General features: G+C 39.2%; 3 protein-coding genes across 4 annotated transcripts; 2 read left to right on the top strand and 1 right to left on the bottom strand.

Moving 5' to 3' along the window:
• The first annotated feature begins 37160 nt into the window (after nucleotides 1-37160).
• On the top strand, nucleotides 37161-56285 carry ANXA10 (annexin A10). The gene is made up of 11 exons (XM_009940470.2): nucleotides 37161-37239; nucleotides 39650-39744; nucleotides 44109-44222; nucleotides 46019-46109; nucleotides 46652-46731; nucleotides 50665-50718; nucleotides 50841-50934; nucleotides 52433-52528; nucleotides 53192-53250; nucleotides 55307-55429; nucleotides 56217-56285. Exons 1-11 carry the CDS (start codon nucleotides 37200-37202, stop codon nucleotides 56283-56285), a joined length of 915 nt encoding a protein of 304 aa, XP_009938772.2. The 5' UTR covers nucleotides 37161-37199.
• Nucleotides 56286-58493: 2208 nt separating this feature from the next.
• On the top strand, nucleotides 58494-67239 carry LOC104334806 (uncharacterized). 2 transcript variants are annotated; one of them, XM_075421674.1, is made up of 8 exons: nucleotides 58494-59124; nucleotides 61012-61098; nucleotides 61306-61539; nucleotides 62387-62409; nucleotides 63277-63422; nucleotides 63989-64089; nucleotides 64185-64286; nucleotides 65371-67239. In XM_075421674.1, the coding sequence occupies exons 1-8, from the start codon at nucleotides 58591-58593 to the stop codon at nucleotides 67165-67167; spliced, it is 3024 nt and encodes a 1007-aa protein (XP_075277789.1). In that variant the 5' UTR covers nucleotides 58494-58590; the 3' UTR covers nucleotides 67168-67239. The 2 variants fall into 2 exon arrangements, with proteins under 2 accessions (XP_075277789.1, XP_075277790.1); XM_075421675.1 differs by lacking the exon at nucleotides 58494-59124 and adding an exon at nucleotides 59167-59544.
• Nucleotides 67240-70764: 3525 nt separating this feature from the next.
• On the bottom strand, nucleotides 70765-117664 carry LOC104334805 (DExD/H-box helicase 60). The gene is given in 40 exon segments (XM_075420136.1): nucleotides 70765-71067; nucleotides 71164-71226; nucleotides 73596-73747; nucleotides 74714-74856; nucleotides 76329-76476; nucleotides 78494-78615; nucleotides 79263-79401; nucleotides 80793-80897; nucleotides 81954-82154; nucleotides 85514-85618; nucleotides 87579-87731; nucleotides 89304-89448; nucleotides 90712-90870; nucleotides 91543-91670; nucleotides 92466-92594; nucleotides 92681-92785; nucleotides 92893-93002; nucleotides 93186-93331; nucleotides 93857-93972; nucleotides 94675-94770; nucleotides 96170-96289; nucleotides 97342-97488; nucleotides 98553-98698; nucleotides 101124-101133; nucleotides 101261-101424; nucleotides 102275-102518; nucleotides 103459-103622; nucleotides 105822-105937; nucleotides 106664-106766; nucleotides 108166-108327; nucleotides 109497-109638; nucleotides 110143-110306; nucleotides 111205-111361; nucleotides 112831-112938; nucleotides 113417-113758; nucleotides 113901-114078; nucleotides 115747-115816; nucleotides 115951-116328; nucleotides 117476-117523; nucleotides 117610-117664. Coding segments are annotated over 38 exon segments (5469 nt in total). The 5' UTR covers nucleotides 116315-116328; nucleotides 117476-117523; nucleotides 117610-117664; the 3' UTR covers nucleotides 70765-70964.
• Nucleotides 117665-121896: the final 4232 nt, after the last annotated feature.

The following is a 121896-nucleotide window of genomic DNA, read 5'->3' on the forward strand; positions in this document are numbered from 1 at the left end:
CTGCCTTGTCCCCATGTTAGTTCAGGCCCTTTAGAGCTGCCATAAAGCAAAATTGTAATAGTACCTTTTAATAAACCAATTCAGCATTTATAGGTAATTGCTTTTCCCATAGAGTGACCCCCCCCCTCAATTCAGGCAGAGCTGCAGAGTGCCAAGCAACAACTTCAGTCTAAAACATTTCCTGAGAAATTTTCTTTGGATGAAGTTAATGGCCCCGAGTCTTGCCTCAGGCCATCAACCCTCTCAATCAGTCATTAATCCCCAGAAATTGCCCAGGGCCTCAATTGTTATTGCTTAAACACAATATATAATAATAATATATAAACTAGATTTTGAACAAACAGAGCAAATGAAGGTCAATATCAGGAAAGAGAATTCAGTGACAAATAAAGAAAATTCTGAGAAGTATATAATAGGTCTGAATCAGTTCAAGGGATACAAGGACGTGATCACAAGGTCTTCCGTGGCTACTGAGGACAAGGCCAGAAGCGCAGGGAGTTTACCTCTAACTTCAGTGCAATTTAGGTCAGATGCTTAATGCTCTAAATACTCACTTCTGGCACAGGGTGAGGTCATAAAAGGTGCCTGTAATGTCAAAACATTGAAAACAAATTATAGTTGCACGATATTTTTAGTTACCCTGGGGTAGATGATGCATTTCAAATACACTGTCACAGGACTCTACAGGTACTGGAAATACTTCTTTCTAGACTTTCCAAAGAGAAAAAGTATATGGGAGCTACCTTTACAATGGGTTTTGTTTCACCTGCTCCTACCACACACACACAAGAAGAGCATACTGCTCTTCAACTTTACAAATTATATTCATGCTTCGTTGTGAAATTTGTTGTTTCCTTTCCCCTCTTCATTCCCCTAGCACCATTACCTTAGTCATTACTATTGCTAGTCAACTCTCCTAACCAAGAAAGAGCTTTACTTGCCAGCTTCCTTTAGGTTAGTTTGTTTTCTTGTGCAGAACAGTCAGCTGGCTATACCTGGCCTGTTGAGGACTTCTACTCCAAAGGTGACTCTTCCACTTCTACAAAACCAGTTGAGGTTGCATCATTAACACCACCTTCCCCCTCAGCTCCTGGGGAATTTATACATGAGCATACACAGCAGCAGCGTATGGGCCAAGGAGGCTTAAGGGACAAGAATCAGCTCAAATGCAGTGCAAGTATCTAACAACAAGAAAGAAAAAGCTGTGCACAACATTCATAAGCCTAAGCCAAATAACTATTTCTATTTATGGACTTTATTATATATGTATGTAGCTCTCACAGTCAGTAACAGTAGAACCGCAGCAATTCGGAAGCTGTAAACATTGATAACAAACTGACTTTGCAGAAGTACAAAACACATCATGTAACATCTATAGAAAATGTCAATATCATCGTTTTATAGACCATTAAGTAACCAGTGATACGTGAAGCTAGTTAACGCCAATGAATTAGGTAAGCAGGACTTAACGGTGCCTTAAGTCAGTCACTTCAGTCCATACAGGGTAACTAACAGGACAAAGAGGATTGATTTTCATACGCATTCAGTATTTTCCATGTATATTGGAAATGCTGTACAAGTAAACCTCCTCCTTGTTTTTGCATGGCCCCTGCTAGAGCTCCTACATGTTACCGCAGTACCAGCAAATCACTACATTTGCACAAGTAGATCCACTGGCTACCACTACAACATAAGCAAAGACTATGCCGAAAAGTTTGTCATTTTCTCCTAATGAGTACATGCTTTTTGTTAGCAATACCTGGCTTTCATGGCTTTCCAATGCAATGTAACAGCACAGGAACCATGTGGGTATCGGTCCCACTTGACCTATATTGAAAAAAAAGCTCTTGCTGCCTTTCATGAGAGTCACAAACTGTGCCTGCCATGGAACATGACAGACAAGGTGTTTTTCTCCTCATTCCCACTTTTGCCTCAGCTCCATAATGCAGCAAACAGATCGGGAACCTTTTATCCTTAACGGAAAACCCATTCTGCTAATAAAACCCAAGATTTTCATTTCTTACTCAGATATTTAGATCATATCATATACTTTGTATAAAATTTATCAGTGTCTGCTGAGTCTCTTATTAAGCTAATATTATGCACTAATGCACAGCAATAGAAAGCTATATAAAAAATGTATCTATAGCAACTTCTTTTAATCTGATTTTGCTACTGCCTTAATCTGGACAATACACTCACAACCAAAATCTACAGCAATTTACAATTATTTTTTTTTTTTTGTCCTGCAGTAAATAAAGACTTGTAAAGATAGAAGGTAGTTGTATTACTCTGCTGTTACTGCTCACTACTACAGATCAGATCAAGCAATAGAGATATATGTTTCCACTTATGTCACCCTGAGCAAAAGTAAGCCAGACACAGCTGACTTGACTAGCGCTCACCTATACCAAAGGAAATAGGGATTGGCTGTTAGAGTACCACGCACACCCGTGCAGCCAAACCAGCCTCCCTCCTTCTGCAGTCTTTGGGTGAGTGTCAGGAACTTGTATCCAGAGTCAGCTACTGTTTTGGGAAACAGCCTCCCACAGCAGCAAGAGCCACTACCCCAAGCCCCAGCCCAATCCTGGCAGTATCAGGAGAACATCTGCCTGGGGCCCCCTTCCTTGTGGAAGGCTGCTCCCTTCCTGAGCAGCCACCCACGAGACACAAGGGCTGCTGCATGGAGATGCCAGCATCTTCCTATGGCAATGGAGCAGATCGCTGCAAGTGCAGGTAGAGTGGTCTTTTATCACAGGGGACTGAGACAGGAACAGCCAGTCTGAAAGCAAGATCAGGAAACTTTTCCTCAGTCTTTGAAGATCCTCTGAGCATGCCCAGCTCATCTTCTTTACCAAGAATCCTCCTTCACCAGCAATCTCCAGCAGTCAACCACGACCCACTGGCCAATTCTTGCATTACTCCTGAGCTTCATCGATTCCCTCATGTTCTTCCCACAGACCCTCAGAACTCCTACAAGTCTCTTCATAGCCCTTCATGCCATCCTTCCAAAGCTTCCTGTGATCCCCAGACCCACATTTATCTTTCTCTGACCCCTGACAGACCGAAGTTCACCAAAACCTCCCAATATATCTAAAGTAATACTGCATGTTTCTGCAGAGAACTGGATACACAAATTACATAAATACACATATATGTATTGTTTTCTTTTTTTTTTTTAAGTGAGCCATAATGGTTCCATTTGAAAAAAACAGCAGAAAAAATGTACGGAAAAATCCATAAAGAATTTGCTGAGATAAAACCTGCTGTATTCTTGGCCTGCTTTTACACTGATTTCCAGGCACCTACTATTGTCCATTCTCAGTCAGGAAACTGTCTTAAATACGCAATTGGTCTGACATGCTTTTACAGCCATGGCCAAAAACAAGCAGTTGCTTATTAAAATCTTTAAAGCCACCCATCTTTCATAAACAATTTTTTTTCTGTGTTCTTGTTTTGCTTGACATTGTAAGAATTACTAATCCTGTACATTTGACTTCCAAAGTAGTTGTCATGGAAATTAAGGTGATCTTGCAAACTGTAAACATGATTTCCATCTTGCAGCACACAGGGAGAGAAACAAGAGGTCTTGTTTGAAAGTGAAGCCACAAATTCTGTTTTGGGCTAGACAGTCATATTTCACTCAACGGTAGACAGTAAGTCTTCAGTCAGCAAAAGCCATCAAATCTCTACTGTAGAATTTATCTAAATTTATGTGGCTGACTACATCCACCCTCCCGCCCTCCCTGAATATCTTACAGTAATCTTAAAAGCAGTTTGGAGTTGCATCACTAATTATTCAAAGACATTAATCACTGCTTATTTCAAAAGTGTTGTGGTAAATAAAAACGAACCTAAACTCACCTGCCACATATTCCAAAACTGCTGTGAGAAATGAGGAAATTCAGTATTAATCAAGTTAGAAGTAGGCAAGTGACTAAACAAACAAACAAACAAAATATTTATAATTCCAGTGCAGACACTTTCTGGCACAAACCTCCTTTTAAAACAATGTTGCCCTCAGTAATGCACTTGAGTAAAATAGACTGAAGTGCTTAGTACAGTTTTCCACTCACTTCTTCCTGTGTGGCACCCCCTCTTCAATGTTTGCACAGAGCTGGATTTTATGAAGTTATAACATAACTACTTTGCTTTCCAGTCTCAATCACAGCACTTAAAATACCAACATTTCTTTAAAAAACAACTACTCTCCTGTTTGCTCTCTGGAAGTTTCAAGGAGAAAAATTTGCCCTTAACTCATGTTCCCCTTGACAAGAGGAAATTAGGGCCTCTCAGTACCACCTCTTCAGAAGTAGGTTCTCTTCTCCACGTCCATGCTAACACCACTCAGTCAGGACACAGAACAGCTGCAGCTGCATGACTGATCTGTGCTGGGGACTGACAGTATTTCCCATACTGGACAGTATTATCCATACTGAATGCTGGATAAATTTGATCCTAACCAACATTTCAGAGGAACAAGGCACAGAGCAAAAACCCATAAAGGCTTATCTATACATTTAAGCCATGATCAGAACCACTCATTGAAGATTTTAAATGTTAACTATTTTTATCAGGAGTCTCAAATGCCCAAGAGTGCCCAGCACTGAAGAAAGTAACATCCTGTCTAAGGTATGGGACAGATAGTATGTAATATAAAACTGACAAATTCATATAGGCTATTTATTCAGGTATTGTAGATGTATACGATACATACGTAAACCAAAACTGAAACAATTCTATGAAACTGAGTAATAATTAATCCCTGAAGAAGTGGTATGTCTAGTTCTATAAGTGCTTACTTGAAGCAAATGGCTTTCAGCTTTGTCTTTTGTTTAGGCCCAGATAAAAAGAGTAGCTGTTGATTTAATGACCTTCTGACAGAGATCTCAATTATCATGATTTTGTTCTCTTGCAAAACTTTCTACCAGTTTGAAAGCTCCCATTACTTTATAGTTCTCCCATTCCAGATGCAGAAAATTCCTCAAACTGACAACCTCCAAATTAAAACACTGCAAAGGCAGCCACTGTATCTATTTACACGTCGGGATTTACACCTCATTACTCAATCCAGTTTTACATACAGCTTGTGAATAGCTACAGTATCCCCCTAAATCTGCTTGGTTCTGTATTTATTGACTTCTCTTTCTCCAAACTCCTGATTAGCTGGAGGCATCAGAACATTGTGTCACCTCTTCCTGGCTGCTCAGAAGGGAGGCTAATCAGAACGCTATCTACTATATCTACAGCAGCTCCACTTAACATTTTAGCTACTTAAGGTTATTTATTGTTAGATTCTCAGCTCAATGGCATCTCATCATACTTGTAAGATATTTCTATCTTACAAAAGTTCAGCTCAAACTTCATAGTTGTGATAGAAAAAAAAAGCTTTTGCTTTCAAAATTACTATTTCCTATTTGCTTCTGTATTTTAAGCTTCAAAACTTGTTAGCTACAGATTCAAAACTGCAGTTATTTGAAGCTTTAAGTTTTTTGGTTGGTTGTGTTTTGTGTTTTTTTGTTTGTTTTGTTTCAAACAAGTAATTAATCACTAGTAGCCAAGTTTCAGAAAGAGGAATGGTTCATCTCCATGTTTTATAGATGCCACTGCCAATATTTGAAGGCAGACGCTAGAAGCAGATCAACTTTGAATATCAGGACACTTAATTAAGCGTGAAAAGGAGATCTGGGAACTACATTTCATGCATTTCAGTTCTGAAATCTTGGAAACAAAATTCAGTAGTATATCATCAAATTAACTTCACATCAAGGTTCTGCTGACATGATAACATGGTTTGTCTAAGATTTCCAAAACTATTTTCCTCAGAACCATAAATGAGAACAGTGAAAAAAAAAATAACAGGATTTTAACTTTTCAATAAGATCCATGTGTTGAACTGCTCTCACTTCAAAATTTTAGGATGTTAATACCTAGAATTCTGGTTTCAAGTGACATATACCTATATGGAAAGTGAGCATATATGCAGTGAATGCTGAAATCTATTGCTATTTCTTCATCCACATACACCATTCGAAATGCTTGTGAGTATAAGACAGTATTTTGGCCCCTTGGATTTTTCTCCCCAGCCTAACCAGACAGTGCAGAAGCATAAAAAAACACAGCAAAGAGAGGAAGCCAGTCAGCACAGAGGGTCTGGATCCGCCTGCCTACTGGTTGGTGATCTGATTCTGGAATTTTTCCCCAAAAATCTCATGGAAAGTCTACCTTACCCCCAAGGAAAATATCAATTGCACTGCTGCATTTTTCACTTCTTTCCCTTCCAACTGTCTATATAAGAAATACTAGTTGGAAATACCCCAAATTTGGAAAGCGAAAAATAATATTATCTGCCAGCCCCCTAAGAGCAATTGTCTTCCTTCCCTTCCCTTCCCTTCCCTTCCCTTCAGTACCTGAAATACTGGAAGTACAGCCTATAGCTGTAGCCAAGGACTCAGTCATGGGAGTTTATCTACAAGCCCCCAGTGTCATTTCCCCTAAAGATAAATAATAAAACATTTGGTTCTGTTACTGACACTTTTCTCTTTTCCTATACTAAAAAGGAGTGGGATGTTACCAGAACAGTGAAGTAGCTTTATCCTCCTTTCCAACACACAGTGTTCATAATTACATAGCTGTGGGAGGACTGAGACAATACTTGTCACATGTTGTACTTCGTCCTTTAAGGATTCAGCAGCTTCCATTTACTCTTTCTGAATGCACGAGCATTGCCAGAAAAGCCCCAATGCACTACACACATTAACTAGCAAAATGTGTGTAATTATCTAATAAACTGGCTGATGGATCATTTTGGATAATTTTCTTATAAAGCACTGCCCAGATCACCACAAAGTGCAAATGGTTATAAAACCAGTTTAATTTCATATACAGTATATACCACTTTAAAAATTTAGGCAGATTTTCACAGCATTATTAACAGAGATTAACAGCATAAACAGCAAGTCCAAACCCCGCGATTTTAGCAGTCCGCTGAACTGCACACAGTACAGCATGTGTTTCTACACAGCTGCAAAGCTTCACTGGTTTGGAAGCTGCTGCTCTGCAAGTACATGCTATTCAGGTGTGTATTTTTCCTAACTGTTCTGCTCCAAAGCCAGTAAAGTTGTATCCTTCCTGCAGCTAAACAAATTTAAGCCAATCCATATTCATCAGAACTAGGTTGGCACAAGCTGAAAATATTCTTTTTTTTTTAAATAAAGGAAGTAAACCTGCAGGGTGGCTATGTTAAACATTACTTTCCTACGTATTGTAACTGGTAAAACCTAAAAGGAAATTCTTTTACTAGGAAAGCTCTTTTTCACTAAAAATGTTTAGACATATTAAAGTATTATATTTTCCTAAGGTCTGACAACATATCAAATTTCCCTGAATTGTAGCAGGTTAAGTGTTGGGTTTAAATGGTCGAGGTGTCAGTACCTGCATAACCAAGCGTCTCCTACTGAAGATCATAATTTCTCTGGGCCTTTTACACCCAAACTGTAAAGACCCTTCCATCATCGAAGCCAGGTATCAATAAGTAGTGAGGAAATGCAGAGGAAACCTCACAGACATCCTCTACTCTTCTGCTGCTGTTCTGAACGCTACTCAGATGTTTCAAAATATTTCCAGACAGAATAATTGACATAACAACATAATGCTCAGTGGTAATATTAATCATCACAAATATGTGGCTATGATTTCAAAACCATACCTCTACATCAGTTGCTGTGTACTAGGCCTCATAAGGAGTTCTCATAGTGAGTTTGTCAGCAGCACAGACCCTGACACTAGCTACAGCAGCAGTAGGTAAGGAAGATGAGCAGGACAGTCCTTCGTGAAAGAAATTTAATTTCACTGTGTGCCACTCTCCTTCCACAGTCACGAAACAGAGCTGATGGGTGGCTGGGTTCGCACTGCACTCCTGGGACAACAGGTAGCAGCTGAAAAGTATTGGGATGATAGGGGAGATCTGCATGAAGCTCACAGTGCAGCAGCTGAGCCATATCGTGTCAGAAGGCACAAGTTATCACCACTGCCAACTGCTAGCGGTCGGTGGCTAACTAGTGCGCTGGGAATGGTGGCTGTCCTCGGCTGGAGAAGGCACTGAGCAACTTGCGTTAACTGGAACTGGTCTCATCTCCTCTAAAATAGTTTCAGGGCTCTTAAATCGTGATCCATTCCCTGAGAGTAAGAAGATCCTGGCTCCAAGTGATCTGCACAAGGCACACAGGTCAATGCTAGATTTCCAGTAATGAGCATTTGTTACGACAGCGGCTTCAGAAATGACTCCAGTGAATTGTACATGGGTGTCAACAGTCTCTTTCCGCGTTTAATTATCCACGGTAGCATATCTGTCTTCTTAAGAAGCTTACAGAAGAGTAAGCGAGTCAAGTAAGGTGATTATGAAGTTTTACCATTGTGTCTTCAGAGACTTGTGACAGAAGAAGCCAGGCAATCTGAAAGATGCGTGCTAATTTAGACACAACAGCAGAGGTAATTAAGAAGATTTCATGACGAGGGGGAGAATTAACAACTGAAAAGTAAACTTCCATTATCCTGTGATTTCCCATTGCCTAATCATTGCGGGGGGGGGGGGGGGGGGGGAATAAAAATCCTTTAAAGGGCTGGAAAGGAAGCTCATGTTTTCCAGGCTGAACAAGATATAGCAGGATTCACAAAGCCGTTTTTTCTCTGCATTTCTCACACCCTGCCAGGTAAAGGAAGTGGAGGATCAGCTGAAAGTGCTTTGGCAACAGAAACAGGGAGGACGAGGAGAATTTCACAGGCAATGTCAGCCCTGGGGTGCAACAGTGCATTTAGGCTGTCATCCCCCTGAAGAGGAAAATGTTGACGCAAATAAAGAACAAGTAAAAAAGCAAATAAAAATGTTTGAAAAATATATTCTGAAATGTGATTGTGTGTGCTCTCCTTCCATACCCATTTCCACCACAGAAATTTTTTCATCCTTACATGAATAGGATAAAATAAAACCACTCTTTCATGGTTAAACCTTGTCTAATAATATAATTTACTCTCAGTGATCTGATTAATAGACTACACGCTACTTCTCAAACATCATTAGACATACTGGATTGCTGGTGGAGCATCCCATATCCAGACTAGGTGGAGGGCACACAAGAGCCTGTGCTGTAAGCCTTCCCCTGCAAGCCCTGCCACCAGCTCCTCACCACACCCCAGCCTGGTCGTCAGCTGTCTAAGAAATTCAAGGCCCACCTCTGTCAAAACACAGCTGCATCACCATGACTCAGACTGCTTCACACTTTTGAGCTGTGTATATGCCACTCACAGAGCTTTTCTGCACCAGCTAAAGATGCCCAAACGCACCAACTCAAAAGGGGAGCCACAGTGGTGCAGATGCCTGGCTGAAGGCAAGTCACACTTGTTTCGAATTTTTGAATAAATCCTCTCCTAATGAGGGAGAGGAGGAGAGCAAGAGAAGCTCACACCAGCACCAGTCAATGCTACATTAGTGTTCAGAGCATCTACGGCACTTCTAAGCAGAAGCATTATCAAACACCAAGGCAACTTAAGAGCAAGTATTCCTCCCACCAAGGCAAGCTAAGAGCTGTGCCAGGTAGACATGGGTCACTTCAGGCAAGCTGGGTGCAAATGACACCCCTGGTTACAGATGACCTTCAGTGTGTTTGTTTAAACTTGTTTTTTTCTCCTGAAGTTCTGATACAATAAAGATGCCCGCCAACATAATTTCTTGAAAACCCTGTGAATCATTGTTGGAAGAGGAAAGATTGCTCAGATAGTGCCTTTTTTTCTCAGTGACCTGGCTTCAGCTGAAACAGGATTGCCATCCCTACCTTCTGTCTGTAGCCTTCCTTACAAGGAAACAGAAATGACTCTCTGCTGAGCAGTTTAGAAACGTAAATGTTCTGAGAAGAAATACCTACTCAGAAGCCAGAATCAAGAGAACAGATGTTAGCCTGAAAAAATCATCAGAAGAGTCAGCAATTTGTAAATCTGACTTAGAGGAAAGTTGATGGATCCTCTATCACAACAGGACTTCAGCAAACCTGATTTTCAATCAGCAGCTTGTTTTGTAGAATTTCGAACACCTTCAGTTGTTTTCTTATTACACACATCAGGAGGAGTCACAAGTAGCCACAGTGCCTGACACAAGCATTAGAAAGATCAAATACATTATGTTGGTAGGTAAAGATCAACTGTAAATCATTAATTAAGATCAAAACACTTTTTCTAGTGGTTTACTCATTGGATAATTAATGTTTGTGATGTCCTCAGATCCCACTTTGCCAGAATTAACAATTTAGACTATTTACCAGGAAGTATCTAAAAATATTCAGAAATATTGTTACATAAAATGAGGACTGAAATGCTGGTTCAGCAAGACAAAAATTAATGTATTTTTTCCAATGTGCTGCCCTACATCTACCATGTAAGTCTTTTTCAGTTACCATGTAAGTATGAACTGAATTTGAATTGCCCCCCACCATATTTTCTGCTCAGTGTCTTCTTCCCAGATGACTTTCAAAGCCATTTTACCTGTTCTGTTATGTTTCTGTCACCAGGCACCCCAATAGCAATGTTACTCATTCAAAACCCTCGCATAGCTCAAAATTTCACACTTAGTCCTCGTATGTTAGAGTAACTGCCAAAAACAAAATGAGATTGGTTTTGACCTTTAAAATTGAACAATACTTATTCTAGTTAAACGTTTCTGAATGCTTCTGCTTGGTAGTACTGAGCAGTTTCATTCAGCCAGTAACATGCCTGTGTTCACACTCATTGCCATCACCTCCAACCATGTACTTTAGCCACTGACATAAGGGTGCAGAGGCTCACAGTCTTCTCATACTTTGTTTCATCATCAGCTGGAACAACTAATCCCACAGTACTGTGAAAAGCAGGAGTATTCTTGAAGGATACAAAAACACACCTTTGTGTCCTGCCTGGCTTTTGTACTTTGCCAAGGGAAGTTAATGCATGACTCTTACATATGCTGGGGCCAGAGAAACATGGAAACATCTGTAATCAGTTTTGCGTCATTAAGGTTCAACGATAAACTGCTGTGATGAGTGTAAACACAAGGCTGTATTCAAATTACAGCCTCTTCTGTGAAATCTTCACTCAATCAATCAATGATGAGGAAAATGTCAGAGCACGGATACTGAATCAAACACATAGACTATAGTATTCAAGGCAAATGGCTGCAATGTTTACATGATTCATCTGTATAACATTTTGAAGCAGCAAGCAACAGAAAAGAGAAAAAAGGGGAATATAGAAAAAAAGATTCACTGACTACTGTTTTGATGACAGATTTTGTAGAACTTAGACTGAATTGTACTGAGATTACTGATGGGAACGTTAATTACAGATTTTGCACAACATCACCAACCACAAAGACAGTATTACAGGGTAGGTCTCTTATTGATAGATAAACAAAAGGATTTGTATATTTTTATTTAAAAAATCCTTAAAAGAGAGTAAGTGTAAAGGAATAACATGAAATATTGATTAAATATATCTGATAAATAGGTTTCCCAGCATCATGCAGTAACAGCTCCTCTATGTGGAGAGATGTTCATCAGAATGCCTAAATATTGCAGGAACATGTAAGCCAGTTTGGTGAACGTAATGAGCTTGGAAAGAATGAGAAGAAAGTGTAATCCAAGTTGCACAAGGTTCTACACAATGAAAAATCTATATGGTTGTATACATCCTCAGGTTTAAAAATAAGATTCTATGTATAAAGGACAATAAAAATTTTGTCTGGATGTGCATAAATTCTGTAGACAGGAGGCTACATTGCCTTTGAATGTGCACAGAAATCAATGGTGATCTTTCAATATGGAGATCAGACCGATTATAAATGGCATTTTCATTTGCCTCTCAACAATAAACGAAACAGGACTCATATCTTCCTTGCCATGGAGATACTGGAAATTTAGCTCACACCATATATTTTCAGCCTTATGTAGTCTTTCCTGCCTCCTGATTTGTAAGTTATTTATATTTGCAGGGTAATATATTGCATACACAATAAAGCCATATGTCCATATCAGTTCTTACTTAATGCTTTTCATGAACAGCATCTAGGTAACTTTATAAAAGGTACCCTTATACCCACTTAGAGAGGGAAGATGGAGGCACAGACAGGTAAGTTAACTTTCCCATGGGACCTCAGCACATTGATTGCATATCTAGAAACACAAACGAGGCATCCCAAGTCTATTTTGGGGTTTTATCAATTCTTTCTCTCAATGCTGAAAATGGTGACTGAGAGCCGTGGATGTTGTCTGCCTCGACTTCAGCAAGGCTTTCAACACTGTCTCCCATAACATCCTCCTAGGGAAGCTCAGGAAGTGTGGGCTGGATGAGTGGTCAGTGAGGTGGATTGAGAACTGGCTGAATGGCAGAACTCAGAGGGTTGTCATCAGCGGCGCTGAGTCTAGTTGGAGGCCTGTAACTAGTGGTGTCCCTCAGGGGTCAGTACTCAGCCCAGTCTTGTTTAACTTCTTCATCAATGATCTGGATGAGGAGTTAGAATGTACCCTCAGCAAGTTTGCTGATGACACCAAACTGGGAGGAGTGGTGGATACACCAGAAGGCTGTGCTGCCATTCAGCGTGACCTGGACAGTCTGGAGAGCTGGGCGCAGAGGAAGCTGATGAAGTTCAAACACGGCCAAGTGCAGGGTCCTGCACCTGGGGAGGAACAACCCTATGCATCAGTACAGGCTTGGCATGGACCTGCTGGAAAGCAGCTCTGTGGAGAGGGACCTGGGTGTCCTGGTGGACGACAGGTTAACCATGAGCCAGCAGTGTGCCCTGACTGCCAAGAAAGCTAATGGGATCCTGGGATGCATTAGGAGGAGTGTGGCCAGCAGGACGAGGGAGGTTCTCCTCCCCCTCTACACTGCTCTAGTGAGGCCCCATCTGGAGTACTGTGTCCAGTTCTGGGCTCACCAGTTCAAGAAAGATGAAGAGCTACTGGAGAGAGTCCAGTGGGGGCCTACGAGGATGATGAGGGGACTGGAGCATCTCCCCTACGAGGAGAGGCTGAGGGAGCTGGGGTTGTTCAGCCTGAAGAAGAGAAGGCTGCAAGGGGACCTAATATACGCTTACAAATATCTCAAGGGTGGGTGTCAGGAGGATGGGGCCAGACTCTTTTCAGTGGTGCCCAGCAACAGGACAAGGGGCAATGGGCACAAACTGAAGCATAGGAAGTTCTGTCTGAACATGAGGAAGAACTTCTTCCCTCTGAGGGTGATGGAGCACTGGAACAGGCTGGCTAGGGAGGTTGTGGAGTCTCCTTCTCTGGAGATATTCAAGACCCGCCTGGACAAGGTCCTGTGCAGCCTGCTGTAGGTGACCCTGCTTCGGCGGGAGGGTTGGACTAGATGACCCACAGAGGTCCCTTCCAACCCCTACTATTCTGTGATTCTGTGATAATCTCAAATTATCACAGTAAAGAGCCATGTTCTCAACAGTGGGGAGGGGTTTAAGATGATTCTTACTTTTTTAACTTTGGAAAGTTGGGCTTATGTTATTGGCCATGTCTCTAAGCCTTCCTCCTTAGGCATAGTAGATATAAATAACATTAATTTTCAGATGAAAGTGTATATGCTAGTGCCAAACTTACTCCAGTTACTAGGGCAACGAGGAGAACATACACACACACAAAATGCACGAGCCAGATAAAATCAACTTCTGTTTATGCATGAGTTGTGACTATCAGCATTGGCAAAGATTTTAAAAAACAGGCTACTGGAGCTAGGTTATTAAAGGGGCAGCATTAATTTTACTCTTTATTCTGCTGCACGCACCAATTTTCATCACATTTCACATATGTTCTTTTGACTTCACTCCCAAGCAGAAAATTGTTCTACCTTAAGTATGGAAGTTATTATCATTCCTTCCTTCAGATTCAGGCATCCAAATAAATGAAATTTCAGCAGCGCTTAGCATCAAGCAACTTCTAGGCTCTAAGGCTTGTGGAACCGCTCAGGATTAAAAGAGGTAAGAACAGGCTTAACTGTCTGGAATAATGTAGGCAAAATATCATGTAACTTTCATGTGAAGTAATCTGACAGTGAAGCAATAATATTGAGCCTTACATTGTACCTAATCAAAGCTAAGTTATAGCATCATATCAAACCTTTATTAAACTCACCTTTGGAAAACAATTCTCACAGAAGTTGATTCACTCTATCAATAACACTTTAGTCACAGCAGTTGCAGCTCTGCTGTAAACAACTTGCTAATTGTATTTCTCAGTCTTTGTGGTGGGAGACAGTGCTAATGGATTTAAGCATGTCATTACAACAGAAAAGTTCCTTGCGAGAAACAAAAGCTCACAAATAAGCCCCGCTCTCCAGATAAATTGTAGTTGCCCCACGTACACACCCACAGCCACTTTGCTTCTTTCTGAGAGCCTGCATAGGAGACATTATCAGTACAAGCATGCAGCAGAGAAATGTTCCATCCTCTGCAAGATCACGTGCTTGCACAATGGAAACAGCACTGTAATTTGACAGCTTAGTATACAAGAAATCATGCATTCATTATGTTTTCTACAAGCATCTGTGGAAATCAGTGGTCTATAACCACTGATTCATTGTATATGGTGGTTCTGGTATAACTTAAAATACGTGACAAGACTTACAATATTTAAATGAGGCATCAATGAGGAAAGTTACAGCTACATCTTCCAAATGCATCTGGGCTTAACAAATTGCCTAAATTTATAATATTTCAGATTTTATTTATACACATTTCATTAAAAAAGTAATGTGCTGTCTATGGGAGCATACTGAGCATTTCATTGTATAAATAAAGTAATCCCTAAATGTTCTTCATAAAACATACCAAATCCTTGAAGTGCTTGCAGTAAATTCTATATGTATAATTATCTGATTTGTTTTGAAACCCTTATCGGATAAATTGCACGTCTATATGATTTATCTGCCATGAAACTAACAGTTAGTAATAAAATACTGTGTTAACCAGAACCGAGAATTCATCCTTTTATAGCTGTATTTCCAGAGAACTATATTAATCTTAAACTGGAACACCATTGTACCAAGAATGCTATGAAACATTGCTGCCATCTACACGAATCAGTAGTGAAGAAATCTGGTGACCGTTTCCTTTTCATTTTGCAATAATATTTTAGGCAGCTGTTTTAGAAACCTTACTGCTGGGATAATTATGTGGTTTATGCCCCCTTCCTGGACATTTTTTTTTTCCTTTTTGTGTATATTTTCTCAAAGGAATACCTTTTTCCCTGTGTTATGGCTCTCTAGCAAAAGTGGATTTTGTTGAAACTAATAAAACAAGGCATTTCTGAACACTATGCAAAACATCCAGAAAAATGTTTTAAGTAGTATTCAGAACAATTCTGCTCAAGCGTAAGAAATCAACTCCTGGGGGAACTCATTTCCACTCACCAGTATTTCCACTACCCCACCACATAACTTCCTGAATATATCACAGATCCACTGTATTTCTTAAGTTTACATTTGCCTCAGGCATAAATTAATTCTCTCCACAAAACATGTTAATTGTCCTGCCCAGCCACCCTTTGAACAGCCTAACATTCATTTTAAAAAGTCAAAATAAAGAAATAGTTCATATACTGCTGGACTACAGCCAGTTTTTCTAGGTCAGCAGAAATCCATCTTAGTTGACACAAATATTTCCTTCCTGTGGTGAACATATTTAAAACTCTTTTTTTTCTTATAAATGTTAATTACTTTAGCCTTCTGAGCTATCAAAGAGAAACGACTAAAGGGAAATTTCTAAGAGAAGAACTGCTAGGGCAAAGTTAAAAGAAAGCGTCTTCATACATTTAAAGGGTGAAAGAAGAACATGCGAGGCCTTTTTTTATGTGGGTCCTTGGAAGGGCTCCTTATGCCTCAAAGTACAGCTCTGTTCACTAAACTTCTCTTCAAATTCCTATGCAAGTTTTTTCATCTGCTTTTTCATGATATAGTTCATTTCAGTATCCATACCAATCATATTTTTGAGAATTTTACAAGTATTCTTCTCTTTACTTTAGTATACATTAAGTGTAACTCAGAGAAATGCCACCATAGGAATTAAGCGTAGACATGTGCATACCTACTTGAATGGACAGTAGACAATCATTTGAACCACAGCTACACAAGAAAACAGCAAGGAAGCTGGGCACATCACACAACACAGCGTGGCACAGAGATCCCCGACACGGCACGTACCCACAGCGGGTATGTATAACTGCATGTCCCAAAAGCAGTACAGAGCTGTTGGCACTGTGTTCAGCCTGAGTTAACAAGCCCTGCCACTCGGAAGCAAATCAAAGCTAGTCTAGTTTACACCAACTAGACTACGTGGTATGTACTCGCTCCCCTGAGATAACTTTAATGGGATACACTTCAATCAACCCATCAAAGTACAAGATTGCTTTCACTAGACCAGCATTTCTGAGAGTCTTCCTATAATGGGAATCTGCGCTAACCATAGGAGAGCAGTTTTACCAAATGGTCTGAAAGCCTTGACATCTGCTACCAGCTCTGCTACCAGCTTCCTAGGTGACATTACATAAACCACTTAATCATGATTTCCTTCACTCAGAAAATAAGAAAATTCTTTTTCTGGGGACAACATACAATAAATCAAAATGTTAAATACAATCATTAACTGTAAGGTGATACAGACATGAATGGTTAGTAGATACTTCTCCGAAGCAAGACATTGCTAGGAAAAGGGAATTATGAAGTTAATCACACAGTTTTTACTCACGCACATGATCCCTTAAGCTTCATATTCAACAAAGCCTGAAGTCGATAAAAACTTTCCCAAATTTCAGGATAATTTACTAAGCAGTCGTAAAATATGCAGAATACGGCTCACCATGAGATACAATCTGCAAATAACTACAGTTATGAAAAGACCTTGCCTTTAATTTGCTCATTTGAATGTCTATCCTTTTGAGTCATTAATCTTTTGCTCAGTTTTACTGTAATCTTGGGAAATACAATAGTTGAAAGATAAACAAAGGAAACAGGATTAGACATAAATTATCAAATGCAAAAAAAAAAAAAAAAAACAACCAAAAAAAGCCAACTTCCAGATAAAGGAGTAATAAATTAAACAAAGTAGAATGGTTTTATTGTATAGTCAACCTTTGAGGCAATAAAAGTGCTATGCATTTGTTTGACAAATCTGTATTGTATTTAAAGTCATAAAAATAATTACAATGACATTTCCCTCCATCTGTATTGCACAGCTTACCGTGCTATCCATGACTAAACATTTTAAACTAACTTCTGTAAACAAAACAACTTCTGTGAATGAGGATAAAAATCAGCTCAGTGTAAAAGTGAAATAATTCTTAATACCAATTACCAGTTGCCATGGTAATAACTGACTCTCAAGAAATACGTATTTTGCTTGTTTGGCCTAGACAATCTGCTTCCCAGAGAGGTGCACAGAGAAAGTCAAATGTCTGTAGGAAGACAATACCAGGGTCAGATACTCATCGTACTGGCATTTACACATTGCCATTAAAGTTACATGTTAACACTATTGATTATGCTTGGCTGTCTCCTTTTGCCTTTTTTTAAAGCATATAACTGGGAAGCTTTATTATAGCGAAAAATTCCTTCCACGGTAGCTAGAGAAAAATATTTTGAAATGCTGTGATTTTCATTGCAGTATTAGGTTAGCCATTGTCACTGTTAGTTTTTTTTTTCTTATATGCATTCCAATTTTGTATTTAAACTATGAAACTTTAAAAAAGGCATCCATGTTGATTCAAATACAACCATCCCAAAAGTGTCAGAACTTCTGCTAAAATACTTTTATACAGCTTTAACAGGTTTCTAATTAAAAGCTTTTCTTGGCTGGAAGCATACAGTCATTTTTCATTTAGCTACCAAGCTTTGAGAATGTAAATGTCGAGTACTTCATTAACACAGGTGTTAAAAATATCACAGTGTACAGTTGTTTGCTTTAATACTTTCTCAGGGTTCAGGAAAACAATTCTAGGAATTTTAGAAACACATGTGAACTTGTCAGCCGAAGTGAGATCCAAGGAGTGAGTAATCTTCCTCAACATGAATTCACATCAACTGCTTGCATTCCTAAACACAAATTTGTAGAAATAGCTATTTAGTCGCACTATTAAAAAACACAAGTTACAACAAACACTAGCACTGTCCCATAAAACAAGAATAACTTCATAGAAGAACACAGCATCAAGTTAGGAAAACATATCTAAGTAATATATCTAAATAATATATAGAAATTATACCTTTTTCAGTGGGAAGAAGGCAATACTTCTTGTTAAGAAAAGCATGCTCCAAGCAGTTCCCGAAACAAAGTGATCAGAACTCCAGGAACCCAGGGGCACTTATCTGCCATAGTTTTAAACATAACAGGGCTCTGAGCAACCTGATCTAGTTAGTGGTGTCCCTGCTCACTGCGGGGGGGTTGGACTAGATGACCTCTAGGGGTCCCTTCCAGCTCAAAACTTTCTATGATTCTATGATTCTATGATAACTTCAACAGGTTAAACATGAAAGAGCTACAAAAAAGCTATAAATTAATGCAATTACAGTGGCAGAAAGTCTATAGTGTAAGATAAAAAACACAGAAGAAATTTCTTTATTAATTCCATTAAAAACAAAAACTCTACCCAGAAAACAGTCCAAAATCACGAATACAGTGACAAGCGTATATATTCATGTTTACCCTCCCTTGCCTAACAGTAGGTTAAATGAAGCTCGCACGTTTGAGAGGAACAGATAGAAAGAAAAAATTTGAAGGATCAAACGTGGGTGGTTTCTTGTGAGGCAGCAGAGCTAGAGAGGAGTCTCTTCCACCAGAACTGCAAGCTACTGCACACAGACTGCCAGAATCTGCCAATCCTTTCACCGCATTCAGAGTCTTGAACTGCTTCACACAGAAACAAATTATTTTGCGTGTGTGTGAAATTCATTTAAATTATTCTTCTTCATTAATGTCAATACTTTCTCTCAAATCAGAGATCTGTGTTTTTGGTATGTGTTTCTTTTTAGACAAGATATGCTTGTCCCAAGAGAAGTCACCTAGATCCTCTCTGGGTTTACAAGCCATAAAGATCTGGAGTCTCTCTCAGATCCTTAAGTTTCCTTCAGTTCTTTTCCCTTCCCAGCTTTGCATGGCTAGTCCTGTAATACCACGCATGATCTTTTATAGATGAAAGTCTCTGTTTAAAATAAAAAACATTGAACTTTGCAAAGTCCAACTTGTGAACTACTCGATAGTCTTCAGAGCTCCAGCCTACAGCAAGGCTTAGCTAGCTGGTTACCAATTTAGGCAGCTAAGACTGTGTGACACTGACGTCTCAAATTTTCACCGCCATGCCCAGCTCCCAGGTAGAGGCAGGCATCCTTATCACACCTCAGCTTTATAATGGAACAAAAATCGAGCATGATTTGCTCCTTCAGCCATTATGCCTAGTTTAAATGTGTACACACCCAGTATGGATAATCATGGGACCAGGATCACCAGGGGTGCTTAAGAGCACTTCTGTCCCAGAGAAAAAATATTGCCTGAGAAGATGCTGGTGCAATCCCTAACTCCTTCCAAATAGATCTTTCTTGCAGCACATCACATAAGACCAAGAAGAGTTGAACAGGCTTGTTGGCCTTAGCTCTGTATTGGCACGGTAGGTTGGGAAGAAGGAAAAGGGAAGAGGGAAGAGAGAAGATTCATTGGACTTCTGCTTTCAGCAGCTCCCTCTGGGATGCCAAAACCACAAATGGTGGCTGCAATGGGATCAGCTCTACCCTCCAGCCTGGGAGACTTGCGGCCACCTCACGGCTTGTGGTGGCATGAAAAGGTCACAAAATGTGCATTGTGGGGCTTTATGGTTTGTATTGTGGAAAAAGCCTGCAATATTTTGTGGGAAACAGTACGCACTCGAAGAAATTAAAGGAAGGGGTTCTGCATCTCCTCTATCTTTAAATAATCTACTGACTGATGCTTCAAAATGAAAGCGCCTCCGATAGTGGTGAAGCTGGTAATTTGGAGGATCAGAATTTTGCCACAAATGTGTTGGTGTTTTGCTTTGGGTGGCCATTACGCAAATATTTTAACAAATAATCTGTTAGCGGTTGCCAAAGTAGAACCCTGGGCAACTACTACTCCACTACAATTATTATACTACTTAGGAGTACTTTATAGTACAGGACTCTGAGCTAGGGCACTTCCAGAACTGCAAAAACAGCAGTGCAAGCCTAGCAGAATTCCCCAGTATCCAAATCACTGACACTCAGGGCTGAGAAACTCTCTGTAGTTCCAAGATTTTTTCACCTTCTTCTGCTGATGAACCACTAGAAACTGCAATTCTAAATTATACTGACACAATAATGAAAACAGAATTTTACACTCACTAAGTAATTATGCCTCTGCTGTTTCTAGACAGCTATGCCCACTACACTTTCCATTACCCATTGTCTCATTCAAACCCTATTCTCTTCTTTAAAAGCCTCCATCACTGCACGTGGTCAGCCTGCTGTCTCTGGCTATAGCCCAAATGGCAGCTCGCAGTCACCCTTCCAAGGCACAGATTGCCAGCCCCACAGTCCTCACGGCATTTGGCATGGCCTCCTGCGTACACATACTGTGCTCAGAGCTCTTCTCAGAAAGAGGGCAGAACTTGGCCCTGGCAGCCCTAAGGGGAACTGACAGACAGATAAGTGCCCAGATTTCTTTTGTGTTCTAAATGCAGACTTGGGAAAAGAGAAAGTTAAATTTGACTCATAGATCCTACAGTGATTCATTGCACTAAGGTATTTAAGACCATATACTTCACTTAATCGTTGTAAGATCCTACACATACTGGTAAGCTCCTACAGTGAGTGTAACTGCCACGTTTTTCAAATGCTCAAGACTGTTACTATTACACTAGAGCTAGAGATTACCTTTTCACCACCCCTTCTTGACCTCTGTCATGTGCTCATGCATTCTCTACTCTGGTGAAGGCTAGCAATTGCACCAGCTCTACTTATTTTCAGATTTTCTTTCCACCACATAAACCACATGCTCAGCAGCACAGGGTAAGAAGTCCCGTGCTTTTAACACATTACTGCTTGCCACCGTGGTAATACTGGAGAAAATCAACAGCAGAAATGTGTTGTTAGTGTTCACCTTTCGATCGTCTGAAGAGACTCCAGAGCTAGAGCTGAAGCTTATTATACCAATGATGTGAATTTTGGTTTTAATTGATATGTAACTGATATGCTAGAACCTATTTTTCAGGGAAAATAAATAGAATAATTTCATATTAAATCTTTTTTACTGCTCACCTTAATTAAACCATACTTCTTCAGAAATATATGGATCTCTAATTAGAAGTTAATTATGTCTTATTATTTTTACTTGAGATTTCCATTAGAACAACATGGAAACGATCAGGTGCAATGTCTAAGCCTATGCACATCAATAAGCAGGACAGGGGAAATTTGAGGAAGAACCTTTAGCACAGGTGAGAAATTCCATTGCCTGGGAGGACCTGAAGAGCAGGAACAGACTCCTCCTCACTCCTACAGAAAAGAATTAAGTTTCTCCAAAAAAGAATAATGGGTAACAAAGTGAGAGAGGAGAAAATTTAGAAGGAACAGAAACAGGGACTTTTTAGCAAGAAAACGAGGAAAGAAAGCAACCAGGTGAACAGAACTGTAGCAAAAATCTCACCCTATAACTGGGTGAGACTTGCAAAGAAGAAAAATGAAGTGGTGAGATTAGGTTCAACATGTTCACTCTGGTACACAAACACTGTGCATCATGTGAACAAATATATTTTGCATTTCCTTCTTGTAAGCCCTGCCTTTGCATTGGAGGGGAGACGGCAGGAAAGGACAGCCAAAGGACATTCACAGGGAAAAGGAGGTTGAAACCTCATATTCTGCTGAACATTTTCTCTCTCATTTTCTCTAGACTCTCTCATGGCTTTTCTCAGAAAGATTCATTCAAACCAGAATCTAGTTCAGTACTCAGTTAAGTGCTTTTCTCACATTATATACCAGGTATTAGTATTTCATAGAACAATAATTTTTGTCTACTTATTTACACCCAGTGGTTCCTCACCATGAAAGGTTTTGACACAAGCAGACTAAAACATTATTGTAATCCTGTAAACTTAATCCTTTCTGTGTTGTACTGAAGATTAACTGTATTACATTTTAATCATAGCAAGGAAATGCATGTAAAATTAGAGTCTGAAAAAGAGAGGCTTAAAATGTTCTCATATTCTTATCACCACTTTAAAATATGTGTTGTCAGGAGACTGGATCCTACTCTAGGTGCTACCTTCAGCACCTTGCGTGTGCCATCTTCTAACCAGCCAGACCAGATCCTTTCTGGATCATTTTGCTTACCTGTATAGTGGGACTATTTATTTCCCAGCCATCCTCAAAGACCACTTCAGATACAGGGATTAAAATACGTGCTTGGTACAACTATAATAAAGAAAAATATCTACCACAGCCCTAACAAAAAAATACAAAGCAAAGACTTGCCAGTCTTAAGCCCATGTTTCACATGTGTATGCTTCTCTGTGAAATTCTTCCAACTGTTTCTAAGGACACACACGTAGTCCTTATGCATCACACAGGCTGACATGCAAAACCTTGTGCTCATATCAATACTGCTGAGTCCATACAAGTACAGAGATAGTTTTTAATGATTATAAGAGGTGGTAAGATATTAAGGCTACAAAATAAAGTGGGTTTTTTATTATTTCCAAAGTCTTCCTAAATTCTAGGGAAAAAAAATCCAGCTTTTTGTAATTGCTACAAAGCATGTGATGGATACATTAAGAAAACCAAGAAAATTTGAAGCATTTTAATTCACATTTTGAGCTACTATTCCTATCCAATTATTGCAGAAAAATTACGTCTCTATACTGGTACCCAGTCAGGATAATGGTAGCCTATACCTTCCATTCAAGTTGTACTAGAGGATATACAGACTAATTTTGCACCTCTATTTTCTAAACCTTTTTTTTTTTGGGTGGGGGGAGCAATTTGTATTTTCTCAGTGTTCTATCACAATAATAGTTATCATTAACAGAAAAAAACGTGGTATTAGCTATGAAAAAGGTGGGTTTGCTGTCAGATAGTTCAGATTCTGTACAAGTCTTTGAACAGAGTGATGTTACAGGATTTTTTATCAGCTCTTCACAGGATTTTGCACATTGTAACTTGCATGAAAAGACCCTCATTTACATCGCTCCACTGAGGTCCAAGGATCTGCCTTCATTACTCTGGGTGACATGTAAGGGCTATAAAGCATCTTCCTATGCATACCAGGTACAAATAGTTATGAGAATAAGTAATGAGCTGAGCAATTTCAGCAGAAGGAAGAAAGGAACTAGACCAGACCCAATCTGAAAAGTAAATCATTAACACAAGCACTTTCTGTAGGTGAGCATTTCATTCTCTGACTAGCCATATTCTGATTCTTAAAATCAACACAGCAGAACAGAGGGTGTTGTGCTAATGACTCTGTTTACTTATGTTATAATCATACTTACTCACATATGATTAATGACTAAGTATACAGTGAATCTATAAAGCCCAATGACGTACAGTACCAAGCAGTGTTCCTGCTTCATTGTTACCTTGGAGCCTAATGTACTTGGTATCGGTTTGATTAGATGGTTTCTCTCAATTCTTCAAAACAGAACAGGAGTTAACAATAACAAATTAATTTACTGAGCTGTTAGTTTTATTCTAGGAAAGCTACTATTTTCATCTCAACAGAACTTGAAGACTTGTATCAAAATGTATTGTGGAGATTATGTGAGTATAATGATCTGTTCTCTGTAATCTTTCAAAACTTTTCATTGCTCTTGAGCCATCACCACACATGCTGGGACCCCTTTCCCTCTACTGGTAGAAATTAAGCTCAGATGAAGTTATTTTATTTGTGATTTGGGTCTAATTCTGGGGTTACTTACTATATATATATAATATAATGTGTTTGAAAGGAAGATTAAAATACAAAGAATTGTCAGTTCCTTTCTCAGTTTTAGACCTTTGAAGACAAAATAATTTGTCCTTTACCGCTTTGTGAGATTCTGTTTGTGGGTTTGCTATACTTGCACTTAGCTGTTCCACAAGACACAAAATTGCACACTATCACCTAATTGTACTAAAAATGTGAGTTGTTCAGAAGATACCAATTCATGGCACTATTTTGGTGGGTTTATATTTTCACAAGACGTTCTGCAACTGCATGAAGTAACTGAACAGCTTTATCATTTAGAAACATTTGCTTTTGTCCACAATGTGAAAAATATTTTAAAGCAAAGAAATGGTACCTCTACAAGTGCCACAACATAGGAAAAGCTATGCATTATTGTTCCCCGTCAATAAGTTGTAGCAATATACTAAATGGCTCATTAACACTTTTCAAGAAAATAAAAGTTCATACTGCAATTTTAAATCTCCATTCTGAAAGCTACTATAGTTATTTCATGACAGCAAAATATGAAATTATTTTCTGCACCTGGCTTACTGATAATTATTTTCATTAAGGGCTTTCAAATTCTTTTAATTATTATTTATAGGAATAATGATTCACTCCTTTCAAATGTTTTTTGCATGTGCATTTCCAGTAAATTTACAAATCGATATAGAATTTTCTAAAGGATGAACATTTTTTTTATCTTACTTATTTTATTTTAAAGTATAATTGCATCAGTTATTCCAGAATCACCAGTAAAGTATTTCTCCCTAGAAAATTCTATTGCATATATTTGTTCTTCTAAAGTAATTGGTATTGAATGGGTTTGAATAATGTGTTTGGTTTTCTGCAATTTGGGATCTTGCATTCTTTACCAGACCAGTTAAGAACTAAAAAAGGGATTTTCTTCTTTGTTTTTTCTTTTCTCTTTTAATCACTATTTTATTAATCTATTCCTGATAATTAAAGGAAGACAGGAAGAATAACGCTATCAAAGCCGGTAGATCCATTTAAGTTGGAGAAGTCAGGAAGTTCAGTTTCTTCTACTGATTTAGTGAAACCAACTGTGTTTAAATAACTGACACTGCATCTGTATATAGTATGGTGCTGATATTAAAGGTAGTACATTATAAAACAACTTATAGAAGAAATTATTTTGCTTTAAAGTCATTGAAACTGGTAATTATTATATTTGTAATAATATTGCAATATTTTGATAACATTATCAAAAAATCTAATAGATTACACATTCATTCTTAACTGTGGGAGATGTTTATGTCAGCTATTTTAGGCGTATTTTAATGCAATCATTCTTCATTACTCAGCCTTCAGGACCGCTGGAGCAGAGAGGGAACTTAGGTCTGAATTTTGATCCTCTGAATTGCACCAAAATATTCCAAAATAAATGGTGTGAATACCATCTCTGTATTCCCTCTGCTTCTAAAGATATAAACATACACTGATTAGCCCTTCTATTTTTCGTAATCACAGAAGTAAGAGAGCAGAGAAGCAACTGTAGACAATGGGGTGCATACTGGTCCCGGGAAAGACATCCAAACCTGATTACAGGCTTTCTCTGAAAAGTATTGTGATGGATTCTCAGGTTGGGCAAATTTTTATTCTTTATTCCCATTTCCATGTGATGTGGGAAGGGAGAGAGATTAGGCATTTGTGTGAACTAGATCACTGGATCCTAACCGGTGGAGCAGACTTCCGTGCTGAGGCATCCAGACAGAACGGGGACATGTAGCACAGAGCCCACACAAACGTTCTCCCCTGGATGTCTGCTGGATTCTCAAGATAAAGTTGGTCATGGAGCAGTGGCAGTTTTCTCAGATGAGACTCGGCAACAAAACAGCAGAAAAATCACTCTAGCAAATCGCAAGCAAGAAAGTAGGGCTTACACGGGACTGAGTGGTGAGACTTGTCTACTCTTCTTAAACACAACCTTAGATTGAGAACAAGTCTTAAAAGAACACTTTAGACTTGAAGATATTTTTCAAGGAATCCAAAACACTAACATACCATTAACTCAGAAGAATAACATGAAAAAAGAATTGGAAGTATTACTTTCAAAATTTACTTTGTTCTTTTTCTCCTGCATATTTTATGTTACACATATTAGTAGCTACATATTTTATGTATGAACAACTGGACAGGATGGAGTCCCTCAAGATCAAGAATGAGACGTACAAAATGTTAACAGCAGCAGTTCTGCCAGTTTCAGCAATGCAGGGTAACATCATTATTAGAGATCACACACAGAAAATGGCTCCCCACAGTACCACAGAGGTAAAACTACCAGAAATTAGATAAGATGACATCTGCGACCTCTCTAAAATACACATACAGGGAAAGATGGAAGGCTTTGGAGAAATAATTTTCTATTTTTAAAAGTACTCCTTCCATTACTGTATCATATATTATTCAAGTGAAGTGTAACACAGCCAATAAACTCATAGTAAATCAAAATACTCATGGAATTTTTATTTAATAAAGTCACACACAAAGGGTATCTTTGCAAAAGTATAGCTAACTCATAGCGTGTAGTTAGCTAATAAAGCAAGCATTTTATATTAGTAGATATTCCCTATGGAAAACATTCAGACTAAGGAGTCTGACTTTGTTTGTTATCAGCAGAATGGCTTACTGAACAAATATTATTACAAGGTTGTTCATACTTTAGATTGCTTTTTCCATCACAAGACTGAACTGCCTGAACTTTACACATCATAATTTGATAAAAGCAGCCTCAGATTTTAGTGATACTTTTGTTGCACTGCATATGGCTTTCATCAGGAATAGCTACAACTTCCTCGCTCTCTGCAGAAGGAAGGTACAGTGCAAGTATCATTTTTCAGACTTAGTACAAGTTTTACAGTCCCCTTCCAATCTCTTTTGTTGTTTTGATTCATTCCACTAACACCACACAAACCTGTTCTGTCTGCACAGCTGTTTTGGGATCAGTTCCTTTCAAAAGAGTTAAATGCACGTGTGCAAACACTGAGAGACATGTATACAGTGCCCGCCTGCACCACCTCTGTGGAACAGATCTGTGTTTTTGTAGATGAAGGTATCTTGATGTCAGCAAGAGGATTAAAATCCTTAAAGTCAAAAAACACTGAAATACCTCTGGGGATTTTTTTGCCTTACCTTTAGGTGCTTGGATACTTTGGGGGGAAAAAAGCAACACGTTGTTGATTTTCTTCCTCTGAAAAATATCCTTTTGGTTGGAATACTGCAGGAGAAAGACAGTATCAAAACCATTTCTCCATGCTTACATATAGCTTCTGGTCTAAACTAACCCATAAAAAGGCCAAATTGCTCTCGGAGATAACTTTCCTCAGCTGCTCTTTGAAGGCATTGTCTTTCTAACGCAGAAAGCCCTGCCACGCTGAATACTATGCTTGCAAAGAGTGCTCCAGCAAAATGGCACGTGTGTGATAAGGGATGCTAGAATCCAGATATCAAAATGAAAACAGTCTTTTAAATTGTGGAATTCTTCGTGTTCTTTCAGTGACCGTGCCAGGCATTTCCCCCCGGTCTCTTCAGAAAATTTGTATTTCTGTGTATTTGTCCATCCATCTGTCCCTACCAGTAACTTTGAATTTGATAGTGAATTTCTATCATATTTGGCAGAGGAATGGCAATCTCTTCTGAAGATACTGCTCAATGGAGTTCAGGGAACCAAATTCTTTTTTCATTTAAAAAATTACAGCAGTTTAAACTCAACAGTCATTTATTCGATTGGCCCAGCATTAGCCAAGCAGTACGTGCATACTTTGGACTCAGTCACAGGTCAAACCGTCTTTTACTTAGCCAGTGGTTGATTTGGAAAGGACCTGATGGATTGTGAATGTAGACAGAGATTCAAGGAACAAGGAGGTGAAATTAACTGCTGTTGTGGCTGGACAAAGTAAGTAGGAATACAGAGTCAAACGAATCTGCAAGAAACCAGTTGGTACTAGCTGCAGTGCTCACGGAACAACTTCTATCACAAAACAATGTATTTCGAAACAATACACCATCTTAATATCCACAAAATCCACATTCTTGCACCCAAACTGAGTAACTGAATACGACATTGTTTGGCCAGGAAAACACCTATGTATGCACTTGTGAGGACAGATATTTCTGAGTGCAAACAACTTGAAGGAAAAGTTTAGTGTTACTGTATCCTGTCCACTCTACCTAACGAATATATCTAAACATATGCAAATCTGGGAAAAGCCATAGAAAAATGCATGAGTTCTCACAAGGTTCATTATGAAGATCGTGGGAACATGCAGTGTATTAGCAGTGCGGATATCTGAAGGACATCTGGGTAAGAGAGGAGTTAGGAGATTATCTAAGTTTAACCATCATCTTCTGTAAAACAAAGCTTTACTGACTTTGGCAAAGTTATGTACATTTACGCCAACTGAGGATCTAGCTCATGTTTCTTCTGTATGCTTTTTAGATCGGTATTTCCTTAAGGCATTATTTAGATACCCCCACCCCACCCCTTTTTTTTTTAATTTTAAATTAATGACTGTATTTACCATGCAAAAGCTGAATAATGAGCCACCTGCACTGACTCTGATCTGGTTCTAGATACTTGGAAGCTCAGGTCTGCATTCAGTTTCAATGTATGCTAACGTCCCTTTGGAAAGGTGCAACCACATTCAGATACTGGTGAAACAGTGAACACCTTACTCACTATGGGATCTGCCCTAGGTTATTATAAATAAAACCTATTTGGGGAAGGTGTCTTTTTAATGGGATTGATTTATGACTGGTAAAGCTAAACTGGTTTGCTGTAGCTTCCGTACAGACATTGTAGTTAGTCTCACTTAATATCCATAAAGAACAACTTTATTTTTGTGCAAGTATCAAAGTCTTTCACTCCTAACAGTCAAATCTCTTAGGCTCCACACTCATTATACCTTTGCTAGTTTCCCTTTTGGGAAAGGAAAACGTATAAATAAACAGCACATGAAGTTTGTAGTGGTTTTATACTGACAATGTACACAAATCTTACCAGTATGGTAACTCAAATAGTCACTTTAGTACAGTGGACACCAGTGGTCACCGACACAAATGTCAAGTTTTGTGCTTGATCCTGTGAAAAGTTTAGAATTCTTCAATGTATATGTCTGGAATTGGTGTACACCCTACAGGATTGACCCCCAGAGCACAATGCAATCACACAATCCCATGTCACTAAGACCAGTGGGTGTTTGATAATATTTACATATTTTTAAAATGTTATTGGAGAAATTTCTATTAATTTTTGTCTTTGAAAAAATTTATAGAATTATTAGATTGAATGAAGATTGGTAGGTCATCTAGCCCAGCCACCTTATCAAAACAGGGTCAACACTGTGTCAGACCAAGATAGTTAGAGATTTGCCCAGTTCAGTTTCTAAAACCTCTGAGGACGGAGAATTCACAACCTCTTCAGGTAACGAACTCTACCTCTTGGTTATCCTCAAGGTAAAAAAAGTCTTCTTCACATCCAGTCAGGAAATTCCCTGCTTTGTTTTATGACTGTTGCCTTTCATTCTTCATGCACCTCCGTAAAGAGCCTGGCTCCATGTTCTTGATGCTCTTCCCATAGGTATTGCAGAGCAGCTGCTGGGTCCCCCCAGAGCTGTCTCTTCTCCAGGCTAAGTCCAATTTCCTCAGCTTCTCCTCACAGAGCAAGTGCTCCAGCCTTCTGACCACCTTAGAGACCCTCCACTGTTCATTAACAAGTTGTCCTTGCTTTCCTCAGCAAGGTGTAAAACAGTTTTCCTCATTAAAGGCACGACCCAAAACTCCCTGAGATCAGTCAAGAGACTTCCATTGACACTAACCAAGAGATCTGGATAAAGTCCCAGTACTAAGAATGCCGACTGATCCAAAAAGGTCCCTGCTTTTCTCAACTTTCAACAAGATTTCAGTTACTTCTGAATCACAGGTTTTTTTCACTTGTGTGAGTGGGTTGGAGAACACCGTATTTTGAGACATTATATTCACTGAAGGTACCCCTAATTCATCCTCTGACATCACCAAGACAACCAGAATGCAACTTTCACTGCTGTGGATTTAGCTTTGCCATGAAGTCTAATTTCTGCTCACATCAAACAGCAACATGATGTTCGTTTTAAGTGTGAAATTCAGTATCACAAAGCTGATGTGAGAATGAATCTCAAATCCTTTATTCCCCCCCCCCCCCCCCATGTCTCCGCGGCATCTTCCCGACTTTAGCAGTTTTGTATTTCAGCACCTGAGTCAGTCAGTTATTTTATACTCCAGTGAACCTCTGAAGTACTTTTATTTTAAGAAGGCAGACACAGAGCATACTTGGTTTTGGTCTGGAGAGAGAATACTGCCTTGAATTTTAGTATTAAGTATACTGTAGCTGGTTACAAATAAATAATTAAAATGGGACTTTCCTACAGAGGGAAACTCAGATGTACTAAACCTAGGGTCAGAGAAAGCAATAAGGGCCTGGTCTGCATCCCTTCCAGACAATGGAAAAAGTTCCTGACTCTTTAATTGAGCTGGTGAGGGTCTTAAAATAGTTTAATGATTAAGGACACACAGGCAAATTTGGATATTTTAGTAGATTCTCCTCTTTTGAAACGTTTCACTGATAAAGCCAATTTCAGCAGACTAAAGTTTAATTAACATTTAGAGTACTGATCAGAAATGTTTAACTTTAAAAGCTTTTTACAAACCAAAGAAACTCATGCAGTCTATAGATGAAAGACTGGAATTGAATTTTTAACATTACAAATTATAACCTAGAAGTGCTAAACTACAGTTAAATAATAATGACTTTAATTGTCAAACTACTTCTTAAGAAAGGGAAAGATGATTTTAGTGCAATCCTAGCCTTCCCACCCACCTTAAGCACTGCTCTGCTGATCCTATTCTCCTGAATTCTTTTGTCTTTATTCTATAGCAGTCTAGAGCTCAAGGTGCAGAACATGCTCTGTACTGATTTTTGTTGCAGTTTACTACTGCTTGCTGGGCACATCAGTAATTTTTTAAACCTTGTTTCTATCTAGGGTGGCTTCCGATAAAAGCATAGATTGGGGAGGTGGGTGTTTCTCTCCCCCCGTGTTTTTTTAGGATGATCATCACAGTAATTCTTGATGCTCTGTCTCACAGCAGTTGCCAACTCATGTTTCCTATTTTGCAGGGGAAGCTATAGTGATTCTGCAGGTTTTTATTCACTTTGATTTATGATGTGCTCTATAGTCCTGTAAAATATTTTCAGCTAATCTTCTGAAGGAGTTATTGTAACGTGATTGCTGCCTCAAAGCTGTTGGAATCTGACGATGGTACCAGTGCTATGCCCTTCCAATAATTCATCCTGATCGATGGGGAGATTTTGCTTGAATTACTCAGAATCCTGTTGGACATTTCATTCACTGGAGGGTGTTTCAAGGTTTATTTCTTCTCTATGTAGGCAGCTTTTTTTCTTTCACATAAATTTCACTTGATATTCGGGAACTTCTGGTGTATATTTGGAAGAATTGAATGTATTTTTAAAAATAAACATTACGTAAGAAAAATCTCAACAGGGGAATGACTTAGCATCCCTGTAGTGACCATCTTAAGTCATGTGGAAGAAAAATCATGAGATCGTACTATTAATCTCCCTATGCTTTTCAGAGTTTAGGGGAGAAAAAGAAGTTGTGTAAGCAAAGTAGAAATTACACTGGGTATCCCCAGTCACTGTGAAGGAATACATGAATCATAGAACAGTTTGGGTTGGAAGGGACCATAAAGATCACCTAGTTCCAACCCCCCTGCCATGGGCAGGGACACCTTCCACTAGACCACGTTGCTCAAAGTCCCATCCAACCCAGCCTTGAACACTTCCAGGGAGAGGGGCATCCACAGCTTCTCTGGGCAACCTGTGCCAGCGCCTCACCACTCTCAGAGCAAAGAATTTCTTTCTCACATGTAATCTAAATCTACCCTCTTTCCATTTAAAGCCATTACCCCTTGTCCTATCAGTACATACCCTTGTAAAAAGTCCCCCTCCAGCTGAGCTGAAGCCAGCTCAAGCCCATTGCTCTCTTCCAAATTATTTTGCTAGTTGTTTAGTATTTATACTCTGTGTTGGCTGAGAGACATATTCACTCCCCTCACACTGGTCTGGCTAACTCAGGGAGACATTCACACCCTTTTAATGCATGCAGGTATAAATAATTACACCACCAGTTCATCCACTCATCTGTTGATAGCTGTTTATCTTTGGTCCTCTTTGTGTTGAGATAAACTCAGCTTTCTTCGCAATAGCTGTGGTGAGTCACATCCTGCATTATTCCCTGAACTACATGGGCACACTGCCCTTGCCCAGCTCCTCTGAGCCTTCTTCCGTTATAGGGGTTTATTGGTCACTCACAGCTGACTTCAGTGGAAATGAATGCAGTGAAATAGCAGTACCTGTATCTCCACTCAGGTGTTCAATCAACCCTAAAAATGCCCTCCTTCAAAACAGGGTGGTAGCAATTCTCTAATCAAAGATAATGGAAAGGAACGAGCTATTCCCATGTAGTTGCCTGCTCCCTGGTCAAAATTCAATCTGTTGTAATTTCATTCAGTTACCAAATGCCTCTACTGCTCTGCTCCCTTAGTTTGTGCAGTGATGAAGACTGCTGCTAGGTGTGCATTTCCTTGGCACATTTAGACATGCAAACCTTGTATAATCTTGGGGGGAAAGACGATTGTGCACCCTGGGCCCTAGGTTCTGCAAGCAGAGCCCCAGCTTTCCCAAGGTGAGTATTGTTTTGATGTTTTTCCTCGTTTTCTTGAGGAATATCGAACAAAAGCCTGTTGTAACCACAGACGCTTCTAAAATACGACAAGATTGTAACAGATCTTTGCAAAACAAAATGCCTGCCACAGCCTCCAGGTTTATCTCTCAGTACGGGAGATACCGGAAGCATTCAGTCTTGCTCAACAACTGAAAACTACACCATCTCTTTCATGCTTTCACTCTCCCCAGAAAACTACCCCAAACGGCACCAGAGCAGTTGCTTGCTCAGAAACGCAATCTCTCAGATTTCTGCACTTCTTCTGAAGCAAGTGTTTTCCTTCTCACCTGCTATGCAGCATCTTGTCACCACAGGACAGCAGTGCCACCTGCCATCACAAAAATTAAAAGTCTTTTAAATTGTGGAATTCATGTTCTAAGGCCCCATCCTCTGCGACAGGCGTATGGATTGTGCACACAGGGTTTACTTCAGAGAGACACAGACAGCACCGCAGCATCCAAGAATCAATCCCTGCCTCCACTAAACTGTCTCCCAATAAATCTCCTTGGCTTGCCTTCCCCAGTAAATATCACACAGCACTCTCAAATTATGTGCTACAGGACAAAAGAAAAAAAAAAAAAAAAAACAGGCTACAACACATAGCAAGTGGTAGGCTATCGCTGTGTAATCACACTGAATTCAGATCCAGAGTTACCAAAGTTCAGTTCTAAAGGTTTGACCCCAACTTGCTTGTGCCCGTATTTCAATAATTCAATGAAAACAGGTGGAATAAGTTTAATAAGTAATAAACTCCCGAAGATTTTGAAATTAAGTGCATAAAGTTAACCAGGAATGCTTCTTCAGGCTTGCCAAAGACTGAAGCTATGAAAGTGGTCACAGGATAAAACTGACATAAGCTGTCCTGGGATAAAACTTCCTAAAGGTTAGCTTATGTAAACACCGCCAAGAGGCAAAGTACTTTCTTCAAGGTACACAACCTTGGAACAACAACTCTGCGAGATATGCCAGCAGTAAGACATCACTAGTTATGCAGAAATTCCTTCCAAGGATCCTGATAGTATATAAGCTGCAAATCCTAGAACTCAGTTCAGAGAACTGTTATGTATTATCAAAAAGCCTAATTTGCTTAGAAATCACTCTGAAAATCCAAATATGAGGTACACTGAAAGTCCTCATCAAAAATAACACTCTGGGACAAATGTCTTCTGTGGGATGGAAGACGAAGCCAAGTACAATGTGTACACTATAAGAAAATTTTAATTAATATTTAATTTGTTTTGAAAAAAAAAAGGATGAGATTTCTTTCCCACAAAGGACTTGTAAAAAGCTGTATTTCATCCTATCTTCTAAAAATTTTTATCTGAACCTTCCTATTTAATTTTGTTCTGCTTAAAAGCAATGTGTTTTTAATTAGATCCTGGCTAGGAGATAGGCATCTACTAGATGAGGTTTAATCTACTGATGGTGAGCCTTAAATAACGAGACAGTGAACACTTTATAAAAGAAGTATTCAGCAACTCTGCTGAACCAAGGGAGAACACATTCAAAAATCCATTATTTTGCCTGAAAGACACATTAAAAGAGCTGTGTTGAGTTTTTTGGTCAAAAATTTACAAGCCTGCAAATTCAAAACTTTTTTCTATGATCAATCCCTCCATTTTGCAAATATGCATTCATGCAAAGCCCTTATTTTTGACTGTTTCATGAATGAGGATAAATATTCAGAAATTATTAATGCTTGCCTCCGTTCTGACTGAGAGGTGAGATCTACTTCGAAACCCACTTTTACTCATTTTTCATTCTAGGGACTACGCAGGAATCCACCCTCAAAGCATTCACTAAGGTAGTCACATATTTCTGATTTTAGTGCAAGTATCATAAATGCTGAAAAGATCAGCGACACAGTGGTTCATTTTGTGACACCACAAACCTAAATGTGTGAAAGGAAATACTTTGAAATAACTAGTGTTTACAGAAATTGAACCTGTGCAAAACCCACGAAGAGCTGAAGAGCCAGCACCGGTATTTTAAATTAGATTTGAATAAATGCACGCTTCCTACATTTTCTCTCCTCCCCACTGCCACCCTTCTGACCAGCAAGGGCTGGGACAGGGTCAGAGAGCACTTATGCTGAATGCCAGATATACTTACACTTTCTATGGTTTAAAGTGCAGGCTCAAACTCTTTCAATTTCATATCTTTTACTTGCATCTATTTGCATCCTACTATTCTTTATTAATATTCCCATCAAAATGTTTTCTGCTTTGGCAAATGCAATATAATATTTGATGATTTGTAGGTTTGGGGTTTGTTTTATTTTTCCTCTCAAGATTGATGAGCTTTTTCATGGCTCAGACATTTTGGGAAGCATGAATTAAAGACCCAAACAGCTAAACTTCATTTTTTCCTATCTCATAGCATATATCAATATATATTTTTGATTTTGCATTCTAACAGTGCCTTCTAGCTCTTCTTTCCATAGTGATATTGATTATTAGAAAGCTTCGGGGTGGTTTGTCTAGCTGACCAGCCACAGAGCTCAAGCATTTCTGTCTCCTGAGCTGTGGAGAATGATGTCTGAACTAAGGTCAGCATTATTTGACATGCTAGTGAGGGGGAGAAAAATGGAGCCTCATGTACCATCTGGCCAAACAGCACTTGAACTCCACACTGCTGCAAACAGCGCGTGCCTAGGAAAATTCTGGTGAATGACATTTGGAAGTATGTGTACTGTCAGTAACTAGGACGTCATGAGGATATAAACTCTCAGATTCTGAGGCTAGTATCTGCAGAGCCCTACCCTAGAGATAAGTTAGGTGACAAGTGATGCTCAGGGTTCCCACGCTGACAAAGGAAAATGGGATGGAGCATATCTTAAGGATGAGTTCGCAGTTCATTTTAGATACAACAACATATACCAACCTACAAAAACTGGCATGGTCTCACTGTCTTCTGTAAGGCCAGTATTTATCACCGTATCTCCAAAAGATTATTTTTCTCATTGTTTTCCTGATTGATTGTTTTAATGAGTAAAAAGGCACTACGTAATTTATGTTTAGTTGTAAAAGTAGGACCTTGTATTTAAATGATGAACAAACTGCAGATGGACATTTGTCTACTGGTGAGTGCTTCCTTCTTTGTGTAAAGGCACGTTGCCCTATTAGTGCTTTTTAAAGTAAGTCAGTCCTTTAAAAATCTTAAATTTCTGACCATACATTATTTTCCTCACTTAGCCATTGGCAATTTTTTGCCCTTACCTTTGCCTGGTGGGTCTAAAGTAATGATGAAACATATCAAGATATTATGTCTTCCTTCTCATCTAAAATATCCACTTCTTGCTTGGAGCTTTTTAATTCCTTTGCTAAAATTGCAAGCCAGGGAAGCATGATTAGCCATACACGTGTGCCATACACAAAATCTGTACATGTATATTATTACTACTGAAGGCACAACATATAAAAGCCTTTCAAGTGTGTGTAATGCAAGCAAACACACAAATGAATTAATTGGTGTAATCAGCACAACTCCTGATTCTAGCAGGTATTTGTAAAAATACCCCCTTTGTATTTAAAAAATATATCCCATTATTCTTTGAAATGTAAACAGCAAGTTAACAGTGTCATTTTAATCAGAAGTATTGACTAAGACCAGGAATCATCATAAAAACCTTTATACTTGCTAAGTCTGGAAAAGCAGGTAGAATCCTCAGAGGAACTAAAGAGATTAACCAGAGAACAGTGCTAAGTAGCTTTCAACCTCAGTTATTTTCTTCTGTATACGTATTGGTCAGTGATTCTACTAAAATGAGTACATCAGTTCTGTTTATTATTCACAGATTTCTTGTAACATAATAAGAAAAAATACATGAAAAAGTATCACTGAGAATGAACTGACAGTAATTTAATCAGTTACAAAGCAACTAGAAAAATGGTGTTGTCTTCTACATGGCATATCAGAAAGATCTCTCACACTTGGCAGTAACATCAGTTCTTTAAAAAATGTATCTCATTCATCATTTTCTCACTAGTCCTTTCAAATTAGAAATACCATGAGAAATAGATATTGAAGACTGTCAGGGATATCATGGATTAACTCTGAAAGATAGAATAGTATTTTCAGAAAAAGGTTGAGAAAGAGAGAGCAAAAATGTGGTTAGATTTTAATGTAAAAAAAATTAATTAGTATTAAATTTTTTTTTCAGGCCTAACTCATGCTCGTGGCAACTTCCTCAAACATGGTCTGTCTTCCTAGGGCTTACTGCAAGTTCAAGTTCTGTTTCATAAATTAAAAACTGTTCCCGATGAAGAAAAGACAATTTAATGTTGTGATTGTTGTTTTTCAACAGAATTATGTATGCAGTGTTATAGATGTAAACCACCTTGATTAAAGGCTGCTTTCTCCTTTAGCAGATACAAGGAACGATTTTTCCTGCTCCAAATTTTAACCCTATTATGGATGCTCAGTTGCTAGGAGGAGCCCTACAGGGAATTAGTGAGTATCTTGACTGATTCTAACACACCTTTTTTTTTCAGAAAGCTCTCATAAAATAACAAGCATCAAGCAAAATAAAAACTCATAAAATTAAAAGTGTCACCATGTATCTGTTGATTCTTCAAGGCATCACAATAAGACACATTGGTGATGTCCAAATAAATCATGTATTTGCATTTACAGGAGCTAAGAGGTGATGAAGATTAATCTAAAATCGGTACCAACACTTACAGCAATGAATGCTTTCCTTGAGAAAATAAGAAAAAAAACACCAGAATTCTGTATTATGTCACTACAGTGAAGGCCAACAAATTAAAGGTTTTTAACTATAACTTCAACAATTAACTACTACCAGGGACAGTTAAGTCTTTTTAATCAGTCATCAGGGAAAAAAAAAGGAGTAGGAAGTTTAAAGACTCTATCATCTTTCACTCAGGAGCAATTTTTGCTTCCAGCCTATGTACAAAAAAAATTGTGTTCACCAAAGCATTTTTCCCTGTTCAGATTTTTGTGTTTTCCTTTTGAACATTGTTGGTATTGCTGAGGGTTAGAATATTGATTTTTTTTTTTTTACTATCTGAAACATTTTCCTCACATTGAAATTGTTTGCTGTACCAGGATTTTTATACCCCTTCGTAAGGCTGTACAGCACCAAATCTTGCATTCTGTTTTCGGTTTAATAGAAATGTGAGGACTCAGACTTAATGTCAAATGAACCACAATAAGTGTTATTGATCAAAGGGAATCTGAAGCATCTTTTTGATTAAACTGACTACAGATGAAAAGTTTTAAACATTTTGCTCAACTTGAAACAGTACTTTTAACGCAAAGTTGCTAACATGACAACTCAAGAGATGATTCTCTTCATTTAATATTGTAAATACAAGTACATTAACCTCAGTTTTAATCTATCTATCACAGTACATAGAAAAAAAGTTCTAATTTCAAGGATAACAGACAAAATAAAAAGTTCAGCTTCAGAGGAGTTTAAGTCTCCATAGCCTTTGCAGGCACTGACACCCTGACCCTGAATCTTGCACAAAACCTTCATTCTTGTGAGGAGGTTCAGTCACATATGTTGTCCCACTGATACCAGTGGTATTACACAAATTAATAAAGTTATTTTGGTTTTTAAATATCTCCTGAATTCTTCTCATTTTTTACTGCAGAGACAATAGAAATTGTACAGATTCCTGGTGACAATTATTTTCTGAAAAGTGAAAAGGAATCCTTATGCACAGAGTTTCAGTAATACCTCCATTTTGTGATGTTGATGGAAATTAATGAGACTGATGTTAAATCAGTGCCTAGCTAAAAGTTGATGTGATTGCGGCTAGATGATCCAGAAGAAAAAGAACTAAACCTGGTGTATAATAACCAAATACAGACTTTCTCTGCCAAGTTAAGAAAAAATGTATCCAGTGTCCAATTACATTTGTGTCAAAATGGAATCTGTCAGTTATAGATTATATGATAAAATCTGCCTAACAAAGCTGTAAAAGGTACAGAATGTGTATCTGGAACATACATATATATATGTGTACACCTATATAACAATGACTGGTACAAACATAAGAGACTACCCTACTCCATTCAGATACGAGCTGATCCCCACACTTACAAGCCTATTTCATCTCCGCTGCAAATGTGTCAAGTCAATTGATTTGCACTTGGAGATACATCTACGCTGTAATGTCACTAAAATGCTGAGCCATCTACAATGACCAAGTGCAACTTTTGGGATGCAAAAAAATTGTTGAATTATAAAATAATTTTCAGAATATGTTAATCGTTATCTTCTTTTTCGTAAGCAGTTAATACTGATTCATTATAGAAGTTTAGCAGTACTCTCCAGCTATTAAGCAAAAGATCATAGGTAGCCTTCAACAAAATGCCCTTGGAAATTGGTTAAAATATTGTATTCTCTAAAACTTCATCACTTATTTTATCTAGTTCCTCTGCAAATATCTTTCAGTTTTGCAACAAATGTTCTGACCACAATTTGTCATCCCCATAAGAGACCCCTAATCCTGAATTGACAATTTAATCAATATCAACAGGGCATACAAGTATACTTCCCAGGCTCAGCCACAAATTCTGCTAGTGTGCCTAGTTCTGAATAGATGAAAGCCTGTATCTGTTTTATTGATGCTTTCAAATCCATTGAGCTTGAGAGAGATGGTGATGCATCTGATAATAACAGACTACTTCAATTTTTTATGGTATTACACCAGCAAGTGAAATGCACCGAAGCACAGTAAATATAACTGATGATGGTAAATACCAGTGGGATATTCATCTGTTGATCTATTTTTTTCAAGAAATTAGGTAAATGTTCTTGAACACTAATCAATGTAAGTAAATGACTACTCTTTCTTAATTTAGAGTCTGTGTCGTATTTTCTTTACAGGTTGTGAAAAAGATGTGTTGATTGATATCCTAACGCAGCGTTGCAATTCACAGCGGCTTATGATTGCTGAGGCATACAGAGACATGTATGGCAGGGTATGACAGAGCCATTTTGTACTTCAATTACTTCTGTCTCTCCCGTCTCCTGTGTGGTTGGTCAGCCCTTCTCTCACAGTAGTCACTGGAACCAAAAGCCTGGCAGACAGCTGGCTGGCACCAACAGACTGGCATACAACTTTGCTCATGTAACTACTGATGCCTGTGATGGTTTCAAATTGTCGTTTATCTAGCAGTAGAAGTATGTCTGCCACATACAACGTTAAAAAAAAAAGGACATGGAAAGTTTCTTCTTCTACAGTTCATTCTCCTCCTCTATTGACAAAACCAGAATTTCAGGACAGACTTGTTTCTTTCTCTATGTGCTTTTGGGGATTTTTGCATTACTTTTTTCAAGTTTTTTTAAATACATCACAAAATAGTATTGTATTTGGCTTGAAATACCAAAGAAAAACAGCATACCAGCAATTACAGGTAGTTGTACCTTATTCAAGCACTGATCAATGTTCTCATCTCAAGCAGTGGCACTCTCAGACCTCATATCATGTAATCCCGTCTATACCCTAAGTACAATACTAATCTGAGTTGCTTAATGTTAAATTTATGATTCTTTGAAAGGTGTTTCAAAAAATTTGAATACATAGTAAGTTACCTTTTTTTTGTCCAAATGCATTTTATCCATATTTACTGTATACAACAAGGTAATTTTTGTTATATGAGTTCTCAAACACATACAGAGTCAGATATCCTCATTCTATTTCCAGATGTACCGCTGCTAACCAAATGCCTTTGGGAAAGTTGCAATGCCTGCATTTTCCTCAGTTACCCCAGCTACATAAGGGTGAAAATAATAGCAACACCCTTTGTAAAATCCTTGTGAAATCTAGCGATGAAAAGTGCTGTATGAAAGTAGATATTATTGGAAAGCTAAAGAAAAATGCTGTGATTAAATTGCACAGACGCACTCTTCCCCTAATAGAAGCCAGCCAAACATTTTAGGCAAAATTCAGTTTTCCTCTTTTCCTGAAGCCTGAAAAACTAATGGCCCACTGGAAAATGCCTTGAAGGTCAGTGCATGCTTGCCGTTGAATAGATCAGCGTGAATGAGGACAGGGAGTTTGCAGAAATCCTACCACACAGTCATCAGCCTTAATTAGAGTTAACTAGGGAAAGGTCATTCAAAAACTCCACACTAACTGCTGATGCTGTAGTCTGTTAGCTACCAGTCTATTAGCACTACGTGTATTCTTCTTTGGGTAGCTGAGCAGTTTTCCAGAAACAGTCTTTGAGCCACCTGTATACCAAAACACCTCACAACTGTTGACCTCTGAATATGCTGGAACACCCCCTTACTCTCCTAGAACTGGGGGAAAGAGAGAAACTGGATTTAGTCAGTGTAGTGGGTTGATTTTGTGTTTTTATTCACCTATAGGAGATCCCTGGCTTTAGTTGGACTGTTACAAAATTCAAACGCACAATATTTGTGACATTTTAGATACAGCCGTGAATGGATGAGTATGTTTTAAATAGTCCATAAAAGAACAATAACTGAATCACAGCTATCCTTACCTTGCAAACACTGTGACAATGATTGAAACATCTGTATCTGAATGATTAAAAGTGGTTTTCTATTATGAGGTATTTATTAGGTTACCATTACACATGCAAACCACACGTTCAGTGTTTATCCATGCAACGTTCCTCACTGAGTTTTAGTTTTACTTACAGAAAACTGAATCGTGTCAAGCTACCCAAAGCTGCTTGTGATAGCAAAGCTCCTAAGCCCATTCTGTTCAAGTCTTCATTTATCTCCTTAATCACTGGATGGTGCTCCTTCTCTACGCCATCCATAGCAGCTGCCTAGGTTCTTTTCACGTTTTCTCTGGAGTGTTTCAATTGGATCTATCATTTTAACAAGGGAAAACATTTAAAAACTCCGTATCATTTTTTAACTTCTGCCCTCTGACACATGAAGATGACCCAGAGATAACACTAAAGGTATCTTAATAAAGAATTGCCAATTGCCCTTCAGCAATGGTGTTATGATTTTCCATATTTAGTATTCAAAGAGAACAATTATTGACTTGCTCACCACTGATCTATTTGGATTCTCTTTTCAAATCCAAAATAATAATATAAACAAACAAATAAACAAATAAGTCCCTATGAAGCCACATCAGCTTTAAATTTATACCTGTCAGCCAAATTCAGTCAACCTGAAGTGCTACAAAGCCAGTGGCCACAGACCTAAAGATCTAGAAGAACTAAAAAAGCTGAAGAAAACCTCAGCTGTAATTTTCAAGATTTTCAATCTCTAAAACCATGAATGATAATAGAAGGAAAATGCAAGCAAACTATTTTTATATTCCAGCAATAGGCTACAGAAAATTCTGAAACTCATGGAACATCTTGTACGTACACCCACAATTTTAATTTGAATGAATCCATTAAGCACTGGGTGTAGTTTAAAGCGCAAGGGATATCAAGATACTCCCGACAGCTTTCCAAAAAACCCCACCTAGTTCTACGTTTTGCCACGTGGAAACAGGGGTCAGTAGGAATTAGCTCTGATCTAGTTCAGAGATGCAACAGGATGCTGATTTTTGTTGTCTCACCTGTGACAGCAGATATACTGAGACGGCTAATCTGGTTAGTGCTCCATGCAGTTTACTTGACTGATCCCTCAAAAGTTTGCTGTCCTGGGCAGGAACTGCCAAACAGACTGGGAGGCGTCTCGCCCTGAACTGCTGCAGTTTACACTTCAGAAGATACTTTAGCACACCTCTGTGATCGCATTCACTGGCTGCCATCTGTATTAATGGATATACTGCATTGGGCAAATGTGCCATTTGGCAGTCCCAGCTTACGACCGGTAAACTCTGCAGGATAGAGAAGACAGACAGCTAGGCAGCAACAATTATAGCCTTCTCAGTTTAATCTGTGGTAAACCTACCAGTCCAATCCTCCACCCTCTTAATTTCACTTCAGTCTGTTCAATATGGTAGCCACTACGGCCATTCATTTGACAAATACAGAGTTTGACACGTTAGGAGGAGAAATATATAAGAAAAGGAAACAAAACCCTGAACTGCTTGCTTGATTCAGACATACTGACAAGCTTTAAGATTCCTTCTTACAATTAGCCTTTGAGGATTTCTTATAGCAGAGACAATTAGGAAATGTTAATAATGACAACATAGAGTTGTCTTTTCTTATTTCTTCACTTCCTTTAGTTCTGATTGCAGGAGTAATTTTTAATTAGTATCCATTTGTATTATTAATCCGTTCTCCCACAGGCATTTTGTCAAAAGTGAAATGTCTTAATGAATTAATTTCTATTCCGTGTGTGATGTAGTGGTTGTCAAATGCATCTAATTTGCATTCACTGAAGACTGCGTATGTTTCTTCATGACAAATCCAATTTTTAATGTATATATGTCCTCCTTCATTGCTACTCTAGCTACTAATTTAATTATATTCAGATACGTATCAAAACCAAAGTACAGGCCTGAAAAAAAGGACGATCTGAAAACATAATAGTTTATATCAAGGGAACAGTTTCTGGTACTCCTTGAAATTCAGACTTAGGTCAGAACGTATCTGACAGCTGCCTAGTGCTGCACACAAAACATAAAAAAAAGGAGCATGCAAGTATCCTCTTAATCAGGAACAGCAACAGAATAACTAACAAGCTTGTGGCATTTGCAGTGTTTTGAAGGATGCTACCAGCAACGGGGAGAGTGGGGAAGAACTCTCATCCATTATTCAGCTACCTGGCAGGCAAATACTGAGACACATGTGGGGGAGGAGGGGGGTTCCTTTTTATTAATCCAGCATCTGTCAAAAGTAGTGAATTCAGTTTGAATGTAATATATATATAAATTGGAACACACGTAACCTTCTATCCAAAGCAGATATTTTTATGTACTAGGAGCAATATGGATTTTTTTTTAATTATTCACATAGTAACACTGAAAAAGGCATAAGAAATCGCCTCTATTCTATGGGATTTGACTTCCAGAGGTGCTTAGGTCCCACAGATTCACACAGAGAACACACCACGGGAAGCTACAGATGCTCTGCCATGGTATTCAGGTTTCTGAGCCTTTAAGTAGTAGTTTCACTTAAACCCCTGAATTTTCTTCTGTATTCTAATGAACCGAAAATCAACAATCCTGTGGGGCCTACTGGCTTGTGTGTCTATTGTCACCTCACCCACACTATTAGAAGAAGCAGATCCTATTTAAAAGAATGTTTTTCTTACTTAGTTTTAGCCAGAATTCATCTTCGACAGTTCATCTTTATTCATTTACGAGAAAATCACTCATACTTTTTTTAAGCTGTCTTCATAAAGTGTGACTATGAAAATAATCCTGTCTACGCATTTTCTTTTTCTTTTCAAGGATCTGATAACGGACCTAAAAGAGAATCTCTCTCATCACTTCAAAGAAGTAATGGTTGGCTTGATGTATCCACCTGCCTCCTACGATGCCCATGAGCTCTGGCATGCCTTGAAGGTACTTGTCAAATTCAGAATTGTTTAAAGTTACAGTCACCAATTACAATACTGAACATATATTAAACTGATTTTTTTGACAGTTAAATGGTTTATAAACTGCTGGAAGTTAGTACACTAGGTCATCAGAAATACAGCCCTATAGGAAGGTTATTCATTGGTGTGCTAAAACCAGCATAAATAATGTCATGTAACAAATATGACCTATTTAACACCCATGGTAAACTCAGTAATTGAAGAACTATTTATACAGGGAAATGTAAGGCCCTGATCCTACAAGCATTTGTGTACGTTACAAACAACATTAATTTGAACAGCCAGCACCATGCACTCAGCCCCCACCTCTGAAAAGACCAATGCTTCTTTAGCAGAACATGTCTTTACATAAACACTTAAAAATTACTCTGTGACAAAGCAATGATCACTCCACTTAAATTGAACTGATTGCACATTTTGACGAAAATCTCCCCTTTTCTTCCCAGGATATGAGCCTGCGCTCCTTAAACCACTGAAGTTTTGAAACAAACAAAAATATTTTTCAAAGATCACGTAATTAAATGGTGAAATTCATTCCTTCAGGGAAGTGTGGAGGCCAAAAGCACAAATCAGTTCGTAAAGAACTTCAATAAATGCCTAGCAAACAGGTCCACTGTTATTGAAAATAAACAATCCTTGCCAAATTCCTTCTCAGGAATTGACTAAATTGACAATTTCTGGAAGATGGGAAGGCATATCAGACCTCAACACTGTTTTTCTTTTCTTTACATGAATACTTGCTTCTGTCCACTGTCACAAATAAGACCCAGATTATACGACTATGAGCAAGGTGATCTATCTTCCATATTTTGAGAATCCCTTCCAAAAAAAAAAATTAACACTGTTTTATCTTGTCATTCACACACTTAAAACAATGCACTTTTTAGAACTACTGCTATATTTTTAATTATAGTTGGCATTAAAAACATTGTGAAATATCATTGGTAGCACTGGAAGCATGACTTTTATTGACAAGGTTGCCAAAATTATATATTTTTTTAAATATAGCTCAAAGTTAACCTTTCTTATAGAATTCTATCTTGATCTGGATTCATATGGCCACAGTAAAAAACAGGCCGTGTGTGTCTCCAGTCTCAGGCTCGATGTCATGCTCTGCCATTTATCCCAAATGTAAAATACTCACAAACACTACACATGTGCACATAAAAAGCAGCATACGTAGTGTATCTTCTGTCAATGCAACTTTATAAAATGAATTAAAATCCTGTAGGAAAATATAGTGATTTGTAGCACTGTATGTACAGCCATGATGCTTCCCTTAAATACCAAGTTTCACGGGAGACATTATAGACCATAACCTTCAAAAATAAATCAAAAAACCAACACAGCAGCACAACATAGCGGTTGTGCTCATATCTACTTCAGATTGCCTGAACACTTGCTGGGGATGTACGCTCAAACTTTGCATCTGATTTCTTTCAGTAAATCCTAAACTCTTACTAAAGCTCTAAAATTCTTCCCATTATGTTTCTGGTCAACTCCAGTCTTGCTTCATTCCCCACTTGCTAATGTACATGCTGCAATTCAGATTAAGCAGGAATATATTTGAAACACAGGGTTCTACTATTAATTTTAAGTCATTTTCTATTTAGACATGCAGACTGTGAAAAAGTGTACTCTGCATTGCTCCAGCACAGACTGCTGTTCTTTAGTTACTTCTGATAAGTGCAGCACTGCTTTCTTCTAAAAGCTATGGTTTCGACTAACAACATCTTTTCACATTTACTTCTTTCCACCCAGGGAGCAGACACAGAAGAAAGATGTCTAATCGACATATTAGCCTCAAGATCAAATATGGAGATTTTCCAGATGAAAGAAGCCTACTTAATGCGTAATGTTTTTTACAAGTGTACAGCAGCAGTTGTACTATGTGTGCTGTGAACAGAACTACAAAAATTACTTCTCAGTACTAACTGGCTCCCTTCCCCATCCTCTCCCACAAATATATACAAAAGGCTGAAGCAAAATGTTTAAAGTTGTAACTATGTCATATATTGCTGCCTATGGCATCTGAAATACCTGGAAGCCACATTTAAGAATTTTCAGAAACATTCACATACTTTATTCAGAAAAGTACATAAGATGTTTTACTTCAAAAAGTGCTTACTCAGGCTGGACACTCCACTCGCCTGCCTTGACAGGGCGTTTCCAAGTATCCCAGTGCTGCACAGCAGCAGCAACTGTGGTGGTGGGGCTGCACCCGTGGATGGCTGCTCTGCGTAGAACCTGCACGGGTTACTGTGGAAAAATCACCATAGAAAATGGACGAGTATTTGCACCCTATTTATTTATCTTTTGTTTGCTAATCTTCATTAGTACTATTCAGAGCATGTTCATTTGTGACTTAGATTATCTGGTTTTGGTTTAACCTAGAATATAACAATGATCTTCAACAAGACATCGATTCTGAGACCTCAGGACACTTCAGAGATACGCTCATGAACCTTGCTCAGGTACTGTGAAAACAGGTAGTATGACTGTTTAACAGGAAGTGTGGGCTGGATGAGTGGTCGGTGAAGTGGATAGAGAACTGGCTGAATGGCAGAACTCAGAGGGTTGTCATCAGCGGCGCTGAGTCTAGTTGGAGGCTGGTGACAAGTGGTGTCCCTCAGGGGTCAGTACTGGGCCCAGTCTTGTTTAACTTCTTCATCAACGACCTGGATGAAGAGTTAGAATGCACCCTCAGCAAGTTTGCTGATGACACCAAACTGGGAGGTGTGGTAGATACACCAGAAGGCTGTGCTGCCATTCAGCGTGACCTGGATACGCTGGAAAGCTGGGCACAGAGGAACCTGATGAGGTTCAACAAGGGCAAGTTCAGGGTCCTGCACCTGGGGAGGAACAACCTCATGCACCAGTACAGGCTTGGGGTGGACCTGCTGGAGAGCAGCTCTGCGGAGAGGGACCTGGGTGTCCTGGTGGACGACAGGTTAACCATGAGCCAGCAGTGTGCCCTGGCTGCCAAGAAAGCCAATGGGATCCTGGGGTGCATCAAGAAGAGTGTGGCCAGCAGGACAAGGGAGGTTCTCCTTCCCCTCTACACTGCCCTGGTGAGGCCTCATCTGGAGTACTGTGTCCAGTTCTGGGCTCCCCAGTTCAAGAAAGATGAAGAGCTACTGGAGAGAGTCCAGCGGAGGGCTACAAGGATGGTGAGGGGACTGGAGCATCTCCCCTACGAGGAGAGGTTGAGGGAACTGGGCTTGTTCAGCCTGGAGAAGGCTGCGAGGGGACCTTATAAATGCCTACAAATATCTGAAGGGTGGGTGTCAGGAGGATGGGGCCAAGCTCTTTTCAGTGGTGCCCAGTGACAGGACAAGGGGCAATGGGCACAAACTGAGGCACAGGAAGTTCCGTCTGAACATGAGGAAGAACTTCTTCCCTCTGAGGGTGACGGAGCACTGGAACAGGCTGGCTAGGGAGGTTGTGGAGTCTCCTTCTCTGGAGATATTCAAGACCCGCCTGGACAAGGTCCTGTGCAGCCTGCTGTAGGTGACCCTGCTTCGGCAGGGGGGTTGGACTAGATGACCCACAGAGGTCCCTTCCAACCCCTACTATTCTGTGATTCTGTGATTCTGTGATTCTGTGACTTACATTTCTAAAAAAATTAATAGTAACTTTTGATACTATTTGAGAAGTCTTAAATTTTAAGGTGACTGTAGTTAAAGCTAGTTCAACAGGGCTACACTTTTGAACAAGAGAGGGGGGAAAGCAGAAGCAGAAGAGAACTTGAATTCCTTCCTCTACTTTGACTTTGGCTTTCAGATGGAGTCAAAGGTGAACAGACTGTTTTACTGAGTAGGGCCCTGGATATTCAACCGCTGACCCTCTGCTCAATCCGCCTCATCTCAAAAGAAGTCTACTTGTATGTACAAATGAGATTCTCATTTTTAAAGCTCTGCTTTCTCCGCTGTTAGAATACACAGTTCACAATCCAGTCTAGGCACTATGTAAAAATGGAGATATACCCACATTTGACTATGAAAGCAAGTATTAAATAGTTCCCTGTTTTAAACATTACGTTCTTTGTGCTAGTGCACACACTAAATCACAGTGTGCTTGCACACAGGCGAACGGATTGCCGCTATTGCACCCCAACTTTTGCAGTTTTACCAATCTGTAGTTTTATGCAGCCAAGTTGGTCATCCTTGTCAGATCACGAGTTCCCATTCTCATTGTAGTCACTGTGCTCATTACCTTAAAAATCTTTTGTAAACCAGAGTAACAAATGATGACAAAAGGACTGCCAGAAGATAACAGCATACATAAAGTACATCTGTATCTTTATATAAGTGTGTCTGGGGAAAAAATGTTTCTCACAAAGATCTGAAATAGCAGCAGACTTCACTGAGGTACAGAGATAAAGAGCAGATGATTCAAATGTAGAAGCTATAAACAGGAAGCTTTTTTTTTAACGTTCGATGTTATTTCCCCCTAATAATTAAAATTCTTCCTTGCTTAAAAATGAAGAGCTACAGGTTAAGCAACCTCATTTCTCCTCATTATTAAAACCATGGGACATATTTTACTTGTCAAAAGAATAAATTCAAAATAAATTATCTGAGACTACATACTTAGTCCTTACTTTCTTAAACCATAGGTATTGATAAAGAGGCCTAAATTAAGCAACTTCTTAGCTAACAAGATCTAACTGCTATTTTTCTCAAAACAAACACGAGTTGCAGGAAATTCCAACTTTTCTCAGTCACACTGTATACTCCTGAAGATTGTTAGTTGAATCATCCGTGTTTGGATATGATCTTACATCTGAACTCACTGATATTTCACAAAAATATATCCTTTCTAGCTATAGTACCATGCAATTTACAGAAGATTAGTCTATAACATTTCAAATGCATCTTTTAGTGCTTTTTTCAGACACCCTTTTCTTTGATTTCTATTAAATCTTGGGACTGATGACACACACATCTGACTACAGATAGAAGTAAATGTGCTTCATATACAGAAAGCAATCTATTCAATCACTATAGTGTGATATTTATGGTTTCTATGTCCACACTGAGGCAGATTAGAAATTATAGGTTATAGTCCTTCCTAAAATTAACAGTTATAAATTCAGGCTCATTAATATTCTAGTACAACACACAGAGATTTTTATTCTAATTCTCTTTCTTTGGGTATTAATTGAAATATTATCATTTTGTACAATTTAAAAAATAATTATACATATTGTGGGATCCTCCAGCATACTGTGACAAGCGTAGTCACTGTTAAATGCTACTGGGGAAAGTGGGCATTTGATGCATGTAGAGTATTATTTAACTTATTTTCTTGTTTGCTTGTCTGTCTTTTTTCTGGTGTTTTCTCGTGTATGTAACTTTACGCAGTCATTCTAGCATAATTTCCTTCAAGTAATTTGTATTGTTACTAGGAATTCCACTGTGTGAAATTCTTACAATTTAATTAAAATACAAATTAACATTTTTACCATGAAAGAGCTACAAATCATTCTACCAGTTGACAGCCAATACATCATTTTAATCCTCACTTTCGCATATAGGGTAAAATGACTGTAAATTTTAAACTAAATTGCTTCAAACATGTATCATTAAGGCAGTGATTACGTGCAGCTTGAGGTTGTTAATAGTTCTACAAGCAGGCTGATTTGTATCCTTACAAGACAATTACGGGTAAAAAAGCAATTCCAAAAGTTGTGTACTCTTCTCTTTTTCTAACAACTACATAATTCAGATCTTAGTGTGTTTACTAAAGTATACCAGCTTGATTTGTGTAACTGAAAAGCTATTAAATGTATGGGAAAATTGGAAGTATTCTTCTTTGGATTATGTCTCAAAGTTGTCAAACAATTTCCTAGTCTTGGACCTTAATTTTAGACAATAATTATGAGCAAGCAAAATCTCCATTATTTGATGTGCTTACTTCTGTGGTTTGTGCAGGGAGAAAAAAAAATGAGAAAATATTCTTCTGGTAATATGCATTTTGATAAGAACTAATCAGTGAATGGCAAATGTTACTCTCATCCTTGTTTTCCCCTCATAGTTACATATTATAGTAAGCAATATAACATCCACAACACTGGAAATGATGGTGGGATGGTGGTGGTAAGGTAAAAGCTTATTTAAAATGGGACTAAAAATGGGATAGGTTTATCCCCTTCCCCCATTTTTTCCTCTCACAAGACCACTTGCCATTTCAGAGTTCTTCTACTTAGAGGAAATCAAGACATAATGTGACAACCTGAAGATACTTTCTACAGTTGCAAATTCAACCACTGACTACACTGATCCAATCTAAAAGCCCATATGTGTTATCTCAGGAAATGACACAGTTTCATATAGAGACAATTTCATTATACTATAGTCTTTCAGGATTTAACTTTTGAAGAAATATATCTTTTTTTCCCCCAGGGAACAAGGATGGAGGGATACGCAGATCCTTCTACAGCTGCTCAGGATGCAATGGTAAATATAGTCAGATGTGAGCTTCTCAAACATAAAAAAAAAGAACAAATACAAATGTTGGAAAGTGATTTAGGACTTTACTTAAAATCTTTTGCGTTTTTTTTCATTTTCTGATATATTAGATTCTATGGGAAGCATGTCAGCGGAAAACAGGCGAACACAAAAACATGCTGCAAATGATTCTCTGCAACAAGAGTTACCAGCAGTTGTGGATGGGTAATCCAGCGGTTCAGCTGTTTGAACATAGAGTGGAAAGGAAAAATCTGACTTGCTAATAGCGCCATGGTTTACATACCAAGAAGCTCAGTGTGCAGCAGGGTATCAGCCTGAAACCTAAGTGTGAACTGCTGGAGCTCTCAGACTCCCACTAATGTTAATGGGATTTTGAAGTAATGCAAAACTGAACTTTGCCTGATGACTGCAGACAGCTGTAGGGAGAACAGACAGACATCAGGATGCCTAATAACAGAGAGAAGAATGCAAGAACAAGGAAAGGCACAGGCCATGGATCCACTGAGTTTACACACGACACAACAGGATAAGGCGGATTTTTTTAAACTATTTTCTTCATTTTTTCCTAAGTAATTCTTTGCTATGAGTGGAAGCACCTTGGGAGAAGCAGTTGGAGTATTTTTAACAAACATTTGTATGTGAAAACACATCGCTGTATTGAAGCTTTTCCCCAGAAGTTTCAAAGAAGTTTTTCATGGGAGCACTTCAGGGTCCACATCTGCTCTCTTGTAACGAACACAGAGACAGACACGTAATGGGACATTTTTATTGAAAATAGATAATCAGACATATTTTCAGATTGCAAGAAATCTATGTGAGATCATCCAGATCTTCCACTGCAGTAAAGGAACCTGTTGTATCTGGTGACAAGTTTGAGATGCTTTGTGTTCTGCAGTGGAAAAATAGTCTGTTCGGTGACAAGTTTATCACTGTGCAGCCAGCTGTATTTCTTATACCAACTTCTAATGGTAGCTTAGAATGACTTTGCTGTCACAGATCAACAAATTAATTCTTCTGTCATGACTTCTGTAAGACTAGTGATGATAGGATTAACATAACGTAACACACCTGCTTACGCTCTACTCCCTTTCTGTAACAGAGATCTGAAGGCTCTGCCTGCAGTGTAGCCCCCTGTAAATTTTGCAGTAAGCAGTGAGTTCAAAATTGTCCTCCTTCCCTAAAGGAATAAGCACAACCTGTATATTTGTGTAAGTCTTGATGCCTGCATCATCCAGAGAGTGTCCATGTTTGGAGGCTGACATGTTACTCATGTCATGCCATGGCTTCTTGTCACAATCTGTGAATCTCTGAGCAGTTTTAGCCAAGCTGAGCAAGGCAGTTGCCTTAATGACATGACATTCTTCCAAGTTTTGTAAACAGATATTGCTAGATAGAGAATTTATTAAAGCTTCCAGTGAAACAGAGGCTTTGGCATATATTCATTTTATTTCAAATCATATTATATTCCTTTCTCCGTTTATACTGGAGCACCCAGAGAGAGAATATCCTAGAAGCCAGGTTTCAGGCTATTCATTTAGATTGCCTTATCTGGGGGATACAAACTTAATGAAACACTGAGAATAAATAGGGAAAAAAATAAACACAATAGTTATAGTACTGGGGGGAAGCATGAAAAAAAGGGCAAAGCTGATCATTATTAATGAACTAGAATAAAAAAAAGATTTTTTTTTTTCCCCCCTAGTTTTCCAGGAGTTCCAAAATATCTCTGGGCAAGACATAGTAGATGCCATTAACGAATGTTATGATGGATATTTTCAAGAATTACTGGTTGCAATAGGTAACGTAAAAATATTCTTTTATACTAGCAGTAATCTCTTAAAAAATATCTAGTATGGTATCTCTGATGCACCAAGAATACTATTTCTCTGATATTTTTATCTACTTTACTCTCCTGTATTCTGTAATTAAATTTTCGGAGATAATTAGAAAAGAATATTTGAACAGTTTTTCCATGCTTGTGTAAATCTGGAAATGTATATATGCAGCACTGGATTCCTGCTGAGCAGAACTAGTACCTGTTCTTTATTTGATAACAAATTTTGTGTGATCAATGCAAATAACTGCATTACCAACTGATTCTACACATATTAAATAACTGGAAAAGTTTTCAAGATTCCAGTGGTATATAAACAAGTTCCAAGCTTCATCTGCCTTTGTTTTCCATTTATAGAATAAGGATAATAACATTTCTATGAAGATGTCATGTGAGCATATTCACTGATATTTAACAAGCCCTTCGATGAAACAGCAATGAGTACCCACCCAAAACAAGTACCAGACTTTTAAAATTATAAATATAGTTAAGTTTGTGCAAACTGGTAGCTTAATTTTAAACTGTCATGGACAGCACTACCCAGCTTTATACTTCAAGGTGCCCAAAGCCAATAGAAATTATTTTATAACGATCTTATGTTTCCCCGTTGCATCTCTTCTCTCCTAGTTCTCTGTGTGCGTGACAAGCCTTCCTACTTTGCCTACAGGCTTTATAATGCAATTCACGTAAGTAGTTTTTCTTCTTCACATTTCATAAAAAGCAGCTTCCCTATTTTTTTGTTTGCTTGATTATTCTTAAACAAGTACTTACAAATCAGCCTGTTCAATCTTTAAGGTGTGATTGCGTGTTTTAAAAATGTAGGTGCCTACATAAATTTCAGAGCAGTAGTGCCGAAGCAACAGTTAGGATTTAACAGTGACAGTAAAGGGTGAAATATTTAGATTCCTTAAAAAAATATCTGTCTGGTAACTTTGTCAATTTTTTAATTTAAAATCTTTCTTTTCTATGGATTGTATCTCCCCCTGCTGTGCAGAACTCAATGTGCACTCTTCTTACTACGCAGTTTTTGTCTCTAGAGATTTAGTAAGCCTCACCAACAACTAAAACATAAATTAATGATACAAAAAACCAAATGGCCACATTTTCTTGTAGGGCTGCATGTATATACGCAGGTTCTTTTCTCTTTGTGTGTAAGTGCTAACATACTAAAACAAATCAGTGCCAAGAAGAAATGTGGGTAAATGTAAAGAAACACCTACAAATTCTTCCTAGCAGAGGCCACTGAAGACATTTTTTTTTGTTTTTCATTCATTACTGAAAATACCGAGGCATTATGTTATACAAAAAATAAAGTATAATCTTTTAAGCTTAATATTTTAAGTGTAATCTTTAGAAGATGGTCATAAAAGCCAGCCACAGGTAAAACGTGATGTATTATCTTAAAGCAGAATGGCAAATACAGGATTCATGTCAGGACTATTGAACAAAACTTTTCAGCAACACTTCAGCAGGGCCCCAGTATCCTCTTCCAGATGCTGCCACTAGTGCTGTCCCCTGTTTCAGCTAAACCAGCAGCAGTGGCAGCAAAGAACCAAGGAAAATCCCAGGGGACTGAGAGTAAGAGGCAGTATTTTGTCTGAGTGAAGATTCTGGCACACAACATGAAAACGGTTTGCTGAAAGTACCAGGAAATACCAGCTGTCAGGAAAAGTGACGTTTCTCAAAGGTCCTGTATCAAGACCACTTTTCAAGTTAAAATCTCATTTTTAAGAAATACCACATAAATAGTTTCCTTCTGTATTACAGTCAGATGATGTATGTGAGGCAGGAAAAAGGTTTTAATGATTAAGAATAAACATCTGCATTTTTAAAATTAATATTTTACTCTGTTTTCTCAAGTTTTTTTAATGAACAGATAATTCTCAAAAGAAATGCAAGAATTTAAGTGTCTGTTTTTGCAGTCATGTCCAGATTATACCAAAAGCTTTTTATATGTCCATTTATAATACAATATAATAAAATCCACCCAGGGTTCTAATGCTTGAAATCACAAACCATAATGGTTTATAAGACAGATTTTAATCTAGCCAACAAACAGGTATAAATTCTCTATATGCAGCTTTTTAACATATCTAATTACTTGGTTTTTGGAAAACAAGGTTTCAGTATCAATGGCTAGTTGATAAAATTATGACTTAGATTTAAGCAATCTAAACTGGTCATCAGTCATTCCAACCCTAAATCTGGTTTGATTTCTTTTATGGCCACTAGATGTCTTCATTCTCCACACAATTACAATATGAAAAATTACTTCGCAACAGTTAAAACACCACATAGCTGAATACAAGCTATGTAAATTCTAAATCAATGGTTAAAACTCTTGCTGAATTCACGTTCAGCAGCAGCTGTTGTGAAATAGATTACTGACTTCAACACAGTTTGAATGGACTCCACGACAGCCACAACCGCTACCTACAAACTGAATACCTAAGACTACTGAAAAAGTTCATCAGGCTTTTCTTTTTAAAAATTTCAGTGCATGGTTAAAACACTGATATGTGGAGAAACTCGTTATTCAGTAACATGAATTCTGTTATCTGAGTATGTGAAAACTCTGTAGGATAAAACCTTTCAATGCTCAGACTCCTTTAAAATTGAGGATATCTTTACCGGTAGCCTAATTAATTGGTTTATCTATTAAACATTAATATGAGCACATACAGATAGCCAAACGTATATTGTCAAACTGTCAAGTTTCCTCTTATCTTCTTTTCTTTTTAGGACTTTGGGTTTCACAATAAAACAGTTATAAGGATCCTCATTTCCAGGAGTGAGATTGACTTGATGAATATACGACAGCGATACAAAGAGAGATATGGGAAATCACTCTTTCATGACATTAAAGTAAGTTTTTATACACTTTTGCATATATTCAGCACTGGCACCACACAGACTGTGCCAAGCCCTATCAGAAAAATACAGAGGGTTAATCTCTATTCAGTCACTTGGGTTTCTTTTTCAGTGCCTCAGTCTGACTTCAGCAAGCAAGCAGTGAATTCTCAGCTCACTCCCATTGTATGTGATTTTGTCTCTCCCCAGCAGCAAGAGGAGGATATAAACAGAGCAGGACAGTGTATGCTGAAGAATAGTTTGTGTGAACAGTGTCTACACTAATTGATACCATCTTCTTTCACACTGTCCTGCAAGTTTAGGCTGATACCACTTCTGTGCAAAACTGAGATAAGAATCTGGCTTTATCCTTGCACTTAGGTAGTATCAACCTTCAGACAAACTATTCCTCTTGTACTCTGTACCTTAAAACAAAACTCTGACGCTGTTTAACTGTATAAAAATTACTCTTGCTAAGACACTCTAGCTTTTTTATGCTGCTGCAATCCAACTGTAAGATGTGCAGTAACTGTAAGAAATTGCTCGTGATTTTTTGGTATTGAATTTGAGAAGTATTAAACAAGTTTGATCCAGCCTTTCAAAGGCAGATTGTTTCTAGGTGCCCAAGCAATCAAAGCCCAAGGTATGTGACATTAAAAAAAAAACTTGCCCTAGAACCCTTATGAAAACACTGTAATATTTTACAAAACCTTACAACATCAGTCTAGTCCTTGTCGCACACCAAGAGAAGAAAAAACAAGAAAATGTATAGTCACTGAAATGTTGGGGTTTTTTCTTGCAGCATTTTGCTTCGGGGCATTATGAGAGTGCTTTACTTGCTATCTGTGCCGGTGATGCTGAAGATTATTAAGCATGAAGACAACGAACTTTGAAGTTTGTGTAAATCTATTTTAAATAGAAAGTGAAGCTATACACAATACATTAACTGTAAGAGATCCCTATTCTACACAAAAGAAAAGAAAAATCAGTGCTACAGATTTGCTAATATTAAATCTTTCTTGAGACAGGAAAAATGTTGGCAGGAACATGGTTTTATCCCTAGCTCTAATTAATATTTCTGTTTCTATGATTAAAGTAAATTAATGAAGCAAGCAGTGAAATAAATCCATGTAAGCATATGTTTATCATTCAGTCTCGAAACTTCCCAAACATTAGAGAACAGGCTCTGGAAGAAGCTTCCTATTCACTTTCACACAGGAGAGAAAAAAATGTTTTTGCTTTATTTACTTTTAGCACCATGATTTCCTCCTTTAAGTATTTTTTTTTCTTTCTTACTTCTTATACCTCATGCTTTACGCTCTTCAACATCATTGTTTCAGTCACTATCAAACTAAGCATCTGCCCCAGTCTATTGCCAGTCAGTCATCAAAGAGTGTTTTCGTATTCTCTTTCATTTAGCCCACATAGAACCATAGAACGGTAAGGGTTGGAAGGGACCTTAAAGATCATCTAGTTTCAACCTCCCTGCCATGAGCAGCACATACTTAATGGCATTTCCCTTTTTCCATTTGAAACGAAAGACAGAATTAGAATCAAGTACCCCAAACCATTCTAGGTTTAGTGCCACACACTGGAAACCCCTGGAAGGAAGATGAAGCACTGCATAGCTCTGAGCGGAGAAGTTCCAGAGAATCAAACCCTGAAATCCCATTTGCGCCGATCTCATTTTAATCATTAATTGAACACCGACCTTCTGAGCACGGAGGTGTCTCCAGGACGCCCCGGGCAGTAGAACTCAGGGGCTGGCTTAGCGGCAGGCAGCACTGCACCTCCCAGCCAGGCCGAAGGACGCGGCGCTCCCCAGCACCCCACCAGCAAACGCAGCCCGATCCTGCCCGGTGCCAACGGCCCGCACCGCAGCGAGGGAAGGCGGCAGAGCCCGGCCTCCAGCCCCCGACCCCCAGGAAACCGCGACACCGCTTCCCCGCCCCCCGAGCCCGCCGGGCGCAGCTCCTCGAAGAGACTTTCCCGCCGGGGCGTTCGCGCCTCCCGCCACGCCCTTACGGAAAGGCACATCAGCAAGGGGAGATCTGGTAACCTCCGCCCAAGTCACTGCCCTGCGTTTTTCTCCTCCGGCTACAAGGTGTCCAACGTGACACAGAAACTCGATTTTTTTTTTAAAATAGTTACTTTCTGCAAGTATAGCTCAGTACCACTGAACAAAGCACTACCATAAAAACATACAGATACCTGGCTGCTTTTGTGCTGTTTGCACCTGTCCCTTCCCTCAGCCTGCGAAAATAACGCCATTTCCAGCGTATCTCGCTTTTTCGCAAGTGCTGACTTCACGCTGCACATCTGTTGATTTACAATAAACTTAAAATTCCAGTTGTTTGACACATCTCAAAACGTTTCAGGTGAGCAATGCAATCACTAAGCCAGAACTCTGGAAGGAGCGGTTCTCTGAGGGAAAATAAACTAAAAACACAGGTGAGAAGGAGCTGAGCACCACCCGGACGCGTCGGCACCGCCAAGCTCCTGCGCTCAGCTCGTATGGCGATTCCGCGGCTGGAGTCGGAGGTCGCTACGGGCAGCAACACTGCGGAGTCGCTTCGCTCTGACCCCCTGCGTACGTGAGGGCTCAGCTCCCTCAGCCGCAAGCGCCCTCTTCCCGCGCCGCTTCCCGCCGCACGACAGCCCCAGGCCCCCCCGCAGCACGCAGAGCTGAAACGCCGCGGCCATCCCCTCACAAAATGGCAGCGGCAGCGGCGCTAGGGCCCAGCAGGCGTCCAGGAGCACCGCCGCTCGCGCAGGGGGCGGGACCCAGCGCCCGGCGCCCCGCCCCGGGCCGCCGGTCACACACGGGCAGCTCCCCGTCCCGCCCCCTCGGCACGGCCTCGCTCCCCCCCGGTCCGTCCTGACGGGAAAGCGGCGGTGTCAATCTCGCTCCTTCCCCAATCGCCACCGCCGTCCCTCCTTGCCCCTCCCCCCCCGCCGCCGTGTTGCGCTTCCTGGGAAGTTGGCGGTGGGAGCCGGAGGGGGTCTTCGGCTCCCTCGCCGGCCGGGCTGGGCTGGGCGCCGCCGAGCTGGAGGCAGCGGGGCTGCGGGACGAGGCGGGGGCGCCCGGCCGGCCCGCCGGCGAGCCGGGCCCGGGGGACGACCCGGGGCCGGGGCAACAGGAGCGGCGGCCTCGTCCGGCCGCTTGCTCGTCGCAGATGGAGGCCAGCCTGACGTGCGCCGTGTGCCTGTCGCTCTTCGAGGAGCCGGTGACGCTGCCCCTCTGCTCGCACAACTTCTGCCGGGACTGCGTGCTGGAGTGCCTGGCCTCGGCCGAGGCCGCCCGCCTGCAGCAGCCCCAGCCGCCGCCGCGGGGCCAGGGGCAGGGCCGGCTCTCCCGGGGGGGACCGGGCGCGGGCGGCGGCGCGGCGGGCGCCCGGGTGTCGTGCCCGCTGTGCCGCAAGCTGTGCCCGCTGCCCCGCGGCGGGGCCGCCGCGCTGCCCGTCAACACCACGCTGGCGGAGGTGGTCAAGCTGTACCGGGCTGGCGCGGCGGGGCCCGCCAGGGCGGCGGAGCCGGGGCCGCTCTCCCCGCCGGCGCTCGGGGGAGCCTGCCAGAAGCACCCGGGCCGGGCGGTGCAGCTGTACTGCCGCATGTGCCGGCAGGCGGGCTGCGGGCGCTGCGTCTCCGAGGAGCACCAGGGCATCTTCCACTCCGTCAACCTCATCGACACCGTGTACCAGGAGGAGAAAGTGAGCGCGGCGCGTCCTCCCCCCCCGCCCCGGCAGCGGGGCTCCGGCCGCGGGGGCCGGCTGGGCCGCAGCGGGTGCCGCCGCGCTCTGCTCGCCCTCGGAAACACGGGGCGGGGGAGGAGGGAGCCGGTCTGTGCCTTCCTCTGCCGCCGCCGGGCTTCCTCCGCCGCATGCGGGAGCGGGCGGCACTGCGCTGCCGAGGGAGCGGGGCCCAGCTGGAGAGTTGGGAGTGCTTTGTTTCGAGGGTTTTTTTTATATATATGTAATATGCATGTGGCCAGCAGGTCGAGGGAGGTTCTCCTCCCCCTCTACACTGCCCTAGTGAGGCCCCATCTGGAGTACTGTGTCCAGTTCTGGGCTCCCCAGCTCAAGAAAGATGAAGAGCTACTGGAGAGAGTCCAGCGGAGGGCTACAAGGATGGTGAGGGGACTGGAACATCTCCCCTATGAGGAGAGGCTGAGGGAGCTGGGCTTGTTCAGCCTGAAGAAGGCTGAGAGGGGACCTTATAAATGCTTATAAATATCTGAAGGGTGAGTGTCAGGAGGATGGGGCCAGACTCTTTTCAGTGGTGCCCAGCGACAGGACAAGGGGCAATGGGCACAAACTGAAGCACAGGAAGTTGCAGCTGAACATGAGGAAGAACTTCTTCCCTCTGAGGGTGATGGAGCACTGGAACAGGCTGCCCAGGGAGGTTGTGGAGTCTCCTTCTCTGGAGATATTCAAGACCCGCCTGGACAAGGTCCTGTGCAGCCTTCTGTAGGTGACCCTGCTTCGGCAGGGGGTTGGACTAGATGACCCACAGAGGTCCCTTCCAACCCCTACCATTCTGTGATAACGTAGAGACTTGCAGGCTTAGCACCAGTGTGTTTTTTCAGCACAGAGTTTATTGCGTGTCTGGATCCAGTTTTTCCAAGTTCAGGAAGATGCTAGTCCTACTAACATAAAAACACCCCCGCCCACAGATACTTCGTTTGTAGGCTCTCTGAGCTGGCACAGGTAATTTGGCTCATAGATAATTACATGTTTAGAAGTAGTTGGTTTAGGTAAGTAATAATAATTTTAAAACCAAAATGCATTCCTGTTTGCATCAAGCAAGCAACTGCCTGGCCTAATGGTCGGCTGGCTGTCGCTGTAGTAGTTGTTTTTGCAAAAATAGCTGCCTTTTGGGTAGATGGAGCTTTTCACACCGTGTGCAGATCGGGTGCAGGCTGGCACGTCACGCAGTTCTGCTGTGCGGTAACTGCAACATCCGCAGGGCAGTGATGAGGAGTATGGGTGTAGAAGTTTAAGTACAGCGCTGACTATTTAAGCTGGAAGTTACTTTTGCATCGATTTCCCTCCTGTCTCTCCCATCACCAGTTGCATGTCGCTTGGGAAACCAGGGGAAAGCAGTCTTTGCGCTAGACTTTCTACATAAAACTTAGTGATAACGTAGTGAGGTAAAGGAGGAAAAAGCAGTGATGATCATGGTTTAAAAGCAAACATAAATAACTTGGTTATGGACAGCTTTCTGTTTTATCAGTGTGAGGTGTTAAAAAAAACAAGTATCACGCTGTTGCTCATCAAACTGGACTAACAGCATTAAAGCATACTTTGTGATGGATGTGTGTATGAGGGGAGAGGTTAAAAAAAGGGCTGCAGGAAACAATGTTTTAACTATAAATTAACCCTGTAGCCATTCTAGTAGTATGCATTGTAGGTGATTGGAGAGAAATTGCAACAGAAAGTTTGTCTGCTAATCCAGGAAAGCATTAAAGTGATGTTTTGAATCACAACCTTTAATCTGTTGTGCCGAACATCCCATGTTGTGATTCTAGATAACCACTGAAATGAATTGATTTTATGGAGTAGATAAAAGTCGTAATAAGCGTTTGAATTGTCTTGCAGTTAACCTTCTTCAGCAGTCTGAAAAAAATGAGAATAATAAATGAGAAGCTGATGAATGAAATCTCAAGTCAACCGAATGATACGGATGTGAGTCACTGATGCTGGATATTATTTATATATATATACACATACAGATACTTGTCTTTGTTTCCCTTCTCATGATAGGATTAATCGGGACATGGAGCATACCGTTGCTTCTTGTGTCATGGATGTGCTCTGAGCTAGTTAGGGAAGTCACTCCACATAGATGTTGCTACTGCATTTTCATCTGTTTTTATGTTCTCGTGCTTCTAGATGGTGCTGAACAATGATGCAGAGATAATTGCACTGGAATTTGGAGAAATTTTCAAAACTCTGGAAATGAAGAAACGGCAATTGCTAGAAGATGTTGAAAATCAAAGAAGTAAAAAAGAGAAAGAGTTTCAAATTTGGAAAAAAATGAAAGAAACTCACAAGAAGACCATTGAGAATTTTTTGAAGGATTGTGAAAAGCTTGTGCATGAATGTGATCCTCAGCGTTTCCTGGAGGTGATGGCCTTTCTCTTATCATTTAATATCAGCTGTATGATGAACCTCAAATGTCATATAGAGCCTGCTGTATTGCAGATCGTGATAATGAATGGATCAGGATTCTAAACCGTGCTGTCAACTTTGCACAAAAGTGTGCAATGGAGATAAAACATCCTATTCAAAGCTAGCTTAGGTACTTCTGACATACACTGTACTGTGTCTGACCCTGAAAGTCTTCCTCGTAGCGTTTAAGGGAACTGCAAAAAAACCCCACAGTTTCTGATGTGGAGACAAATGCTAGAGGAACCCAAGACACAAGCTTCTTCACATCTTCGCTGTTACCTAAGCTAGTGTAGACATTTTCATCTTGTTTTTGTCAAACACTGTGGCTGCAGTTGTATGGAGTTTAGGCAGATGGTAGATATGGGGAAAAGTAGTTCAACTACTGAACTGTGTGTTTTCTTTAACTTCGAGGCTTATGCTTTCCTAAGAAACCGCAGCGTAATGCTCTTTTCTGCAATGAGCCTTTTTGATGCAATGGATAAATGAGAAGCTAAGAAATTACATAAACATATGGTTCATTATTTGAATGCCTTCATTTGGCTCGAAAGGAGTTCTTTTTGTCTTCAACACAAAATACTACAAGATAAATCATTGTTCCAGACACTTATTTTTATACGCTTGGCTGCTCTTTTTTTTTCTTTCACTTTTTTTTTTGAATGTTAACAGGTTTATTTCATGTAGTTCTGTGAAATGAAGACAGGGAGTTCAGTCTCTGAAGTATTTTGATACAGCAATTATCTCCTTCTTTTGAGAGGTGGAGGAAAACTCACTCATATCTTACAAATTCTTGTTTTATTTATAGGTGGCCTGTGGCTTGAATACAAGGTATACGTTATTTTTTTTCATGCTCTGTTAGTTCTCTAGTGTAATTTTAAGATTAAAAGAGAAGAAAATAGTTACTTTGGATATGGTCAGATATAGCAACTTAAAATGAAAATACTATTTAGTAATTAAGATATTATAATGCTTTCAGATTTTTTGATGCTCCATGTTCCAAATTTTAGGAAATGCGTCAAGAATTTTAGTGATGTGCTGTGTGGGATTAGACATAATCAATCTTTTGAATTGGCTCCCTGATGAAAACTGAGTATAGGAATTCATTAGTATATGGTGATTGGGTATTTCTAGATGTCTTATTTGAACTTGGGAACACTGAAGCATGCCTTGAGCTTTTACAGAAATCTTCAAGTCTAAAAGCGTGTATGGAGATTCTGCAGTGTCTTCATTTTTGTGTTTGCAGTGCGTATACCCTGTATATTTCTTTCTAAAGATACTTATATTTCTTACCACTTTTTAAGGAGAGTTTAAGGAAGAATGTTGGAAGTAGGGTTCTTTAAAATATGTTGTGGTTCAGAGTATTATTAGCAATACCTTCTGAAGAAAGAGTATAATTTAGATTTGGATGTAGTACACTAAGAAAAGTGGGGGTTTTTAACCCTGCTGAACTACAGGCACTACTTGCAATTTTCATTGTGTATGAAACCTAATTCGAGTGAATCAAGTAGTAAGTTTTAAGGAAAAGAAAAATCTAAGAAACTTGACATTTTATTGAAGAGTTATTTTTCTGATTTCTTCTTCATCTTAGTGATTTCTTTTTGAAATAATTTTTTTTTTATTAGGCAGGTGTAATTTAGTTGTTTGCATGTGAGCCTTAAGAAAAGTGTTTTAAGTTTGCTTTTTTTCCTTTTCCAGAATGAAGACTCAGCTTGATCTGATGAATATAGCATCCAGCTATGAAAAACCGCCAGAGTATACTCAAAAGAAGATGGATATTAAACCTGTGGTTAATGAAATCTTGGCTTTGAAGTTAATGCCTGTTAATGCAGGCATTGTTAAAGGTAGGGAAGATGGACTTAATATAGGACAGGATTCAGGAAGTCACTCTAGGAACCTGCAACTTGTGGAACTAATTGCTAATAAACAATCTGCAAGTGTTCAGAAAGCCACTGAGCAAACTAATGCATGATACGTTCATCAAGGGCTCTTAAATGCGTGTTATGAATGTCCTTTCTCTAGAAATTCCCTAGGTCGTATTTTTGGAAGCTGGGGTAAGTATCATAATTTTCCATACAGCCAGTATTACCACTGTTGGAAGTGTGTTGCTGAACTAGATGGACATTTGTTGCAGTGTAAGATGAGTGTTAACTACGCTCATATTAAATACTTTTACCCCATAGGAGAAAATGTTAGGTTTTGTATCAGGGCAGGCGTCTCCAGGCATTTAGAAAATTTCTTAGGCAGGCCTCTTGCTTTATATCCCAGAAGTTTCAACAAGTACTAGGATCTCACTTACGGTGATATGCTTTTGTTCTTAATTGGAATCTGTGTTTAGATGCACAGGAACCTTTCAGTATTTTCCATATGTAATATGCTGTCATCAGTATTCTTGTATTCTTTCTAATAGATCTACCTTCTGGCGGAAATGAGAACTCAGCAAAAAATACTCTATTTAAAACTAACATAAAGCAATGGCAGGACCAGAAGAATACACCCAACACGTTTCTTGTAAGTTATTGACTATGGGGCTACAACACTGTACTATTTTGTTTATTTTGTCTTACCAAAATGAACTACAATATCTACTGCAAAACATTTTTCAGCCTGTAGCAGGACAGGAGGAAGCACTAGCAGATGGTAGCAGGATCTGCACTCGCTTAATGTCAATATCAGAAATGTCAGCATTTCAAAACTTGAGTCATGAGGTATGATTGAACATCTGTTGTAAGTATGGCTAAGTTACTATTTGTTATGACACAGTTTTCTAAATAAACTTGTATAATCTTTTTCGGTTTTCTTAATAGAAAGGTACCCTTCTAATGTTAGAATGTAAATCTGACTAGGTTATTAAACCTGTCAGGAGTTTACTCTTTTTTTTCTTCAGAAAGCTGGAACTTAAGTATCTGAAGTCACTAGTGAGATTATTTTTATATTTTAATGTGGCTTTTTGAGTCACATCTGTGGCTTTCTAATCCAAATAAGCTTCTTTGTTGCCTGTTTGGAGAGGAAGTTATCTGCCTGTGTTCTGTTTTCTGAAGACAATAGAATTCACTCTTCTAAGACTACCTAAATTCCTGATAATTTGACATGAAACTGAATCCAATCTCTTTTTTTGTTTCATTTCCAATGATCTAGTTATATGACTAGATTTTTTCACTGAATAGCAGTTCAGTGTGGGTGGCTGAGCATTGTTCTGTACAGAATAATTCTAGTTACAGTTAGTGAAGCATGGCTGGCAGTGAATCACCTAATGTATGTTCTGAGAATACCAATAGCAGATAATTAAACCAAAAAGTTGCTTAGGTCCTTTAAATACAGAACTATTTTTCTTTTGCTGTATTATTTTGGAGTACATCTGTTTTCTACTCCCACTGAGAATACAATTTATATAGTTATTGTACGTAGTAGAAAAAAAAAACAAACACCACCTAAATTGGTTTCAGATGGTTATTTTTCACGACAATCTGAGAATTTGTCACTTAATGTTTAAGCTAGTATTTTTAGCTATTTCTGGTTTTGGCAGTGACTTTAAATAGTTTTATATAGTCTTCTGTTTCAAAACCTACTTTGTCATCAGGGTTCCATGTGTATCTTGTTCAATTGTTTTTAAAGAACTTTTTCCATAATGACTGGTGTTATGTTGCCTTCCAGGAGCAATGGAAAAATACATCATGAATGCTATAGAATATACAAAAACTTTTCTTCAGTCTTAGTGTTGTATGTGAGTTTTATAACCTCTGAATCCACAAATGCCATTTTACTGAATGGGATTTTTTGCTGTAATTGTAGGAGTTGCGTTACAAATACTATATGGAACATCAGAAGCTCACCGATGAGTTCAAGACACACACTTTACCTGCAAATAAAAAGCATAAATTTGTAACTGCTGAGGCTTTGAAGAACAGGTCCTCAGGAACTCCTTTTGTATCTTCGCCTGCCAAAGCAAATAACACAGATAAAACAAAAATGGGAGCCCTGCAAAGAGTAGATGGCTTTGTTGAGGGAAGCTGGATTACTGGAACCAGTAGTCACAGCACCCCATGCCCAAGTATGAACTTTCCTGGAACAAACGGTGACTTAAAATTATTTCATGAGAGAAATTCCCAGGAAGTAACCACTGGAGCCTTATCAGAAAATTCTAAAGACTCAGTAATTAAAGAAAAATTGCCAGTGCAGGCATCAGCAGTTACTGTTTGCAATGAAACGGACACGAATTCTAGCACTTCATCTGGCTTAAAACCAGCAGCATCAGTACCTGTTGCTGTTTCAAATTCAGAATTTCTAGATGTTTCTGCAGAGAGACTTTCTGCTTCACTTTTTGCTTTCAGTGCGTGTAACAACCCATTACCCAGATTTATTAAAGATGCAGGTACATTTTCCTTTAAAAAGAAAGACAGGAAATATGTTTTCCCTCAGTTTTATCTGGGAAAATGTGACCGTGAGGATAAGACCACTAACCGGGATGAAAGCAAATTTGGAAAGCATGGTACTGTAACCAAAACCACAGTTTCTGATGCTTCAACCAGTCCTAATTTAGACTCAGCAGAAAGTGTGAAGCCAGATTTTTCGTTTCGCTTTGGCAATTCAGAAAGAGACTGTTTTGCAGGATGGGGAGTCAGCAATTCCTTGAAGGTTTTACCATTATCCTCACTTTTTAGCCAGTCTGAGAAGCCATCTGACAAAAGTAAAAAATCTTTGCACATGAGAGAAAAAGCACTTTCTGCAAGGGAAGCTGCAGAATATGGTACACAGAAACCATCTGTCTCATGGGAACAAAAAGCTAGTGCCTCAGAATCTATCATGACTGTAGCTTGCAGTACTTCAGAAACCAATGCTGCAGCTGGGGTGAATGATGTCTCGGAGTCCCCCAGTCTCCCCAGTAACTGTGTATTTTCCTTCAAAAATAACTGTTTGCAGTTGCCTTCACCAGTATTTTCATTTGGAAGTACTGTCAGAAATACCTCTGATTCACTGACTTCCTCCGGAGTTTTGTCTGGAAATGGTACTGAAAAAATGGAAAGAGAGAAGATGAGATCTCCTGACAAAATGCCTCTAAGTCCAGGGAAGCCTGTATCTTCAGAGTGTGCAGAGCCTAGTTCTAGACATGGTCATCCAAAATGTGAAGGTTCGTTCTTTCCCATGAACTCATCTAAGAAAAGTGGAAGTGCAGAAATGCTCACTGATAGTAATTCTTCCTGTAGTCAGCCTTTAGGCTCAGTTGTCCTTCCCGTTAAATACGAGAATGCATCTTCCAATCCACTTACTGTTACAGCAACAAAACAAGAAACAAAGGTGAAAGAAAGTGAAACTGTTGCTGAAAACAACTGTTCCTGTCCCAGGATGGAAGATGAGCCCGAGTCTGCACTGTTGCAGAACACAGCTTGTTCTGTTCCTGGCCCATGCAACGATCCATCCGTAGGAGGTTCTGTGCTGACGGTATGTGAGGCCGGAGGAGTGCCCAGTGACAGCGATTCTGACACTGAAGAGCTGAGTCAAACATCAGTCTCTACTGATACCAGCAGTGCATCAGAGTATTTTTCTGTTGCTGAAGACAAAATACATACTAGAAGAAAATCAGAGACGTGAAGAGAGTGACATGGAAGATAACTTTACTTAAATAAGCTGGAATTAAATAAATGCTACTTCACACATTAAAAAGTGGGGATGCTTGTGATTTTGCAGCTGTTGTTCTCCCCGATTCTTGCCAACTGAGGTATCTCTGTGTTAGAAACATAACTGCTTACCAGCAAGTACAGTGTATTGAAGTGGTCTTTCTACTACAAACCCAAACTGAAGAAAAAACCAAAAATGGTGCCCCAGAAAGCAGGTTGCAGCAAAGCCTCAGCAACAGGAGGCAGCATAGTGCTGTTGGGGTACGGCAGCGCTTGCGCTAGAGTTAGGTCGGTAATGAGAGCCCGGATGATAGCCTTCACCTCCGAGGCAGGGAGGGAGCAGAGCCGTGGGGAAAATACAGGATGTTGAAGGGCATTACTGAAAATTGTTTTGCGTATCTCCCTTTGGCTGGTTTTTTTTTTTGTTATGTATTTAATGTATATTGAAGGTGCGACTTCTAGTGTAATTTCAATAATTTCTTTTGGGCTTTTGAAATTGAAACACCACATCAATATTGTTGCTGTACATTGCGGAAGGGTATCAGCTGTGCTTCTGCAACGCTGCCTTTATGAAAAGTAACCGTCACAATTGATTCTCAGCTCCTTTTGGCATCAGTTTGGGAATCAGCGGACAGATATGAACTTGCCGTTTTGATGAAAGCATTTGGAGAATCTAGCTTTTAAAGTATAGAAATCTCCTTTTAAAATTTGTGTAACAACAGGAAAAAAGGAAAACAGCATTTCTCATTGAAAGTGTTATTGATCCAGAACTCACTGAATTTTTAGTCTGTGAAATATGATATAAAGTGAGGATAAAAATGCCATCTCTTCTAATTTATTAACTATTTTGTTGCATCCAAGAGATAATTGTGCTTTATCTCCTAGAATACGCAGACGGTAGTACTAGTTCAGATTAAAGCTGTATCTTATATAGTGTTCACTCTCCAGCCAAGAGCTGGTGTCAGATTCTAAAGAAATTAATCCTGCATTAGGTAGATATGTCAGCTGGCAAGTATTAGATCAGAATGTTTAATATCCCTGCAGAATTTTTCACTGGCAATTAATCATCTTAAAAAAAAAAAAAATCTAAACTATCCTTGTAGCTTTGTAAGAGAAATATTACTTAAATCTCTGCAAGGCTTACCAAGACACTGTGACACAACACTTAAAAATGCTATTCCTGGTTTAGGAAATGTTGGCCTAATTTCAATTTGATTTGTGTTAAATTCTTGGCCTTGGTTTTTCTGTGGCAGTGCATTGCTCTCTCAAATGTCCTGAAAATAGCTTCTAGAATTTATAAAACTTACTAATCTTCCCTTTACATCTGCATTATAGTAAGGAACATGGTGAAAATTCTCATTACCGTTCTATGTTCCTCTCTTAAGTCTTCCTCTATTCTCGTAAGAATTGTTCTGGTTTTATCTCTAGACATTCCTGTCATGTTTTGTTTGTGTAGGAAAGAAGTGTTAAAAAGGTCTTAAGTTGAATGACAAAGGCTGAGCATGATGATAATGGCAGAAACTGTCATGGATGGAGGTTGATCTCACTATAATGGAGAAATGGAACAACTTAGAGAGAGAGATAAGGCATCTATAAAGGTTGTTGTCAGAAGGCTGTAGAAAATGTTTTTTTTCTGCTACAGTGACAAAAAAAATTCCTAATGAGTTAGGGTTATTCAGAAACCCTACTGAGTTTCTTAAAATTGCTTATTTTTGACGTATCTTCTGTTCATTTCTGTTAGTGTTTCATGAGAGTTTGATAGTGTTAAACTTTGAAGCAGATAGTTCATCTTTTTGTGAAAATACACCATTGTAAAATCTTAAAGCAAATAAAAAGATTATGATACACTATTTTTAAAAGCAGAAATTGTTGATGTCTGGGTTCAGTACAGTCCTAAGACTGTTTTTCAAGCATGGCAAGTTGTTGTCTAAGTGCGTTACAGCCCAGCATTAAGGTTTTACAGGGCAGATAAATCCTAAGCAGGATGTCTTACTTACAATAGATCACAGTAAAATTGCAGTCCACCCAGATGTTAAATCTTTGTTAAATCTTATTTGAATTATCAATTTTTCTGATATTTTCACAAGTTGATGGTCATCTTGGTCATCTTGACTTAATCACTTGGTCATCTTTCACTACTGACTCCTTACTAAAAGCCGTAATAGGAGTGAGGTGCTTTTTATATGCTTTATTAAAAATGAAATGTTGACTGCTGTTACTAACACTCTAAGAGACATTACAGTCTTCAGCATATAAAATTAGTATCCTGTGACAGACCAAGTAAGTTTGGTTTTCACCCAGGATTTCACACTTTCTTGTCAAATAACTGAGAACACAGTGGGACCAATTTCTGACTTTATTCAGTGGTCAGTTAATTGGGCCTTAGCTAAAAAGATTACTCCATTTATATCAGAAAACATGGACAAGTCTAAGGTCACTTCTACCCTGGCTGCACAACAGTTGTGCAGGATTTATCTACATATGGCATGACTGGTCACACAGTGAAGAAAATAATTAGAGTAAATTTTAGTGTCCAAGCAGAGTTAAAGCAGTTTGTTCCTCCACTATGTTCCATTTCTGACATAATTTTGTTTCGCGCATTAAAAAACTGGAAGGAAGAGTTGAAGTCAGTTGATGGCAGCTCAGCAGCACTACCTGATGACATACAGGTTTTCCCCCGGTATGTCCTAGCAATGCTGCCTAAAGAGATTTCAAGTCAAAGAGTTCATCAGTGATCACGTGATGAACACCAGAGCTAATTTGGAGAAGTGGGATTCTGAATTGTCTTTAATGCATGTTTTGTTTATTATCAACAACTTCCATCACTATCTTGGTCATCGTTATAAAATTGTGTGCGGCAATGAGGCTGTTGTCAAAGCCTAGTTTTCCTAGGTTATCTAAACACTAGTATGTGTGTGTATATTTTTTTCAGACTGCGAGCAGACTAAAATGTAGCCTTAAACTGAAGAATTTTCAGGCATAGTATGAAAATACTGCTGAAACGTTGCTCTTTCCAGCAAAAAACAAGAAAATAGTTAGGAAATGTATTTTACGAAACTCGGTGATTTGTATTGCAAGGGATTTTTGACACATAATGCTTGAGGTGTCCTGGATCGTTCTGACTCTTAAGGATACAAGAGGTGAAAAATGAAGCAATTCTTCATATGGTTTGAACATTTTATTAATCAAACTTCATTGTACTTATATAAAACCCTCTTTATACTTAAAATTTTGTAGACTAAAATTGCAGACTGGTTTAAAAGCTTTTATAATGGTTCATGAAAGTACTACATCATAACTTAATAGAAACCTTTGAAAATAATTAGAACAATTTATTTTATTATAACTACCAAAGTAATTGCTGAACATCCTTCACAACCAGGCTGAAAGTTTCCAATTCTATCCTACCAAGAGGCTCATCTCACCAGCTGTCAGAACTGACATTTGTTCAGACTACTTCTGAGAGCTGTCTTAACATATATATCACTTCCTGAAAAAAAAATGTGCAATTGAAAGAGATGTGCAATTACCTAATTTTGTAATCTATTAGAAATAATTATATTTAGTTGATGTTGGAGCTGCTAAAATGTCAGTGTGTAAAGGTAAATTTTCTAAAGTAAATTTTATATTACTAATATTGGATATTACTAAAGTTTTATTATGAAACATTTTTGATAACTCAGCCCTAGTCACTTCCAAACTTAAAAGGCAGCTGATCTGTATCGTAAGAGTAGTCTGTGCTGCTGCTTTTTGCCTTTTGTGTTTTTTTCTTCAGTTAACACACTTCAGTTTCTTTTCATAGATTTCACCCAGTTGTTGAAATGCCAGAAGAATGTTATCATTTGGGTCATCACACAGTTCACTCAGGGATGTCCTGTGTTTTTGTTTTTTAAAAAAAGCATAGTTTCATTTTATGTTGCTTGAAAGATTAAATATATATTGTATATTGAAAAGCATGAGTTTATCATACCCAATAGACTTAATGAGGAGTGAAAAATCTTTGAGTGCGCAGTAAGCATCTCCTTCATTTAACCTAAAGAAAGAAAAAAATTCAAATGGTTATGCACTATAACACTGTTTCACCTTGAATAAACCCTGCCATGTAGGTTGAGTAAGGATGCAGAGAGCACGTTCCATCGCCTCAAACACTGACATACTAGTTCATTAGGATTACTGTAGTATAACTATAAGCTTAAAATAATAATGCTATAGAGACACGTTTCTAGAACTATACTGAACATATAAAAGACTCATGAGTCATATGCGTAATACTTGGAAAGATAATTTATTAATATTACCTTGGGAACATGGCTTCAACTGTTTGAATAACTAAGCTGTCACAAGCTAAACTGGAATGCTATACTTCAGACGAATCTGCTGGCTAAACTGAGCAGGAGACAGCATAAGTGTTCAGTGTTCTACAGATGATGAAGACCCTGTATTTTGCAAAAAGGACCACTGATTACTGAAAAGTAACTTTATGAACTCAGTCCCTAGTAATTAAGAATACCACATTAAAAAAAAAAGTTACAATCTGTATTGTGTTGAAAATAATAGCATCAGAATGGTTTGGGCTGGAAGGAACCTTTAAAGATCATCTAGTCAAACTCCTCCGCCGTGGGCAGGGACATCTTTCACTGGATCAGCTTGATAGAATCAAAGAATGTGATTCTATAAACTATATTTCCTCATCTCTTGATAATGTATCAAACTCTGCTATTATAACTACAACAGTGCATGGAATGTGTATTCTAATTGTTCTTATTAGAATCTTCTTTGAAGAGCTTACAAAACAGCAGGTAATATTACATGCTCCCAACAGCACCCTCAGGGACCAGAGTGAGGTGCTAAAAGCCAACCATACCCTGGGCTGCATGACCCAGCAGTGTGGCCAGCAGGTCGAGGGAGGGGATTCTGCCCCTCTGCTCTGGTGCGACCCCACCTGGAGTCCTGCATCCAGCTCTGGAGCCCTCAGCACGGGAAAGACATGGACCTGTTGGAGCAGGGCCAGAGGAGGCCACAAAAATCCAAGGGCTGGAGCACCTCTCCTGTGAGGAAAGGCTGAGGGAGTTCGGGCTGTTCAGCCTGGAGAAGAGAGGACTCAGAGAACACCTTATTGTGGCCTTTCAGTACTGAAAGGGGGCCTACACGAAAGAGGAGGACAGGCATTTTAGCAGGGCTCTGCTGCGATAGGACAAGGGGTAACTGTTTTAAACTAAAAGAGGGTAGATTTACACTGGATGTAAGGAGGAAATTTTTTACAGTGAGTGTGGTGGAACACTGGAACGGGTTGCCCAGAGATATGGTAGATGCCCTATCCCTGGAAACATTCTATTCTGTGATTTTCTTACTCATATAGAAGTTACTGGCTATGAGCACAAAGGCAAAATAAAGATACTTGATAGCTGGGAGAGGGAGCTTGTGGTTGAGCTTTTCTGAGCTGAGATTGGGAATAAAACAGATAGTGAATGGCTTAATTAAGAACTGCAAGCTAGACGTTTTATAAAGAGCTGGATTTAATGAACAAGGAATGTTACAGAAGGCTGGTGAGATTCAAAAGCAGACGTGATAATGATGAAAATGACAAGACGTCATGTTTAGCAGGTGCATCTCTAAAAGACTGAAGAGGACAACAGGGCTGTAAATGGTAAGAGCAAAAGAAAGAAAATATCAAATTTAGCTTCTGAGAAGAAACAGAAGACTGATGCACTTTATAAGTTGCTTAACTAGGAAGGTGAAAGTGTGTCAAAGATTATTTGTTTGGAGCTCTGTCAAGTGTAAAAGCTTGACAGGCTCTTCAGAAGCTTTTTTTTTCAATTTAACCAAGGTTTTTTTCACAGTGAAAAAGATCAGGGAAGTTCCTGAAATTAGGAAGCCCAATGGAGTAATCTAGAAGATGGTAACTTCGTAGTAGAGAGATGTCAAAATTGAATTATCAGTACAAGTTGCTAAATGCTTAGAAAAGATTAGGAAAAGGGGAAATATTGAGGCAATACTGATACAAATACTGAATTACTGGCAAATTTTGGTTTGCTACTGTGAAAGTCAGGTTTGTATGATGACAGTCTTCCTGTACTAGAAAAGAGTTTATGTTTTCGATGCAGCAAGCAACAAGAGGTAGTCTGAGATTTCGGTCAAGATAACCTCTGTCACGCAAGGCAAGACTTCCCATTTATGGTACTGTTTTGAATACCCAGCTAACACTTTGCAGCCATTGCCACTGGACTTTAATGTAGTATACGTTTTATTCTCATTAAAACATTCAACTAATCTAATCATATTTAACAGCTATTCCATCCCTAAGTTCTGGAGGGAGAAGGCTTTAAAAAGAAAAAGATGTACTTATGTACAACATTGTAAACAATGCTGCTGTTTAACCGCATTTAAAATGGTCGTACATACCAGTTATCCATTGTCAATGCAATCAAGGAACCATGCTTATAAAAGTCCAGTGCATATGCATTGAGTGGCCTCCTTCTTCCCTGATCATCATACTTGTGCAAGTAAAGCAGGGGGCAGTTTGTGACATTAACTCCAAGGGAACGTAAGACAGCCTGAGGAAGAAAAAAAAACGTATCTGCTGAATAGCTACTGTGGTTTTGCTTATATGCCTGTTTTGTCAAATGTACACCTTTAGACCCACAGCTGGAAAGTTCCACACTTCTAACGCTGGACCGCACAAAAAATCTGCAGAGGTACATGTAGGCTGTAGACACAGCAGGGCTTTGTTAGTCAAGTCACCTACACTGCCAGTGCAGCGCTGGGATGTTCTGAGTAATTTAAAGTTTGAACAGGCCACTTGAGTTTTAGATGAGGAATTTTCCATATGGATGGATCATGTATTCAGACTTTCTCACTGATGCTTTGAATGTATTAATCAACCTTAAGCATGGAACATTTTACAGGTTAAGGGTGAATTTTAAATCCCCAGTTTTAGGAATTTAATTTTTTCTATTGCAGAATTGAGTCCTGTGGTAATTCCGTAATGCTACAAGGCCCGTGTAGAAGACCACAGGAAAATGCAAGCTGACAGTAAACTTGTTGATGTATATTACAGTTAAGCTCATTCACATGCTATCTAACATGATCACTGAAATCCTAGTTGAGAAGCAAATGATCAATGCAATAATGCATCCTTTTTCTAGGATCCTTATGACTACCATGTGATTGATCTTAAAAAAACCCAAACCAACTCCTGACGTGAAGAAAACAAACTGGGGATATGGTTTGAATCTGAAACTTTAGAGCAAGTTGCTTGTCTCAGAGTTGAAAGGAGAAGAGGCCTTGCAAGAAAGCAAACTACAGCTTTTTTTTCCCTACATCCATCTATTCTGTGTTTCTTGCACTGTGATAATGTGGTGCTATTCAGTGCTGATTTTTTTTTTGAGACCTTTCAAATTGTTTCTCCTAAAGAGTGACACTTGAGCATAGTGCCATCATATTACAGAGGCAAGAAGATTGTAATAAAATACTATTTTTCTTGAACTGCAATAAAATTCTGCCCCCCATGAAAAAATAACTTTATTAATGATCTCCCTATGAAATAGATCGTTATCAACCACTCCAGATAAACATGCAAAAGGTGAGATGGCAGATATGCTTTTGGTGTTGTCCATCAAATAAGACGCTAGTTCAGAGCCACGCCAATTCTTAGATGTAAAATCTAGGCAGGAAATTTCAAGTATAACGTAAGCTATGCAGACTCAAGTTGCCTTGCAGCGATCTATGTTAAAAGCAAGAAATTTTCAGTTCAGTACATAATGATAGGAAATAGAGTTAATCTTCTAAACTTAAATCCTTCTTGATACATGTTTGTTTCTTTTGTTCATAAGAACCTCTAAGCAATTTATTATAGTATGTAAGAAAGAGCTTTCTAGTGGTGAGAATAATTATGTCTCAATTCCCCACTCACAACTTCAGCCCTTCTCCTTGACACATCTGTAGCTAAAATTGCTAACAGCGTGAAGTTGTGCCAAAACCAAAAGGAACACTACTGTTAGAAGACTTATTTTACCTCCACGTTTTGCTCTGTCCTACACTGAAGAAAAACAGTTTTTTTCAACTTGTATTCATAGGTTGTAATAGCTAGACATCTAAAAATTCTTATTGCTATCCTCTGGATTCCCAGCCAACATTTTTCTTGAAGCGCTGAGCTCTAAAGAATGAATAGTCTAACTGAGGCCCTGTTAGGGCTTAAGTATGTGAAAGTTGTCACATACAAGTGTTCTGCTTTATGCAGCCCAGTATGAATTTCTGTTTTTACCACAGCATGGCATTTCAGTTGGCTTATGGTCTGCCTGTAACTTCAATCACTGCCTGTAGAAGACCTGTCTAGTTATTTCTAAATATATTTCTATTTCCTTTCTTCCTTTCCAAATCATCAACGATACTTTCAATCCTTATGCTGCAACCTTTTCTGCTTTGCGTTATCATAAGTATGCTGTAGTTACACTGTTTATGGGATTCATTAAAAAATCTCAGCAGTTGGACGTATTTTTTTTGCAGCCTCACCCCAAGTTCTGGTAAGTAAGTACAAAAGTCTCTACCACCTCTTAACTGGACATGGTTTGATCTTGCATTTCTTTTTCTGTAAATGTAGTGGAAAGTGTTTCTTTCAAAGTCATGTTTCTTCATATTGCTTTGGTTATTGGACATCATTTATTGGCATAAGTACCTTAACTGATTTAACAAATGGCGCAATGTTCTTCGTTAACTGTTACTTCAATCTTAGGCTGTTCAGATGTTGAAAATCTAACCTTTGTAAGATTCTAAAAGCAATTCAAGTATCACAGGCATCTGAGGATCTGCAACTGCATTAATGATTAGATAAGGAGGTTTTAATTCAATAATTACACTTAATATATTTTTCCTTTTTTATAAAAAGTCCCTTTGATTTTTATTTTTGCCACAAAATATAAAAGAATAGCAACTAAAATAATCCTTTTCCTGTACAAAACTTCTACCATATACAATATAATCTATAATGTTTGTAAAACAAAAGTGAAATAGAAATTGTATCTTTTATCAGTATGCTGAAGTCACAATTTTTGTCTTTACAAAATAAGAATGAACCTAACTTTCATAATAAAATCAATTTCACAAATTATGATTATGCATTAATTTTTCACTTCCTACCTGTCTTTGACAGTGGAAGTTTGTATTCTTGTTTCATATCTGCCAGCTTGGCAGTTGTCATAAGAAAACGAGCAAAATTCTCCTTTACTTTGGTGTTGTACTCATTTACAGCATCTGCAAAGTCTTCTGGCAGACCTTCTAGAAAGACCTGAAATAACATGCAGTTTATTGCTTAATACAGGTAATTTTTTCCAAAATTATCAGTTCTACATTTGTGAATACATAAAGCATTAGTACACACCTAGCATATTAGTAGAAAGAAGGAAAGAGTACAGCTCCAAACTTTACCCAACTTGTCAGACTGCCTGACCATCTAGAATTAACGGATCTTAAAGATGAACGTGAATTTCATGCAGATAAAGGCATGGAAGAGTTGAGTATAAAATTCCCAGATTTTCACTCACAGAGTACCTGGCAAACAGCTCTACTAAAGATGTTTTTGTTAGCCAAAAAGGGACTTTCAAAGGGCTGCCTTTCCCAGATCTTGTTTTGCATATCTTGGTGTTTAACAGGTTCCCTACCAACATGAGACTAATGCTTTGCTGCCATGAGCCACAGCAGTCCCATAAATCCCTCCTAGATGACCAGCCACTTTTCAGAAACAAGTAACAATTTCCCTCTTGGAATGCTTGCTGGAAACTGGCCACAGAAGCATCTTCATGTGCAAAAAGTTTCCTTTTTTGTTCCAGCCATAGCTGTGTCCTCCCAAATTTTAAGGCTTTGCACAGAAGAGCCAACAGGAGTGCGTTACAAATATTTCACTTTCTGCCTGTACCCATGGTGGGTTAACTTTGTCCACAACTAATGTTAATGGTCATCCGACTACACTGTCCCATTTTTTGAAAAAGCCCTAAACCTACAGAGCATGCTGGTGTGCTCCTGGGTTACTGGTACGTGACACAAAAAGCTACAGCCCCTTAGACTGAGACAAGTTTCTAGCAGAGCAAGAAGAAAGTAAATTGCTGTTTGGGGGAGAGATACTTGAGTTGTATTGTACAAAGAAATGCTGTGTCATTTACACTTTTACATTTTGCAATATCATGGCAGTAACTGTATAACCATGTCATCATTAAAACGTACTTGAATAATTTGGTACTTACCATTTAACCTGACAATCAACTGCTGTTTCTGTGGTTAAATCAAGGCTTCTTTATTTTAATCCAGTAAGTATTTTTTTCATTATTCTAGCTACTTGTATTGCATGGCATGTATGGCAAGATGTTGGCAGGATGGGGGGTGTGGGGGTGTGAGGGTGCACAGTTCAGGGATGGCTGCTGTGAGAAGAGGCCAAGGGCTGCCCCATGACAGACAAAGCAAGCTCCAATGGCCCCACCATGGGACAGAGCTGAGCCCATCAGGCACAGGTGCAGCACCTCTGTGAAAACTTAATTAAGAAAGGGCAAAAATGTCACACAGGCAGAGTAAGAAGCAGCAGTGTTAACAGCAAGATTAGGAGAAGGTACTCTAGGTGATGAAGCAGAGATTCCCCTGCAGCCTGTAGAAGAGACCACAGCAGAGCACAGATTTCCCTATAGCCCTCTCAGTGGAGACGGCTATGCTGGAGCAGATATCCACACAGCAGCCGCTGAAGGACCCCACACCAGAGCAGCTGGATGTTTCCTGAAAGAACTACAGCCCATGGAGAGACCACGCTGGAGCAGGGGTGATGCATGAGGAGGAAGGAGTAGCTGAGCGAGCTGTTAAGGATTGACAACAACAACTCATTTCTCATCAGCCCTGAACTGCCTGGGGTTGGGGGGAGGTAAAGGAATCAGGAATGAAGGAGTAAAGTTGAGCCTGGGGAAGGGAGCAGGGGGGAAAGGTGGTGTTGAATTTTTTTTTTTTTTTTTGCTTCTCATTACCAAAAACTATTTTAAATAACAACAAATTAATTTAATTTTCCATGAGTTAAGGCTGTTTTGCCCATGATCCTACCTGGTAAGCAAACTCCCTGTTTTTGTCTTGACCCATGAGCATTTCCATCCTATTTTCTCTCCCATCCTGTTGAGATGGAGGAGTAAGAGAGCGGCTGGGTGGACAGCTACCTGCTGGCCCACCAGACTACTGTACATCCATAATGACACTAGTCTTAACTGACAAAAGGAAACAACTTCATTGAAGTGGTACACAACATAATTTACAGTAAAGACCAATGCTTTCTCTACCTTTGACTGACAAAATTTGTGTTTGTATTTCATTGAGCAGGCTGGCAGATATTTTCTCCCAGATAGGTTTGCTAGAATGAGAACTAGCTTTTCCAGGACATCTTCTGAAAAAACAGTTGAGCCTATGTGAAAACATAAAGTACTTGGGTTAAATATGAAAGTGTAAAAAAAGAAAAAAACTTTTTTTGCTTAAAATAAACAACTCCTATACAGGAGTTTCCTTCACAGCTGCCATTGTCATGACAGAGGTTATGCAAAACTGTGTTGGATAAAGATCAACTCATTACATACAAAAAATTGGCAGATAATTAAGCAACTAATATGTAAAAATTAATACTGTATTCTTGTATGTTTGCATACTGCAGCATATCTCAGTGCACAGAATGGATTTTACTCATGTAATGAGATATTAGTAGTACTTCATTTTTTTAATTTGTTATTATTTGCTTATTTGCTACATGGCATTCAAATCTTGCTCTGGAGTCAGAATTATTAATTTTTCTGTATAGCATTCCTTCTACCTCAGCAGAATGTTTCACAAACAGTAAATTTAGGTTCACAATACTAACATTGCCCTATGGGTGCTCTGGCTTTCTCAGACAAATATAAGCATATGCAGAGTGTGTAGAGGCAGAGGCCAAGGATATGAGGATGAAGGCTAGGCAAGCAAAAGGTGGCAGCAGCAAGAAGGCACCCAGAAAATTTCAGAACCATTGGGGTTACAAAGCTTGCCATAGATTGCAATTAAGATGCATGGAGTATTATTTACCTTTAATTGGCTGGCACAATTTGTGGAATAAACCTTTCACAAGAAAGCTCACTAAAACAAAATTTGAAGGTTCATAATAGTGCAAGTGTGTCACAAGTCAAGCAAATCCTATGGGGTTACCTTCTTGATCCAAGTAGTTCTATTTAATTTAAAAGCAAAAAAAGCTTAGTTGTGAAAGATGAACTTATATATGATAAAAATACAAAAGGGTGGCATTCAGAAGAACAGTCATTCAACCTAATGCATAGGTACCTACTGAGACCATTCATTTTCCACTGAAAGGCAAAAATTTGTCCTTACTGAAAAACAAGTTACCAACTATTAGAGTACTTCCATGGGAGATCTCTATCTCCCTGTGCAAAGCATAGCTCTTGATTTCATAGTTTTAGCGCCAATTTAGATCATGTTGCAAATCAAAAATGCACCCAGTCAGCCAAGTAAGATTTGATGCAACTTTCTTTAAAAAAAGCTATTACCCAAAATATTTGATGGGATAAAAGTACAGCAAGCAGTGATTTGTCAAATATGTTGCTGCAAGATGTGTGAGTGCTTGAAGTTGACATAGCTTCAAAAAACAACAGGACAAACTCAAGGAATAAAACTCCATCAAAGGCCATAAATTCCAGGACACCTCTCCTGTCAGAGATCACTCTGCATCACATCCTGTAGCAAAGCAGAGAGTATCCGGAGAATCATCATTATATGGTCACTTTTTTTTTTTTTTTTTAATACAGTTCCTGGGGAAAATTATTGGAGATGAGATACCAGGTAGGTGGGCCAGGTTTTGTCCAGTTCTTACGCTAACTGTAACTTTTTGGTAATGTTACTAATGTCTCTTGTACGCTAGATTCTTCTCTTCAATGGGAGTGTGAGACTCCTGGTCTCACATGCAAGGGACACCCAGCAGAGGAGGCAGAAATGTTGGTTAGGGCTCCTGGTGGGAGCAGGACTGGGAAACCTGGGCATAGATGATTTGTTAATGTAATCACATTATCAGTGCCTCTTACTGCCTGTAGTTCTGGGCTGTAAGCCAAAATGGAGCAATGCATAAAAATGTTCCAAAACGGTAACCATCCAATTGAAACTGTTACAATGGAGAGATACACCACTAATTTTCAGCCTTCTTGAAGACGTACTTTCTAAATTTTTGTTAGAGATATAATTTCTCCCAGCATTTTGGAAATCATGTCATCCTTAGTATGTTTTAAACCCCTATCATTTCACATGCATGCATCTTCACGTATACAGTATAAATGCTCTTACTTTCCTAATCAATTTTTTATCATAGACTATACCATAAGATTTTCCCTACTGAATTTATCTCATAACGTAAGTAGCTCAGAATTAAACGCAAATTTAAAGCACTCTGATTTTATCAGTTTCCTTAAATTTCTTTCTAACAGAAAGAAAGAGCCTGTTGCTATGGAATATAAAATATATGGTTCTTTAAATGAAAGCATACTAACCTAGACAAATGAGAATTTGTAGATTTAAAAGGACTACCCTTTATGAGAACGAGTTAAAGCCTACCTCTTTGATAAGAAATTGCAAGGAAAACATGAAATAATTTTTTAATATTTCAGCATATCTTTCTTTTCTGAATGACATCAATGAATGCTTCAACACTGACAATGCCTGGTCAAACAAACAGAAAAAAAAAAAGAAATTAGAAATCCAAGGGAATGTTGATACTGTAACAAGTAAAGAAATTCAATATCCAGCTTTTATGCTTTGTTTCATCAGTTGGTTTTCAGGGTAAAAATGCCGGGTGGGGGTTATGTTTTATTTTTATTTAAATTGTATGCCTAACTCCTAGAAATGCTTGTGAAAAAGTCCGTCCTCTGTCTGTCAGATGTGTGTGCATTTTCTAAATTTATGCTGAGGTCTGTAAAATTAATTACATGAAATTCATATAGAGATCTAAAAGATAAGGATTTAAATGTCATTAAACTAAAACCAGGAAGTTTGGAAATTACTCCTTATATTTTAATACTATTTTAATATTTTAATGTTTAGCACAGAAGTTTACCGATTTACATTGCTATCTTATGAAGACTCATATCTGAATTCATTTAGTGAGTCCTTGAAAATAAATGTCTACAAGCTGAAGTGGATCTGAAAAACAGATCATCTGGAGGTCAGAGTTCCTTAATAATTATAAGAGGAGATCTCTGACCTATTTGTAATCATAGTCATGGGTTGTTTACTTAAATAACTGCATTAAATGGCAAGAATAAGAATTCTTTTATTCCAGAAAGTTAGTATGCGGATTTAAACAAGTAATATGTAGAATTTTCTCACTGTTTCAACTGAGATAGATAGCATTTCATAGCTCCCCTCTTCCCTATGGAATTGTATGTTCACATCTTTTCCTTAAATAAAGCTGAAATTTTAAATATTGGAAGACTTTCTGATCCTCCAAGCTAATGCAAATATTGCATAGAACAAGAGCCAGTAAAAATACCTTCCTGATAGCAGCATTCTTTGTGATGGTAATATTTATTGCAAAGGATAAATGCATGAAAATAGACAGTATGATACTGTGGAGAAGATGGTACTAGAAACAGTATAGTAGAGTATGCAACTTCATTTGGAGGCTGATTGCTTACGTCTGAAGTGCGTAAATTTCTGCGCATGTTAAGCAGACATTATAATTTAATTAAATTGCTAGTAAGAAAAAAAATATTAAACCTTTGCTTTGGCATCTGCTTTGTCATCAGCCTTCACAGCCAACAGCATGAGTCTCAATATTAAGGAAATAGTCAGAGGAAACTGGCCTTTCAACTGAGGTACATTGGATTTGATAAGTCTTTCAACTTTGGGCAGTGGGATATCATAGAAGAACACATTTCCAATCATATCTTGTCCCCGTCTTCCAGCACGTCCTGACATCTAAGAATAAAATATTTAATAATTATTACAATAATAAAATTATTAATTTTAAAATAAAATATACCTAAGTTGTATATACTGGTACCATCTATACAGTCTTAATAAAGTATTTATGCAGAATTATTAACATTCTGTGTGCAAAATAAGTTGTACCTCAAATATAGCTGGTTTATGAATGTGGTGGGTTTATTTACTTTTTAAATAGGAACTTCCAAATTTGACAGAAGACCTAGACACTGGCCAGGATACCTACGTTCTCTCACATGTCTTTTTAACATTTATATTTCTTCAAGGTAATTTTTAACTTAATTCATACCAGCTTTGTGTTCAAGTCACATTGAGCTGTGAATTATTTCTGGGTAGATTTGCGGCAGAGGTAGTCTCAGTATGAATAAAGAACAGAGAATATGAATAAGCAGTGAGAGGCTGAGGGTGTATTCCCTTGCTTGGATCACCTGTTCTTGGTCAGGTACATTGTGGAGATTTGCCCCTTGTACCAGATGATGTGACAAAGCTGGAGTCATATCATTTATGTGCAGCAGAAGGGAGATGCAAGTAGGTCCAGCTACTGCACAGATCCACTCACACTCTGAGAGCTACTTGCCAGGTGATGCCATCAGCTGTATCTGGCCTCTATGGCCTCCTGAACCAGAGGCAAAGAGAGAAACTGGCAGTACTTCCTGAAAATACAGGTTTGAAGAGCAGCACAAGAGCAGGAAACAGAGGCTACTGAAGAGGTTAGAGTCTCTCAGCCCACCCAGTAAGTTGTGCCATGACGGGAGACATTCTGCTTTATTGCATTTGCAGCCTGATCTACACACTGCTGTGCTGCATTGTGTGGAGTGCCACTTCCAAGATGGAAGGAACTCAAACGTCCATATTCATCCAGTCAGCAATCTTTCTTTTCCTTGTTACCACAGAAACACAGAATGGTAGCAGTTGGAAGGGACCTGTGGGCATGACCTAGTCCAAAGCAGGGTCACATACAGCAGGCTGCACAGGACTGCATCCAGGTGGGTTTTGAACATCTCCAGAGAAGGAGACTCCACAACCTCCCTGGGCAGCCTGTTCCAGGGCTCCATCACCCTCAGAGGGAAGAAGTTCTTCCTCATGTTCAGACGGAACTTCCTGTGCTTCAGTTTGTGCCCATTGCCCCTTGTCCTGTCACTGGGCACCACTGAAAGGAGTCTGGACCCATACTCCTGACACCCACCCTTGAGATATTTATAAGCATTTCTAAGGTCCCCTCTCAGCCTTCTCTTCTTCAGGCTGAACAAGCCCAGCTCCCTCAGCCTTTCCTCATAGGAGAGATGCTCCAGTCCCCTCACAATCCTTGTAGCCCTCCGCTGGACTCTCTCCAGTAGCTCCTCATCTTTCTTGAACTGGGGAGCCCAGAACTAGACACAGTACTCCAGATGGGGCCTCACTAGCACAAAGTAGAGAGGGAGGAGTACCTCCCTCGACCTGCTGGCCACACTCTTCTTCATGCACCCCGGGACACTATTGGCTGCCTTGGCAGCCAGGGCACACTGCTGGCTCATGGTCAACTTGTGGTCCACCAGCACTCCCAGGTACCTCACTGTAGAGCCGCTTCCCAGCAGGTCTGCCCCGAGCCTGTACTGGTGCATGGGGTTGTTCCTCCCCAGGTGCAGGACCCTGCACTTGGCCATGTTTGAACTTCATCAGGTTCCTCTCCATCCAACTCTCCAGCCTTTCCAGGTCTCGTTGGATGGCAGCACAGCCTTCCGTTGTACCAGACACCCCTCCTAGTTCTGTGTCATCAGCAAACTTGCTCAGGGTACACTCTGTCCCTTCATCTAGGTCATTGATGAATACGTTGAACAAGACTGGGCTGAGTACTGACCCCTGAGGAACCCACTAGTTACAGGCCTCCAACTAGACTCAGTGCCGTTGATGACAACCCTCTGAGTTCTGCCATTCAGCCAGTTCTGAATCCACCTCACTGTCCACTCATCCAGCCCACACTTCCTGAGCTTCCCTAGGAGGATGATATGGGAGACAGTGTCAAAAGCCTTGCTGAAGTCAAGGTACACAACATCCACTGCTCTCCCCTCATCTACTCAGCCAGTAATGCCATCGTAGAAAGGTATCAGATTGGTCAAGCATGATTTCCCCTTGGTGAACCCATGTTGACTACTCCTGATAACCTTCTTTTCCTCCACTTGCTTAATGATGACATCCAGAATGAGCTGTTCTATCACCTTTCCAGAGATGGAGGTGAGGCTGATCAGCCTGTAATTCTCTTGGTCTTCCTTCTTGCCCTTTTTGAAGACTGGAGTGACACTGGCTTTTCTCCAGTTCTCAGGCACTTCTGTTCTCCAGGACCTCTCAAAGATGATGGAGAGTGGCTTAGTAATGACATCTGCCAGCTCCCTCAGCACTCATGGCTGCATCCCATCAAGGCCCATGGATTTGTAGATGTCTAGTTTGCTTAAATGATCTCTAACCCAATCCTTCTCGACCAAGAGAAGGTCTTCCTTTCTCCAGGCTTTCTCTCTTACCTCCAGGGACTGGGATGCCTGAGGGCTGGTCTTAGCACTGAAGACTGAAGCAAAGAAGGCATTCAGTAACTCCACCCTCACAGCATCCCCCATCACCAGGGCACCCACCTCGTTCAGCAGCAGCCCCACATTTTTCCTAGTCTTCTGTTTGCTACTGAAGTCCTTCTTGTTGTCTTTGACATCCCTTGCCAGATTTAATTCCAGGTGGGCCTCAGCCTTCCTCATTGTTTCCCTGCATGCTCTGACAACATTCCTGTACTCTTCCCAAGTGGCCTGTCCCTCTTTCCACATTCCATAGACCTTTCTCTTCCATTTGCGTTTCACTAGAAGCTCCTTGCTCATCCATGCAGGTCTCCTGCCTCCTTTGCTAGATTTCTTACTCATGCGGACGCACCGATCCTGAGCATGGAGGAAGTGATGCTTAAATAGTGACCAGCTCTCTTGGAACCCCCTACCTTCAAGAGCCCTAACCCAAGTATGTTCTTGTAGCATATTTTTCACACATTTGTAAAACCTGGACTAGAACAAACCAGCTTTTGTCTTTCCAGCTTCCATAACTGAAAGCCGAATCTACGCCTTTAATTCACTGAGCAAAAGTAATTCTTTCGTTCCTGAAATAGGTCTTTTGATTACATACATTATTTGTGGGCTGGCAATTCTGAAACGTTGGTAAAGTCACCCTAGCTAAAACTATTATTGTCACCAAAACGAACAGCTAAAACTCAGAACATACCCAGAAGTATATGTAAAAGAAAATACATTTTTCTGAATTTGTGTGTGATAACAGCTACATGTGTACTGTTCTTACAATAAAGAGTATGTGTTCTATTTCCATACCTGTCTGTAATTTAGGGCATCTAAAAAGACAGAATCTTCAGCAAAGACAACAGATTTACATGGCATGTTGATTCCTAGAGCAAGTGTTGAAGTAGCTGTGACTACCTATAAAATATTAAACATGAGTATATCGATTAGAAATGGCAATATCTAATTAAAACCCCACCTGTAATACCAAACTTAAACGAACAGAAATTTTACCATCACTTTTCATATAGGTAAACTTTAATCTGATGCATTTAACACAGCTATGAACATATATTAATTTCACCCTTTAGTATAGTTCATATAGCTATTACATATGCATATTAAGCTTTTGCATCCTTAAAGTTTATACCACATCTTTTATGGAATGCAAATTGAAATAATATTGAATTTGAACATAAATTGAAACATTCTGTGAAGACAGTACAAAATATCACAATCCTATAGAGTTCATTTAACTAAAACACATTCAATTGGCTGTTGCGGTAAAAGACAATTAAAAACGTTTCTATAAATACACTAGCAACAAAAGGAGGGCTAAGGAGAATCTCCATCCTTTATTGGATGTGAAGGGAAACACAGTGACAAAGGCTGACGAAAAGGCTGAGGTACTTAATGTTGCCTTTGCCTCAATCTTTAACAGTAAGACCAGTTGCTCTCCAGGTACCCAGCCCCCTGAGCTGGAAGATGGGGATGGGGAGCAGAATGAAGCCCCCATAATCCATGGGGAAATGGTTAGCAACCTGCTACATCACTTAGACACATACAAGTCTATGGGATCCACCCAAGGGTACTGAGGGAGCTGGTGGAAGTGCTCACCAAGCCACTTTCCACCATTCACCAGCAGTCCTGGCTAACCAGGGAGGTCCCAGTTGACTGGAGGTTAGCCAGTGTGACACCTATCTACAAGAAGGTCCAGAACAAGGATCTGGGGAACTACAGGCCTGTCAGCCTGACCTCGGTGCTAGGGAAGGTTACGGAGATCATCCTGAGTGCCATCACATGACATGTACAGGACAACCAGGTGGCCAGGCCCAGCCAGCATGGGTTTATGAAAGGCAGGTCCTGCTTGACCAACCTGATCTCCTTCTATGACCAGGTGACCTGCTTAGTGAATGTGGAAAGGCTGTGGATGTTGTTCACCTGGACTTTAGTAAAGCCTTTGATACTGTTTCCCACAGCATTCTCCTGGAGAAAACTGGCTGCTCATGGCTTGGACGGGTGTACTCTTTGATGGGTAAAAAAATGGCTGAGCGGCCAGGCCCAAAGAGTTGTGGTGAATGGAGTTAGATCCAACTGGCAGCCAGTCAGAAGTTGTGTTCCCCAGGGCTCAGCAGTGGGGCCAGTGCTGTTTAAGATCTTTATCAATGATCTGGTTGAGTGGATTGAGTGCACCCTCAGTAAGTTTGCAGATGACACCAAGTTGGGCAGGAGTGTTGGGTAGGAAGGCTTTGCAGAGGGATCTGGACAGGCTGGATCGATGGGCCGAGGCCAACTGTATGAGGTTCAACATGGCCAAATGCCGGGTCCTGCACTTCGGTCACAACCACCCCATGCAACGCTACAGGCTTGGGGAGGAGTGGCTGGAAAGCTGTCTGGAGGAAAACGACCTGGCGGTGTTGGTTGACAGCTGGCTGACCATGAGCCAGCAGTGTGCCCAAGTGGCCAAGAAGGCCAACGGCATCCTGGCTTGTATCAGGAATAGTGTGGCCAGCAGGAGCAGGGAGGTGATCGTGCCCCTGCACTTGGCACTGGTGAGGCCATGCCTCAAATACAGTTCAGTTTTGGGCCCCTCACCTCAAAAAAGACTATGAGGTGCTGGAGTGCGATGATCTTGAGGGTCTTTTCCAACCTAAATGATTCTATGATAGGCTAATTTGAAGGATTAGTTAGAAATAATTCTACAGCTATCAGCTGACTATTTTATTTGTTTGGAAACTTTCATGTCAACATTTTTTAAATGAGCATGACAAAGTCAATGCAATATATATTACCATTGGTGAAAAGTACACTGCATTTTTTAATTAAATATATGGAGAAACTAAATTTTTTAAGAAAGAACTGATCCCAATTTACCAACCTTGATATATCCCATCCTGAAAAGCATCTCCACTACTTGTCTTTCCTTGGCAGCCATAGATCCATGATGGTACCCAATGCCTCTCAGTGCCATTATTTGCTGTAGATAACCTCTTCTCTCAAACCTAAGTCGATGAAAAATCCTCCTCAAAGTCTACAAATAAAAAGAAATGTTAAGTATTAACCACAACCAGGTGTTGCTAACGAAAAAAAGTCTTATCTGATAAAATTTCGACCACTACAGAGAAATATAGCTGGTTTTGATCTTCAGCGAACCTGAAGCCCAAAGTATATCAATGCATGCGTACCATCAGTAGCTTCATTATGGTGACACAGTCAGGCTCTTCAGTACCTATACTGTCAGTTTTTTTCACCTTTGCAACAAACGCCATTACCACAGCCTCAATCATCATACCATGCAGCCAGATGCAACCAGACATGGCAAGCTTGCACATTCACAACTTTCCTACTTGAAGCATAGTCTCATGATCATGTACTGCATGCCACTATCACGGAACAATTCCTAGGTAGCTACACGAAGCTGAGACTCTTCTGCTCTTGTTTGTCATTGATGCTCAGTACTACCACCTCATTTCACTGCACAGTTAGAAGCTTCCCTTTCCTAAACTGAGAAATAGCACTGAATTCATTTTTTGTCAGTATTTTCTGAACTTCACTCTACAGCTAAGTGTCATCTGTTCCAAAGTCCAAGCTACTTCTTCACTGCCTTTACCCATGTGGACTGTGGGAAGCAAAGTTCTTTTCATGCTGGCTAACAGCAGTCCAAAAATGTCATTGGGTTCCCAAGTTCCTAGGATAAGGAATCATGAGAATTTGCAAGTTTGGTCCCAATACACAGAACTTTCTTCTTTTTCAAGAAATTTTACAATAAGCAGAAAGCATTATCAAGACACTTCACCAAAATTTTGAGCACCTTTTCTCTGAAATAAGAGCTATATATCACAACCACTTTTTTTAAGTAAAAAACCCAACCATGAAGAGATGGCTATATGAACCACACTCATGTTTCAGGAAGTTTGGAGGGGATCTCCTGGATCAAGGCCCAGTCACCCACTGCTGCTAGAAACCATGTCCTGTAGATTTATTTCTTAAATTATTCCTTAATTATTGGTTTCCAAATATATACATTAATACGTCTGATGGTCATCTGAAGATTTTCAGGGCTTTTCTCACCATTTCTTTCCTCAGCGTGCATAAACACATTGAAGAGCAAGGAAAATTTTGCTTTGTGGGGACTAGAACTTTTAAAGCCTAAAATAATTTATTATTTACTATTTTTACAAGATATGAAGGGCTTAAAAATGTTTTGATGTGCACACAAAGGTGTCACATAGTCTATGCTGATGACTCAGTCAGAAAAATAGGAGTCTGAGATCTGGATCAACAAGTACCAGAACTGCATTGCTGATAGTTCATGGAAATTAATTCATTGTAACACACATCCCAGGACTCCTATCACAAGGACAAGTCAATATCTTATTTGGCAGAATGAAAGTCGTCCATACCTCTTAAAAATAAAGTTATCTAACATTGATACCTAGAATCAAATTTAAATGGAAATAATCAGAATGTTTCATGAAGTCAATGCATACTGTTACAAAGTACAACTGCATCACACATTGTATGTGTTTTACGTACTTATGCACAAATTCATGCATTTTAGACATACAAAACCACAACCATGTTATAATTATCAGTGACTTACATCTTCATCCACTGCCTTAGGATTAGCGTAAGTACATGCAGAAGGGATAGCAGTTTGTCTTTTAAGTCTTTTTTCTAACTGTTTTTTTCTAGTCAAAAGAAGTACCATGTTTTCCATTTTACTGGAGCACAACTTTTTGGTATCCCTGTACACAATACACAAAAATATTACTTTTGTAACTAACATACATTTCTCAATTTTAAAATATTCTTTGGGTACTGAAAGATGCAGACTCATTCCCTTTTAAACTGTAGGCTCAAACATGTTGGTAGATCTGTTAATGTAAATTTACTGAGAATGCTAACAGCTTCCTTTTATCGTGGCTATATGCAAAACAGCAAGTAATTCTGGGTGAAGTAGAGGAGGAATTATGGTGATATATAAAAATGAAAGAAGGTGAAGACAGCAACTGTAAGTACCTCATTTAGCAAATTAGTAAGCTAACAAGAGTGCACAGTAGAAGAATTAAAAATGAAAGAGAACTGTGATGAATTTACTGCCAGTAATCTCATGGACTTTAAGGATATAGGATAGGATATGAAGAAGAGAGGAGAAGTAAAACTATTCAGAGGCAGATTTTCAAGCTACTTCAATGTCTAAGTAAGTGTCTAAATTCCTACTGGATTTTCACGTACTCACTTACTACTATTAAAACCAGCTAAGTTCATTCTTTCATGATATTATGTCCAAAGAATGCACTGTAAATTGCCATGATTAGGAGGGCAAAACCATGATGCTTTATGTTCCTCACACTCCTGATAACTATAGGCATACTTCATTGCCAAATGCCTTATAAAAATTCATACTCTATGATCACAAAATCAAGAAAACAAGGTTAAGGGGGAAACAAATACAGTACAATCCAGTCAAAAGGCTGACAGATATTCAAAGAACATCTCACCAGACAGGTGAACCCCTATTTCAGAGATCCACCACTATAACCAGCCATGGTGAGGCTAAACTATGAAAATATTCCCCTTCAGTGGCTGACCCAGCTCCAGGGTAAGATGCTACACTGTTTTTAAGAGATGCATGACAAATTTACTGTCTGGAGAAAGAGCCATTCTGATATCTTGATATCTCAGTAGTGAATTACTCCAAATTGACCAATCTCATACACTCAGGTGTCTCTCCTCGATTCTTACGTTGTAGTGCCAGCACCTTACACAATGTCAGCAACACTGGTATCCTCCTGCTGCCTCACTATGCACTAGGTACTGCTGACTGATGCCTGCCATACAGCTGCTCATACCGTGTGGGTTGCTAGAGCACAAAGCGAGACGATTACACTGCAAGCTGGATGAATGTGCTGCTGTAAGGTACATTCCCCAGAAATAAATTATCATCACAAAATTATGCTCTGTTATAATATGTAAGCTTTTTAATAATATATCTTTCTAATACTTACTGAGGGTTGAATTTTATTAGCCTTTTTTTCACTTTCCTTAGTTCATCCATTAAACGTTCTTTTTCCCTCTCTGCATTAGGGTCTTGTTCACTTCTTTGTTTTTTCCGCAAATTGAGGAATACATTCCTGGCTGCACATTCCACTGAATCCACATTAAATCTTGAAGTAAATAATATATAATATACATGAGTTAGGTGAACTCTATTAGAGTTTTTATTTATATGTAGTGTTGTTAGAAAAAATCTTCAGTGAGCCTTATCATCTGCCAATAGTTAGAATCTAATCATGAGAAGCATATCCTTACTCCATCTCCAAATCATAGTCTGCATTCACTATCAAACTGCTATTATTCCAAAACTGAGTGATAAAATATAAAAAGATTCTGCCAATAAATTAAAATGCACACATTAACAGAGCCTCATTCCACCCTTTTCACTAGCAAATCTGCCCCTACATACACCACTTGCACTTCTACATAAACAGCATGCACTTTCCACAAGTTTTACTGGCTACACTGGGGCAAAGCAACTGACAATCTGACTCCCATTTTAATGCGATTCAGTTTCTTGCAGTTTTCTCAGACATCATGCAAGGATGCTACCCTTTCCAGACAGTAATTAAATGCTCCCAGTTTTATTTCAGCTAGACCTGTAGTGCCAGAAGGATGCATGGGTTGATAGAGCTTGTAGGCCTTTACTTGGCATGTTTTAAAGCAAACGTAACAAATACCATATAAATGGCATTTGCCAAGCTATATCAATGCTGATCTCCAAAACTATTTTTTCTGAATATAGACAATACACATGTAATACATGGACTGTAAATACTTACATAAAAAATATGGCAGACAACTTATCCATCTCATGTAATTTATCAACAAAGCTTGCAAAACGCTTCCACTTTTCCTGTTCTGAGCAATCCACAGGTTTTGGCTTAAGGTGCTTCAGTAGCTCATTCACCTGACCAAAGTAGTATTATTGGATATTTTAATAGCAGAAATCTCTGGCCAGAGGCTAACAAATATGAGGACTCCATTCTCCAGTGTTCATTTCTCTCAGCTCAATTTTTTTTAATCATTCAGAACTGCAATAGCCACATATAGTTTACAGACTAAAAGGTCTGCAGCTATCAACTGACTTTGGTATGAGCTCAAAATGCAAACTGTTGTAGCATTCATGGCTATCATCACTGTACAAATAATGAAGTATCACTAACATACTGATTATGACATAATTTCACATTTAAGTGTCATATTTCAAGAAATTTGTTTCTTCTCCAGATATTGTTTGTTTTCTCCTTGTTGTCGATTCACCACCTCCTATATTCCTTTTTATGATATAGCAATAGGTGGCCTCCAATCAAGGACTTGATTTTCTGCTTATTGCTTTAATTTCTGTCTTTTACATACTGTCTGTGGTTACACAGAAGGTTTCAAATAAGCAGCAAAAAAGATGTAGACAGAAAAAGCAGAGAAATGGTACAATATTCTCACTAACTGTAGGTGGTACCTAAAGGAATCAGGAAATCTCACAACAGTTATCAGAAGTCTGATTCCCAGAGAAGCTTGTGAAAGTATCACCTCAAAAACGCTTATGGAAACACCACAAATATTAATGCTTATCTTTCAAGTACAGCAGCAGTTAAAATTAATAAATAATAATGATGGGAGGAGAAACTCCCATAATTATATTATTACATATAATTATTTTAAAGCTGTACACAATCTTAAGAAAGCGCCCTGTAAGAACTGTTACCTTCTGTCTTTGGCCAAGAACAATCCATTTGCATAGTTCTTTCTTCAGTTCCTGTTCATATTTCCTCACGTCTCCCTTTTTAATTACTACTTTATTCTTGAAAGAGACAAATTCCTCAGTATCTAGCTCCTGGAAAACAACATTAATATAAAACATTGCAGTACTTTGTTATCTATTTATTTTTATATGTTTTGCCCACAGTTGCGTATACACACCTGCGCCCTTGGCCACTCTCGCCAGACTTTTACCATTGTGTCATAAAGCTGGATGCTCTCTCGTGGGGAGAGAGAAAGATCTGAAGGAATACCATAGTTCTCAATCTGCAAGGAGTTTAAACAAAAGAAAAATAAAGGAATCGTTTTGATGGAATCCATGTTGCTTAAATGTAACAGTTGCTAAACAGTGTTGACACCAGTATTACGCTTACATGATTGACTGTTAATGCAGCACATGGATGACAATGTTCAATGATAAAATCACTGCCCTTTGGAGAACACACATACTTTTCCAAATCATTGTATCTTTCCTCATACAAGACTGTGAAGAGACAAAAATGCTGTCATGATGCACTTGGTTGTTCTATAAAGCAAGCACTGCAAGGTTTATTTTTATTTAAAAGAAAAACCAAAACAAATACACCTAAGTTCACACACCGTGATTAAAGTTTTTGCAGAAATAAAACTAAAATTTATTTTAGTTACAAAATATTCTGATACACACCTAGTCTAACACGATATGATTTCTTTTGTTCTTGTACTTTACATTTCACTTTACATTTTCCTGTACAGTTCTTTTCAGAGTTTTTAGAGCTTCTTTCTATTGTCTTCCCAGCACGTTGCCAATACCTTTTCACAGATTGTAACCACCTACAGTGAAAGAATAAAATAAAAATGAGCATTGTAGAAAATATTTTAAGAAAATTGCTACAGCTATAATAGATTAATTACCACAATCTGCTCAACCTGTTCTGTAGAATTTCCAGTCCCCCTCCAACCTTCTTTAGTGTAATTTTCTCCAGCTTATCCCAGGGTGCAGATAAAAAATGTGAAATAGCACCATTATATATACATAAATACAGTGCAGGTGTCTTCTCTGATTGATGATGGACAAGTGTGCGTATTAGGGTTTGGCAATTCAAATAGACATAAAAGCCTTCTAAATTCCTCTGCACAGCTCAGTTATAGGGTCTGAGGAAGAGTAGTGCCTCTTCTCATTACAGAGTTAGGAGTTACAGTATTGTTTTGTGTCAATTGGGGGAGTAATGGTAGCATTATACATACAACAATATAACTCCAAATCAGTTGCCTCCCAGTAGTCATTGACCTCTCTATCTGAAACAGCTCTTATCCAATTTAAATATGCTCTTGTGAGCAAGAAAATTCCACACGTACTCAGTTAGGTGTTCCGGGTTACTGACAGTAGCAGAGAGCGCCAAAAACGGGCACCGAATTGTTACCAGAAGATGCTCCCAAACCTCTGCTCCAATTTCACCGCCAAGACAATGGCCCTATGTTTTTGGAAAAAAGGATTAAAAGAAAAGAAAAAAAAAAAACCTGCACCCATAACAGGAGCTGTTTTGTGTCTTGCAAAAATCAGAAGTTTAGCAAGATCAGTACTGAAAAATTCTTATGTTGAAGCAAATGACCACAAGATCCAAATCAAATGTCCAGTAAATCCCTCTCCAGACTACACTAGATAGCAAACTTGTCTAAATTTCAATACTACATTCACTGTTTGTACCCTAGATACACTGGCATCATTAGCAATTAATTGTATATAAAAGAAAGAGTACAGTAGGAATTTTAAATTTAGCAAGATTAATCATTGACTTTTTCCCTGGAAAGACTGACAAATACTATATGATGTGAAAAGTATACAATCCCTGTCTGGAATGCTCTATTTGTTCCACTGAGACTACAGTGGTGGCTTTTAGTTTTTCAGTTGACTCGCTTGAGAGAAATAAGGACTCTTCTGGTAGCTTTGACTGAAATGTACGTCCTCTTGAAGACTAATAGAGTTTTAAGTTCTTTCACTGGAGTACGTAAACACAATCAGTAAACAGGAAAACACAAATAAGTCTGAAATAATATTTCTAAAAGCTGCTTTTTTTACCAGCAGTAACATATATAATGAAAAACTGAGTCACCAGAATTTTTCCTCTAAATTTTTCATATATATGTTAAATTGGTTACTATTAAAAGATGCCTACCTCATCAAATATAACATATTGTATCCGTTTGGTCCATTTCTGGGAACGAGGAGACAGCATCAAGATTTCTAGACACTGAGGCACAGTCACTAGTATCTAAGAAGAAAGGTTTGTAAAGAATTATTTTCAAGTAAACCAACTAAACAACTACAAGTAGATTCTATATTTAGAAAGCATTTAAAAATATATATGTATTTGATTTCAAGGTAAGCAAGAATGAATAGCAACTGCTATCTTCAAGAAGGGCAAGACAGAGGACCCAGGAAACTACAGAATGATCAGCCTCACCTCAGTCCCTGGGAAGGGGATGGAGCAACTACCCTGGAAATAATTTCCAGGCACATGGAGAACAAGAAAATCATCAGGAGCATCCAGCATGAATTCACCGAGGGAAAGCCAGGCTTGACCAACCTTGACCAACTTCTATGACAAAATGAGTGGCTTGGTAGATGAGGGGAGAGCAGTGGATATTGTCTTCACTAAGGCTTTCAGCAACATCTCCCATAATATCCTCACAGACAAGCTGTTGAAGTATGGGTCAGATGAGCAGATAGTGAGGTGGACTGAAAACTGGTTGTAAGGCTGGGCCCAGAGGTTGGTGATTAGCGGTATGAAGCCTAGCTGGAGGCCAGGAACTAGCGGTGTACCCCAGGGGTCAATAGTAGGTCTGATCCTGTTTAACATCTCCATTAATGATCCGGATGATGGGGAATACTGTACCCTCAGCAGTTTTGCTGATGATGCCAAACTGGGAGGAGTAGCTGATATGCTAGAGGGTTGGTCATGCTGCCCTCCAGAGGGACCTGGACAGGCTGGAGAAATGGGCTGACAGGAACCTCATGAAGTTCAACAGGGAGGTGTGCAAAGTCCTGCACATAGGGAATAACAACCCCATGCACCAGTGTATGCTGGGGGCAAGCAGCTCTGCAGAAAAAGACCTGAGGGTCCCGGGGAATACCAAGTTGAACAGGAGGCCGCAATGTGCCCTTGTGGCAAAGGCAGCTAATGGTGTCCTGGGCTGCATTAGGAGGAGTGTTGCCAGCAAATGAAGGCAGGGGATCATTCCCCTCTACTCAGCACTGATGAGGCCACACCTGGAGGCCTGTGTACAGTTCTGGGCTCCCCACTACAAGAGAGACCAACCTAGTGGCCTTCTGTGATGGAGTGACTACATCAGTGGATGAGGGAAGAGCTACTGAGATACTGTATCTGGACTTATGAAAGGCATCTGCTGTATGCTAGCAACCAAAGGATTTTAACGCTTTTTCAATTAACCAGAGCAAGTAATCAACTGCATGTCTCCTAAGGATGAATAGGCAAGGTTGTATGCCATAGACTGAAAGTTTCTGGTAAGCAGCACAGGTATGCTTAGATTTTTCCCAAACTTTGTATTTAGCAATGGTACAATTGTTATAATTAGAATTAACATTTTCAGAAGCCAGATGGAATACAGAAGTCATTATTATCATATGTTAAAACACCCATAAAAAAATACCTGAGAATTCATTACATCATAGCGATAATCTCGTGTGAAGACTCCACACATTACCACTCCATCAGGAAGTTTCTTGGTGAATCGACTGTATATAGTTCCCACCGCTTGGTTTACAAGCGCCTTAAATAAAGCAGGTTATTAACAAAACTAGACAGTGTATGTCTAAAGGCATACAATATTCAGAAACATATAAAAGCATTCCATTTTGGCACTAATATTAACATACTAGACTATAATGTACTATGTAATGTACTATTAAGTCTAGACTGTCAAGAATGTTAACTTTAAAAAGGTATGGTACTTGATTTTCAATTATACTCAAATGCTTTCAAAGGACTTTAGTGTTGTGTAAAGTGAGTTATACATTATTAATTTTGTATTTTGATTATTTTCAAAGCAGTTAAAAATAGATCACATTCTACTGCATCTGCAAGCACTTTAATGATCTCAAAGTCCTGTGGCTGCAGGTATAAAACACATTCTGCACCCAGACTGATATTCAAATTAAAAGATGATTTTGATGCCCAACCTGAGTATAACCACGAAAAAAAAGATTTTACTTATAGAAAATAATCCATAGAGATTGTTATTGAATAACAGCATACGTAATTCAATATCCAAAAACTACATTACTGAACATTAAAGTAAGTTTTGGAAGAAATCAAAACATTGTGCCTCAAAACTTAAGTCAGTTTTTAACTATTGGGATGGAACTCTCATTAAAAAATATCCTGTTGCCTAGAGTTTCATAAATTTTCTCTCTAAACATTTCATGGTGAACTCAATTAGAAACAGACAACTTGATTTACTTGGTCATTGTTCTGTTCTAATATTACTTTCACCATGTTGGTAGGCTTTTGGTACTCTCACCATTTACTTAATATGCTACTTACAGCACTTTTGTATATATTAGTGTTTCTGACCTTAAATTACCTGTACAGATATTTATAGACAAAAACTCTAAATGAGCTTAAATATTTTGAAGATTTTTTATAAGCATGCTGTTTCTAATAAGTGTAAATGTAAAACAGAATGATTCAATCTCTAATAATAAAAATATATATATATACACCAACTAAATTTATGTAACAAGTTACCCCAAACTGTTTCAGAATAATACTGAGAAATACCACAGTCATACATACAGAATAAGTAGTAGGATGCAGCCTTACCTTTGTAGGAGCAACATACACAACTACTCCATCATTGCTCGTCTTCAGAACTTTTTCCATGCAATAGTATGATACATATGTTTTTCCTGATGAAGTGGGAGCAACGATCACCGCAGACTCATTATCTACAGCATCAAGAAGTTCTCGCTAAGAGAAAAGTAGTTACTTATGTCAAAATGTCTTGTTATGAAGTTCTTACTGAGTAAACCATCTCTTTATGTGACAACATCTCTTATTTTTGCATGTAGACTTTATGTAAAGATTATAGACTACAGAAAGTTAGTTAACGTAGTCATTTTACGACTGCATTCTTCTCTCTGTTAGTGAAGAAAAAAAAAAAAACCCTGAACTACGAATTATAACTTGTCTATTTCAATTATTTGGTCTGAGATACTGATACCACAACATTCTGAGTCCAAACCTGGACATTCTCAGATTAAAAAAATAAAACCAGTTAACTCAGCAGTGTATAACTACGCTCCAACAACTTAATTGTTTTATACAAGGCAGTATTTTTTTCTTGTATTACAATAGTTACATCAATACTGTCCAAACCTCTCTTCTGCTATTAGTATACAGTGCTTATTAATATGTTTTCATCCCTCTTATTGTCTTCCTCCATGCTCTCTCACCTAACATAGGTCTGTAAAAGGGTGGGGGAAGAGCTATAGAAGAGGAAACAGAAATAGTACTAACGCTATCTTTCTCTATCAGCACAAAGGCCAAGTTCCAAGTTGCTTTTCAAGCAAGTGACTGTTTTGCAGATATGGACATGTAAAGCAGCAAATTTATAGTCCAATAACAAAAAAAATCTGAGTTAGATTTACTCTGCTTTAGACAGAAAAGTTATTTCTCAACTCATTCTATGGATAATTCTTTAGGGACAAATGAGTAGAGGATGAACAGTGAGAGATTATCCAAATGGGGTGTTATCACCATCAGATATGATAATAAGCAGTGAAATACCATGTATTTGGCATTTCTTATATTGAATTCCTTGGGCCAAGCTCTCTGTAGAAAAGCTGTCAGTGTAGAAAGAACATGAAGTACAGTCCAAAATGATCTAGTAAATTTGTTAAACTTGTTAAAAAATTAAATTTGTTAAATAACACTATTTTTTACAAGTAGTGTAATAATGTGTATTTTTAAATGGGAAAAGAAATCAAAGATCATTTCCATTAACTTTATGCAGAAAGTTTGTGTCTCATTACCTGCCATGCGTCTGGTATGAAACGTTGCACTCGGGGATCTGGATCATTTGTCTCTTCTCTGAGTAAGTAATAATCCATGTATTGTAGCTGAAAGTGAGCTGGACCCACTTCGATAGCATAGTTGCTTACATGCTGATCCTTCCTTTCTCCTGTCTGTAAGATCAAATGAAAATTCAAATCGGTTTGAAAGCTAGCAAGAGATTAGGATAATAGGACATCTTTTACTCTGTGGAACTCTGCAAGCTTTGAAAAACATATGAAAGTGCAGGTGATTTTAAAATAATTTCTTGCAGAAACCTACACCATATAGCCTTATGTCAGGGTTACACTTGTGTCTCTTCAAAGGAGACTATGTTCTAAAAATAATGTGTCTTCCATAGCCAGTGTTGGTGGTGTTTTTGTCGTCAGAAGAGCTAATAAAACTGGCTAGCAGGCAAAGCTGATCCTCTTTAAGCTGTTGCCTGCCAGAGCCTTCTCATCCTATATTTATGTCTCTTTTCTTCAACCTGCCCTGACCCCTTGTGCAATGAATCACAGTTGCAAAAGGAAATTCAATATCGTAACTGAATGTGATCCCAAATTTTTTAAAGCACTGTAATATTAAACAATGCCCATATACCCTAAGACATTCCAAATTCCGTGTGCATGGGCACGACTGGTTACAACATCTGATCCTGAAAGCTGGTATAGGAAAGCACTACGTGTTACAACATAGAGCATAAGATCAGAAAATCACATAATAATTTAGGTTGTCAGGGATGTTTGGATGTCAATTAATCCAACTCACTGCTAGAGGCAGGGGCAATTAGATCAGGTCATTCTGGGCTGCGTTCAGCCAAGTTTTTACTGTCTCCAAGGATGAAGCTTTCACAACTTCTTCAATTTCTTGAAAGAAATATTTTCTGTTATTCCAGAAAATTTCAGTTATACCTAAAATTTCCCTGAAAGATTGGTGAGGAGGATTGTAAACATGCTCAAGTGACTTGCAGCTGGGGTGTAGAAAAACACATACACCATTGTTCAGTCTTGTGTGCTTGACAAGTAAAACATTTGTGTTTACATAACATAAGGCCTATGATAGACTCAAAGGAACCTTATCAAACATGCTTGAGATTCCTGCACCAAACATGCTTGAGATTCCTGCACCGCTGTGAGAAGGATCAAAGCACAGTGGAAAATTACACTTGTGTGAATCCCTGACACATAGAAAGCAGCCGGTTCGGTAGCTCGCACTCTCTCTTTAGCAAGGACCAAGCTCCACAGTGCATGCGTTCCCACTTCACTTGTGTGCCTCTCTCTGCCCAGGTCCTGCTTTGGAGATCTCCCGGTTCACAAGGTAATGAAAATAAATCTACTATTTGCATTTTATCTGTGGTTTTGTGGTTGTTCCTGCATCCTGCCTGTGTCAGCTCACACATCCCCAGCTTTGCAAAAGTAATAATCAGAAACAAGGAGCTGCAAAAGCAAAAGTAGGTCCAAAATGCACCGACTGATCTAGAACCCTTCTGACCAAGACATTAAACTTGCCAACATATCCCTTCTATTACCACAAACCTTTAAAACAGACTTTTTGAGATCCTTTGATCCTACAATTCTACTTCCTGAAATGTAATATACTTTATTTGTGGCACCAAACACCCTTACAATAACTATGTAGCCAAGAGCAAACAATCATTGTACAGCAGTTGAATTCACATAGAAAAAGAGACAAAATGTTCCACTCTTCAAGGGATGAAAATTTCTTACAAAACAACCACTTCCTCCCCCACCTCTTAGTCCTGATAAGAAAGGATGATCAACACTTTCCAAAAGTAAGTTTCCAAAAATTCCTAACTCTACTGCGACTGAAATATGAGATACTGAAGTGACCGATACTGGTTTTACAGTTCACTGTAATCTTCCTTCCTTTTGCTACTGACTCCATATTCTTCAGGCTGTGAGTTATATCCTCTTCTGCCTGAGAGCCACTTTAGCACCCCCTCTCTCTAGTAACACCCCATCTACACACAAAGGTATGCAAACTGCTCTTGACATTAAATCAGCCAGCAGGCAGGTTGCTAGCATGCAGAAAGGCATAAGAACAGTCCTTAGACAAATTACTTCAGAGCCAAAATCAGTGTAGCTACTGATGGTCTCCGCTGTGCTAGCACGGACAAGCAAGTCAGCATCTGAAACTGTCTCCTTCAGAGGTGACCAGTAATACCATTACAACAAACAGAATAGCTTTCATCCACCTCCGCTGTCTCCAAGATTTCCTTTTCTGAAGTAGCACACTGGGGCCTGTTAGAGAGCAGGGGCTTATCACTTCACTTTTAACAGTTATTTTTAACATGCAGAGTTCAGCTGATGTGATGAATTGAACAACAGGTACCTCTCAGAGATTCTAAGTCTTCACGCAGATATAACTAGAGCAAATTAATCTTGATGCATGTTTCAGATGGTATCTTTGCAGCCATATGAAGTTCTATTTACTAAGGTGGAAGCGGCGTACTGTGCCAGCTAGCCCTCACGTCAAGCAGAGAAATGTATCCAGGGCACTAAAGAAGGTTAATATCTGAAGCAAAAACAGACAGTTCCTCATCTTTTGGCACAATACAAAATAAAATAAGCTCAATATAGGTCTATTACACACTATTCAATGCTTAAGAAAACTGTGTTTTCAACTACAGATCCAGTTACAGTAGAATCATTACAGTCTATGAAGTTACCTGGCCAGATAGAGAGTATGCCAAATTCTCAAATCCAAGAAGTCTTAGGTATCTGGTCAGCTTTTGTAGATGTGGTTTCTCCAAGAGATCTTGGTATTTTTCAAGGAGGATATGAATTCTCCTCATTACTTGAACAGCTTTACTTAAATCTTTAGACTTTTTACCTTTAAAAAAAAAAAGTCTATATTTATTTGAGAGCCAATTGTATCACTGGGAGTCTTCTGATATTAATTTTTAGAATGGATCTTATCCATCCAACCACATTTATGACAATTTAAATATGAATTTTATTTAAAGACAACTAGAAAAAGACAACCCACATTCCTATGACCTCTACAAGGAGTGCCACTGAAGACCAAGCACCCAAATAATTCTATCTGCTTTTGCACACTCACCTATAAAATGGAGTCATACTTCTGACATTTGCACAATAACTGAGCTCCCCCATTTCACCTTCCTGACCCGCACCTATGTTAGTCAGTCTTATTAGTAACACATTTCACTCCAATGTCTACAACTCTCTTCAACACGTCTAGAGCAGCGTGTGTTTAGACTCTCCTCACTGAGGGTATGGACTGAACCAGTTAATTCTGGTGAAACAGGAGGCCACTGACCATGGTAGCACAAATTTTTGCGCAAATCATCACCATTCACACTGTGAGCTAACCACCTCAGCTAATTAAACAATCCACTGCAATATAGATACCTTTTAGTGTGCATGATACATAATCATTAAAGAAATATACAACAAAATAAAATTTTTATGTATGCAAAGTTTACAAAGCAGGAAAACAGCTACAATCTCATTTCATTGGATACTTCACGGCTGACTGAAAGGATCTTGAAATTGCAAAAGGGAACCAGAGCCTGATAATACTTACAAACACCTTCCATGCTCCTGAAACAGGGCTGTATTTACACGTCTTTATCCCAGCTGAGAATGTCCAAAGTCACGCACTCTCTTGGTTAAAGAGAGTGGAAGTTGAATACTGAGCACAAATTTGGCTATCGTACCTTGCTCTCTGCAGTGTTCCTTCCATACTTCTAAGCAGGTAGACAGTCCTGTCATTTCTACGCTGAACTTCACAGATTTAAGAGTCTTGAGGAACTTCTCCAATTTATTTATTCCAACAATCACATTTGCTTTTATTTCCTTTTCAGTTTGTATACACAAAGCTTTCCATTGCTCCTGTTCTTTTTCTTCCTTAATTTTTAGTCGCCTGTTGTTTTCCTCTGCAATTTCTTCCGCTTTACTTTTCTATCCGATAAAATGAAGATATTTAGAACTAACTATCACTGTGTGCAAGCATCTTCTAAAAAAGTTAATTTTCAAGGAGACATAATTTCTGAATCTCAGTAGAAATTGCTTGAAAGAGGTTCCCTAAGCTTCATTTTTAGTCAGTATAAAGCTTCACAAGTAGTATAACAAAGCACAACTGTGGAAAAATAAAATACTAGATGTCTGAAAGTTAAATTTCAAGCTTTTATTTTATACATGGTTAACAGTAATTCTGATCACACTGAGATGCTTTTCAATAAGTTAAATACGAGTTCAACCTTACTTCAAGTTAAGAAAGTTATTTTATATACAGACTTTTACAGGTAACTCAACAGGCTATAATCTGTAATCCATAGTACAGTCTATTATGAAATATTACTCAAATTACTATTGCTCAGTATTATTCATAAGCATGCAAGTACATGCTACATACCATGTGATGTCTGACAATGTTCACATAGTTAGGATTAACTGCAATATTTACAGGATCCTTCACAGAGAATGCTTCCAAATAGTGCAAGGAAATAAATAACTGAATAATGTTTTTTTAGTATTTCTCAATAGTTTCTTAAAGTAAAATTAAATTAATGAACTCCAGTTTCCTTCACTCCACATTATAACACTGGCCATCAGCCAAAATCTATCAGCCTTTACAGAGCTCAAATTTACTATTTTTTTTTTATTTACTTGTGCCTGTTTAAATATAATCACTTATCAGTACTCCTAACTAGGCACAAAAATGCTTTTGCCAATTTGCTAACTTATTTTGAAGTACAAAGGCAATTTAAATTTCTTCAGCTGAAAACTACTAGTGTTTATATTCAGAATATAAAACTTCAGCTGTGGGACTCATATAGTAGAAATCCTTTCCTGGATAACAGAAAAACATATTTGGAAAGAGCAACTTGAATATACTTACAGGCTTTTTTTGTGTCTTTTTCACAGCAGAATTAGCATTCCTTGACACATGCTCTTGATGTACAATAAGTCTGGAAGCGCCGTCTTCCAAAGTGCTTCCATAAAAATGATGAAAAGTCTGTAAATTTTGTATCTGTCTTCTTTCTTCTGGATCTTTGGATTTTGCTGCAAACAAATATAATTGATTACAAACCACTCTGCACTCTGATAGAATTCCAGCCTCATCTATTTCCAGGAGAAGGTACCTGGGTAATGCATAAATTTCCTAAAAATTCCTCATTGACCTAAAGGCCAAAATCACATTTTGAAAGAGGCTGGCTACTAAGACTCACTGAAACCCAACAGTACTTTGCATTGTCTGAGAGACAGGCAATAGACTCAAATTCAACCTACTTTAGGCACACGTTAAAAAAACTGCAAAACTTAACAAGCAGGACATCTGGAAAGAAATTATTAGCTGTTTGACCAAAATGTCTAGGCTTCTCACATAGTCCATTCAAATAAGGAAGGTGTCTTCCAAAGGCAATTCAGATGATCAGAAAGAGACCTCTTCCCATCAAAACAAGACTCTGTCATCAGAACATAAATAAATAAAGCTGCTGGAAGAACACTTCTGCTAGCCAGTGGAAGATACTGAACTGAGCACATGGATACTTCCACACTCAAGGCTAGGTATTTCTCTCTGCCCCAATATCAAAACAATGAGTCAGTTTCTGAGTGTGAAGACCCATCTCAGAAGATCTGTTTTTCACAATGCCTAGATGACACATGCCAGCATTCAGAGTATTCATGCAAGGTACGCAAGAGAGAAGGCCCTCTCTTCAGCTGGAGTGGACAAAAACCTTGAACTCCAACATTATGGAAGGTGCTGTAGCTACTGTTCTGCAGGTTATGCTCTCCAAACTTCCCATTGAAATCACAGTGCACAGAAGAATGCAAAAAATCATCCAGTCAGAAAGATGAGCAGATGGAACCCCGGTTTCATAGGTCAAGTGGCGCAAATACCTACTCAGGAAACAACATTTCTAAGTCTCTGAATTAAAACCGTAAGCAAGACTGGAAGTACCAACAGTAATCCATGACTTCTCAACTCCTGGCAGGTTTTTCACAGTTTAATCCACTGCATGAAAGTTTTGTGTACTTGCTGGTACATACTGTATTGTATATTTCATTTAATGTGAACATGCAAATCTAAGACCAAAACTAAGTCCATGTTTTTTTTTTCCTTAGTATCTCAAACTGGAAAAAACTCAGAGGAAACTATAACGCATAATATCAAGAATTAGGATACAAACAACTTTTGTTAACTTCTGTGCTGGTTTTAGTGGGATAGAGTTAAATTTCTTCATAGTGTCTAGTACAGGGCTATATTTTGGATTTGTGCTGGAAACAGTGTTGATAGCATGGGGATGTTTTAGTTGTTGCTGAGCCGTGCTTACACAGCATCAAGGCCTTTTCTGCCTCTCACCCCACCCCACCAGAAAGTGGGCTGGGGGTGCACAAGAAGCTGGGAGGGGACACAGCTGGCAGAGCTGACCCCAACTGACTGAAGGGGTATTCCATGACATACGACATCACGCTCAGCATATAAAGCTGGGGGAAAAAGAAGGAAGTAGGGGACATTTGGAGTGATGGCATTTGTCTTCCCAAGTAACTGTTATGTGTGAAGGAGCCCTGCTTTCCTGAAGCTGCCTGAACACCTGCCTGCTGATGGGAAGTAATGAATGAATTCCTCAATTTGCTTTGTTTGCGTGCACAGCTTTTGCTTTACCTATTAAACTGTCTTTATCTCAACCCATGAGCTTTCTCACTTTCACCCTTCCAATTCTCTCCCCCGTCCTGCTGGGGGGGTAGGGGAAGCAAGCAAGCAGCTGTGCGATGCTTAGCTGCCAGCTGGGATTAAACCACGACTTCTTTTACTTCTTATTTTAATTCCATTCTCAAAAGATAAGGTTGGCTATGCGTGCTCTGTGCCAACACATGAGCAGATTTTACACGTGTATGGATGTGCTTACCAAGCATTATCCAAACTATATATTTAAACATTAAACTGCACACATACATACAGTTTGCTTATACAAACCTGTGAAGAATTTCACAAGCAAAAGGGAATGTATCATGAACATCTGACCACATGTGCTTATTCTGTTATACTCGTTGGAGCTATTTAAGATAATACACAATGCATACACATAATACACAGGCACATCAGTTTAAAGATAATTTAGCTATTGCAGTAGCTTTAGTATTTACAAAGTTGCAAATATTTTCTGAAATGAGGAGTCCGTCTTCAAAATCACGATAACCTTTACAACACTGTTCTAGCCAACACAGACACGTGGGCTTCGTGTTAGTTTTTCTTACCATCAGCATTGCACCGTACTCGCTCATATTCTTCAGTCAAAGGTCTGCAAGAATGCCAGTGAAGAAGCTCATCAAATTTCTTGTAGTTAATAAGTGAAGTAACTGCAGGATCAGTGCTGAAATATACAAACATTAAACACAGCAGAAATTAAGTGTGTTTTCAGCATCTGTAATGAAACATTCAAAAGATTAAAAAGCTGGGTATTTATCAAAACACAATTTTACTGTGGCAGAAAACCAACATAGGGTTTAATTCCACTCCAAATATAGTGTGTCAAGATAGCCTCAGTTTTTCAGAAAGAATTACTAATAAAGTAAAACTCCCTTTTTTCACTTATTTTCATACAGATTAATCACAGAACGCAATGTAACTACATAACTTGCATACCGGCTGAAAAATATCAATTGCGCAGCACAAAACCCACTTCCACAGGTAGCAGAGCAAATGTAAAGGATAAGGCCTTCTTACTTTTTTTCAGAATTTTTATTTATTGTTTTTCTTTTCCTGAAATCAATTTGAGCTTTGTAATTTAGGATAAGGCCTTTCAAATACAAATTGTACATTTAGAAAAACAATTCCAGAATGTAGAATAAGAATCAAAGCCTATAATGCAAACAAGTAACTGTATAAGAAAATATGGATATATTGACTCTTACCCATTCTTGTTCTGAACTTTCTGTTAATATTTACACCAGTACATGTAAATGTGAAATTTTACCCAGTGACAGCAAAAGCACTTCTACATTTGTACGAATTGAGCATAATACAGATGTAAAGCAGAGGGGAGCAGAAAATAATTCCATATAATGTTTTTTCATTAGAATAAAACTCAAATATGTACCTTTCTAAAACAGGCAGGTCCTTCAAAACATCTCCAGCATATTCTTTAAAAAGATCAGATTTCACTGAGATTAGCCCAATGTTAGGAATTTTTTCTTCATAGTCTTTACAGCGCAAAAAATAATTAATATTGTTTAATTAAGAATATTTATTATTGCATATCATACTTAAAAATTCTGTCAAGTTACATTATAAATTAAATTCTATAAAGTAAAATTTGCTAAAACTAAGCATTTCACTAGTTCCCTTTTTCCTGTTTCTTCTCAAGGATGAGAAGACGAATGAAGCGGACATCATTATTGCTTCTGAGTAGATATTCTCAGAATCCATTTTAGACACCTATGCTAGCTTTCTGAATGCTACAACCCATACCATCTCACAGGCATCTAGTTTCCTGCACTGATTCCATAAAGACCACAGCCTCCTAAATATGTACTTTCAACTGCACTTACGTTAGATGACTACAGATGACATAACATTGTGCTTCCTTCCCATGTTTGAAGTCTAGCCACAATTTCAGTCTTCAAGGTCTCCAAAGGAGATACAGAAACAGGCAACACAAATGCTGTGCCAGAAGATGCCTTAATGTCCAAAAGATAACAAAGAAACTATCTTTTTTTGCCTGCTAGAGCCCACCTTGCCCATTTGACATCTTTGAAACCAGATGAAGAACACTCACAAGCTTAAGTAGAAATATATTCCAGCCTTTACTGAATTTCTTACCAACTGTCTCTTCTAAAGATTTATACAATTTGACAGGTTTAAAATGAGCATTGGAAGGTTGTAACATAACTGGTTCTCAAGAAATGTCACATATCAGGCAAAAATCTCTACCTACTAGTTTCAGATATCCAGAAGAGGTCTTGTACATGAAGGAAGAAAACAAACAATCTGAGCCAACTATGCACTTTCCCAGTTATGGGCTACTACACAGGACAATGGTGTAATTTAAGACACTTTTAGACAATTCACATTTCTACACCCTCCAAAGATTGCAATGTGAGCTACAGTGATGGCTGGACTCTCTACCACTAGGGCAAAAATTCTATATTTCACTTAATTTGCTGCTCCCATGCCCAATACGCCATGTCAACATGTGCAAAGATGTTCTTCAGAGACAGTCTCCCTGCAGCATAATCATTAATTATGAGTAATTATTGTGCGTTTTACTATTATTTGTATTGCACTAATCATAATGTTTTTTGCAATACATGCAATAGATTTGGGCTAGCAATCACAGAACTAAACCCAATTCCTACTGAAGTCAAAAACAGTACTTGTGCTGTCTATAGTGGAGTCAGAATTTCACCCATAAGGCCTGGTCAGACTTATTTTTACATTACCTGCAAGTTTTGCTAGTGGGTTGAAAGGAAGGAGGAGAGGATCCATGAAGCATGGGTTAGATTCGTGATCAGGATAAAATCAGATCACTACTCCTAGAACTTTCAGTGATAATAATGAAGATCATGCTTCTAACTCTTTAATTTATGGAGTTGTCAGTACCTCTAAATAATGTCTGTTTCTGTTCAAGAAATAGTTCGGAGGTCTTTCGTATTGGGAAGGCATCTCCAAAACTGTAATTCGCAGCCAATGTCGTCACAGTGTTCCATAAACATTGGTATTCACTCTCCATTTCTTTCCCCAATTCCTTTTTGAACTCTAATCCTGCGGAAGGAGGGAGGGAAGGAAGGAGGGATGGACGGAAGGAGGAAAGGACGGAAGGAAGGAAAAAAGAAAAAAAAGGCACTTGAAAATTAAGTTTCCTCAAACAGATCCTACCTATTCACCTATGCAGCGTCAGGCACAAAGACTTGGGTCCTATCCAAGGTCTTTGATCATTAGAACAAATTAGAACAGAACGTTGTACATTCACAGTTTTTAATAGCCCAGGGTATAAGTAACTAAATGTAATGAGAAGATGCATTTTGGAAAAAACACCAGATTTAGATGGTCTGTGGAAGTCTGCAAGCTCCACAGCTAAAGAAGAATTTCTCTCACCTTTGCCTCCTGCAGGGTAGGATCCTGAATTGGTAATTGTTTTTTTAGTGCCCAATAACAGGTATCATTATAAAAAGAACTGTTTCGTATTCCTAATTTATATTTCCTTTAAAAGTTCCTCTACACTTGCTTTACTGAGGTACATACAGGACATCTTATGACTAGATTTATGTAGAAAGGATTCTGGTTTACTATCACACTCAAGGCAGAGGATTTCAGTTAAACAGAATTACTCTGAAAAAACATTTGCTACAAATCCTCTTCCATACTTTCTTGCTCTGTCAGCTTTTGTAACTTTCTTGTGAATCTTAACACATCTGACAGTGTTCTTAAAGCTCCAGCTCCCAAATGAATGTATTTATAAGACAATACATGAATTTGTCTGAATCAATCTCATCTGAAATTAAAAATATTATCCAATATCATAGTAGGGTTAGAATCTAGTTTCCATTCTGACTGTGTTGCACTAAGACAAAATGAAATGGATAGAAAACTGACTAAAAACCAAATGGTTGAGAATACCAAATAACAGTGATCCAGAGATCTTACTACCTATGCTATATCACTCTTCCTTTGCGTAAGTACAGGTGGCACATCAAAGATATAACATGGTAAATTATTCTGAATGAGTACTGGGGAAAGAAACTTTCACATGTGATTTTCTAGATTTGGCTATAGAAAAAAGTTTCCCTATTATTACATAAAATGTATCCATTATTATATGAGTAATTAGAAAATTATGTTCATTTCTGCTTGTACAAGCAGTTTCATTCTCATTTTGCAGCTTAATAAAGTTAGAAATTTAAGAAAGCAAACTGTTCAACAAATACAAAAACCTTCAGTGTATTCGACCTCATAGTAATGTGCAAGATTTATGAGCAGTGAATCATCATTTAAGTCAGGCAGGTAAGTTAAATCCAATTTCCAATCGTTTGTATTAGTTAGCTGTGTCAGAGCAAAATGTGTACACAACTGTTGCTGTTAAAATAAAGCAAAGAATTAATTCTTATGGAGAACCTTTTCATGTGGAGGGATCAAAGCATCTCCAAAGCAAGGTTAACTACCACAGATTCTACTGACATGAAAAATAACACACTGTTTACTTGACTTCTCTGTGATCAGGAAACTGCCTTCACTGTTCCCCTTCACTGTAATAACCAAATCTAAACAATAAAAAGGTCTGCCATCAAACTTCCGATACTGGATAAGACCAAAAGGTCCATGTAGCCCAGCACCCTAACCCTACACTGGGCAACCAGAGATGTCTAAGAAGAGGTCAAGTATGGAGATATTGCCCAAACATTCTCCTAACCCCACTGATTCATGGTTCACAAGATTCCTGAACCAGCTAAGTTTTGTTTCCAGCAGGTATATTACATTCTTTGATCTCATCAGATGACTAAAGTAGCATATACACAAAAATTAAGATTGAAATGCCAGTTGCACTTGATAACAGGGGAAGTAAGACAGTGCTACACATACCATTTTTATTAATGGTAGAATTTGCTTAGTCCAGTAGGATTTCATGACCCTAATCTGATCTCTCTGTGAAAGAGGCATATGAAGAAGAAAAGCCACTGTAAGACATTGCATTCTACAGAGGTCAGCTGCTGCTTCTGGAGATAGGGGGTTACTTCTTCCCTGTTGAGAGATGACAGATAAAAAGTTGACCACGTCCTTCAGTGAAATAATTGTGTTCACTTCTACTTAATTCAGTGGTGTGTACTTCGTTAGAGCAGCTAATAATTTTGATCTATTTAAACAATTTGTGTATTGTAATTACTTGTAGATGCACTTATTTCAAAATGAACGTTCTTGTAGTGCTGGTAGATGCAGATCAGTTACAATATAAAAAAAAAATTTCTTTTCCAAAAAGAATATGACTATGAAAATCAAGACAAAACTTAAGAACAATTGTCAGTGTGTCTGGCTAGAAACGTTATTATTTTAAGAGGAAAAGTTAATATCTAGATATAGGCCTATGCTCTTCTCTCAACTGCACAGCAAAAAGTCTGTACAGAAATCCAGCTGTGCTGACCACTTGTAGTCATCCTGTAGTCCACCAAATATGTGTGTGTCCCCTATTACTGATATATTGTGTCTGTGTTAACTTGATGATAATATAAGGTTTGTAGTACGGTCACGAAAAAGATGTCATGACTGCATCTAGAAAGAAAACGTTTTTTCTGAAATGTCTTGCTAACTTCAGGGAAAGCGTATTCTTCTGCAAAAGCCAGTACGTCCCTGAACGTTAGGAAAATAAAAATAATGAGCGCAACGAAGTAATTGCTCCTAAGGTAAAACTTTCCCCAGGAACACCCACAGTGGCAGGGGGCACAGTGCCACCCACAGACAGACCGTGCTCCTTTGGAAAAGCTGTGGCTGCAGTAATCACCTGAACCAGACCACTAACGGAGTGCAGTCACAAAGAAAGCAGCCAGACCTCTCTCCAGCTTGGGATCTAGAAGAACAGCCATCTCTCCTCTTAGCAAAATGTTTATGGTCACTGTGCTAAAAAAAATATTCAAAAAATTCTTATTCTTGCTGATTTCTTTGTCTTTGTTCCCATGGAAGTACATGCATTTTTCAACATGTTGCTGTGTATTTTTAATCCCACGGCACAAGCAAGAACACAGACCACACGCCGAATGTCAGATCCTTCAGGCCATAGTCGTTTCAACAGACAGACAGTCTGGTGAACCTGCAATCACAACATTATTAATAGCACAAATGACAGCTATAATAAAAATTAGAAAAAAAGGACAAGTGTTATCCTTTACAGAGTTCTGTCAGAAAAGGGAAAAAAAGAATATGAAAACTACAGAAGGAAAAGTGGGCACAATCGTTAGCAAAAATAGCTCTTTTTTGTTTTGTCCCTGAGGGAACTAACAGCCCTGGCTGTCCATGCCCAACTCCTGGGGCCTACTCCCACCTGCCCAGGGCCCCGTTTCAGCCCCTCGGGGCCATCAGTCCCTGTCCCAGCGATGCCACAGCGGTGCCAGTCTCCAGCTCCCCACAGCCCGACAGGCTGACAACCCGGTGGGGCCTCGGGGCTGGGGCAGTGGGACAGAGCCCGGCTACCGGGCCCTGCCCTGCCGCCTCCGGGAGAGCTCCCGTGGCCCAGGCCCCAAGGGAGCAGCCACCTGCCCTCGCTGTGCCCTGACGTTTTTCTGCTCCGGGGGTATCTAATTACTGAACTTGCCTCAGGAAAGATAATCATAATAAAACAAAATATTAGCAGCAGCCAGGCAGCCATGTTTCTAATGAATTTGAAATGCTTTCTAAGTAACACCACTTTTTTCTGGATTGAAAGAAATCAGCTTACTGGACCAGTATCATCCCCACTGACAGCTGAGGAAGCCTTGCTGCTGTTCTCTGCAGGAGAGTCACATTCACAACACTGCAGTGAAACTTAACATTCAGAAAAATGGCAGGGCTATGTTAGGCACTAAAAGTATCACATACACATAAAACCACCAAATTTTTAAGGTTAAAATATTGTAAAAAAAGATTAATGAATCCATCGCTCTAATCATGCAAGCACAGAACTTGCAACTGTAATCAAGCTCTTAAAAAACAAAAATTCCCAGATGGTGAATACTTTTATAGTTAGCAGAGCGTGGAAGCCTTGGCAGCTGCAACAGAGAGGTTTAGAGTTTGAGATGTCCCCACAGAGGAGGTTGCTGCGGGCAGCAGCCGCGGCTCTTGCCAGCCACTGCTAACATGTCCTCCCTCACCCTACCCTCGGGAGGCAGCTGCTGCCGTGGGGTGAGGCGATGGCCACAGCGCGCCAGGAGGGGAGCAGCCACAGCCCCCCCGGGTGGCTAAGGGTGCGTTTATGCCACAGACGGTGTTTTCTGCTGAATAGGCTGGTTCCATCATCTGCAAGATAAAAGGCAGTCACCGAGAGGGAAACATCCCTTCAGTGGCATCCCACCGATCAGCTTCCAGCTGAACCATCCTACTTTAGTGAACTTTAAAGAAACAATCAGCTTTGAGCTGCTGTGAAGAAGAGTGGACACAGAGTAGACCTTCTCAGACTCAGGGTGTCACTTCAGGATAAGGAAGAGAGCCCCCAGTTCTGGGTAGGAAAGAATATCAGGTAAAGGATTGGAGGAAGACAGTCAACCTGAGGAGAAAAAAGAAAAAGCATCAAAGAGGTCCAACTACCTCTTTTTGTATGCTGTCCAGACTCAGCGTGAGATGTTCATATGAACACACAAATAGTTCTTTGCACCTGACTAGGTTTTCACAGGCATGTCGCAGATCTTGTTCATACTAAGAAGTGCAGAAGTCAAAGTTATATGCAAAAGTCAATAGACACAATGCAACAAAGAGAAACCGTTCAGATATATAACAATCCTCAGCATCCAATAAACATCTATTCTAAATAAAAGTCCTTTAAAAATAACATTCCTGGTCTAAATGCTAGTCTCATCTCGCATATTACAAGTCAGCTAAGACATGTGACACTGAAGATATGGGAAAGGCTGTATTTGAGACTACCATATCTTAAGTGAACAAGGATGTGAAATGAGACTACGGAGAACAGGGCAGGAATTCGCCACAAATCACAATGTTTGCCTGTAAAGGATTTCAAGACTAGTAGATTAAAGATAGATAAAATGAGCCACCTATCAGTGCTTTATAATTTTAATATATACAATAAAATATTCATATTGAGATATATTAATTAAATCTGCTCAGTAGAACTAACACCATTATTGCAAACCAACAATGAAGTTGTGTAACTTACCTTTTGAAAAAATAATCTGTGTTTATACATATTCTGAACATGATATCCATAAACTCTAAGAATATCATACTCCTGCCCTGAAGCAAGCACAATGTTGATTTTCTTTGACAATGAATGAGCAATTAAAATAGATAAATAGTCTGTCTGGAGAGAGGTCAGTCCTATGTCAGATACCATGATGAAGTAAGGATAGCTCTTCTTCAGGAAAATCTCCCATCTGGATGATAAACAATTGGAAAATTCTGTATGAACAGCGGTGCCTGTGTTATGCCTCAGGTGCTCTATTAATGCAGTACATAAGAAAAGAAAATGAGGATATGGAAAGTATATCTGTCCTGCATCCTGTGGGAAATAAAAACAATGAAATTATTCGGTTACATTTGTTGACACAACAAACAGTTTCCTAATCCTGACTGGAATCAAGCAGTTGCTTTTGAAGGAGTGCAGTGGTTTAAACAGCAAACAAACGTTATTTGTTCAGTACCTTGAAGAAAACAATGACGTATTTGGCTCCTTTTTCAGTGAAATCCTGCAGGAAGCATTCAATTTGGTAGAAGAAGTTCAGATACTGTGTTTCCTTGTCTGAAAACATAAGTATTAAGGAATCCCCATCTATCACAAAGAATTCAGACTCAACAAAGTCTTTCAACAGACTGACATACCTGAAAGAAAAAGAAAAAGCATGTACATAACATTACTCCAAGAAAAGTTGGGGACACGGGACAGAAGAAATTTGCTCACTAATACATTTTAAAATAAATGTTTCTGTTAATTAAATCAATAGCAACTCATCTTCCTTGGATCTAAGGTTAGTCCTAAATAGCTTGCAATCCTTTCAGTTATTGAATGCACTAGCAATTGTCTCCTTTACAACTCTGGATATTTTTGTATCTGAGGCACCTGAGGCTTTGGTGACTTATGTGGCATCTCTTGTCCATCATTGCTTATGCAGAAAGTGTTATCTGTTCTGTAAGAAATACCCCACAGGAGATAACCACAAAACATATTTTAAGAGCCTTCCTGCCTGAGTTTTCAGTTAAAATTAGCAAGTAGGTTATCAACAACTATCATGACAAGGACAACTACCTCCCTCATCTAAGGAATGTCTGTGGCAGGAAAAATACCTTAACAGCAAGAGGAATCCAATCACAATACATCCCTTCAAGAGACCAAAGAATTAAAAGACTTCTTCATCCCCTTCGCATTTCAGAAAACTATGAAAGTTGGTAACATTTGCATTAATTGGTCTTAGGTCAAAACTTGAAACAAATCCTCTTCACTGAAGATGGCAAAAAGAAACAGGCAGCAACTCATTAGTTTTTAATACATCCTAGGAACTGACTGTGTTCTCCGGTTATTTAAGAATCCATGAAAGTCCAGGGACAGGATGTTTTACCCAGGACAGACCAAGATGTCAGAAGAACTTTTGCAGGTCCAGATGAAGAAGGGGCAAGCCCTTCTAGTAAGGGTTCTCTTCTTTCATGTTTGTCTATTACATACTACACTGTATATTGCATATTACAATACTAACGCATATTATAAGAACATTCATACTCTAATGGTAAGAACGTGCTTGTTTTCTTCAAGGCTGTCAAAAATGCCCAATACACATCACTTTAGATCCACATCTGGGAAGATTCCGCTTTCCCTTCTGGCTGGGATCAAGAGCCTCTGGTTTACAGGCCCAGGTTTTTATCTGACGCAATGAGTAGCCCTCCATGAACAAAAACTACGTAAACTTCTAATACTTTTAAATTGTCTGCCTTTAATTAATAAAAATCTCTTTAGCATGTCAGCTCTAGAATGCAGAGTAGTAGACACTTTGTTGTCAATATGAACAGCACTATTGCTAATCTTTCTCCATACCAAACCGGGAAAGGAATCAGAATCTGAAGATGCAGAAGATCATGCATGAGAACTGACGTGCAAAACCACAGAAAGTATATATGAAAAGGAAAATTTTGTAGGAAAACTGTTTTAAACGGTGTAAAAGAGTAGCCTTAAAACGTGAGGAAACATGCTCAAAAAAAGCATGACAGTGAATTTAAAGAATAAATAACAATAGTTAAAAGAAATTGTAGATCAGTTCCTAAAACGTGTAGACAATCCCTACCCTTTGGGCAGATTTTCTATTATATTAAGAATCTTCCTTCATGTGGCTGAATGAAAACCTAAGTATCGCTTAGGTCTCCTGGTTTTCCACAAAACTAGGTGGTGAGCACACAGCTTCTTTCTCTAAGGGGCACTACACTGTGATGTCTACTTCGTTCAGATAAACTATTTTTATTATCATTTTTTACATTTCTTTCCATGAACCCCACTGTACTTACTGAGCTCTTGATAGGGATGCCCAAATGTGTAGCCTCAACTTCTTCAGAAATTCAACATGTTTCCTTATTTCTAAAATAACCACATAAACGGTTACTGACAGAACCATATAACCATAACTCATCAATTAATTACAAAAGAGCCAAAAAGTAAGATACTGCAATAAAAGCCACAGACATGAGAATAAGCTAGTAACAGCTCCTCACCAGGGCTTTGGGAATTACGTTTGTTCTGGAGAACTCTGAAATCTTTGCCTTCAGTTTGTGATGCCTGCTGTATCTCTTCTTCAGTGTCTGAGATACTGTAAGTGTTACTGTAATCTGGGTCTTCTGCTTCTTTTTCTCTATCTTTCTCTTCTTTAAGCATCTGCATAACAACTGCTTCCTCTTTGTCACTGGTCTCCTCCTCCTCATCACTGTTACTTGTAATCCCAGGCTCTTTATCTTCCTTTGTTGGAATGAAGCCCATTTTCACACTGCCGCTACACTCACTATCATTATCACCACTACTAGCATCCGCACTGGCATCATTATGAACAACTTTCTTCAAATTATATCCTGTAGAATCCATCACAGATCTTGATTCTGTCATAAAAAAAAAGAAAACTCTAAGTAATCAAGAGATAATTTTCAAGAAATATGGTATGTTCTGAGGCTTTAACCATTAAATTATCTACTTCATAATCACACTGGAATAAAACATCAAGAAAAATCAGAAAGCATTTTGCGAACATCCCTGTGAGACATATTTTCATTTAAAAATCAATAAATATTTTTATGGGCTATAAGGAAAACATCAGCTTTTGTCTTAAAATTTACTAAACAGGAGCATTACATATCTGCTTTGCGTTTTGCATGAAAGGATCCTTGGAGGGGTTAGTCATAATTTGCTATGTTAGCTGTATCTACATGGCATGCTCCAAGCAATGATCCACTTTCCCTGGCCCAGGTGACTTGTAACCACACTGTTCATGCTAGTCCAGTCACAAGTAAGCACGCCACAACATCTTCATTGCATGATGGAGATAATCATGGTTTGGTATTAATCATACTTTTAAATTCAGTTTTAGCTTTTTTCTTCTTTTTTTTCAAAGGTAGACTTCTCTACTCTTGAGTGAGTATAGAACTGTAATGGTTAGGGTAACTCCACACTTACGAGGTCACTGTGTTGAGTTCTTTTGAGCTAAAGAACAAACCAGCAGCTTGGGATAACCCTGCAGAGTCCCTGCATCAACTCAGTTCTTCTGAACTTCAATTTTGTTTCGTTTCCATTCAGGTAACAGCCTTATGCAGCATTTATTGCTGCAGTATGGACCATTGCAATATTCATATGCCTTAGATATGGTTATCCTTCATTTTCCTGAGACCATAAAAGGACTATTTCATCTTTAGATGTCATTTTTAGTCTTGTAACCTTTCTTAAAAAAAACTAACAAAAGAAACTAAAGTGCAAACTCCATTTTTCAGAATTCACAAACTCAAAACTAAGCTTCAATTTTCTTTTTGATTTTCACCTTGCATTAAATGCCTAGTAAATGAAGTTGCAGAAAAAAAACCACCAAAAATACATTTTTATTATCTACTTGTAAAATGCTGTACACAGTATGTTATATTACAGTAGTGTGATTAAAGTAACTTTACAGTTGAACTTCAACACCTATTTTCACGAAATGCAAGCTATTTACATACATATAGCTATATAAAGTCACCTTTTGTGTACCTGCATACATACCGTTTGTCAAGGCAGCAATAAACCTGGAACTCTTCTCCAACGTCTTACCTAAATTGAAAAAGATGTTATCAAAAGCTTGAGAACACCATTCTGGCATGAATCACAAATTTTTGCATGCTGAAATCGTGGCTTACCTAGAAAATGGCCGCCATTGCATCAGGAATCTCCTAGGCAAGCGTGACTTTCCACATCTGAAAATGTAAAGCCAGCCATTCTCAAAGAAAGCAAAACTATATGTACATACTCATGGACAGAATGCTATACTTCCTTTCAAAAAAAAGGCTTAAATACTTTGCTACATTGGTGCTTTTTCTGCAATGCACACGTTGACATCTGAGGTGCCTGGGGCTACAGAGTGAGCAGAGGCAGCCAGGTGGCTCTGAAACTCTGCCAGCACCCCTGTTGCCCCTCCACCCTGGAGGGTGCTCCCTTGAACCCACAAACTCCCAGATGTCTCCCTGTATGCTGCCCAGCCACCTCCTCCACCCCTAACCCAACTGCAACCCTAATGCAAACCCCAACTGCAGCTCCAGCACCGTGCCTAAACCCAGCCACAGCCCCCCCAGCCCCAGCCCCAGCCTCGGGCCCCAACCCTACTCACAGCACCTAACGCAGCCCCGGCCCGCACCTGCCGGGCCTGCCTTTATGGCGCTGCCGGCGGGCGGCCGCGGGGCCGGGTCGGGATCGGGCCCTCCCGCCGCACCCAACCCGCCAGCTTTCGGTTTCCATTCCCGGCGTGGCCCGGCTGTCCAGGTCAGGTTTCCTTTCCTCGGAGAACCGTGTCCCTGAACACAGCCCTGGGAAGTACCAGCAGTGTTTCCTTGCTGGCACTGAATTATGCGTTTCAGTCACGGCGGCTTCAGCTAACGGGCCCAGGGCCGTGAGACCGGCGTTGCTTAACAACGTTGTTCATGCAGGGTGCACACACAGTGCAGAAAATATTAAATCCTATGTCTGTCTGTCTCTTTATTAACCATAATCTATTCTTCTACCAGCTTGTTTTCGTATAGTAGGAAATTCTATATGAAAATAAACTGAGAGATCTACTTTACAGAACGTTTCGGCATTCCCAGCAAACCCTTTAGCAGGAACAGCACTGGACTGCTATCACTTAGTTTAAAACAGTGAAACCTCGATTCGCAAGGGAACCTGGGTACCCAAGTGCTGTTGACACAGCATTCAGGAAAGCAGAGTTTAGGTATCAGATTGTCTTGGCGAGAAGTGAAAAGCCCAGCTCCTCATTAGCCCAGGACACGGCACAGAAAACCGCCGGGGTTACACACGTACGCGGTCTCCTCACGGATCCAGGCAGGTTTTCCACAGCCTCCCTGGGGGACAGCTGACACGTAACACTTGCTGTGTAAGCAGACCAGAGTCCTTTTCACATCCTGCATTTCCTTTGACACCTGAACAAAGATCCCAGGATCTCAGGAGAATGGTATCTTTTACAGTACAGTAACACACCCACAGTGCTCCAGCACATCAGACTTGTTTTGTTTAGCTAGCCAAGACAAGCCCCTGCTCTCTCCTCTCAGCACAGTTCCTATTTCTTGGGTAGGTAACAACCTGGGAAATAATTGGAACTCCTTATTTCCTCTCCTCAAATTAAATGGGAGATGATCCTTAGCCCAATGCTTCAACAGGTTTTAATACAACTTTTAATTAGGTCCTGAAGATGGACGTTTAGATTCAATTCTCCATCCCTTTGGATGATGCATTTTGATTCAGAAAAGTGTATTGTATGTCTGCTATTCACCTGACTAAACGGCAGATCAGCCACTTCACTTTCCTGAGGAAGCTGGTGCCACCTCCATGAAAACATATTTAAGAAAGAGCGAAAACACCACTCAGGCAGAGGAGGGGGGTTGTGAGGGATTAAAAAAAATAAGACTGAGAAACACTAGTGCAAACACCAAGGTCAGGTCCCCCCACGGAGGATCCTACACTGGAGCAGGTGGATACGCCCTGAAAGAACCGCAGCCTGTGGAAAGTCCACATCGGAGCAGGTTTGTCCTGAAGGACTGCAGTCCATGGAGAGGACTCACACTGGAGAAGAGTGTTAAGAAAAACTGTTACATCCTGAGAAACCTCCCCAACCCTCATTCCCCCTGTATCGCTCAGGGTATGGGGAGGGATAGAACAGTCAAGAATGAAGGAGTGAAGTTGACCCGAGCAAGGGGAGAGTGGGGCGAAGGTGTTGTCTGAAATTTCATTTTTTGTTTCTCACTACCAAAATCTATCTTAATTGGCAATACATTAAATAATTACTTTTCCCCAAGTCGAGTCTGTTTTGCCTGGGATGGTGACTGGTAAGCAGTCTCCCTGTCTTTGTGTTGACCCACAAGCTTTTGCATCCTCTCCCCGCTCCTGTTGAGGGAGGGGAGTGAGAGAAGAGCTGGGTGAGCATCTGGCAGTTGGCCAAGGTCAACGCACCACACTCTTTTCGATCTCTCTGCATAATACATGAGGCAAAAATGAAAGGGCTAGAAACAGATGCTTGAGATGAGGATCTGAGAGCCATTTTCTCAAGCATGAAGCACAGTGCCTAAAATCATCAAGCAGTTGGCAGTAACCATCTAGTATAGAAAAACAGCTGCAGAAATTTTAACTTGAGACATCTCACAAAGGCGAAGTTCAAACTGTAACCACGCAGCAATGGTAACTGGAGACCGACGAATGACCTGGTCCTGGCCGTGGGAAGGCCTAACTACAGAACCAGGTTAAACAATAGAAACAGGAATGCCAGAGATGGAATGACTCTGTATAAGGAAGAACAAATTTCTTTGTTGATAAAATGCCACAGTATTGATTTGTAATGATATGACTGCTGCTGGCACAAGCATGTATAAGGAACTGGCTCATGCCACATCTTTGCAGACTCCCTGAAGAACTGCTTAAGGCAGTAGGACTCTGTCCAAAGCATTGTCCATTAAATCACTTCATACTTAAGCACAAATGTGTATTTAATTCACCTCAAGTGGTACAATAAAAATTCCCCAACACTTACTTGAAGCTGTCAGGAGCTACCTATGTTAAGCTAAGCTAAGCTCTTTCCTTTAAAATAAATGCATAAATTCAAAATTTTGCATAAGTTGTGCCTCAACTCATTTTGGAATATAGACCTACATTCAATACATATGGTGGAAAGACTAGCACATGTCTGAATGCGAGAAAAATTTGACCCAAAGACTGAACGAAATATATGAATATTTTAATTTCTTTTGTTAACCTTACTGTACCAACACAAAGTACAGAAAGGAGTGATAAGAAATCTGGTAATGCTTTGATTATGTTTCAGACCGTAGTATGTGTAAAGGCCATAGCATAAGGAACCCTTTGCTTGTCCGCTCTAACACAAGCCACAGAACTTCAACCACATTTCTCAGAGGTCTCTTAAAGAAACACTGGAAAATGAAAGGAAAAAATTAAATGTGCACATGCTTTTATGTAGAAGAAAAATTATTCACTTAGTGTTAAGACAGACTTCTTATGAACAAACTAAAGTTTTTAAATAGGAACTATTCAGTGACCTAATCATTTTTATTCATATTTTTACTGTGCATTTTCTTATTGAACTTTCTAAACGGTGAAACTTTGGTCATGTTCATCCTGTCCATTTTTCCTGAAACTAATCATCATAGAGGGCTCTCCAATATCCAAATATTTCAGCTCAATTTCTTAAGATCAGCTAGATTTTGATACATTTCTATTCAGTTTATAGGAATAAGGAATGGGTCTCTCCCAGACTCTAGGGATTTGCATCTGCTCATAATGATTTACCCATTCATGTGAGATTCCTGAAGTGGGTTTGCAGCCCATTCTGCATGGACAAATTACTCTGCTTTCTAGCACAATGGTAAGCAAGGCACTAGAATAGGATCCCAACAGTGGTTTTGCTCTGGAGGTGTGAACAAGCACTGGAAAGCAGAGGCTAAGGAGACAAGCGGCTGATTGCATGTAAACAGATTGCTGGGCAGAACGCTCGACTAGCCATGCACCTGCACCTAATCAGCACAGGCTGCTCTGTCTGCTCTTTTAACTCCATTGCTAACCACCTTCCTGGGTGAGGGATGACCTGTTCTGTGTGCATATGGAGGTCTGAGTGCCAGTAACTGGTGTCAGACCATGGGTCACAGAGCTGCACGTGTCTGTGGAGCCAGAAACAGGAGTGAGTGAGGGTATGCAAGTCAGTGTGTGATCCCTAGTGACCATCAAGCCAAACCTGCCAGTAAGCAGGTTAGGTGGCCTGGGAGCCAGGTATGTGTGTCTCTAAGGGTGAGCTGCCTGGAGGAGCTGACTTCCTGCGATCCATACAGCAGTTTGTTGAAGTTACACAGTATGTCTGCTTATAAAAATAGAATATTTACCTACCAATTTCTAAAATGGGAAGTTAGTATTCTTGTTTCATATCAGCCATTCTA

The sequence above is a fragment of the Opisthocomus hoazin genome, chromosome 5, assembly GCF_030867145.1.
Source record: "Opisthocomus hoazin isolate bOpiHoa1 chromosome 5, bOpiHoa1.hap1, whole genome shotgun sequence".
Classification (NCBI taxonomy): domain Eukaryota; kingdom Metazoa; phylum Chordata; class Aves; order Opisthocomiformes; family Opisthocomidae; genus Opisthocomus; species Opisthocomus hoazin.

What these genes read in the sequence shown, in the direction of transcription:
- ANXA10 (XM_009940470.2), top strand. Translation starts at nt 37,200, where the DNA reads ATGGATGCTCAGTTGCTAGGAGGAGCCCTACAGGGAATTA. An exon ending in TTACCAGCAGTTGTGGATGG is followed by an intron (nt 50,935 to 52,432) that starts GTAATCCAGCGG and finishes TTTCCCCCCTAG; the next exon opens with TTTTCCAGGAGTTCCAAAAT. An exon ending in GGCTTTATAATGCAATTCAC is followed by an intron (nt 53,251 to 55,306) that starts GTAAGTAGTTTT and finishes TTTTCTTTTTAG; the next exon opens with GACTTTGGGTTTCACAATAA.
- LOC104334806 (XM_075421674.1), top strand. Translation starts at nt 58,591, where the DNA reads ATGGAGGCCAGCCTGACGTGCGCCGTGTGCCTGTCGCTCTTCGAGGAG. An exon ending in CCGTGTACCAGGAGGAGAAA is followed by an intron (nt 59,125 to 61,011) that starts GTGAGCGCGGCG and finishes ATTGTCTTGCAG; the next exon opens with TTAACCTTCTTCAGCAGTCT. An exon ending in GCCTGTGGCTTGAATACAAG is followed by an intron (nt 62,410 to 63,276) that starts GTATACGTTATT and finishes TTCCTTTTCCAG; the next exon opens with AATGAAGACTCAGCTTGATC.